The sequence below is a fragment of the Sus scrofa genome, chromosome 13 (genome assembly GCF_000003025.6).
Source record: "Sus scrofa isolate TJ Tabasco breed Duroc chromosome 13, Sscrofa11.1, whole genome shotgun sequence".
NCBI lineage: Eukaryota > Metazoa > Chordata > Mammalia > Artiodactyla > Suidae > Sus > Sus scrofa.
In genome coordinates this window covers 146,177,384-146,293,136 of record NC_010455.5, presented here as the reverse complement: position 1 = coordinate 146,293,136, position 115,753 = coordinate 146,177,384, and the positions used below count along the sequence as shown (strand labels likewise).

General features: G+C 39.2%; 2 protein-coding genes and 1 pseudogene across 6 annotated transcripts; 1 reads left to right on the top strand and 2 right to left on the bottom strand.

Moving 5' to 3' along the window:
• On the bottom strand, positions 6,275 to 62,972 carry USF3 (upstream transcription factor family member 3). Of its 4 annotated transcripts, none has more exons than XM_013982422.2 (7): positions 62,693 to 62,972; positions 37,995 to 38,110; positions 35,742 to 35,806; positions 33,667 to 33,695; positions 29,599 to 29,746; positions 23,605 to 23,701; positions 6,275 to 19,278 (listed from the first exon to the last, which is right to left on the bottom strand). In XM_013982422.2, the coding sequence occupies exons 5-7, from the start codon at positions 29,701 to 29,703 to the stop codon at positions 12,767 to 12,769; spliced, it is 6,714 nt and encodes a 2,237-aa protein (XP_013837876.2). In that variant the 5' UTR covers positions 29,704 to 29,746; positions 33,667 to 33,695; positions 35,742 to 35,806; positions 37,995 to 38,110; positions 62,693 to 62,972; the 3' UTR covers positions 6,275 to 12,766.
• Positions 56,560 to 57,600, top strand: LOC102160382 (annotated as a pseudogene).
• Positions 75,398 to 99,951, bottom strand: NAA50 (N(alpha)-acetyltransferase 50, NatE catalytic subunit). Of its 2 annotated transcripts, none has more exons than XM_005670201.3 (5): positions 99,618 to 99,951; positions 81,928 to 82,061; positions 81,032 to 81,151; positions 80,541 to 80,607; positions 75,398 to 78,655 (listed from the first exon to the last, which is right to left on the bottom strand). In XM_005670201.3, the coding sequence occupies exons 1-5, from the start codon at positions 99,623 to 99,625 to the stop codon at positions 78,478 to 78,480; spliced, it is 507 nt and encodes a 168-aa protein (XP_005670258.1). In that variant the 5' UTR covers positions 99,626 to 99,951; the 3' UTR covers positions 75,398 to 78,477.

The following is a 115,753-nucleotide window of genomic DNA, read 5'->3' as shown; positions in this document are numbered from 1 at the left end:
ACGACCTTTTCTTTTGCAAAAGAATGACAGTAAGATAACTTTTAGATTTTGATGACTCTAGAGATTTATCCAGAGAAAACCGACATCATCAGTTCACACTTGCATAGTTTTTCCTTAACCTTTTCATTTAGGCATAAAATATATTCAGTAATGTACAAAATGTGCACTAATATTGTGTCATAGATCGGTGTAATTTTACATATGTTTTACACACTAATGTAACCACCCCACACAGTAGGATAAAAAAACATTTCCAGCATCCTCACGACACTTCCAAGTTAATCCTTCCCCAGAGATATCCACTATTCTGTCTTCTCTCCTTGTAGATGTTTTGTCTTTTCTCAAACTTCATATAAATGGAATTATGCAATATGTACTCCTTTCTGTCTGGCTACTTTCATGCAATATAATACCTGTGATATTTATCTGTGCAAATCGGTAGCTTCTACTTGTGAATATGACATTTCATATATCCATTCTCCTATTGAATGATGTTTGGCTGTTTCCAGTTTGGGGCTACCTGTAAAGAATACTTCTATGGAGTTCCTTGGTGGCCTAGAAGTTAAGGGTATAGCATTGTCACTGCTGTGGCTAGGGTTCAATCTTGGCACGGGTATTTCTGTATGCCACAGGCACAAACAAAAAAAAGAAAGTGTCTGTGAACGTTCTTAAATATGTCATTTGATGAACTTATACATACATGTTTTCCAGAGGAAATCCACAGTGCACTATGGAACTGCTGAGTCATGGGGCAGGTAAGTCTTTAGTTTTAAAGGATGCTGCCAACTGTTTTCCAAAGTGGCTGTACCAATTTACACTCTCATCAGCATCAGAGTTCCAATTACTCCCCATGTTTGCCAACACTTGGCATTTGTCAGTTCTTTCAATTTTAGCCTTTCTGGGTGAGAGTGTAATTGTAGTTCAACGTATTTTGTTTTGCATTTCTCCAATAACTACAGATATTGAACACATTTTCAAATAGAATTTTTGACCATATATGTGAAGGGTTTTTCCAAGTTCTTTGCCCATTTTTTAAATCACCATATGAGTCTTTCATTTTTTGATATGTATAATCTTTGCTAGTTTGGTAAAGAGAAATTCTTTTCTTTTTTTTTTTTTTTTTTTTTTGGCTTTTGTCTTTTTAGTGTTGCACCCAAGGCATATGGAGGTTCCCAGGCTAGGGGTCAAATTGGAGCTGTAGCTGCCAGCCTACACCACAAACCACAGAAACACCAGATCTGAGCTGCATCTGCAAGCTACACCACAGCTCACGGTAACGCCGGATCATTAACCCACTGAGCGAGGCCAGGAATCGAACCTGCATCCTCATGGATACTAGTCAGGCTCATTAACCACTGAACCACAACAGGAACTCTGAGAGAGTCTTGATTTTAATGAACTCTTTTTTTTTCTTTTATGGTTATGATCATTTGATATTTTCCTTGGTTTTTTCCAGAACGCTAGTTTTCAAATTGTTTGGTCTTGGGACACATTTGCGCTCCTAAAGATTATTGAGGAGTCCCCACAGTTTTTGTTTATATGAGTTAATATCTATCGATATTTACCATGTCAGAAACAAAAATGAAAAATTTACAAAATTTTTTTTTTTTTTTTTTTGCTTTTAGGGCCACACCCACAGCATATGGAAGTTCCTAGGCTAGGAGTTGAATCAAAGCTACAGCTGCTGGCCTACACCACAGCCACAGCAATGAGGGATCTGAGCCTCGTCTACAACCTACACCACAGCTCATGGCAACACTGGATCCATAACCTATCAAGAGACGCCAGGGATTGAACCCGAATCCTCATGGATCCTAGTTGGATTTGTTAACTGCTGAGCCATGAAGGGAACTCTGAAAATTTATAAATATTTATTAATTCATTTAAAGATAACAACAATCTCGTTACATAATATGAATACAGTTTTCCCTTGGTATCTGAGAGGAATTCGTTCCAAGACTTCCTTGGATACCAAAATATGCAGATATTCAAGTCCCTTATATAAAATGGCATAACATTTGCATATAAACTATGCACATCCTTTAAATCATCTCTAGGAGTTACCATTGTGGCTCAACAGAAACAAACCTGGCTAGTATCCATGAGGATGTGAGTTTGATCCCTGGCCTTGCTCAGTGGGTTAAGGATCTGGCGTTGCTGTGAGCTGTCGTGTAGGTCAAAGACATGGCTTAGATCCTGAGTTGCTGTGGCTGTGGTGTAGGCTGACAGTTCTAGCTCCAATTTGACCCTTAGCCTGGGAACTTCCATATGCTATACCTGCAGCCCTAAAAATAAATAAATAAATAAATAAAAATTTAAAAATAAAAATAAATCATCTCTCGATTACTTATAACACCAAATGCAATGTAAACACGATGTGAATAGTTGCCAGAATGCAGCAAATTCAAGGTTTACTTTTTGGAACTTTATAGAATTTTTTTCCAAATAGTTTCAATCCACTGTGAGTGAATCCTCAGATGTGGAATCCAAGGATACTAAGAGACAATTGTAACATATTTTATGAAAACTAACTAGTTTTTCCAAAAAATATGTGAAGGAGTCCCCTTGCAGCCCAGTGGGTTAAGGTCTGGCATTGTCACTACAGTGGTTTGGATTGCTACCATGCCTTGGGTTTGATCCCTGACTCAGAAATTTCCACTGGCCAGAACAGTCATCACCAAAAAGTCTACAAACAATAAATGCTAGAAAGGGTGTGGAGAAAAGGGAACACTATTACGCTATTGGTTGGAATGTAAATTGGTGCAACCACTGTGGAAAACAGTATGGCGATTCCTCAGAAAACTAAAAATAGAATTACCATTTGATTCAGCAATCCCACTCCTGGGCATCTATCCAGAGAAAACGACTCAAACAGATACACGTACTCCAGTGTTCATTGCAGCACTATATACAATAGCCAAGACATGGAAACAACCTAAATGTCCATCAACAGAGGGAGAGGATAAAGAAGGTGTGGTACATATAGAAATGGAATATTACTCAGCCATTAAAAGGAAAGAAATAATGGCAATTGGATGGACATGGATGGACCTATAAGTTATCATGCTAAGTAAAGTTAGACAGTGAGACACCAACCCCAAATGCTGTCACTTACATGTGAAATCCAAAAACAAAAAAAAATAAAATAAAAAAAGGTACAATGAACTTCTTTGCAGAAGAGATACTGACTCACAGACTGAAAAACTTATGGTTTCCAAAGGAGACAGTTTTTGGGCAGTGAGGGGATAGGCTGGGGGTTTGGGATGGAAATGCCATAAAACTGGGTTGTGATAATCGTTGTACAACTATAAATATAATAAAATTCATTGAGTTAAAAAAAGAGACTTCCACATGCCATAGGTGTGAAAAATGTGAGAATCGTTGAGTGAAATGAAAAAAAAAAATGAAAAAAGAGTCATGTTTCACATTCTTGTAAATCTGTTTAATGTCTGGATTAATATAAGATAGTTAGATTTTCATATTAGTTTCTGCCTTCACTCTCCTGCAGTATGTGATTTACTTGAAGTATATGAAGAAAATCTAGCCTTACAGAAACAGGCAGTTAGAAAAGGGAGCAGCCATTCTAGATAATTGCAGATATTCTCTTTGATACTGTACAAAACCCAACACATGGTAGTTACCTAAAATTAGTTGCAATGTAGACTCCGAACGCCTGTCAGTGAACTTTCCATGTTTTGCAATATTAAAATCCATCGGTCTATCTTTCTATTTGACTGGATCTTTTTACCCATGCATGATGGTTAACAGCATACCTTGGTCACATGGAAAATATTGGCTCACTGAATTGTGCAAATATTCCAAACTTTTATAAATTTAATTATATAAGTATTAATTATATTGTTATATATATGTATATATACATACATTATTCTTTTATATCACTACCGATCTCATCAGAGAGGTCTTAATGGGAACCTGTCAAGTTCACAGTAGTGGATACAATGATATAATGATGGGCTCATTTCATTCATTTTTGAGAAAGCATCTGCCAAATATCTAAGTCTGAATCACCATAGATTTTAGTCATTCTCTCAGCTAAAAATAGTATTCCATAAAGAAAGTCACAATTTTATTCTGTAATTCAACAAAAGTGCTTTTCCTTATAAAAACCACCATCCTCTGGTTTGCAGCAGAAGTGCTTTATGTTTGCTTTCCATGCATAATACTAAATATTAACACAATGTTTAAAAATAATATTAACAGGAAGTGTACCCAAGAGTTAAGATTTAATGATATTGTTCATTTGTATTGCTTCATCAAAGATAGTCTAAAGCGAAACTGCATTTTATCTTTTTTTTTTAACATGAGCTTATGAGAATCAAAAATAGACTAGTGACTAAAGTACTAGCAGTGTTACCTGCCATTGCTTTTGCACCATCAGTGCTATGTCAACGCAGTATATAACGCAAGTCACATTTTAATACTATCATAACAAGAATTTTGACCACATAGATTCCCTAAAAGGGTCTCAGAGAACCCCAGGGATGTTCCTGTTGGGCCTGAACCACCTCAGCATCATTCATTGCACACATGTCCATTTATTTTGTCTTTTTAGGGCCATACTCGCGGTATATGGAGGTTCCCAGGCTAGGGGTCCAATTGGAGCTATAACTTCGGGCTTTTGCCACAACCACAAAAACGCAGGAACCAAGCCTCGCATGTGACGTACACCACAGCTCACAGCAATGACAGATCCTTACCCTACTAAGGGAGGCCAAGGACCAAACCTGTGTCCTCATGGATCCTAGTCAGATTCGTTAACCGCTGAGCCACTATGGGAACTCCTCATTTTATTGGTAATTTATATTTTCTTTTTTTCCCCCCGATCAGTCATTCTAGGAGTTCTTTTTTTTTCTTTTTTTTTTAATTTATTGAAGTATAGTTGATTTATAATATTGTGTTAATTTGTTTGCGAGCATGAATTTCCTGTGGGACACGTGGGAATAAATTCTCTCCAAGGTCACCATTTTACCTGTTTTATTTTATTTCTTTATTTTAGGCCACGCCTGCGGCAAGCACAAGTTCCTAGGTCAGGGATTGAACACACGCCACAGCAGTCATAATGCTGAATCTTTAACCACTAGGCCACCAGGGAACTCCTAATATTAGGATATGTTTTATACATTCATAAAACAAAAATTTCAGGTGCGAAATGAACACCTGAGAATTCACTAGAACATACCAATGTTTTTGAAATTCCTCTCTTGATACCTTCCCTCTCTCTCCTTTCCTGAGAAGTATCCATTATCCTGGAAGTTCCAGTGGTGCAGTGGGATAAGGATCTGGTGTTGCTGCAGCTGCAGCACAGGTTGCAACCATGTTCAGTCCCTGGCCCAGGAACTTCTGTATGTTGTGGGTGTGACCAAGAAAATAAAAAGTGTATATTATCCTGAACTTGGCTTGGTCATTTCCTTAATTTATAATTTTTACCATATCTGTAAGCTAACCCCAAAGAATAAATAGTTTGACTTATAGGTATTTAAATTTTGTATAGCTTTATACTGTGCAAGTTTCTCCACAACCTGTTTTTTTTTCCCTCAACCCTCATGCTTGTGAGAGGTGACCAAGTTGATGTGGGTAGTTGTAATAAAAGACCTAATTCTTGTCCCAAAGTTCCACACTTCAATTTTCTCCACTATATGTACACAAGAAGGAGAGCTTAAATGGAATCATTTCTCAATTCTCTTCCAAATCTGAAATTCTACTTCTACTTTTTACAGTAAGTATAGGGGTGTACAGTTTCCTTCAACAATATAGCACTGGAGTTCCCATCATGGCGCAGTGGTTAATGAACCCAACTAGTATCCATGAGGACTTGGGTTCGATCCATGGCCTCACTCAGTGGGTTAAGGATCCCGCGTTGCTGTGAGTTGTGGTATAGGTCACAGACATGGCTCAGCTCGGATTCTGAGTTGCTACGGCTACAGCTCCAATTCAACCCCTAGCCTGGGAAAGTCTGTATACTGCGAATGCAGCCCTAAAAAGACAAAAAGACAAACAAACGAACAAAATAATACATATATATATATATATATATAGAGAGAGAGAGAGAGAGCACTGATCATAATTATAATTTATTTGAAGTTGACTCTTTGATCAGAAACACAATCCCCATGGGAAATGTGTCATGGTGTCATTTTCAGATGTTTGGGCCAGATTTAAAGATTACTTGAATATGAAACTTCAGTATTCAAGACAAATGGTTTTAATACCAGGTTTGAAGTGGCACAGGCAATGATCAGAAAAGACAGAATTCACAATGCAAAAATGCAAAGTTTATTTTCTTAAATAAAATACTATATTCATATCTATACAAATAATTATTACAACCATTAAAATGTTACATTTACCAATAAAAATTTCAAAACTTTAAACAAGAGCATGGTTCAGAATATTCACACCCTAATACAATGTATTTGTAAAAAGATGTCAAAATAAACAGGACCTATTCTTATTTACAACTGTAGGACAATCCTGATCATATTATACATATCTGCTCTGGATTCCATTACAAAACAAATTAGTTCCCATCAGAATTATAAACCAGGTGATTTACAGTAATAGGACACAGTGCACAGCCAACATTGCTGGCATGTGAATAGATACAAATATTACATACACGATTGAAAGCACTACAGTTCAATTTTTTTCTGGTGACTCTGCCCTACAATAAGCTTCTCACCCAGTGTATCTATAAATAATTTGTAAAGATAAGTATGTTCTCAGATTTTTCCACCCACTTTTACTGAAATGAATATATATGTGTATATATGTGTGTGTATATGTATGTGTGTGTGTGTGTGTGTGTGTGTGTGTATACACACATATATATATCTCCTGTTGAAAGTGGAAGCAAATCTTTTCTTCACAGTAACACAACTGCAGCATTTAAGCAACACTGTCTGGTCCCTTTCTTCTTGGAAGATCAACAGTTCAACTTCCCCAAAACTTCCCAATATAGTCAAGTCCAGTGCCTCAATGACCTCACAGATGAAAAATGGTTCTAAGACTTCGGGGATAGGGGAACAGAGGTCCAGAAGAGTGAAGAGGGGATTTATACGGAGTAAACTTTAAGTTCCTATGACATAGTATGGTATGTAGCTGTACACACAGCTGCACCAAAAAAAAAAAAAAAAAAAAAAAAGATTTAATGATCCTTTTTTAAGTGTTAAATTACAGCTAAAGATTATCTTCCTATGTCTCATGAAATCTCTAGTGACAAAATTAAGCAGTTGCCCAAAATAACACCAATTTGGATATTATCCCCAATAATTTCAACCCAGGCTGGCTCATGTTTATGAAGATCTGAACGCACACCTGGGCCAGAAAAAGACTACAGGTGATGAGGTTTGTGCAAATCTAGAAATAAGGATGTTGAATGACCACCACACACAAGCTCTGAGTTTAAAAGGAGTTTTGAGTCTAACTACTAAGTTTTGTACAAGATTGGCATCAAAGATGGCTCAGAGAATGATAAGGCAACAGTGAGAAACATCAGCTGTACTTGTCGTCTAGGTGTTTGGTTACACAGCATGCACCACCCCGACCGGTCCTTTGCTGTAACAGAGGAGTGGGCGAGCAGTCTGTTCCAATGGCTGGTCCGAGGACCAGAGGCACAGTTGCAGGTAAAGTGCAGTCTCAGGGTAGAGGCATGCAGGCACTACTAGAAGCTCATGTCCAAGAAGGTCCTCAACACTTCTTCCCAGAACACCTGTATTGCCCCAATCTGAACTTGATGTCCCCCACAGACTCTAGTAGAAACACTCTTAGGCTCACACAGGAAGTAGAGGATGCAAGGAGAATAGGGTTAAGTTAAAAAAAAAAAAAAAAAAAAAAAAAGGACCCTTTTCTGTTAAACTCTGGGAAAGAAGAAATGGTATCATCCAAAAAGGTATCTGAGAAGAAACTAATTTACTAATTTCTGGCCTTTAATTTGCATATAGATATCATAAAATCATCACATTATCATTGCCCTCTGGAAATACACAGCCATAGGTGATTATCTCTGGGTAAAGGCAGGATATATAGAGACAACAGAAGTAGAACAATGACTTCCAGTTTCCTAAGGATATCAACCCAAAGCCATCTGATTTCGGTACCACCATTGCCCTTTCTTTACTCCTCCATGGGGGAAAAACAAAAAACAAAAAACAAAACTCACCAATACAAGGAAAAGAACTATATGGCACATTAAATATTTTCAGTCAATCTTGAACTACTTTTGTTTTGAGAAACTCTCGTTTCCCCTTAATAGAATAGGAAATACAGGGGTTCCCAAGGCCAGGCATCGGAACTGTGAATCCCTAGCACACACCAATCCAGGAGATGCCCTGCCCAATCAGTGTCTCAGGGTAGAGGAATAATCCTCCCGCTAAGGAAATGACCAGGTTCCCTGCCACCTATTTGACATGGAACAGACAGAAGAAACTAAGAGCCTAGGTACTTACATATCAAAGGAAGGATAAAGCTAAGAAGATGGATGTTAGTGAGTCATTACACTTCCTCAAATTTTTAGAACTTTACTCCCATTAAAATGTATTTAAAAAAAAAAAAAACCTATTTCCACAGTTTATTGGCGTATCTTAGCCACTCCATGAAATGGCTACAGTTAGAAGGCAAGAGCAAGGTAAATGAATTATCTTTAAAATGTTTAAGCAGTTTTGCATATTAAGAATGCTGACTTTGTAATCTAATCAAAATGATACAAAGAACTTATTTATAAAGCAGAAACAAACTCACAGATTTCAAAACCAATCTTATGGTTACCATAGGTGAAACCATTGGGCGGAAGGAGGAATTGGGAGGATGGAATAATATATACACACTTCTGTACAAAATAGATGATTAATAAGAACCTACCATATAGCACAGGAAAATTTACTCAATAGTTTGTAATAACCTATACGTGGGAAAAAATGGGTATATTTATATATATAACTGATTCACTTTACTGTACACCTGAAACTAATACAACATTGTAAGCCAACTATACTCCAATAAATTTTTTAAAAAGAATATAATTTTGAAAAATGACCACTTAATTTTTCCAAGTCACTGTGTTGCTTTAACAAGGAGTGAGAACATCACCACTATTTTAAAAACTTACATAAGGAAAAAACATTTGGAAAATGAATGCTTGGAAGTGTTTTGATCATTTTTTGATCTTGCTACAAAATAAACTTTAATACATGTAAACTAAAAAAAAACAAAAACAAGACAAAAAAAAAAGAAGGCTGATTTTAAAAAACGGATCCTCATCACAGTTCACCCTGATATGGGACTGAAAATTGCTGCAAAAAAATGTCCTCCTCGTTCTTCTCTTTCCACAGTTCTGATACATTAAATTTTATAAAGCATGAACATTCTGGAATTTACACTCCTTGCTTAGACAAAGGGTGCCTTCTCTGGTACACCCCAAAAATAAATTTCCTGGAGCAGTATAAAACATCCCCAGACAACTGGTATGTATCAAAAAAAGGAATGACATCAAAGTTGACTTTTTATCCATGATTGACACATTAAAAGTTTTTGCATGATGAGAAATCTGACACTTTTCACCTCAACAGAAGTTACTATGTTGAGGAGTTCCCTTGTGGGCAGCAGGTTAATGATCTGGCAGTTATCACTTCAGCGGCTCGAGTCAACTGCGGTGGTTGTGAGTTCAATCCCTGCCCTGGGAATTTCCACATGCCTTGAGCATGGCCACCCCCCCCCTTTTTAAGTTAACTATGTTAAATATTTAGAGGAATCAACCACTTTCTGAAACTAATTCTATGTGATCAATAACACTATAAGAGAGAGAAATTACTTGATCAATGACTCTCACTTATGACTCATGCGTAAGTTTGTGTATTTCCTCTAGAAACAACAAATTTATTTGTAGAAATGGTTTTACCTTCTATAATCATATATTAGCAAACCATGAATAATGGTAAATTTACTCTAACCAAAATTGACTATGCACTCCTTTGGCAAAAAATTATACCCAGAGATCAATAGATATTAAATAATAAATTTTCTCCCTCAAATCATGTAGCTCTAATGACCAATATTTAATACTGCTGGTAAATCTCATACACTCAGTCTTATAAATCCAATAAGATTACTGTGATCTGAACACTTTCAGAATTGAGTTCATATATAAAATAATCTCTTACGACATGTGTGTGAGATAATTAAAGCTAGATGTAAGTAGGGGCCAAATTATCTGCATATGGTCCTTCTTTCCTCAGATGGTCAAATAAGCCTTACTGAGGGAAAGAGACTCATTTGGGAGTCTCATTTGGGAAGCATTATATTCTTGCAATGAAATCTGTGAGGAATGTAAATAGTATCTCTGAACAGAACTGAGCAAGAAAAAAATGCAACTGATGCAACAGAGAAATATCTGCAAGTACCACACTGGAGTCCTTTCCCCTGCAATTTTCAAATCGAGCTTTTCCTTAGCCCGTTACCTTCATTCCAATTCTAACAGTCTCTAGTTCTAACAGTCCCTAGTTCTTCAGAACTCGCCCACCGTGGGGATATATCTGTGTGCAGCGTTCAAAGGGGAGAGCAGACACAAAGAGGAGAAGCTGAGAGGTGAGAAACCAAGAGGGATGTGGAGGAAGAACCAATAGCCCAATACATTGAAAACTGTCCTTGAAAAGGGCTGCCTGGACCTTTCAAGTACAAAGAAAAACTTGAATGTTAAAGCTTAAAACTCAGTTAAGATAATTTTGTGTGTGTTATAAACCTCATTTTTTTCCTCAATTAAACTTTTTTTTTTTTTTTTTTTTGGCTGCACCCACAGTATGCAGAAGTTCCCAGGCCAAGGATCGAACCCGAGCCACAGCAGCGACCTGAGCCACAGCAGTGCCAATGCCAGATCCATAACCCACTGAGCCGCCGGAAAGTCCTCAAATACTTTACTGTGTTTAACTGTTGTTGTGTTTAAGTAAATTATTCATAAAGCTCTCCTATTACTCCCCATTACCATTTTGAATGGAGAAAATAGAGACATTTTTCTTGTTTTCAATATTTTTTTTTGCCCCGGGAGGCTGCTTCAGCCAGCTGCCGAGAGAGATATAGGAAAGTTTGGTGAGAACAGTTGAAGAGGCACAGACGACCCTTTTGCTGAGTCTTTAATAGAGGTATTCACTGAAGTTAACTGCTCTAACCAAGAATTAGGAGGTTCGTTTTTAAGGAGAAAAAAACTAAAATGCTGGTCTCTGGGTTCACTTTGTTAGCAGAGCAGATAGAACAGTTTATATCTCCCACTCCATCCCATTTTTGGCAGAATATAACAACAACAGAATGTAATGGGTTTGAGAATATAAGTACATATAATCATTTTCTTAGTTCTTAGTAAGGTTTTCAAAATTCAATAGGTGAATTTTGAATATAATTGTTTTAAATTTATTATTAACTTCAGTGGGGTTTAAAAAAACCCCAACATCAAGTTCTTCTACACTTCAGCAGGTCGCAGGTCCCAATTTCCCATTTTCAGATGACAGGCCTGTTTTCAAAGAGCCAGTTTATACTTTAAAATCTATGTCTGAGTACACACATACTCACACACATATAAAGAATTCTTTGAAGCACCATTTCACATCTACCATCAGGAGAAATAATTAATAAATTCATCTTCTCATTATAATTCTATTATGAAGGATAATAATGCAATATACAATGCCATATTTTAAATATAAATATCAGTAAATGAAAATACTGACAGAGCTCAAGGCTCTGTTCAGAAATATTTAAAAAGTAAGGCTCAAATAATTGTGTGGATTCAAACACACTATTTTCTGATCAGTCCCTAATGATTAAACAAATGTAAAAGAACTTATTTCAAGAGCAAATAGAACAAAGAATACTAAAACAAAACTCGATGAATGAAATGACAATCTTTAACTGAACACATACAAAATTTGACAATACAACTGCTTTTATCCTTATGGCCTGATGCAAAATGCAAGTACAAAACAGAGAACATCTGTGTACTTTGCTTTTCAGCGTTCCACTTTAAGGCTACTTGTTTAAGGAAGACCTTTGCTTTACAGAATCTTGGCACATTAAAGGATAACATGACTCCCCAACTCAGAGAACAAGACATGAAATTCAGACAATTTAGGAATTGTTATAAGTAAGAAAGAAGCCTCTACCTAAACCAAACCTTGGGAATAAAGGTTGATTAAATAACTCATTGATTTGCTAATGGCTTGATTTTAATTATGGGCATTCATTCTACGTCAACTCAACACCTGCTGTGGGTAAGAAACTGATCTAAATGCTGACACAGGCCAGCATTTGGTTATGAGCCACAGTGTTGTATCGAACCGTCTGTATTTTTTGGAGTGCAACTCAACTATCTAGTTTACAAAATCATCAACAATCAAGTTTAAAATCTAGGTTCCTCCCTACTACCCAGTATATGCTTAGATGATCTCCCCTGACTTCCAGCCGATTAATATCTAGGGAATAATCAGATCAGAAATCAAACTTTAAAATGTAAATCTGCTTGGAAATTTAAAATTTTTTTTCCAGTTAAAATTGAAAGATAGATAATTTGCTTTTGACCACCCAGTATTCACATCATTTCTGACATGGCTTCCCTACATTCAGAAAATAACCTAATATTGATTATACAAACACATGGGGATACACTCACACAATCTCTTTCTTCTCGTGCATGTATATGTGAATGCACACACAAACACATTTGTAATCTCACCCGTTACATTTATCTTCAATCAATCAGGATTTAAACAGCTGAACTGCAATCATGACCTAAAATATGGCTTATGTTGTGGGCAGGTCTGTTTGAGGACTGCTTGGAAGAGTCAGAAGCAGAGGAGTTTGCTATTGTAAGCAAAGGTGACATTGCTGAGCCATCAGGAAGAGCTGTAGCTATTTCTGGAAACAATGATGTCATATTAAAGTTGGATAAGTGAGAGTTGGTCATGTGCATTGGGGGCATATCAGGCAGAAGAGGAAAACTTGGTTGAGCAAAACCAACAGGTCTGGGAGGAGACAAAATTGACCCAAATCGGTTATTTAAACTTCCACTGTTTACCTTCTCTGTGCTAGGATTTGAGAACATCTGATTAGAAAAATAGGGGATCGAAATATCATTGGACAGGGTGGGATGAGCAGGAGAGTAAGGAGGATAGAAGGAGGGGAGGGTATTTTGAGGATCTACAGGGATGAGGGCTGGAGTTCGAGTGGCACTAGGCTGAGTAACCTGTGGAATGAAAGAAGTATTAGCATTTATTGGTGGATTCATGCCACCCTCGGGAATAAAAGGAAAGCCAAAATTCTGTGAGAGTGTATGCTGGTCAGGCGCAGCATTATCATTAGGTACTTGTGGGCTCTCGGGCATGAAGCGAACAATGCTCCCTCTCTTTTCCGCAGGGGGTTGCTGGCGTCCAAGAATCATACTGCCACTGGTGGCCAGAGGAAGATGGGGAAGACTTGGATCAAAGACGTTACTATGTCTTTGGTTTCCAGAGCGGGTCCTTTCAGGTTGACGAATTTTGGAACCACTGCTGTCTTGTAAGGGATGCCTTGATCGCTGGGGGACTGAAGAATTAGTCTGCCGTACCGGAGGCCCTTGGTCAGCATTTCCATGAGACACAGACGGATGCGGCAAAGCTGGCCTTGCAACCCCATGCATGTTGGTTGTGACGGGAGGATTCATGTGGCCCTTGGTGCCATGACTGTCAGTAATCCTCATGGAATTGGATTTCTGTACCGAAACATTGGGGCTTGTGTTTCGACCTTGAATATCTCCTGAGGAAGAAGAACTTGAAAAAGGAATAGTCAAGGTGCTGTTCCTGGTGTTAATTGCACCTAGGGACATGTCACAACTCTCCCTGTTCTGACTCTCACTCTCTCTTCTAATGTGGACACTTTCATGAGCTGGGGGACAATTATATTCGATTGCAGAGGAAGGGCCACACTGTGTATTCCTCTGATGTTCCGAGAGTGATCTCTGACTCCCAATGACCTGATCACCAACGTGAGGGGCAAGTAAACTCTGCATGAAACTTTGGTGACATGTATTTTCACTGTCCCTTGGTGGGAGAGCATTTCCTGTTGGGATGCTCTGAACTGGTGGATAGGGTAATCTCTTTTGGCGGTCAATTGGTGGCGGACCAGGGTTTTGACCTATTCGAAAAGCCTGGGATTGCATACCCCTCAAGGATGATACAGGGTTCCCAATTTCATTATTTCTTGAAGACTGTACTTCAAAATTACTCTGGGGCTGCTGACTGGCTCCACTTGGTTTAAATGTCTGACAGTCAGAGAGGCGGATATCTGAGGCAACACTGTGGTCCACACGACCCTGCATATTATGAATGGCCAAACTTTTATTTCTAGGAACATCAAGGTAGCTTCTCATCTCAAGCTGATCTGAAACTCTGGAACCCTGAATTGATATACCCATTCTCTGCTCTGAATTAGAAGATGTCTTTCCAATAAGTGCCTCTGCGGAGTAACTTGAAACTCTGTTTCTCTCTGGCCTGTGTGGCGTACAGGTCATGTCTGAAGGTCTCGTCACAATACTCGGTTGGGACACCATTTGCTGCTCTATGCCCCTCGAGGTCAAAAGCCTCTGCATTGGATTATGCCCAGATACATGTTCAGAAGAAACCCCTGAACCTTGCTGCCGGCTTCCCACATCCTGCTGCGGGTGCATAATATCTTGATTGAGATGGTTCTGGGGATGGTTATGATGGTTCCGGCTAGTTGAGGGGTTTTCACAACTCTTCTCTGGCTGGGAGCTTCCAAAGTGTTGCTGCATCTGCTGCTGCATCTGCTGATGGTGGGGGTGTGGTTGACTGCTCTTGGGTCGGGCCTGGTCAGTTCCATGGTGCTTGGGTTGTAAAGAAAGCTGAGAGGCCTGGGTGCCCTGAACAAGATTCCTCTTTTTCTGCATCTGAACTTCCTGTTGCAGAGTTCTCTGTTGGTGGACGTTATGGGGCTGAGAGTGGACAGAGCTTTCTGCATGTGGCACATGATGCTGCAGTTGATATAAGTGATGCCTCTCTCGGAGCTGCCCTGCCTGCTGCTGCTGCTGCTGCTGCTGCTGCTGCTGCTGCTGCTGCTGCTGCTGCTGCTGCTGCTGCTGCTGCTGCTTTAAGTAGAGATGGTTGCTATGCAGGTGAGGCACCCCTTGAGCTGGAACATGCTGCTGCAAGGCCTGGAGATGTTGGTTGGCCTGAGTTTGCTGCTGTTCAGCAACAGAAGGCTGAGAACTGCACTGAACCTCAGTTTGCCTCAATGCAGGGGCCACAAAGTTGTTACTTGGTGGAAATAATCGTGTAAGGCCATCTCCATGTGCTGGGTTGCTCAGAGACACAGACACGACTGGGTTTGAAGAGTTAGGGGGGATCTGACCGACCATCATTTGAGTTTGATCGGAAATGCTATCTGGAGTCCGGCTCATCAGGGACAGACCTTCAAGCCGGAGGGGGGCTGGCTGACAGTGCTTCTGACGTTTAGCTGAAGACAGTAAAAGGTCATCTTGGACAGCACGCTTAGCAGAGTCTTTACGGCTTTCATGACTTGGCTTCAAGAGTGGCTCTGGAATCTGTGGATTTGATATGGTACCAGCCAACGTATTTAGCTGTTCTTGAGAGTATTCGGTCATCAGAGATGGTCCGGGAGGCTGGCTGCCATAGGAGCTAGAAGAAACTGTCAGATTAACTGTTACAGGAACAGCTGTTTGCTCTGAAGTCTGAGATAAACCCGTGCAGCTGACCAGAGGATGGCTGATGCTGCTCTGATGAATAAGATTGTTCACACTTAAACTGGTGATGCTTGGTGGCTGAGAAGCTGAAACCTGTAAAGAAGTATTTGATGTTTTGATTCCTACGGAACAACTTGGTTTTTCAAGGGGCCTATCCACAGTGGCTTCAATCGAATCCTGAGAATTAAATTCATTGGCTGTTGCTTCTGTCCGTCCTGGGCCATTCTCTTTAGATGTCTGTGTTTTGAAAGTCTGGTCTCCCTCTATTGAGGATGCTTCGGAAGGCTTTGAAGTAACTTCCCTTATATCAGCCTGGGTGCCAGCCCTTCCCTTCTCAAGGTTCTCCTGCTCAAAAATAGCTCTGGCTGCAAGAGCGACTATGTCAGTTTGCTCTACAAAAGTACAGCCGTCACACGTATTAGTCGTTGCACTGCTGGCAACATCCTCTCTGGTTGTTTCAGGAAGCATGGATGCAACTGAGAAACTACGACTACTACCAGAGCTAGTCGACATGGGAGAGTCAGCCTGCCTGCTGGTGAGCAAAGACCCGTTGACAACCTCCTGATCGGGAATGCAGGGAGGATGCGGGCCTGGGTCTCTATCGTCACTGCTCATCAGTAACAGCTCCTGCTTGGGATGTAAATCAACACTTGAATCCACGATTTTAGAATTTTCTGAAGCAAAGTCAGGATGGTCCACCTGGACTGAAAGAGAGGATTTTTGAGGATCTTTTTCTTTAGCAAGACCAGACAGCAATGCAGTTAAACCCTGCCCCTTTAAGAGACCTGTGGCTGGAACTGTATCTGATGAATCCTGCTCAACTCTGCAAGGTTCGGCAATGATTTCTACCTCAGAAACACAGCCAGTGCTTGCAGTGCTCGTGGTAGATGACAAATCAGAAACCTGAGAAACCAAAATGTGGGGATCCTTTGCAGACGAAATCAACACATTGGCTGATGTACAGGATTTGGTAGCATCTGGCAATGCCAAACTAGTTGGTGGCTTATCCTGAGATGTCTCTCGTTGCAAAACAGGGAGAGAATCTTTGGATTTTGCTGGGGCCATTGTAAAATGTTCACTTGTGACAGAGTCTTGGGAGGGAAGGCCAGACTCTTCTGCTGACCTAGATTTGGGTACAGATTCAGGCATCACTGATTCGGAATTCAGAATGTCCAAAGAATGTGAACCAGAAACACTTACACTGTCGACCTGCGACACTGTGACAGATGGTAACACAACAGGGAGGCCGTCCAGAAGGCCATCATGACATGACGGCTCTGCAGGGCCTTCGGTGCTGGGGCAGTCTAACTTGCCTGCATCTCCAACTGCATTCAGGGGGCAGGCTGACTTGTTAGCAGCTGAGTGTTTCTTGACACCCGGCTTCTTGTTTAACCTTTTTGACCTTCCGTTAGGCAAACAAGCTACAGTGTTCATTGAGGGAGTGGTCACGAGATTATAAGTACTGGGTTGTGTGACTAAACTATCTGTTGTCAGAGGAGGTGCTACAGTCGTTGTTAACGAAACACAGCTAGCTGGGGTGGTTTGACTGTTTGCAGCAGTTTGAGGATTGCCAGGCTGGCTAACAGGCAGTTGTACACAGCTTTGCCCAGCCATCTGTGATATGCTTTGATTGAGGCTGGCCAAAGCGCCAAATGTATTCAGGGCAACATTGGTGTTTGGATCTTCGCTGGTGGTGGGTTGAATAATTTGCATAGGGGCTTGACTTGTAGTTCCTGATGAAGACATCACGGGCTGCAAAGCAAAGAACTGTCCATTTAGGGAAATGGTTTGAGGCTGCTGTTGGTTCGACATGGTAACAGAAAAAGTTGGTGTTGAATTAGACGTTGATAAAGATGAAGATCTTGGTAGTATGTGGACAAGATGCTTTCCTCCAAAAGTCTGTGGGGTTGAAACATTTTGCACAGAGCTATTAGACCCTATTATAGCAGTGGCTCCATTGACAGGGAGTCGAACAGAACCAGGAGGTGGAGCTGAAAGGAGTGGCAAAGGATTCTGGTTAGCTGCCTGTATGATTACTATCTGCTGACCTACTGTTTGGTTGGGAACCTCTGCCCTCATCACTGCTGGGCATGGGGTGGTGCTGGGTGGCTGAAGAATGATAACATTTTGATTAGCTGGAGCTGCGTTAACAGTCGACCCAACTGGCTGTGCCATCTGAATCACCTGCATTGCTGAATTCAATGGAAGAATATTTTTTGGAGGCTGAGATTTAACTTGTGGCTGAGCAATCAGTGGCTGCATAGGTAAAGATGGATAAGAAGGCAAGGTTACAACTACTTGCTCAACTGGTTGCCCATCTGCAGGACAGGAATTATTCAAGTTGATGCCTGTAGCCATATGTCTACTGTGGTTGGTTGTCGTGGGGCTAGTACCAGACTCATTTAATACCGGAGTCACAGCAGAAGACGGTGTCTGGCTTAAGGGCTGAATAGTGTTTCCTGCCAGTTGCAAAGTAGTCCACGTCGTCTGTGTGTTTCCAGCTGAGGAAATTCGGGTAAGGCTATTAATGTTTTTCAAATCTGAAGCACTAACAGCTGAGGAAGGCAAAGAACAAGAAAGAGTCCAACCATTGTCCATAGGGTTTGCAGAAAGGGTGCTTACAGCAGTGGTGGTCTTCCCTCCCCCAGGGGCAGATGGGACCACCACTGCAGTAACACTTGTCACGTCTGCACCCTTGCCAGTGTTTGCTGGACGAGAATCACCTGCAGATCTGGGAGGCTGGGAGCAGACGGTGGTGGTCACGGAAACAACGAAGATTGTTTGAAACTCACTTCTGCAGTCCTGTATGCTCAGGCAGGACTTGCTTCCATGGTGTCCTTTAGTGGCAGCTGCTGAGCAGGTAGAGGAGATGCTCGTGGCACAAGGGACCATTTTCTTCAGTACTTTGGGGCTCTCTTGCCCGCTCTTATTTTCAGAAGAATTTTGATCATTTAGACATGTGAGCAGTGAACGATGCTGGGGTGGTTCAGGCCCAACGGGAACAGCGATCAGTGAGCCGCTGGAGGCAACAAGCACGCTTGGTTCGCTTTCGGAGGTGGAAAGCTCGAGAATGTTTTGAGCAGAAATGGTAGCAGGAAGACAAAGAGGAACAGGCTGGTTGGCAGCCAATGCAGAAACTGTGGTCTGATGCCATGGCTTGTTTTCAGAAGGGTAAACTCCAGAAATAGACACAGGAGTCACAAGATTGCAAGTCCTCTGCACCGGCACCACATTGGCAGTTTGCTTTTGTAAATTATGACCAACATTAAAGGTTATCCCCTGAACAGCTGTTCCCTGGCTGTTCCCACCAGGCTGACTCCCATTGGAATAAACAATGATATTTTTTTGAACCTGGTCACTGGGAATAACAACAGAGACCTTTGAGTTTTTAAGATTTCCTTTCCAGTGGATTGTAGGGTCGTCGTATAAACATATGTCATTGGCTTTTAGTAATTCAATATATCGGCCATTTTCTTTTTGAATTTCTTCCAGTTGTTTCCGTAGCTTTTTTATTTCTTCAGCTACAATATCAAAAACAAAAAGGAAAATATTACCTCTAAATGTCAATATTTAGAATAATTTAAGAAAGTGCTATATTTAAACTACTGGATTCTAATATTAGCATTCTGAATACTTCAACTGAGAATCTCCAGCTCTTTTCTAAGGCAAGTTCTTTCTTCTTTTTAGAATGGCATCTCAAACCTCTAATCCAATCCTTTGAAAAGTATGCATCTTTAAAGGTTAATTCAAAGGTCAAAAATGACTCAAAATTCCCAAATTCAAAAATTCCCAATAGGGAGCTACACAAGTGAGGCAAGGAAATACATACTGATATAACATTTACATGCTAAGAAAATAATACTGAACAGCAATACAATAGCATTTAAATGTTACAACAGGAGTGCCCGTTGTGGCTCAGCAGAAACGAAACTGACTAGTATCCATGAAGGTACGGGATTGATCCCTGGCCTTGCTCAGTAGGTTAAGGATCCGGTGTTGCCATGAGCTGTGGTGTAGGTCACAGACATGGCTCAGATCCTGTGTTGCTGTGCTGTGGTATAGGCTGGCAGCCATAGCTCCAATTCAATCCCTAGCCTGGGAACTTTCACATGCCACGGATGTAGCCCTAAAAAGAAAAAAAAAAGAGAGAGAGAGAGAGAGAGATAGGAATTCCCAGTGTAGCTCACCAGTAACAAACCCAACTAGTATCCATGAGGACATGGGTTCAATCCCTGGCATTGCTCAGTGGGTTAAACAATCTGGCATTGCCATGAGCTGTAGTGTACGTCCCAGATGCAGCTTAGATATGGTGTTGCTGTGGTTGTGGTGTAGGCTGGCAGCTATAGCTCTGATTTGATCCCTAGCCTGAGAACTTCCATATGCCACAGATGCAGCCCTTAAAAAAAAAAAGAAAGAAAAGAAAGGACAACCTACGGAATGGGAGAAAACAGTTGCAAATGATTAAATCAGTGACGGGCTTAATCTCCAAAATATAAAAACACTTCATACAACTCAACAACAACAAAACAAACAATCCAATCAAAAAAATGGGCAGAAGACTTAAATAGACATTTCTTCAAAGAAGACATATGGATGGCCAGTAAGCACATGAAAAAATTACTACTAACATTAGAGAAATCCAAATCAAAATTACAATGAGGTACCATCTCACACTAGTCAGAATGGCTATCATTAATAAGCCTAAAAATAACAAATCCTGGAGAGGGTGTGGAGAGAAGGGAACCTGCCTACACTGTTGGTAGAAATGTACACTGATACAACCATTATGGAAAACAGTATGGAGGTTCCTCAGAAAACTAAAATATAGAGCCACTATATGATCCAGCAATCCCACTCCTGGGCATGTATCCAGACAAAACTATAATTTAAAAAGATACATGTACCCCTATGTTCATTGCAGCACTATTCACAATAGCCAAGATGTGGAAACAATTTAAATGTCCATCAACAGATGAATGGATACAGAGGATATGGTACACATATACAATGGAATACTATTCAGCCATAAAAAAGAACGAAATAATGTCATTTGAAACAACATGGATTCAACTGAAGATTATCATACTCAGACCTGTGGTTGCCAAAGGGGAGGGGGAGGGAGTGGGACAGATTGGGAGTTTTGGGTTAGTAAATGCAAAATATTACATTTCGAATGGATAAGCAATGAGGTCCTGCTGTATAACAAAGGAACTATATCTAGTCTCTTTAGAGAGACAATGATGGAAGATAATATAAGAAAGAGAATGTATGTGTATGTATGACTGGGTCACTTTGCTGTACAGCATAAAGTGACACAACATTGTAAATTAATTATACTTTAATAAAAAAATAAAAAGTTCTGTCCCAACAGAAGGAGCTGAGACAGATTATCAGATTGTTTTTCTGACATATTTAAACTAAGAAAGATGCCAATGTGCCACAGACTAGAAATTAAAGGACAATTATCATAGACCAAATAATAAAGATGATTGTCCTCACTTACTGCACCCTTACGATATGCCTGGCGCTTTTCATTCACTGCCTCATTTGATGATAATAATAACAACAACCACAGATAACCCTTATCAAACATTTACTATTTCCCAGGCTTTACTCTAAGTGCTTTACCTTAGATAACTCTAAGTGCTGTCTCTCAATCCTCATGACAACCTTGAGACGGGAACTACCCATTTTCATCACCACTTTTAGATGTAAGAAACAGGTTCAGAGTAGTTATATGATTGGGCTAAAGTTAACCAGAAAGATGCTATGATTATCCTCATTTTAGGATAGAGAAACTGAGATTTAAAGAGCTTAAGTTGGAAATCCCGTCATGGCTTAGCAGTTGATGAACCCGACTAGTATCCATCGGGATGCTGGTTCCACCCCTGGCCTTCCTCAGTGAGTTGGGGATCTGTGTTGCTGTGAGCTGTGGCATAGGTCAGTGGCTGTGGTTTCCATTCCACCCCTGGCCTGGGAGCCTCCATGTGCCACGGATGTGGCCTTAAGAATGAATGAATGAATGAATGAATGAATGAATGAATAGCGAGCTTAAGTAACTGAGCAGTCACTGAGCGAGTAAAGGAAGCCAAGACTCGAATAGGCCTGATTCCCAAGGCCAATGCCCTGGCTACTGGGCAAGACTGTCCTGTGGACAGTGAGTACATGGAGGAAACTGTTGGGAGAAGAGAAAACAGATGCACAACAAAGAATGAAAGAAAGGATGACGACAGAGATGATGACACGGGGACTCAAGGGGCCTCAGGTGTTGCCCCAACCCCTGGCCTAGTTATTCAGCTCTTCCTGAACCCCATGCAACTTGTATTTTTTCAGGTTTCCCTTTTCCCTAATAACTTGATTGCCTCAGACTCTGGGCTGTGAAACCAGAGGAGCTCTCATTAGAAAAGTCTATATACAAAACTCTAGCCTCAACATCCTTTTTGGGGGTGCCTCAAAATGTTTACCAAACATTGACTATGTATCTAACTGACTGGTAGCATCATAAGACAGGACCTGGATCATAAAAGACAGCTAACTGAGGGGAGGAGGTGAGTTGTCAACCAGCTAAAAGGAAACAAGAATTCGGAATGCCTTCCAACATCCTTCTTGCATCTGCCAATAAACAAAGCCCGCCCGTGCCCCCATTTCCACAAATCCTGTCTTTGTTTCTCTCCTTTTTAAGGTGACCTATGGAGTTGTCACAGGAGATTCTGTCTCTGCTTTTGTCAGAGACATAAATAAACCAGTTCAAATTGGCCTACCACTTGGAGCTTTCTACTTGCCTGGAATATTTTTCTCTTCAGCTGATATAAGGAAACCTCTCCAGTACAAGTGGGAAAATGGAGCTCATCTGATGGCATAAAAAAGTCACCACTAAAATTAAGTATCATTAAATGATCAGGCAGTCTGATGCAAGCATTACATGCAATGTAAACAATCATGAACTGAATACTACTCAGCCTAAAAAAGAATGAAATAACGCCATTTGCAGTAACATGGATGGAACTAGAGACTCTCATACTGAGTGAATTAAGTCAGAAAGAGAAAGACAAATACCATATGATGTCACATATCTGGAATCTAAAATATGGCACAAATGAACCTTTCCTCAGAAAAGAAAATCATGGACTTGCAGAATAGACCTGTGGTTGCCAAGGGGGAGGGGGAGGGAGTGGGGTGGATGGGGAGCTTGGGGTTAATAGACGCAAACTATTGCCTTTGGAATGGCTTAGCAATGAGATCCTGCTGTGTACCACTGGCCACTGGGAACTGTCTAGTTACTTATGATGGAGCATGATAATGTGTGAAAATAGAATGTGTACATGTATGTGTAACTGGGTCACCATGCTATACAGTAAAAAAAAAAAAAATTGTATTGGGGAAATAACAACTAAAAAAAAACAATTATGAACTGAATGTTTCAGCCTTTTGAGTTAATTCTCAGTTAAGTCTTGGCATAGGCATATCTGTATCTCTTTTTAAGTTACACTGAGCAGGACTCTCCCTTACATCCTCTTATGGGATTCCCCTAGCTCGAAGAGTCGTTGGAATAAAGGAGACCCAGTATTATTTGTATCATGAGTTAAGCAAACATGAAGTACAAAAAGAGTATAAAATCAAAATTACGTATGCCTACAAGATTAGAACTGCTCAAAGAAGGGAGAAAGGAGATGACCTAGGATTTGAATTTATTTGCAACACTATTCTCACAGGCCCACAGGATGCAAGGTCTTAATAATATTTGGGGGCAAAAAAGCCTTCTGTATCTTTATATAAAGTTGCACTGTGACACAGATGCCTGACAGTGAAAAAAAAACAACAAAAAGTAAGAATCCTAAAATCTTTACCTTGTTCATTGTTTCCTCCGTTAAGCAGGAGTTCATCATTTTGCCTTTTCAATTCTGTTATATATTTTAAGGCTTGGTCCAGGATCATATTCTTGCTCTGTCAAAGAAAATAAACCATTTAAAAGTTTCACTGAAGGGTAAGAACATGTGTGCTATGTATCTTTTCCAAATTTAAACCAGTGCCATATTCAAAAGCTTCTACTGTTCATATTTCATTTACGAAGTATTTATTGAGGCTCTATACTCGGTACTGGGGATGTCATAAATAAAAGGGACAAAGTTCCTGACCTTGAGTAATATTATCTATTTATGAGAAATTATTCTATTATATATATATAAATTATTCTATTTTATATATATGTATAACACACACACACATATACATATATATTTATTTATTTATACAGACAATCAGATGGTGGTAAGTGTTATACAAAGAAAAATAAAGTAGGGTAAAGAGGGGTCCAGAGAGATAGCAGAGGTTAGTCTGTGCTATGGACCGAATGTTTGTGTCCCCCTTCAATTCATGCTGAAATCCTAATCCCTGATGTTACAATATTTGAACGTGGGGCCTTTCGGAGATAATTAGGTCATGAGGGTAGATCCCTCATGAATGAGATCCCTGCCTTTAAAAGAAAAGGCATAAGAGAGGTGATCACTCCCTCTGTCATGTGAGGACACAACCAGGAAGAAAGCCCACATCAAGAACCAAATCAATTGGCACCTTGATCTTGGACTCCCCAGCCTCCAGAACTGTGAGAAATACAATTCTGTTGTTGAGGTCAGTAGATCTATGATAATTATCTTATAGCAACCCAAACTAAGACACTCTGCCATCATCTATTTTGTATAGGGAGGTTGGGAAAGGCCTCTCTGTAAGGTGATATTTAAGCAAAAATCTGAAGGGAGTACAAGAAAATATGCCCTTATGGATATCTCGAGGAAGGGGGTTCAGGTAGCAGGATCAGCTAGGACAAAGGCTCTCAGGCAGGGCTGAATTTGGTGTGTTGCAAGAACAGTAAGGAGGCGAGAGTAAAGAATATGGGGAAAGGTTGTGGCTGTGGTGTTGGCTGGCAGCTGTAGCTCCAATGCAACTTCTAGCCTGGGAACCTCCATGTGCCCCAAGTGTGGCCCTAAAAAAAAAAAAAGAAAGAAAAAAAAAGATCTACAGGAGTTCCTGTTTTTGTGCAGTGGAAATGAATCCGACTAGTAACCATGAGGTTTCGGATTTGATCCCTGGACTTGCTCAGTGGGTTAAGGATCCAGCATTGCCATGAGCTATGGTTGTAGGTTGCAGACATGACTCGGATCCTGTGTTGCTGTGGCTGTGGGGTAGGCCGGCAGCTGCAGCTCCGACTGGACCCCTAGCCTGGGAAACTCTATATGCTGTGGGTGGGACTCTAAAAAAAACAAAAAAAAGAAAGAAAAGAATATGGGGAAAGAGTTGTGGGAGAGAGGCGAGAGAGGGCCTTCAAGACCAAGTAAAGATTTTAGATTTTAATTTTATTGTTTACTCTGTCAACCACAACTACAAACTATTCTAAATAGTAGGTTGAGATTAACAGTGTCACTTGATTGAGTTTTGGTGTCATGCTCCCAGTATATTCCATTCCTAAAATTTTTCCAAAAAAATTGTATTTTACATTGAAGTTCCTGTATTTTTTTTTTTTTTTTTTTGTCTTTTTGCTATTTCTTTGGGCCACTCCCGCGGCATATGGAGGTTCCCAGGCTAGGGGTCGAATCGGAGCTGTAGCCACCGGCCTACGCCAGAGCCACAGCAACGCGGGATCCGAGCGGCGTCTGCAACCTACACCACAGCTCACGGCAACGCCGGATCGTTAACCCACTGAGCAAGGGCAGGGACGGAACCCGCAACCTCATGGTTCCTATTCGGATTCGTTAACCACTGCGCCACGACGGGAACTCCAAGTTCCTGTATTTTTAAAATTTTTAAAACAGAAAACATAATATATGCATATGTAAAAATATAAATTATACAAAGGGATAATGGAAAGTACATTCCTTTTGACTTTAGCTCTAGAGACCCCTTTCCAGAGTCAACCACCATAAAGTTACCAGTGTTTCCTTCTAGAAATACACTATGCCAATACATGCATATGTATATATATTTTTAAATCTTTTTTTAAAAATCCAGATAGGATACTATAAATAGTAAGTTACATTATTTTGTTTTAATTTTTAAAAATATATCTTGGATGGTATGAATTCTTCAAAACCTTGATCATGGTATATACTTCCATCTGTGTCATCTTTGACATTTTTTTTACTTTATTTTTTTTATTACTCAAATGAATTTATCATATCTGTAGTTGTATAATGATCATAACAATCTGATTTCACAGGATTTCCATCCCATAACCTAAGCACATCCCCCCACCCCCCAAACTGTCTCCTCCAGAGACCATAAGTTTTTCAATGTCTGTGAGACAGCATCTGTTCTGCAAAGAAGTTCGGTCTGTCCTTTTTTCAGATTCTGTATGTCAGTGAAAGCATTTGATGTTGGTGTCTCATTGTATGGCTGACTTCACTTAGCATGATAGTTCCTAGGTCCATCCATGTTGCTAAGAATGCCGGGATTTTGTTCTTTTTAAGTTAATCAACTGACAAGGGGTTGATCTCCAAAATTTACAAACAACTTCTACAGCTCCATACCAAAAAAACAAACAACCCCATCAAAAAATGGGCAGAAGATCTAAACAGACAGTTCTCCAAAGAAGACATAGGGATGACTGAGAAACACATGAAAAGATGTTCAACATCACTCATTATTAGAGAAATGCAAATCAAAACCACTCTGAGGTACCACCTTACACCAGCCAGAATGGCCAGCATCAAAAAGTCTACAAACAATAAGTGCTGGAGAAGGTATGGAGAAAAAGGAACCCTAGTACACTGTTGGTGGGATTGTAAATTGGTGGAAAGCAGTATGGAGATTCCTCAGAAAACTAAAAATAGAACTACCATTTGATCCAGCCATCCCACTCCTGGGCATCTATCCATAGAAAACCATGACTCGCAAAGACACATGTACTCCGATGTTCACTGCAGCACTATTTTCAATAGCCAAGACATGGAAACAACCTAAATGTCCATCAACAGAGGAGTGGATCAAGAAGATGTGCTACATCTCTGACTTCTTTCATCAGTGTCTTATAGTTTTCTAGGTAAGGAGTACCTTTTACCTCCTTAGTTAAATTTATTCAAGGTATTTTATTATTTTTAATGCACCTATAAATGGGGTGGTTGTCTTAATTTCTTTTTCAGATAGTTTGTTGTCAGTATATAGAAATGTAACATATTTCTGTATATTAATTTTGTATCCTGAACCCTTACTAAATTCATTAATAAGTTCTAGTAGTTTTCTGGTGGTATCATTAGGATTTTCTATGAAGAGTATCATGTCACCTGCAATCAGTGACAGTTTTACGTCTTCCTTTCCAATTTGGACTCCTTATATTTGTTATTCCTATCTGATTTCTGTGGCTAAAACTTCTAATACTATGTTGCATAAAAGTGGTGAGAGTTGGCCTTCTCTTGTTAGAAGAGATGCTTTCAGTTTTTTGCTATTGAGTATGATGTTAACTATAGGCTTCTCATATATAATATAGGCCTTTATTATTTTGAGGTATGTTTTCTCTATACCCACTTTGTTGAGAGGTTTTTTTTTTTAATCATAAATAGATGGTGAATTCTGTCAAAAGCTTTTTCTGCATCAATTGAAATGATCATATGATTTTTATTCTTCAAATTATTAATATGGCGTAATACATTGGTTGCTTGGTAGATACTGAACCATCATTGCTTCCCAGGGATAAATTCCTCTTGATCACTATTTATAATCCTTTTAGTGTACCACTGTTGAATTTGATTTGCTAACACTTTGTAGAGGATTTCTGCATGTGTTCATCAGTGATACTGGCCTGTAATTTTTGTGTTATGGAGTGGAAGAATCAATGTTGTTAAAATGAACATTCTACCCAAGGCAATCTATAGATTCAGTGCAATCCCTATCAAAAAATGGCATTTTTCACAGAACTACAACAAACTATTCAAATATTTGTATGAAAACACAAAAGACCCCAAATAGCCAAAGCAATCTTGAGAAAGAAAAATGAAACTGGAGGAATCATGCTCCCCAACTTCAGACTTTACTACAAAGCTACAGTCATCAAAACAGTATGGTTCTGGCATTAAAGCAATGAAACAGAGAGCCCAGAAATAAACCCATGCATTTATGGTCAATCTATGACAAAGGAGGCAAGAACATACAATGAGGAAAAGATAATCTCTTCCATAAGTGGTGCTGGGAAAACTGGACAGCTATACATAAAAGAAAGAAATTAGAACATTTTCTCACACTGTATATAAAAAATAAAGTCAAAATGGATTAAAGAACTAAATATAAGACTGGGAACCATAGAACTCCTAGAAGAAAACATAAGCAGAAGTTCCCTGATGGTCTGGTGGTTAAGATTCACAGCTTTCATCCCTCTGACCTGGGTTCAATCCTTGGTCTGGGAACTGAGCTCCTATATCAAGCTGCTCCATACTATAGCCAAAAAACAAAAAGCAAACAAACATAGGCATAGTACTCTTTGACATAAACTGTACCAATATTTCTTTTTGATCTATCTCTTCAATCAAGGGAAATGATAACAAAAATAAACAAAAGGGTCCACATCAAACTAAAAATAAGATAGTATGCTTTTTTAAACCAGAAGTTGAGACAAAGACAGGAGTTCCTCATGGCCTAATGGTTAAAGGATCCAGCATTGTCACTGCTGTGACACAGGTTTGATCCCTGGCCCAGGAACTTCCTCATGCTGCAGGTATGGCCAAAAACAAAAAATAAAAGAATAAAAGTTGAGACAAAGGCAGAACCTGATCAGGCCTACCTACTGCTTCTCTACTACAGAAGAAAGTGGGGACCTATAGCAATAGTGAAGAAAATCTAAATCTACTCAGCTTCTGGGAGCCAAATACTGACATCCATTGTACATTCTAGGACACCAAGAAATAAAAAATTGTTACCTTTCAGAGAACTTATAAGAATAAAAGCTAAGAGGAGGAATATTTTACTGGACAAACACCAATACTTATTGAGCAGCTACTATATACTGAAATATAGAGGAATAAAAACAACTAGAAGACAGTGAAAATGTATATATATACATACACACAGATATATTTAGTGAAAATGACAAAGTAGATTACAAAATAGGTTATAAAATATACACACACACATATACACATACATATATATACACACACACACACATATATATATGCATACACACAGATATATTCTTAAAGTAATGTCTGGGGAGACATGTTAAGAGTGTTAATGGTTAATAGTTAACAGACATTTTAATAGTAGCTATAACTGGGCAGTGGGATGTCAGCTTACTTTTTAAACTTTTTTATGCCTTCCATATTAATTCAATTTTGTTTAGTTTTGTTTTATTTTTAGTGAGCATGCTTTATCTTTATTATCAGAAGAAACAAAAAGCTATTTCATTAGGGAAAACTGTTAGCTTTAATAAGCTGAGATATAAGTACTATGGAGGTTGACAGGATATGGAGAATAAAATAAGGAAAAGATCCTTAGAAGAAACTAGGTAAGAATTTAAAGTTAGTAAAAAACATGACTGGCAGAAAGTAAAAGAAATGCCTGGTAAATCAGTGGCAAAATACATAAATGCAATCACAGGACTTCGAGATCTTAATGATCTAGAAATTATATGGTCCATTTATTTGCGTGGATAGAAATCTGTACTAGAATACTATTGAAGGTGTGGGAGGAATTAAAATAGGTACATAGAAAATTGAGCAAAGGAAAAACAATGTGGTAATTATTAACTTCAAAAAAGCTACTAATGGCAGGAAACAAAAATAATCATTCTGAGCACAGAAAACACTTTAGGGAGTTATCTGTTAACAAATAATTAAGGAAAGTATGAGTGGATTTCTTACCTGTTTCAGCGCAGGGGAGCATGGGATCAGCTCTCCTATTCTGTTTATCCCAGCATTGATTTTCTTCTTTCTATGCCTCTCCACTAGATAGAGGGAAAAATCCATTTATCAGACCTTGCAGCACTACTGCCAAAGTGCCTCATTCTCCCTGGGTAAAGAAATTTTAGGTAAAGAAATCCCTAAGAAAGTCTTATCAAACAGTATCTACTGAATACAAATAACTATACTAAGATTTCTAAGATATTCTAAGACTAGTGTTATGGAAATAGATATGTCATAACTTTTATTAGGATTTTAAACAATGGGAAGTATAATAATTAAATTCAAATTATAAACACAAATTGCCAATATTATATTACTGTTAGGCCATTATTATATTACATTTCAGATAATTACTAGAAATTTTAATGATAACTACATTTCAAGAAACTATTGACAAGCTATGTCATTAGAAAGCTGCTTCTTAATAGCAAATGGGCAAATTAGACCTTTGTAGATAGATGCAAGAACCTTAAAACACCTTTTAGGCTGACTAGAAGGCATTTTTGGAATAGAAAGAGCTATTAGTTGGGACTTAAAATAGATGAGAAAAGGCACTGGTTTAGTTTTTCCTATGGGCTCTGTGCTATTCATGTCGGCCACAGATAGGTTTTTCCCATCTAAGGAGCTGGACAAATGACGGCCTCTCAAATGAACTGAGAAATGTTCTAGGCTTGCATCTACAACTTTAAAAATTGTAAGAAATGAGCAAGAAAATGGAAGTGATGCTCTGAATAGTCCCTATAAAACACTGTTAATAGAAAAATTATTCTTAGCTATTTTCTGTTAGTTTTACCAGAGGATTTTAGGGCTTCTAAGAAGATGATCTTTCAGATTGTAGTATGTGTTTTGCAAAATATATACTTTTTGCTTCACAATCTGGCAATAAGGACATCCTTTTCAATGACATCGACTACTCTCTCTCAATAAGTTACTATCAGAATATATTTATGGTCCCATGTGACATTTGAGTCGAATAAAAAGATTTAGTTCATTTGGTAAAAAAAAAAAAAAAAAAAAACAGATTTATTAATATGGCCAAAAAAACTGCCACAAAGCAATAAAGTACAGCTCACCTTTTTTCTGAATTATCTAACAGTAGTACTTACTGTTATCTAAGAACAGATTTTTTTTATAATTTTTTTATTTTCCCACTGTACAGCAAGGGGGTCAGGTTATCCTTACATGTATACATTACAATTATATTTTTCCCCCACCCTTTGTTCTGTTGCAACATGAGTATCTAGACATAGTTCTCAATGCTATTCAGCAGGATCTCCTTATAAATCTATTCTAGGTTGTGTCTGATAAGCTCAAGCTCCCGATCCCTCCCACTTCCTCCCCCTCCCATCAGGCAGCCACAAGTCTTTTCTCCAAGTCCGTGATTTTCTTTTCTGAGGAGATGTTCATTTGTGCTGGATATTAGATTCCAGTTATAAGTGATATCATATGGTATTTGTCTTTGTCTTTCTGGCTCATTTCACTCAGTACGAGAGTCTCTAGTTCCATCCATGTTGCTGCAAATGGCATTATGTCATTCTTTTTTATGGCTGAGTAGTATTCCATTGTGTATATATTCCACCTCTTCCGAATCCAATCATCTGTCGATGGACATTTGGGTTGTTTCCATGTCCTGGCTATTGTGAATAGTGCTGCAAAGAACATGCGGGTGCATGTGTCTCTTTTAAGTAGAGCTTTGTCCGGATAGATGCCCAAGAGTGGGATTGCGGGGTCATATGGAAGTTCTATGTATAGATTTCTAAGGTATCTCCAGACTGTTCTCCATAGTGGCTGTACCAGTTTACATTCCCACCAACAGTGCAGGAGGGTTCCCTTTTCTCCACAGCCCCTCCAGCACTTGTTATTTGTGGATTTATTAATGATGGCCATTCTGACTGGTGTGAGGTGGTATCTCATGGTAGTTTTGATTTGCATTTCTCTTATAATCAGTGATGTTGAGCATTTTTTCATGTGTTTGTTGGCCATCTGTATATCTTCTTTGGAGAAATGTCTCTTCAGGTCTTTTGCCCATTTTTCCATTGATTGATTGGTTTTTTTGCTGTTGGGTTGTATAAGTTGTTTATATATTCTAGAGATTAAGCCCTTGTCGGTTGCATCATTTGAAACTGTTTTCTCCCATTCTGTAAGTTGTCTTTTTGTTTTCTTTTGGGTTTCCTTTGCTGTGCAAAAGCTTTTCAGTTTGATGAGGTCCCATGGGTTTATTTTTGCTCTAATTTCTATTGCTTTGGGAGACTGACCTGAGAAAATATTCATGATGTTGATGTCAGAGAGTGTTTTGCCCATGTTTTCTTCTAGGAGTTTGATGGTGTCCTGTCGTATATTTAAGTCTTTCAGCCATTTGGAGTTGATTTTTGTGCATGGTGTGAGAGTATGTTCTAGTTTCATTGCTTTGCATGCAGCTGTCCAGGTTTCCCAGCAATGCTTGCTGAATAGACTTTCTTTTTCCCATTTTATGTTCTTGCCTCCCTTGTCAAAGATTAACTGACCATAGGTGTCAGGGTTTATTTCCGGATTCTCTATTCTAGAACAGATTTTTTTTAACGCATATAGATAAAAACAACAACATTAAGACTCTATCCATAGTGGAGTTCCAGCTGTGGTGCAGCAGGTTAAGGATCCAGCCTTGTCTTTGCAGCTGCTGAGGTTGCTGCTGAGCCGTAGGTTTAATCCCTGCCAGGGAACTTCCATATGCCACTGGTGTAGCCAAAAAAAAAAAAAAAAAAAAAAAAAAAGACTATCCATAGTGATAATGGGGAATTCAAAGGCGTAAACTCCCATTTTGGGGATGGCAATTTCCAACCAATGTCCCCACATCTTTCCACAGATAGTTTTTTCCCAGGGTCCTACTGGGAAAGATACTATTCATAGACTACTAGAAATTAACTCTAAAATGTGCATTGTTTCAGATCTTACTATAGCACTGATGGAAAATAAAATGTTAAAAAATGTACCCAGAGTTCCCTTCCTGGCTAAGTGGTTAACAAATCCGACTAGGAACCATGAGGTTGCAGGTTCAATCCCTGGCCTTGTTCAGTGGGTTAAGGATCCGGCATTGCTGTGAGCTGTGGTATAGGTCGCAGATGCGGCTGAGATCTGGCGTTGCTGTGGCTCTGGTGTAGGCCAGCAACAACAACTCAGATTACACCCCCTAGCCTGGGAACCTCCGTATGCTGTGGGTGCAGCCCTAGAAAAGGCAAAAAGACAAAGAAAAAAAAAAAAAAAGTACCCAGTTGTAAATGTATGCACAATTATGTCTATAAATGTTTACCAGGCTTTGGCCTATAATCTTGATGTTTGAGATAAAATCCAATTTTTTTCTACATTTCTTCATCTCTTCCTATAAGTAAGGATTCCACAGCTTAATTTAAGACTGTTCACATTCAAGTATCCTTACAACCTATCGCCTGCTGCCCCTTTCTTCCCTGCTCCTGGAGACAGCTAAGCCCTCTCTAGAAGTCCTGAAGTGACAAGTACTCTTCAATCAATTCGGGAAGAGCCTATGTGGAATTCCTCAGTGTGTGAAACACTTAAAACACTAGTTTCAGGGGTATGTTGATCCTTAAATTAGCTAAATAGACTATGAATCAGATGCTAATAAGCAAGCCATCTTCATGAGACTTAGGGAGTATTTTGTCAATAAAAGACACTAAAGTACAGATTATTATGCATAAAATAAATAAGCTACAAGGATATACTGTAAAACACAGGGAATACAGCCAATATTTTATAATAACTATAAATGGATTATAACCCTTAAACATTGTAAATCACTATGTTCACACGTTTAAAAATGAAGTCACTATACACTGGCAATTTATAGACTATTATACATCAACTATACTTCAATTTCAAACATTTTTAAAAAGTCCCCAAGCAATAAAAGAACACCTTCCTAAAATATAAGGAATAATAATTCTGTGTTTGAACATAAAAACACAATCAACTGCGGTATTATTTCATTTTGAATGCCAAAATGCTAACAAATAAAATTTAAATTGTTGTTTTTACCTGCATTGTGTGTCTCCCGGTCCTTCTTTCTGAAACAAAAATATAGATACAAGGAACATGAAAATAATAGGAAAACATTTTACTACATTATATTTTGAGAACCATAAAAATTAATTTATGGGAGTTCCCGTCGTGGCGCAGTGGTTAACAAATCCGACTAGGAACCATGAGGTTGCGGGTTCGGTCCCTGCCCTTGCTTAGTGGGTTAACGATCCGGCGTTGCCGTGAGCTGTGGTGTAGGTTGCAGACGCGGCTCGGATCCCGCGTTGCTGTGTCTCTGGCGTAGGCCGGTGGCTACAGCTCCGTTTCAACCCCTAGCCTGGGAACCTCCATATGCCGCGGGAGCGGTCCAAGAAATAGCAACAACAACAACAACAGCAAAAAGACAAAAGACAAAAAAGACCAAAAAAAAAAAAAAAAAATTAATTTATGAATTTGTATTTGTTGCATTAATAAGAAAACATTTGAAGGGAAGTTTTCTTAATGGTATATTATGGTATGAAAACCTAGCTGTAGATACATCAATATAAGTTTTGGGATGTTTTGTTTTTTTTGTTTGTTTGTTTTTGTGTGTTTTTTTTTTGTTTGTTTTTTTGTTTTTTTTTTTTTTGCTTTTTAGGGCCGCACCTATGGCATATGGACGTTCCCAAGCGAAGAGTAGAATCAGAACTGCAGCTGCCGGCCACAGCCACAGCCACAGCAACACCAGATCCGAACCGAGTCTGCAACCTACACCACAGCTCACAGCAATGCCAGATCCTTAACCCACTGAGCGAGGCCAGGGATCAAACCCGCATCCTCATGGATACTAGTCGGATTCTTACCACTGAGCCACAATGGGAACTTCCTCAATATAAGTTTAGAATTCACAATTTCTGAAAGCAATTACAATTCTCTACTTTCCATATCCAGAAGTCATTGGTTGATAAGTAATAAATCAATCATTGGAAACCTTACCTATTTGAAAAATGTAATTAAGGAGCTAGTCAACTCTCAAAGTAATATGCCAAGTACAGCTGAACCTTAAACAACGTGGGTTTGAACACAGGTCCACTTATACGTGCATTTTCTTCAGCAGTAAATACTACAGTACCACAGGATCCACAGTTGGTTGAATCCATGGATCTGGAACTGTGACTACGGAGGAACTGTGACTATGGAGGAACTGTGAATAGGAGGTCTAGCTATAAATTATACACGATTTTCCATTGTGTAGAGGGAGGTACCCCTAACTACCACATTGTTCAAGGGTCAACTGTAGGTGATTTCAATGTTTGCTCTGGCAACTGGCCAGGGGTAAGGGTGAGTGTGTAAAGAAGACAAGCAACAATACAGAGGAATCTTGTAACCCCCAGGGAGGAAAGTGTGGCAGCCACCAACACCCATGCACTGACAACTGGCATCCAGGCCATCTTTTGCATTTATGATGATCCACATTCTTACATTTTCATAAAGACTAATCTACTAAAAATACTAACTTTCCCTTTTATGTACAATTACTCAGTACATAAGCATTCTCTAATAGCTATTTGGTGAAGAAAGAGAATAGTGATTTTTTAATATTTAATCATGGAAGCACTGTCCATGCAACTCTAAGCAGAAACACTGACCAAATTGCTAGAAATTCTGAAGGAAGTTATTATACAAAAGAACCAGAATATTGTATGGATGTGTATATTGGCACTGGTGCTTTGTAACTGTACAAAAATGTCTATTCAAACTGACTTCAGCTTAAATGAATTTAGCATCTACCTCAAAGACTAATATTGGTCGAAAGTACAAATTTTAGGAGAAACTAAACATTTAGCATAGACTAGGTATTATACTACTTTAATTACTCATAGTCATTTTACTTGTTACACTGCTAGTAGAATTAAAAGGACAAGTGAATTTAATTATGTACCCTTTTCAGTAAATCTATGCATATTTATCAATACAATCAATATTTTTGAAGAGTCATGGCTCTTTAGGCATCCAAATGAAAGTGCCCTAAGGACCACCTGTTTAGCAAAGTGGGAAATTATTCTGCTTTTTATCTACAAAAAGTATATTAATTTTGGATTGTATCTTCATACCTGTGCTGCTTTTTTGTAGGAGTCTCATTCTCTGTCATTTCTGGCATGGTTACAGTGATAGGAACCTACAAGGCATAGAAGGAAGACATATCAGAAGGTCCAAAGTCATTCTAGTACCTTGAAGAAATTGATTAATGGCAATTTTTTTTGTTGCTGCTTTTTAGGACTGTTCCCGTGGCATATGGAGGTTCCCAGGTTAGGGGTCAAATCGTAGCTACAGGTGCTGGCCTACATCACGGCCACAACAACACCAGATCCAAGCTGCATCTGTGATCTACACCATAGCTCACAGCAATGCCGGATCCTTAACCCACTGAGAGAGGCCAGAGATCAAACCCACGTCCTCACGGATACCAGTCAGATTCGTTTCTGCTGCGCCATGGCAGGAACTCCCAATTAATAGCAACTTTGTTTGAATACCAAGACATTAAAAAATGAAAGTGACATCATGATAAAGTACTGGACTGGGTGTTATGGATAGAAAAAAAATGTACAAATACAGGGCAAAAAAATGTTATAACTAGCAGATGAAGAGCATGGTGAATGTCAAATGTGAATTATAACCAGAAAGTGACTGAAAAGATTAGAAGGGAGAAAGATCATTATAGACTTGGAAATCAAGAAAAACCCAAAGGGGATATAGAGGTGACCAAGTCCTGGAAAGACAGGTAAAACATACTTGAGTTGGGACAGTATGTCTTTGTCCATGATAACAAAATTTAAAACAATAGCCCTCCTCTCTGAACAAAGAAAAAACAAAAGTGACAAGTACAAAAACAAACATAATATTCCATATTATTCATTCATTCATTCACTCTTTTGCTAGGCTTCTTTCATTTCAACCTGCTAGAAGTCTTAAACATTATTTAATGATTTGAGAATAATTAAAATCTGAGTTCAAGTATGAAAATTCTATTTGTATTTAAAATACCATGGAGTTCCCGTCGTGGCTCAGTGGTCAACAAATCCCACTAGGAACCATGAGGTTGCAGGTTCGATCCCTGGCCTTGCTCAGTGGGTTAAGGATCTGGCGTTGCCGTGAGCTGTGGTGTAGATTGCAGACGTGGCTCAGATTCCGCGTTGCTGTGGCTCTGGTGTAGGCCGGCGGCTACAGCTCAGATTCAACCCCTAGCCTGGGAACCCCCATATGCCATGGGAGCGGCCCAGGAAATAGCAAAAAGACAAAAAAAAAAAAAAATCATGACACTAAAGAATACATGGTCTATAGGCAAATATACACCTATGCCAAAAAAAACCCTGAAAAAATACATTAAAATATTAATCATAGTTATATAAAGCCAAGAATATTATAGGAGTTCCTGTCATGGCTCATCAGTAACAACTCTAACTAGTATCCATGAGGATGTGGGTTCAATCCCTGGCCCCGCTCAGTGGGTTAAGGATCTGGCATTGCTGTGAGCTGTGGTATAGGTCACAGACGAGGCTCTGATCTGGTGTTGATGTGGCTGTGGTGTAGGCCAGCAGCAGCAGCTCTGATTCAACCCCTAGCCTGGGAAATCCCATATGCCATAGGTGTGGCATTATAAAATATAAGCAATTTCTTTTCTGATTTTCAAAAATTTTCTAATGGCAACTTTGATGTTTTTAAATCTCAGGGGCTGACGACAGTCTTTCAAAAGAGGTCTGTGAAGTTGGGATATCTGTTCTGATACACTGCAGGAAGCTGCAAGTGCAGTTTCCCATTTTCTCTCTAAGAGAAAAAGAAGGCAGCAAGTAGGGAATCTAAGTCAGCCTGCGTTTATTAAAATCTGGCTCTGCCATTTCCTAGAGGTCCTGGGCCAGTTATGTAACCTCGTAGAACCTCAGATGTTTCATCTATAAAATGGACCATAATCACAGTATCTAGATTATTGGGTTGTTTCGAAAAAGGAATGACGAAATAATGCAGGGAAAGCACAATAGCATGGCACCTAGCAGTAACAGGAATTCAGTCGACATTAGTTATAAATATTAACGAGGTATTTCAGGTAAAGGTTTTGGCTCCAGAAAGGAAGGAAGGTCCTGAAAAAGACATAGCAGATATAAACTAGCTGTTGTCAGACAAGTACTGACTGAGAGCAGCCCGAGGAGAAATATGTACTCTAGACCTATTTCCAGCAGCTTATTCCATCTTTTTCCTTACATGTACGAAAGTCTGTATCAGCGTAAAAGCAAGGAGGTCACATTAGATAACCACAGTAGGACAATGTGGGCCATGTGAGTAAACACATCCGTCTCTGTCACCTTTCTCACCCAAGGGTTTGCAGAATTTCTTCACTTCTGATTCCTGGCTTCCAGTGCCTCCTGTTTCTGATCCAAATCTATCATCTTCTATCAGAAGATGGTCTATAAGCTATGTTTTCTTCTTACTACACAAGAGAAAAAAAAATCAGTGAATGTTTATAGGTTTCCATTAGCAGCAAGTAAAACAAGGACTAGCAACTTAAGGCAGGCAAGCATATAGGGTGATCCTGAATTCTCCCCACTTCTTGAAAGCTAATGAACCTAGCTGCTTTCAAAAGTCACCTCCGATCCTACTGTACAGCACAGGGAAATGTGTGTGATTGGGTCACTTTGCTGTTCAGCAGAAGTTGACAAAACATTGTCAATCAACTATAATAATTTAAAAAAAAGTTACTTCCCAGTGGGCTACGCATGCTCCACCCCCACAAAGACGGTTGTGTTGCAGCCACAGGATGGTCTCCAGGAGGCTATTCTCTCCTTTCTTATGAACATTCACTGTCCCTTAGATTTTCCTGGTCCTCGGCCTAGCTCTTAAGCTAATTGTCCTCAATTCTAAAATTATCTTTCCTTCAATCTCCTACTTCTCCATTCCCTCTGGTGAGAGGGGCTAAAACTTACTCTAGGACCTCCACTAAGGCACTAGGAACACAGCCTTCAGATCTGTGCATTGTATGTGCCCTAAAAAAGTGAAGATTTGGGGGCTTCTTTCCAGACAAATGAGAAGTGCTAGGTAGGCCCCAGGAATTTGTATTTTCAACAAAGTCTCTGGGTGATTCTTTTCTTTTTCTCTTTTTCTTCTTCCTTTTTTTTTTGTCCCCCCCCCAAAAAAAAAAAAAGGTTTGAGAAACTGAGCTCTGCTTTACGGCAATGTTTCCAAACATTCCTGATAATAAGAACTATCTGAAAGTACTATTTTAAAAAAATATATTCTTGGAGTTCCCTTTGTGATGCAGTGGAAACGAATCCAACTAGTATCCATGAGGATCGGTGTTCAATCCCTGGCCTCGCTCAGTGGGTTAAGGATCCCGTGTTGCCGTGAGCTGTGGTGCAGGCCACAGACGTGCCTTAGATCTGGCGTTGCTGTGGCTGTGGTGTAGGCCAGTGGCCACAGCTCTGATTCAGTCCCTAGCCTTGGTAACCTCCATATGCCACGGGGGCAGCGCTAAAAAAGCAAAAAAAAAAAAAAAAAAAGCCTATTCTCTGCCCATCCCAGCCAGACCCCACTGAGTCAGTCTCTAAGGAAGGGGTCTGAAATTGAATTAAGTGCCCCCACGTGGTTCTTATCAGGACAATTTGGAAGCTCAGGCAGGTATCTTTTTCTTTTTTCTTTTTTTTTTTTTTTTGGTCTTTTTGCTATTTCTTGGGCCACTCCCACGGCATATGGAGGTTCCCAGGCTAGGGGTCGAATCGGAGCTGCAGCCACCGGCCTACGCCAGAGCCACACCAACACGGGATCCGAGCCGCGTCTGCGACCTACACCACAGCTCACGGCAACGCCGGATCGTTAACCCACTGAGCAAGGGCAGGCCCCCAACCCGAAACCTCATGGTTCCTAGTCGGATTCGTTAACTACTGCGCCACGACGGGAACTCCTCAGGCAGGTATCTTTAACTACTAAAATTTCAGGCACCTGACCAATATTCGACAGTAACAGAGACTGTTTGGGATGTAGCAAGCGTTGACCAGATAAATTTACCTAAACCAGTAACGTCAGCTTTGCCTTGCACCCAGATGAGTCAGCATTTGGTCATCGGTATCACAGTTCCAATTGTTTCCATATAGCACTTTTGAAAGTGTACAGATTCACATTATAATTACGATATATGAAGTAAAAGTTTTAATTTTTTAAACATCTATAATCTTAAAGTAAATGACACTAGAGACCTATCACATAAGTAAACATATTCAATAAATTGCACTGGGATGAAAGCCAGCAGTTTACTGAAAGAGGAATACAACTACAAATCAGAATCATTCCATTCACCAAATGTCACTATAAATATCCATCTTAAAGAACATTTTAACCAATTCAATTAATATAATTCAATGCAAGATTATTTCCATGTCCAATTCCTCCTGATTTTAAAATTGCATTCCTAATGCTGAAAAAGAACATACACTGGAATAAAGAACTATATAATACTGTCATAAATCCTTGTCCACTTATTAATTAACCTACTAATAAGGAAATGACATTTTTAATACAGTATTTCTATAACTAAATACAAATATAACCTTTAAAATATTTAAAGTGCCCTGAATTTTTAAAGAAAATTGTCAAAATGTTACATTAGTAATCTATGAATTATTATTTCTCATGGTAGGAAAAAGTCATTTCTGAAATTAGTCAAACCCAGTGGTTCTCAAAGTGTGGCCTTCAGATTACTTGCATCAAAACCACATATTTTAAAACTTTTTTCCCCTGCATATAAAACTTACATATTAGTAAAATGCAGAAATTTTAGTGTAACATTCAATGAGTTTTGACAAATCTCATTTGGCATACATCTATGGGACACAACCCCTATCTAAGTACAGAACATTATTAATCATCAGAGGAAGTTCTCTCATGACCCTTCCTAATAAATCCCTTCCCCTCCTCCCACAGAGGCAACCAATGTTTTTATTTTTTCACCACAGAACTTTATAATGTACTAATTGAGAATTCTACTGCATCAAGCTTTCATTCAACATGTTTTTGAAATTCATTTGTACTCCCCCCACACACACATTTTTTAGGGCTTCACCTGAAGGATACGTAAGTTCTCATGCTAGGAGTCGAATCAGAGCTGCAGTTGCTGGCCTACTCCACAGCCACAGCTATGCCAGATCTGAGCCACATCTGCAACCTACGCCACAGCTTGCAACAACGCTGGATCCTTAACCTACTGAGCAAGGCCAGGGATCAAACCTGCATCCTCATGGATACTACTCTGGTTCATTACCAATGAGCCACAATGGGAACGCTTGCAGGTTTTTTCCTTTTGACTTCTAAGTATAAATATATAATTGCATGTGAATTTATAACTCAGTTTGTTTTTTCATTTTCTGTTGATAGACGCCTGGACTGTTTCCACGTTTGGGCTACTACAAATAAAGCTTCTACCCAAGAACACTGTTGTGTAAGTCCCTTTGTGGATATAATCTTTCATTTATCTTGGGTAAATACCTATAAGTAGAATTGCTTATCATCTACCCTAAAGTTCCACTCCTAGGTACTTACCCAAGAGAAATGAAAGACTATATCCACAAAAAGACTTATATATGAACATTTATCACACTTTCCTCAGAGTAACATTACCATTTTTGCACCCCTCACAAAGTAGAAGAGTACTGGTCGCTCCATAGCCTCACCAACATTGGGTTTTTTCAGCCGACTAATTTTAGCCATGCTGTTGCGTATATAGCAGTACCCAGGTATCTCACTATAGTTTAATTTTCACTTCGTGATGACTAATCACACTGAATGCTTTTTATGTGTATATTAAGCCATTTGTAGATCTTCTTCTATCTCTTCATATCTTTTACTAGTTATTAAATTGGATTGTCTTTTATTATTGATTTATAGGAAGTCTATATACTGAGTTATTGATATCTTCTGGATATATGTCCTTGGAAATACATTTTGCAAATACTTCTCCCATTAAATGTCTTGTCTATGCATCTTCTTAATTGTGTCTTCAGTGAGCAAAAGTTCTTGATGAAATACAGCATTAATTTTTCTTACCAATTTTTTCTTTTATAATTATTTCTTTTTATGTTCTGTCCAAAAAACCTTTACCTACCCAGAAGATATGGTTCTAGACCTTTGCATCTGGCTCCTAAACTGCTGAAAAACGATGTCTGGTTGGGACTTGTTGCTCTACACAGACATTCAGTGGCCATGTAGAGAACAGATGTACATCGTTGTATCAAATGTGAACCACTCTCTTTTTTCATGGTGGATGTGATTCTGTCCTAGCTCAGGAACAGAGCTATGGTTACTTCTCCCATGGTTACTTCTAGAAGGTTATTATATATTAATATATAATATGTTATACTATAACTGGCATACTTAATTATTAAAATTAATATTTAATAATTGATGATATTAATACTAGATGTCTTGTGTTATATAATTATTATATGTTATATGTATCATTATTTTAATATTTTATTGTATATATTTTATTTAAAATATTTTAATATTTTAGTATCATGTATATTATAGTATATATTAATGCTGTATAATCATATTATATATATAACAATATATAATATAATTAACATAACATTAATTTAATATAAATATAATGTAATAGTTTATATAATATTAAGGTCAATGATCCATATTATTATGGCACGAGGTAGGAGTTCCTTTCATATGGATATTTAATTGTTCCAATACCATTTGTTGGAAAGATTTCCTTCTTTCAATAGCATCTCTGTTAAATATCAAATATCCACGTAAGTGCAGTTCTATTTCTAGGCTCCATATTCTGCTGCTCAATATTATGATCTATCCTATGCTATTACCATACAGTCTTGCTCAAGCATACATTTAAAATATAGATTTCAAAGTTCCAGTTGTGGCTCAGTGATAAAGAACCTGACTAGTATCCACAAGAATGTGGGTTCAATCCCTGGCCTCGCTCAGAAGGATCTGGCATTGCTGTGAGCTGTGGTATAGGTTGTAGATGCAGCTCAGATCCCACATTGCTATGGCTGTGGTGTAGGCTGGCAGCTACAGCTCCAATTTGACCTCTAGCCTGGGAATTTCTGTATGCCACAGGTGTGGTCCTAAAAAAGTAATATATATTCTGACACCCCACTCCAGGCCTAATGAATCAGAATCATGAGAGGAAGAGGTCCAGGAATATATAGTTCCTTCCTCTAAAACTGACACAATTGATGAGCGCACAGATTAGGGCCCACATCAAAGACCAGTGAACTTGGAATTAAGAAACCTGAGCTCTACCTCTAGATTTGCTACTCAATAGCTAGATTTTACTTTATTTACCAAAAGCTAGGGCCTAAGTTTCTGCATACATAAAAGAAAAGGGTAGGTCTAGACTCAACCATTTAAGTAGGATTGAGCACCTACACTGCCTAGGAATTACAGAAATAATGATGAATACAATCTACATTAGAGCTTTCAAAAAAAAACTTCAGGCAGTGGGAGCTGCACTGTTCATATGGTCATCACCAGTCATATGTGGCTATGAAGTACTTGAAATGGGGCTAGTGAGACTATGGAATTAAATTTTAATTTTATATAATTTTAAGTAATTTAAATAGTTACTTGTAGCTAGTGGCTACTATACTGGACAGGGAACAGAAAAAATAAGTAAAAACATGAATTAATTAATGTCAATTTCCTGGTTTTGGTATTTCCTACAGTTATAAAAGATGTCACCTTCAGGGGAAGCAGGGTGAAGAGCACATGGACTCTTTGCACTATCTTTGTATCTTCCTTTAAGTCTATAATTATTTTTAAAATAAAAAGGTTTTTTTTTAGGAGTTCCCACTGTGGCACAACAGGTTCGGTGGTGTCTTGGGAGCGCTGGGATGCAGGTTCAATCCCCAGCCTGAGTTAAGGATCCAGCGTTGCCGCAGCTGTGGTATAGTTTGCAACTCAGATCTGATCCCTGGTCCGGGAACTCCATATGCTGTGGGGTGGCCAAAAAATAAAAGAAAAATTTTAAAGTCAGTTTAAAAATGGGTAAGTGTGGAGTTCCCATCGTGGCGCGGTGGTTAACGAATCCGACTAGGAACCATGAGGTCGCGGGTTCGGTCCCTGCCCTTGCTCAGTGGGTTAACGATCCGGCGTTGCCGTGAGCTGTGGTGTAGGTTGCAGACGCGGCTCGGATCCCGCATTGCTGTGGCTCTGGTGTAGGCCGGTGGCTACAGCTCCGATTAGACCCCTAGCCTGGGAACCTCCATATGCCGCGGGAGTGGCCCAAGAAATAGCAACAACAACAACAACAACAACAAAAGACAAAAAGACAAAAGACAAAAGACAAAAAAAAAAAAAAAAAAAGGGTAAGTGTTGGGAGTTCCTGTTGTGGCTCAGTGGTATCAAACCAGACTAATATCCGTGAGGATGCAGGTTTGATCCCTGGCCTCACTCAGTGGATTAAAGATCCCATCTTGCTGTGGCTGTGGTGTAGGCCAGCAGCTTCAGCTCTGATTCGATCCCTAACATGGGAACTTCCATATGCCGCATGTATGGCTCTGAAAAAAAAAAAAAAAGGTAAGTGTGACCTAAGTGATTTATTAATAAAACGGCATATGAGAAAAAAGCATCAAGCATGTTTCTTGTGGTACCCAAAGAAAGCTAGGTCTTGGAGAATATATAAGATTTTGCCAGCTGGAGTTAGGAAAAAGAAGCAGAGAAAAGAGCAATTGCAAAAGCGGTGAAACAAGAGCAGTCTGAAGACTGCAAGGGGGTGGGAGAAGTAGAAAGAGAACTTGGACAGACTGTATAGGAACTTTCTATGCCTAGTGAATGTGTTCAGATTTTATCTTAAGACCAGTGATTCTCAAGTAGTAATCCTCAGAAACTAGAACTGGCCTGAAGTAAAATGAAATCCCCCTGGTCTAACAGTAAAATGGAAAAAAGGACAATGTAGTTAGGATTTTTTCCTTTTTTATTGACTTATATACATAAGTCACTAACTTAAGTTCACAGCTCTGTGCATTTTTACACATGAATACACCTGTGTAACCACCACTCAAATCAAGATATAGAACATTACCAGTATCTCAAAAGGCTCTCTTGAGGTCCCTGCCACTAAGTGCCTTGAAGTTTCTTTTAAAAATATATATTCAAAAAAGAACATATATTTCTAAAGAAAACATTCAAATGACCAGCAGGCACATGAAAAGATGCTCAACATTATCAATCATTAGGGAAATGCAAATCAAAACCACAATGGGATCTGACTTCACACCTGTTAGAATGGCTATCATCAAAAAGTCAAAAGGTAAGTGTTGGCAAGGATGTGGAGAAAAGGGCATCCTTATACACTGTTGGTGGGAATGTAAACTGGTACAGCCATTATAAAATTAAAAACAGAACTACCATATGTTCCAGCAATCACACTTCTGGGTATATACCCAAAAGAAAGAAATCACTATCTTGAGGATGTATCTGAACTCCCATTCATTGCAGTATCATTCACAGTAGCCAAGATATGGCAACAAGCTAAGTGTCCATTGACAAATAAGTGGGTAAAGAAAATATTCTACTATGTGTCATTTTGTATACTGTATGTGAGGTAGGTAGGTAGATAGATAGATAAAGTTCAACCTTAAAAAAAAAAATGTTGCAACAAAAAAAAAAAAAAAAAAGGAAATCCTCACATTTGTGGCGATATGGATCAGCCTGGCTACACATAAATACAGTTTTAAAATGTGATCTATTTCTTTTCTTTTTTTTCTTTTCTTTTTTTTTTTTTTTTTTTTTTTTTTTTGTCTTTCTGCCTCTTCTAGGGCCGCTCCTGGAGGTTCCCAGGCTAGGGGTCTAATCAGAGCTGTAGCCACCGGCCTACACCAGAGCCACAGCAATGCGGGATCCGAGCCGCATCTGCAACCTACACCACAGCTCATAGCAATGCCAGATCCTTAACCCACTGAGCAAGGCCAGGGATCGAACCTGCAACCTCATGGCTCCCAGTCTGATTCGTTAACCACTGAGCCACAACGGGAGCTCCATGTTCTATTCCCTTATATGAGATATCTAGTAAATCCTTAGTCCTCTCCAGTCAAAATGACTTACCCTACTGAACTAGAATATGATTCATGGAAATCATAACACAACTAAGCATAAATTCCTGGCCTGGGTCATAGCCATTAAAATGTTAGGCCATAAGCAAAGTTATGTTTTGTTTTTCACTTAAGGTGATCATTTCTCCATGTCATTAGATATTCAAAATTGTGATTTCAGCACTTGTGTTTAATATTTTGGACATATGTACTCTATGATTTTATTTAGTGCTTTGAGGTATCTTGGCTCACTGTGTTTTGCTAGATGAGCAAAGATTTGCGTTATCTTCTTGTGTTTAATATCTTGGATATATGTACTCTATGATTTTATTTAGTGCTTTGAGGTATCTTGGCTCATTGCGTTTTGCTAGATTGCTAGATTTGCATTATCTTCTCCAACATTTTAGGTAAATAACCCTCTTCTTGGGATGTCCTATTACCTGGACCACCTGGTTCAATTAATTAAATCTTGAAATCTGGCATATCTGTTTTATTGTGCAAGAATAGCACAGGGGTGCTGTGCTTTTCACACCCAAAAGAACCCTTCCTCTAAACATTTGGTTTCAGCAGCTGCTTGAGGAGCTGTTTATGAGTGTGCTGTGTTGTCTTCTGTTTTGTGTAACTGCTATCAGAAGTTATAATTTCCTTTGCCATTAAGGAAATATTACATCCTTTAACAACGTCTGATAGCTCCTTCCTGTCAAGAACATCACCATCATGTTGGGTGAAATCACTTACAGAGGTTTCATAAATGCCAGCCTTGAGATGATTTGCATGTATAAGAATAAGAAATAGCAAAGTCCTCAGGAGTTCCTATGGTGCCTCAGTAGTAACAAACCAGCTAGTATCCATGAGGATGTGGGTTCGATTCCTGACCTTGCTCATTCGGTTAAGGATCTGGCATTGCCATGAGCTGTGGTGTAGGTCGCAGATGCAGCTTGAATTTGGCATTGCAATATCTCCTATCCAACCCCTAGCCTGGGACTTCTACATGCCTCAGGTGCAGCCCTAAAAAGAAAAAAGGAAAAAAAAAAAAGCTAAGTCCTACCTTTTTTCTTTTTTTTTTTCTTTTTTTTTTTTTTTTTTTTGGCTTTTTAGGGCTGCACTCTCAGCATACTGAAGTTGCTGATCCCAGGCTAGGGGTCAAATCAGAGCTGCTGCTGCAGGCCTATAGCTGAGTCAAACTATATCTTGAGAAATAAAAATAAACCAAGGGCATAGTAATTTGCTGAATGCAGTTTTAAATTTTTATTTTTAAGCTACACAAGTAACCTGTTTATATAAAAAATTAGTTTTTATTGAGATATAATTGATATATAACATTATATTAGTTTTAGGTATATAACAATGATTTGATATTTGTATATATTGCAAATTGCTCACAATACATCTAGTTAATTAATATGCATCACCACTGAGAGATACAAAATTTTTTTCTTTGATGAGAACTTTTAATATCTACTCTCTTAGCAACTTCAAATATTCAACAGTATTTTTAAGTACAATATTATTTTAAAAATCATTTTTGAAGAGTACAGAAATATATAAAGTTATATGGAAAAGTTACTTATCTCTATAATCACACTCTTCAGGAATAGCCACTGTAAGCAGTTTGGCATTTTTTAGGTCTTTTCCTTGCTCTTGCCCATTCAAACTACAAATACTTCTGGCCCAAAAGTTATATCATAATTAAATTCAAAGAAAATTCCATGCTTTAGGCTTTTTTTTTTTTAATTCAGTTGCAAAAATAACCCCTGCTCTTTGTAGAAGTTTTAAACAGCATAGATGTATATGAAGTACGACTGTCCCTCTGCTTTTAACAGTGTGATAGTATCAATTCCAAATATTTTTCCTATGTATGTCCAAGCAATTACTTATGCACATATTAGTAACTGTTATATTGAAAGGGCAGGACACACAAAATGAAAATAGTAAAAAATACCTTCCCATCCCAATTCAAATCTCCTCTGTGGGGTGATCCCGCTCCTTGGATAAAATTTAGGGCAGATCCCATGACTTACTGGTCACAGTTCCATAATAAAAACCTCTAGTCATTTCTAGTCACAAAACAATCCATGGGGAATATATCAACACAGTTTCTTTAATGTGGGCAATGCCTTCCCCCACACAATCTCTTGCACTCTCTCCTTACCTCCCAACTTCTGCCTCTGTCCTTACAGCTGCAGTCTCTTTCTGCTGAGGTGTCCTTGCCCATCATGAGGCCTATGGCACACTGTCCAGACCAGCTCCCTCCTGATATAATGTGGACCCATATCTGGTCCACGAAACACACACTTCTTTAATGCAGAAACTCCTAGAAATTTACCTGCAATATATTCATGTGTGTGCCAAAGGCATGTACTGAAGGATATTCAAGTAGCAAAAGATAAGGAAAGACTCATCAAAAGGAGATTGATTAGATTTGTCACAGTATTATGCTGAACTATCTGAAAGTGCCCATATTTGATATTCTCTGCTTCTAGAAACTGCAGTTTCAGATGGTTCAATCTAAAAGATCTACCCATACAATGTACTTATATGTACTGGTAGTCAAATATATATTTATTTGTTATGGGCTGTATTGTATCTCCCAAATTCACATATTGAACTCCTAACCCTCAATACTTCAGAACGTGACTGTATTTAAGGATGGAACATTTAGAGAGATAATTAAGTTAAAATGGGGTCACTGGGGTAGGCCCTAATCCAAGATTGTTGTCCTTATAAGAAAAAGAGATTAGAACACAGATCATACAAACAGAAGGATGACCACGCGATGATACAGCAAGAAAGCAACCATCTCCAAGCCAAGAAGAAGCTTCAGTAGAAACTCAACCTGCTGATACCTTGATCTTACATTTTCAAGAACTTTAAGAAAATTAATTTTTCTTGTGTAAGCCATCCAATCTGTGTGTTTTGTTATGGCAGCCCTAGCAAATATATTTATATTTTTATATATTATATATATATATAAATAATTGCTTAATTTTCATCTCCTTGATGACTAGTGAGGCTGAACACCCTTCTACATGTTATGAATCATTTATATTTATTTTTCTATAATTTGCATGTTTTTATTATCTTGGCTTTTTCTCCTTGTAATTTCAACTTTTATATCCTCTTCAAACTGAGTTAAAGTAGAAAGTTTCCAAGTAGTTATATTTCTTCTTTTTTAGTTCCCTTTTTGTTAACTGTGTGAAAGTATGCGTGTGTGTGTGTGTGTGTGTGTGTGAACTGTCTCCCTGCATTACGACTGGCAAGTAATAATTTTCAGTTTTCAGAATTTGAGATTTTCTTTGTAGCCCCATTACATGATATACTTTTAAGTGTTATATGAGTATTTGAGAAGAGTGTGTGTTTTTAGCTCCTTAGGTATAAAGTTTTATCAACTATTTTTAAATTAAGTGTTTGTAAGCTGGAATTAAACTTTGATAACGAATTACTGTACATTTTTTTCCATTCAACATTTGCCTAAAGTGTGGTATTGTGTATTTTATTTTTAACCTTTCTGCATTATTTTGTTTATATTTGTCCAAAATAACACACATCTGGAGACATGTTTCTACACAATTTAAGTGACTTAAAAAAAGAGAATATATTACAGTCACGTTTATTGTAACTATGGCTAGATTTAGTTATATTTTGATTTCTCTTTCTTCCCTTTCCACTGTTTTCACTTTTCCTAGGCTGATTTTTTGTTTCTCTTTATTTTCCTCAATATATTTTTTTTCCTCTTATACCTATTCTACTCGTAAACATCCTTAACAATTTTAAGAAACATACTGTAATGGACATTTGTTATATATTTCTCCACGTCATGAAATGTCTTAGTTTTCACTTAGGTACGTAACCCCTCCACACCCAACCCAGTCCTTGTGCTTCAGCAGTAGGCCCCAGCAGGTCTTGGCAAATGATTTTTTTCTGACCACAGTAGTTGGTCTCAGACTGGTCCAATTAAAGCAAAGTTCAGGACTTTTCCTTGATGATGTGGGTAGCTATGCTCTTTCTCTTCCCGGTTTAAAGAGAAAGTATGTAATTCCAAATATTGAACTTGCAGACATCCTTCAAAAGAGGGAAAGTTGTCTGAGGATGAAATTGACAACCAAAGAAAAGCAAAGCTGGGAGGATACAGCTGAGAGAAAAAGAATCACATATCAATAACTTAAATATACTAATACAAAATTTAAATATATTTTCTTCCTTTTAAAAACAGTACATATGGTCTCCTCTTCTACCTCTACAAAAGTTTTAACGTATCTAATTCTTAACCCTCTGCCAAGGACTTACTGAAATTGTACAGAATTTTAGCTCCAGAGTGATAATTCTCCTCCTAGATATGTTTCATGTCCAACTGCTCATAATTTTCTTCTTTGTTCTTTTGTACCATATATTGGAAGAACTCCTCGGTCTAATCTTCTAGTTCATTCATTTAGTCATCTATTACAACCATGTTACTATTCAGCCTACTAAAGTTTTTAATTTCAGAAAATGCTTTTAATTTCCAAAAACTTTTTTGTTCTTATTTTTTTATAGCACCTCATTGCTATTTTGATGGAAACTTTATTTCCTAAAATCTTTGGGGATATTTTTGAATAACAAACATTATCTTTTTTCTACTATATTCAATTTGGGAGTTCCTGTCGTGGCACAGTGGAAACAAATCCTACTAGGAATCATGAGGTTTCAGGTTTGATCCCTGGCCTTGCTCAGTGGGTTAAGGATCTGGTGTTGCTGTGAGCTGTGGTGTAGGTTGCAGACACTGTGTGGCTGTGGCTGTGGCATAGGCTGGCAGCTGTAGCTCCAACTGGACCCCTAGCCTGGGAACCTCCATATGCGGCGGTGGCGGCCCTAAAAAGCAAAAACCAACCAACCAACCAACAAACAGCATATTCAATCTGTTTTCTCAAAGATTGATTCTTTTGTTTGCTCAGTTTGGTGTCCCTCTTTCATCCTCTTGATTTTCCTTAAATATTTAGAACCACTGCTTTATTATTTTATTTATTTATTTATTTATCTTTTGTCTTCTTAGGGTTGCACCTGAGACACATGGAGTTTCCCAGGCTAGAGGTCGAATTGGAGCTGTAGCCACTGGCCTATACCACAGCCACAGCAATGCCAGATCTGAGCTGCCACTGCGACCTACACCACAGCTCACTGCAATGCCAGATCCTTAGCCCACTGATCGAGACCAGGGATTGAACCTGCGTCCTCATGGATACTAGTTGGGTTAATTAACCACTGAGCCATGACAGAAACTCCAGGAACCACTGCTTTAGAATAGAAGAAAATTACTTCTCCCCACCATGAATGTGTAAGCTGATTACAGAGTTCTGGCCATCAAGAGTATCACACAGGGATGGAGGTAAGCAGCTGGGTGGGCACCTTTTGAAGAAAGAAGCTCCACTTTTACAGTGGCAACTAGACATTCCCTAAAGTATAACCCTAATTCTCTCTCTGGCCCTGAAGTCCAGGAGAGAGATGCAATCAATTTATACAAATATGTTCTAGTAGCTTAGCCTGTGAGTAAATACTATAATTGGCCTATTCTGATTAGTCCCAGTATAGCTAGCCTAAAGTTCAGCAATTAATTACTTTTTTGACTGAATGTTTGCCTCCCCACCCTCCGAATTCAAATGTTGAAATCCTAATCCCTATAGTGATGGTATTAAGAGGTGGGACCTTTGGGAGATGATGTGCCCTAATAACCGAAGGCCCTGACTGCTTGCCTGCCCCTTCCACAGTGTGAGGATGCAGCAAGATGCAGGAGGTCTGCAACTCAAAAGAAAGCCTTCACCAGAATCCAACCATGCTGGCACCCGGATCTGGACTCAGCCTCCAGAAGTGTTGAAAATAAATTTCTGTTGTTTATAAGCCATCCAGTCTATGGCATTTTGTTATAGCAACCAAAATGGAGTAAGACAACCAACTTCGACTTTTCAAAATCTCTGAACTTTGGGATTTTCCAGAATTGTGTTGGGAAAACTTACTTTTCTAGTGTTTCCCCTTTAAGCCTGTATTGGGCTGCAGATTTCTTCATCATGTAAAGTTTTGCCATCAAAACATATATGTTCCCATATGCTTTTCATTTTTCATCAAGTTCTCAATGTTTTTGATCTTCAAATGACACCTTCCCCAGCTTTCCAACACAATTAAGGATGTGTCCTTATCCTCCCATCTTCTTATTCTTTTTTTTTTTTTTTTTGTCTTTTTGTCATTTTGTTGTTGTTGTTGCTGCTATTTCTTGGGCCGCTCCCACGGCATATGGAGGTTCCCAGGCTAGGGGTTGAATCGGAGCTATAGCCACCGGCCTACGCCAGAGCCACAGCAATGCGGGATCCGAGCCGCGTCTGCAACCTACACCACAGCTCACGGCAACGCCGGATCGTTAACCCACTTAGCAAGGGCAGGGACCGAACCCGCAACCTCATGGTTCCTAGTCGGATTCATTAACCACTGCGCCACGACGGGAACTCCCCCATCTTCTTATTCTGTTATTCAACTAGATTTTATTACACAAATTAAACATCCTTTTTTTTTTTTTTTTTTGTCTTTTTGCTATTTCTTGGGCTGCTTCCATGGCATATGGAGGTTCCCAGGCTAGTGGCTGAATCGGAGCTGTAGCCCCTGGCCTACGCCAGAGCCACAGCAATGCCAGATCCCAGCCGCATCTGCAACCTACACCACAGATCATGGCAACGCCAGATCGTTAACCCACTAAACAAGAGCAGGGAGCAAACCTGCAACCTCATGCTTCCTAGTTGGATTCGTTAACCACTGTGCCATGACGGGAACTCCCAAATTAAACATCCTTATACTAAACTTCTCAAATCATTCTGATGGATTTAAGTTGTCAAAGAAGTAATCTTCCCCAATTGTCCTCAAATTTCCTGTTAACACTACTCAAGTTAATTATGGCTATATTACTATTTTTTTTCCCCTTTCCATACTCTGTTCTTTGGAAGTAAGCACTAAATCTAGCCCATGTCAAGGAGAGGGGAATTAATCTCCATTTCCTGGAGGAGGGAGTATCTAAATACCCATTTTTTAGAAATCTTCTGTGTAGGAGACTTGTTTCTTCTTGCCCACTTATTCAATCACTTATTTATACCATTAAGGACCCAGGATATTTATTCTTTGGGTCAAAATCTAATGCTATAGTTATTTTACTCAAGTTGTTCAAGCTTTGGCCACTGGACACTTGCATCCTTTTTACATGCTCCTCACCTTCCCCCACCCCCACTGTTAAGTACTTCCTTACTTCTTGGTACTTGAAGATGCTCTCAGCTCACTGAGATATACACCCTATTGGTTCTGTTTCTCCGGAGAGTCTTGACTAATACAGTGGGTAATCAATGAGCGTGTTGATGATGAAGGAATGAGTGATGGGGTAAGGTGTGAGAATTTTTTTTTCTTTTCTTTCTTAGGGCCACACCTGCAGCGTATGGACATTCCCAGGCTAGGGGTGGAATAAGAGCTACAGCTGCCAGCCTACGCCATAGCCATAGCAACTCGGGATCTGAGCCACCAATGACCTATGACTTGGCTCTTGGCAACGCTGGATCCTTAACCCACAGAACAAGGCCAGAGATTGAACCCACGTCCTCATGGGTACTAGCTGGGTTCTTAACCCACTTAGCCACAATGGGAACTCCAACTGTGGGGAATTTTTTAAAGCCCCTAAAGTGATTCTGAGGCATAGCCACTGTCATCAGTAACACAGCTCCTCTCAAGCCCCCCATATTCTTTACCTCATATGAATGAACGAATGCTAGAGTGGGGTGGGACTAACCTTTGATATAAGACTGAGGATCAAATCCTGAAGTGGACATTTACTAGCTCTTTGGTTTTAAGATAACTATTCCTTGAAGCCTTAGCATCCTCACTTTTAAAACTGGGAGATTATCACAAACCCTTCAAAGAATTGTTATGAATTTACATGATCATATATTTAATAGATCAAGCAAAGTGTCTGGTACTGGCAAGAGCTGGTACTCTTCAGCTGCCTTTCTTCCATTTCCTCCCTAATTCTCTGGAAAGATGAAATTGGATCAAGTTCCTTAACTGGATCCCACATGTATCACAACAGACCTCTGTCTATAAATCTATTCATTCAGCCTACCAGAACATCCTAAAGCTAACCCTGCCTCTGGTGGAGAGGGATTCTATACTTGATTCTTCCCTCTTTAGCACTTTATTTCCTCCATACCCATTTCTCTCTTGCTTCCAACATACAAAGTTTCCTAATATTAAACAAGACTCTATTGCCTTTCCTAACATTCCATATTTTCCTCCTGTTCCTGTGAAACTTCTCACCTTTCCTTCACTAGCCAATCCCTCCTAAACCCATGGCAGTGTGCCTTCCGATTGCTCCTGCCAACTGAAACTGCTTTCTTAGAGGTCAGGGATTACCTTTCACCATATAAAAGGTTTTTTTCTCTGTCTTCTCTCTCTGCAGGATTTGAGGCTGATCTCCCCCCTTTCTTGAAATTCTCTCTCCCAGGTTGCCCTCCTCTTCTCCAGAGATGCATCATTTTTCTCTAACACAAACTGTTGTCTTTCTCTCACCTTGACCTCCCAGGCAGACGCTTTTTTCTATTTGCTTTTTCCCTACAATGTTTCAAATTGTTTCTGTGTAAAAGCTGTTATGTTTTTATAATAAAGCTACCTATTCAACACTGATATTGTTACAAATCTTAGGATAGGCAAAGCTCTCTTCAGAACCACTCATTTCAAAATCAGAGGAGTTCCAATCGAGGCTCCACTGTAACAAACCCAACCAGTATCCATGAGGACAAGGGTTCAATCCCTGGCCTCAGTCAGTGGGTTGGGAATCCAGTGTTGCCATGTTTTGTGGTGTTGGTCACAGACTCAGCTCAGATCTGGTGTTGCGGTGGCTGTGGTGTAGGCCAGCAGCTATAGCTGATTTGACCCTTAGCCTGGCAACTTCCATATGCTGCAGGTGTGGTCCTAAAAAGCAAAATAACAACAACAACAACAACAAAACAACGAACAGGTCTGTTGGCAACATGTTAAATGGCTTTGCCTCTTAAGAGATCTACTTCTAATTTCTTCATTTTATCAATGACACCAAAACTTCAATGCGGCTCTCAATCCAAAAATAATCTTCAGCTCTTCTCACTGAATCCTATCAACTTTTCCCCAAAATGTTCATTTCCTCATGCTTGTTTCTACCACCTTAAAAGATTCCTCATTTTACACGTATGTGGCTCTTAATAGCCTTTTGCTCCCAGTCTTTTCCCTATTCTTCAATGGTTTTATACTCGAATGTTTCAACTGTCTTTCCATTGTATTCCATCATGAGCCTCTCCTGCTCCAGAACCTACAGTAACATTTCCCAATATCTACTGCATCAAATCCAAACTTGTGGGTCCAAACTTTCAAGACTCCAGCTCACATTGCCTTCTTCACTGGTGGGGCTCATGCATCCACTCGCACATAGTACAACCCACACAAGAGCAGGGTTATACAGCCAATCATGTCAGCTACTTCTCCCTCTTCCCCAACTCAGACTCCTTATCAGCTAGAGTTTGTTTGTTTGTTTTTCCCTATATCTATGCTGTTTTTCCACTGACAAAACCTTTCCACTTTGCTCTGCTTATCCAAATCCTATTAATTCTTTAGAGCCCAGTGCAAACTTATACTCTTCTATAAAACCTTCCCTAATAGTTCCACTAAACCTTCTACCTTTGTTCTGGACTCTATCACTCTCACATCTTAGCAATCTTGTTATAGAAATATATCCTTTCTCTCACATATTATTAATTTTTCCTTCTCTGTTAGTGCTATATCAAAACATTATTCATATTTTTCCATTTAAAAGATTTTTCAAAATTTTTTATAATTTTGGGGGGTTTTGTTTGTTTGTTTTTGCTTTTTAGGGCCACACCTGCAGCATGTGGCGGTTCCCAGGCTACGGGTCCAGTCGGAGCTACAGATGCCGGCATATGTCACAGCCACAGCAACACAGGATCCAAGCTGCATCTGTGACCTACACCACAGCTCATGGCAATGCTCAATCCTTAACCCACTGAGTGAGACCAGGGATTGAACCCGCAACCCCATGGTTCCTAGTCAGATTTGTTTCCACTGGGCCACAAAGGGAGCTCCAGATTTAAGAAAAAAAATTTTTCTGACCTTGCCACAGCTTTTAGGCAATCCTATTCTTTTCTCCCTCCCAACCATCGGGCTCCCTAAACAAGCAGTTTATACTCATGGTCCTTTCTTCCTCACTTCCCATCCACTCTTCAAGTCCTTGTTACTTTTTATTCCTAAAACTGTTTACATCAAGCTCACCAAGAGATCGCCACACTGCCAGATCCTATGAACTCTGTAGGAAATATCTTGGTCTTGGTCTTCTGGCAACACCACCTCACTTTTCCTTTGGAGAGTTTCTCTGCCTCATTCCCAAAGTCTGACAGGGACATCAAACAATGGCTCACTTCTGGGGTAGGCTCAGGCTGACCAACAAGACACTGTGCACAAGGAGGTAAACTGGCTAAGGCTGAGTTAGCCCCACAGATCGATGTGATCCTAGAAGGTGCTTTCTCTGGTCTTCCCAAGGCTTCATTATTCCACCTTCCTTCACTTTGGTGAGCTTACCCAGGATCTATCCATAAATCCCCCTATTCTATTAGCCAAAGGCAATTTTTGTTGCTCATAAGCAATGAGAAATTGATCCTGCAAGTGGAGCAGAGGCATAAGTTACACTACAAATCTCTTTCCCTGTCCCCTCCACTACAGCTTCTGCTGTTTAAGATGTTATCATAACAACTGAACTTGAGTTGGAAGAGGTGAGTTTGGTCTCAAAATGGAGGGTCATGATCCAAAGGAACCAGTGCAATTGAGAAAACTGTTTATTGGTAGTCTGAGCATTGAAACTACAGAAGATAGTTTAAGAGAACATTTTGAGTAATGGAGCACACTTACAGATTGTATGGTGATGAGAGACCCCCCCAAAAAAACATTCCAGGGGCTTTGGTTTTATGACTGACTCCTGTGTTGAAGAGGTAGATGCAGCAATGTGTGCTCAACCACAAAAATTGACAGGCGTGTAGTGAAACCAAAAAGAGCTGTTTCTAGAGAGAACTCTGTAAAGCCTGCTGCCCATCTAAGAGTGAAGGAAATTTTTGTTGGCGATATTAAAGAAGATACAGAAGAATACCATTTGAGAGACTACTTTGAAAAGTATGGCAAGATTGAAACCATAGAAGTTATGGAAGACAGGCAGAGTGGGAAAAAGAGAGGGTTTGTTTTGTAATTTTTGATGATCATGATACAGTTGATAAAACTGTTATTCAGAAATACCACACTATAAATGGGCACAATTGTGAAGTGAAAAAGGCCCTTTCTAAACAAGAAATGCAGTCTGCCACATCACAGAGAGGTCATGGAGGTGGATCTAGCAACTTTATTGGTTGTGGATGAAACTCTGGAAGTGGTGGAGGCAACTTTGGCCATGGTGCAAACTTTGGTGGAAGAGGATGTTATGTTGGTGGAAGTGGTGGCAGCAGAGGTAGTTATGGAGGAGATGATGGTGGCAACTATGGTGGTGGTCCTGGTTATAGTAGGACCAGGATATGGTGGTGGTGGACCAGGATATGGAAATCAAGGTGGTGGATATGGTGGCAGTGGTGGAGGATATGATGGTTTCAATGAAGGAGGAAATTTTGGAGGTAACTGTGGTGGTGGTGAGAACTACAATGATTTTGGAAATTATAGTGGACAATAACAACCAAATTATGGACCCATGAAGGATGGCAGTTTTGGTGGAAGAAACTTGGGCAGTTCCTATGATGGTGGTTATGGATCTGGTGGGACAAGTGGTAGATATGGTAGCAGAAGATTCTAAAAACTCAGCAGAAAAGGGCTACAGTTCTTAGCAGGAGAGAGAGTGAGGAGTTGTCAGGAAAGCTGCAGGTTACTTTGAGACAGATATCCCAAATGCATTAGAGGAACTATAAAAATCTGCCACAGAAGGAACGATGATCCATGGTCAGAAAAGTTACTGCAGTTTAAACAAGAAACCCTTCTTGTTCAGGCCTGTCATGGTCACAGTTTCCAAAAGTGCAGCTACTGATTAATGCAATGTAGTGTCAATTAGATGTACATCCTGAGGTATTTTATCTGTTGTAGCTTATTCTTTTTTTTTCCTTTAATTAGAGACTTTATTTGCCTTTAACAAGGTTTTTCTTTTTCTTTTTTTCTTTTTTGTCTTTTTTTTCTTTTTAGGGACCCACCCACAGCATATGGAAGTTCTCAGGCTAGGGGTCTAATCATAGCCGCTGCTACCAGTCTACACCAGAGCCACAGTAACACCAGATCCAAGCCATGTCTGCAACCTACACCAGAGCTCACAGCAACGCTGGATCCTTAACCCACTGACCAAGGCCAGGGATCGAACCTGTGGTAGTGGTACCAGGAATAAAAAATTAAGGAAATTTTAACTTTTCAAAAAAATTATAATAGCTAAGTGAGAATGCTTTTGCCAAGGGACTCAATATGGCTTCATTCATTTGGAGGGAGGGCTGGCTGGGGCTCCTCATGCAGCCAGACAACAGACAAAAGAGAAGTTACATAGGTAGGAATTGGGAGACCCCTAGACACCTCTTTTTGCTAATACTAGTGGCAATATTACCAGACTCCTGCTGCACTACACAGACAAGATCTGCAAGGGCTCAGACCTCACAGGAATTGAAGTTTGCAAACCACATGTGTCTGACTCCAAAATCCATGCTCTTTAACATGCCACCTTCTACTGATGACAATCTACCTGCAGCTCCTTAAGGGAGAAAGGCCCTTTCGGAGTTCCCTAGTGGCTCAGTGGGTTAGGATGCAGTATTGTCACTGCTGTGGCTTGCATCACTGCTGTGGTGTGAGTTTAACCCTTAGCTCTGGAACTTCCACATGCCATGAGCATGACAAGAAAGAAAGAAAGAATGAAAGAAAGAAAAAAGATTCTCTCATTTCCATGCCTTTGTAGTGGTTACTTTTTTGGAATGCTTATATCAACTTCCCAACTAGGAATTCTTAATTGTCCTCTTCGAAAATTTCTCTGATCCCTAGAGGTTAGTCACAAACATCCTGACATAACATATACTTCACAATGTCTTAACATGAAATACACTCTATATGTTTATTCCTACTACATTGTAAGCATCTAAAAAGTAGAAACCACATCCTCCATATTGGTACCCTCAACAATTAGTACTGAGCATGGGAGTAATAAATGTCCATTGAAACAATACCTGCTCTTTCTTAACTTTCCACAGTATCAGTCACCACACATCAACTTTGAGTACTTATGTTTAAGTTACCTAATGAATATTATGCTCCATCCCTTTATTACCAGATAAAATGTTCTCCAATTCTTTCAATAAGTCTAAAAACTTAAGAATCAAATCCATGCCATTTACCACTTCTATACTCTTTTTAGCACCTAAGAGTATTGCACACATGGTAAACCCTCAATAAATACTGGATGAACTGAATTTAAAAAATAGTATTAGCACATTAATAGGAGCAACTTATCATGCCCTACTGATCTAATTAAAAGATCTGGCCTTCTGAAGTAGTACAATCGTACCCATATGAAAATTAAATGAGAAAAATAAAAATTATCTAATTGGACAGTCAACAGCTTTTCTCACACAGTTCCACAAATGTTTTATGGATAACAAGAGTTGACTTCAAGAGCTCAGAGTAAAAGATTCAAGGTATATATATCTCCACGGATATTGAAGGTATCTATCACAACCATAATTACTGACATTCCATTAATTCTTAAATTCATGGTAGCAGTATAAGACATAAAAATATTTAATAACAAAATCAATTAATGCCAAATCAACCTATGCTAAAGATGCATGTGGCTATCTTTGCATAACATATAACACAATAGTCATTTACTTGTTCAACAAACATTTTTGAGTGCCTACTAGTAACAAAAGCTATGTAAGGTCCCATAAATACAAATATGAAAAGAACACAGTTCCGGTGTTGATGGGGTTATAACTCCACAATGTTGTGATGGTATTTAAGAAAACAGGTTGACTTGTACTTTTTGGAGTTGCTCAACATGGGCACTCTGGGGGTAGCAGTCTCCTGGAGAAGGTGGATAAACACATACTAAATGGCAATGTGATAAGTGCTAAGAGAAATAAGAACAAGCTGTTATGGGACCAGAGAAGAGAAAATAATAACCTACTAAAGAAATCAGGAAAAGACACAGGAGAAAGTGACATCCATACATATATTCAATGTGAGTTAAGAAATGAAGAAGCTATCAAGACAGAAACGTCTGGGATGGAATCAAACCTGAAACTATAGTTGCAAGCAGAGTCCGGAAGGTTTCAAAGCAAACTCAAAGCAAGCTGTTGTAGAAGAGCAAAAAAATGAAATACTCCTTGCTACTGAGTTTGAGATTAATGAAACACATATGCTAAAGAAGTTAAACCATCACATGGTATAAGCATAAAGGGAGCCTTTTAAACAATATGGGGATTAAAAGTTCAAAGAGAGGCAATCACTAGGAGTTAGGGCTCTCCAGGAAAATCTTCATTAAATATTGCTGGGGAGAGGGAGCACAGATAGGAGCACCCATATGCTGAGACAGACCAATGTCATTAACAAAAGCAGCGATCTGAACTGTGTATCTGTGGGACCACAAGGAAGATCATGTTGGGAAGCAGTCGGGGGGAAAGCTGGATATATGAGTGAAAGTCCCATTTAGAAGTGGCAGGAACACAAGCCTAGCAGATTGGACCTTGTTCTAGACACACAGTAGTTCTCAACACAGACTGCTGAATAGAAACACCTGGGGAGCTTTTAAAAATATATCTGTGGGAGTTCCCGTCGTGGCACAGTGGTTAACGAATCTGACTAGGAACCATGAGATTGCAGGTTCGATCCCTGCCCTTGCTCAGTGGGCTAACGATCCGGCGTTGCCAGGAGCTGTGGTGTAGGTTGCAGATGTGGCTCGGATCCTGCGTTGCTGTGGCTCTGGCATAGGCTGGCAGCTACAGCTCCGATTCGACCCCTAGCCTGGGAACCTCCATATGCCGCGGGAGCAGCCCAAGAAATGGCAAAAAGACAAAAAAAAAAAAAAAAAAAAAGTATGGGGATGAAAAAGAAAAAAAAAAATCTGTGGCTGAATTCACCCCATATCAAAAGTAAGAGAATCTCTGGAGGGAGCAGCCTGAGCATTAAAATGTAAAAAGCGCATAAGATGATTCTACTATACAGTCCAGACTGAGAATGCTTGGGTTAAAGGATAGAAAGGCAAGGCATGATAGACAGGGTTAAGACCTATGCAGGATTTCAGATCCTGTTTATAAGCAACAATTTTGAGTTGATTGCCTATTGAAGCTTATCTTCTAACCTGAGTTAAACAATCTCAGTTTTCTTAGTGTTTCTTTTCCCTTGTCGACAATACTAAGCTTTGAAAACAGGAAAGCGGCCCATCAATTTCTCTTTCATGTTTCATTAACTGCACGGTCTACGACTTTGGAATATTATTTCCAAGATGTCCCAGAGACAACTCATTTAGCAAGTAATTATTTCAATCCTATGCTGCTCTAAGTCCATGCAATGTGGTGCTTTAATATTAAGGAATGTTCTAGGCAGCATCTATGTCTGGATTTTACAAAACTTTCTTTTAATGTGGAATATAAGACCTATGTATACAAAAGTTATATTGCTTAGACTAGAGCAAAATGTAAGATTAAGTATTCATTTTTTTACACTGCTCCTGAGACAGGATACTGTTCCTGGTTTCAGAAGTGCCATGATTACAAAGTATTTTGCTTATTTTGTAACAAATACTTTTAAAGTACTTCACAAATAAAGGGAAATAACAAATGTATCCAGCATGGCAACTCTGTACCATACTGTCCCGTGTAGGAGGAAAAAGTCATCAAGATGATTAGAGTGTTACAGCCTGTAACACTTCCTTCAAAGAGCAGGTTCGTTTGCTTGCTTGTTTTTCAAGAAGAGTCAATGGTACAAATCGGCTTCAGAATCCTTGTTGCTCAAGGAAGGGTTTATTCAAGAACTCTGTACATTGTTTATAAGTGAACAACTCTCTTTTTTATGCAAACTTAAGTTAATCCAAACTGTCTTGTTTTGTATGGTGTCACGTCAATACATCTACCTAATTGTAAAAATGGCATGAGAACATAAGTTGGAAGCTTCTATTGGGATCCCACATAGAGGTTTGAGCAGTCTCTTATTTCCAGATAAAGTTAATATATTCGAGGGACCATATCCCAGGGTAACTATAGTGGGGGCGAAGGGGGCAGTGAGAATTCGAGAACCCGACAATCACGATGTTAAAAAGAACAAGAGTCCACAAATATTTCCTCATAAATCTAGAACTAAATCTCAAGAGTTGGCCATTCGCTTGACCGCTCCTACTCAGAAAGGAAAAGAAAAGCTTCTAGAAAGAAGACGCAACTCTCGACATAGGGGTGAGAGTTAAAAAGCAAGTCACATGAGTCTGACCAGTGGGTCCGAAGGAAATTCGGAAGGCAAGGAAAGAGGGAATGAGGAGACAGGAAAAGGTGAAGGAGGCAGGCAAAGGCCATCCGGTGTGAACCTGGATGCCCAGCTCTTTATGCACCCGGGGCAGCGTGGAGCCTCCTTCGCCTCGCGCGCATCTGGGGGTCGCGCCGCAGCGCAAGCCCCTCACGGGCCCGGCACCAGGGGGCAGGGGAACCGGTAGGTCGGGGAGAAGAGGGGCGCGCGCACCTTCCGCGCTCGCGCCCCACAAGGCTCTGCACGCAGGGGTCCCCAGGAAGAAGGCACACTTTGCGCAGCCTTCGCCTCCGGGAGCAGGGAGGGGGTGGGTGGAGCAGAGCCCGGAGCCGCCCCCCGGAGCCGCCCCCGCTGCCCCGGCCTCCGCCCCCCGCCCCGGCTGTCAGCGGCCCCCTCCCGCAGTCACTCACCCGCGGGCTGCGTGGTCTCGGCCGCGGCGGCGGCGGCTGCGACCTCCGCCTGGGTCATGATCCCAAGCGGGTTCGGCAGGAGTGTCCGACCGCCCGGGCGAATCTCTCCGTCCGCGGCCGCCGCCTGCTCCTCTGGGGCTGGGGGAGCGCGGGCCCAAGCCCTCCTCTCCCCCCGCCCCGCCACCTCTTCCTGCGGCCACCGCCGCCGCTGCGAGCCCGAGCCCTCAAGGCCGGAGACCCGGCGGCAGCGCGGCCTCAACTTTCCCAGCCCCCCTCCCCCCGCCCCTCCCCGTCCCTCCCCACCCCTCCCGCGGCTGCCGCTCGACACGTGAACAGCCTACCCTGGATGCACTGCGGTCCCGCCCCTGCCACTCAGCCCACCAACCGGACCCCGGGGAGGCTGCAGTGGTAGCCAATCAGAACCCGAAACGCCGTTGCGCTATGCTAGAGGGCGGGAGGAGGTGGAGGGAAAACTGAAGAGCGAACGGGCTTCGGGCCGCCCAATGAGGAGGACCGGGCTGAGGGGCGGGGGGCGGGAGGTGTACAAGTTGGGTTGAAGGGACAGGAAATATTCTTAAGGGTAGAGTGATGAGCAGGACGGAAAGCCAGTAGGTGAATGGGAAAGAGGTGGGCCTGGTTCCTTAAAGGGGACGCCTTGAGAACCTAGAAAAGGGTGTTTTAAGAAACTTCTTTGTATATCCTGTTCTCTGGTCTGCTTTCCACGTCTTTAGTAGGAGTTTGGAAGAGGAAAAACTGACAAGGAAGAGGGCAAGGAAGGCTTGCAAGGACGATTAGAGAGCTTCTCTTAGCCTGGAGAACAGGAAGGCGGAATGTGTTGCCTCGTAACCGGAGGTGGGGAAGAAAGAAGAGAATGCAGACGTCTCCGACAGCCTTTTCACTGGAAGATTGTTGTCGACCTGACACTACTCAGATTTGTTGGCTGTGGTTATCTGTCATTTTTCATTTGCCACAAAGACAGATTCCTGCGAACCGTGTTCAGAAATGTCCCGAGGGCCTTCTAGCTGGGGGAAGAGAGTATGTGGCGTTAAGAGATGGGGTTTGGAAGTTCAAGCTTGTGTTCCTAGAGACCTAGATCTGGGAGGTAGAGCCGCAGGTGTTAGAATGGAGACCTGAGGGTCCTCATGGGTTTGGGATCCCGGAACCGTGATCACAACTCCCTTTTCCTGGTGTCATTTGATACTTCATAACCCCTCCTCTCCCGAAACAGGTGTCCTCCACCTAGTGGTGGCGAAAGATTTCCACGTGTTACCACCACCAGATTTGGAAATGTCCCAGATCTTTACTAGTCCAGGGGCTAGACCAGGTAATTTCTAGAAGGTGCATACAGAGCATATGGCATAGTGAGCCTGTGTACAGAGGAAGCTGACCTTGTACTGGGGGAAACTGTGAAGTTAAATAGTAACTGCATATTACGTCTGTACAGCATTTGAAAAGCTATGATGAAACAGAAGGTCGTTAGTGTTACTTATAAGTGATGGCACTATAAACAGTCTGGAAATTTTCTTTACATCTTGCATCTCAGCATATGACCTTCTAATTAACCTCTGAATGCATTTGGCACACTCAAAGCTGCAGAGTGAGAAAGACCCTAGGGTTTGGAGCCTGATAGTAATGCTAATATAGCATCTCCAAGAAATTGAATAGTATTAGCATGTCTAGCTGTAGGAAATAATTTCCACCGTGATCAGAGTATAAGGTATTCTGGAGTTCCCGTCATGGCTCAGTGGTTAACGAACCCGCCTAGTATCCATGATGGGCTGGATCCCTGGCCTTGCTCAGTGGGTTAAGGATCCAGCGTTGCCCTGAGCTGTGGTGTAAGTCCCAGACGCTGCTCGGATCCCGCGTTGCTGTGGCTCTGGCATAGGACGGCAGCCACAGCTCCGATTAGACCCCTAGCCTGGGAACGTCCATATGCCGTGGGTGAGGCCCCAGAAAAGACAAAAAAAAAAAAAAAAAAAAAAAAAAAAAATATATATATATATATATATATATATATGGTATTCTGGCTTAAAAGTTATTCTGGTTAGTAAATATCATATCTAGGGGATGTATGATTTTTCTAAACAACTAGAATGCCTTGAGCTAAAGTAAAATAACACATATAGTTTTGATGGTTCAGAAAACAGACTTTGAGTTTCTTTGGAACACTATTGAAAACGTATGTTAATACCTTTCACACACAATTTAGAGGTATTAAATAAATTTCTATTTGATAAAGGTATGAGGGGGAGGGATAAATAGAGAATTCGGGATTAACGGATACACACTACTATATATAAAATAAACAACAGGAGTCTACTAAATAGCACTCAATATCTGGTAATAATAATAATGGAAAAGATTCTGAAATATATATACATATGAGAATCATTTTGCTGTACATCTGAAACATTATAAATTAACTATACTTCAATTAAAATTAAAATTAAAAAATAAAACGATGGAGTTCCTGCTGTGGCCCAAAGGGTTCTGTGGCATCCGTAGTGGTGGGATACAGGTTTGATCACTAGCCTGGCATGGTGAGTTTAAGGATTCACCGTTGCTCCAGCTGCAGCAAAGATTGAGACTGCAGGGATCTGATCCCTGGCCCCGGAGCTCCATATGTGGTGGTGGCATGGGGGGGAAGGGGGAATGTTAAAAAATAAGAAAAAAGAAAACAACAACAGAAAGGTCTGGATGTTAGCTTTTAAAATTCATCTTCATTCCTTACTGAAACCCAAATTCCAACCATACATAGATCTTTTCATTGACTTTGCCTATTCGACATTGGTTTACTGCTCTAGATATGAGAGAATGTTATCAAATAATCGCACCAGGCCCATTTTGGACTAGCTGACTAATGATAAAATATGGTGGCCAAGTGAAACTTGTCTCCCTGCCTCTAGGCCAAGTCCATTTTTCACAAGGCTCAAGTAAATCTAATTTTCACCCATATACTTAAGATCCTTCAGGGGTTCCAAAAGGCTGTTTGCATGACTTACAAACCTTTGCTTGTATTCCCAGTTCCATTTCCTGACAGCTCTTTTTTCCTATTCCTGGGGATGAATGACTAGAGGAGGGGGCCGCTGACAGCCAGAATGGGAGTGGCCAAGAGTGGAGGGCCTGGCCCAGGGCTGCAGGGGCACCTCTGGGGTATAGGCAATGTGCCCCCCTCCCTGCTCTCCAAGGCAAGGGCTGCAGTGTGCCTCCTTCCTGGGGACCTCTGCATCTGGAGTCTGATGGGGTACAAGGGCAGGAGGTATAAGCACCCCTCTTCTCAACAGGAAGCCCAGCCAGGCCCAATGGGGCAGTGGGTGGGCTCAGGCAGTGCCCTGACTCCCAAATGTGAGCGGGATGAGAGAGGCTCCATGCTTGCGTTTTCTTTTCAGATTTCAGAAATGAATGGTGGTATAAGTGAATGGGCAAATGTTTGTAGTATTTTGCATTTTATATCAATAAATATGTGAATTCCAGGTGTTCTGTATAATCACCAACCCTTAATATTGTCAGTCTTTTAAATTCTAGCCTTTATAGTGGATGTGAAGTGGTCTCTTGCGATTTTTTTTTTTTTTTTTTTTTTTTTTTTTTTTTTTTTTTTGCTTTTTAGTGCCGCTCAAGTGGCATATGGAAGTTCCTAGGCTAGGGATTGAATAGGAGCTTTAGCTGCCGGCCTACACCACAGCCACAGCAAACCAGATCTGAGCTGCATCTGTGATCTATACCACAGCTCACAGCAATGCTGAATTCTTAACCCACTAAGAGAGGCCAGGGATCGAACCTGTGTCCTCATGGGTACTAGTCAGATTAGTTTCCGCTGAGCCACAATGGGAACTCCTAGCCCATTTTAAAAGTAGGTTGCTTGTCTTATATTGAGTTGTAAAAGCTTTTTATATCTTTTGGATAAAAGTTCTTTCTCAGATATATGTTATGCAAATATTTTCACCAAGTCTGTATCATAGGGGAAAAAAAGACCAAAATTGCTTTCTTGAAGTATAAATGACCTTCAATAAACTGAACATATTTAAAATGTGCAATGTGGAGTTCCTGTTGCGGCTTGGAAGAAACAAATCTGACTAGTATCCATGAGGATGTGAGTTCGATCCCTGGCCTTGTTCAGTGGGTTAAGGATGTGGCATTGCTGGTGAGTGGTGGTGTAAATCGCAGCTGCGGCTTGGATCCCGCATTGTTGTGGCTGTGGCATAGGCTGGCTGCTACAGCTGATTCGACCCCTAGCCTGGGAACCTCCATATGCCACAGGTGCGGCCCTAAAAAACCAAAAAATTTTAAAATTAAAAAAAAAAAAAACGGTGCAACGTGGCACCACCTTCAAAATAAAAAATGAGCTTATCTATTCTGCATTGTTTTCCTCATCCTCCTCATGCACTCTTTCCCCTTGCTCTCATCCTGTCCTCCAGGCGACCACTATTTTGACTTTCTGTCACTACACATTCATTTCATTTTCTAGAATTTTATATAAATGGAACATTTCCACTTATACTTGTAGATTGAAGACGTGCCTCGGATCTGGTGTTGCTGTGGCTGTGGCATAGGCCGGCAGCTGCAGCTCCCATCAGAACACTAGCCTTATACTTTTTTTGTGTGTGTATCTTCTTTCATTCAGAATACTTTCTTGAGATTCATCCACTTTGTGGAATCAATAATTCATTAGCTTTTGCTAAGTAGTATTAAATCATATAGATATATAATATATATTCACATAGGTGGATATTTGGATTGTTTGCAGTTTTGCTTTTCTTTTGGGGTTTTTTTTGTAGTTAAGTTTGTTTTTGTTTTGCTTTGAAATGACTGCTCTGCAGCATATGGAGTTTCCAGCCAGGGAGTGAAACCCAGTCAAAGTTGTGCTACAACGCTGGATCCTTAAACACACTGCTCCAGGCCCAGGATCAAACCCTGCTGCTGTAGAGACACCTTCATTCTCGTTTTGCCACAACAGGAACTCCTGTTTGCAGTTTGGGACTAATAAAAATAAAGATGCTAGAACATCTGTGTACCAAATTTTGTATGCTTTCATTTTCCTTGGGTAATAATTGGGTAAATATCCAACTCATGGATACTAGTTATGTTCCTAACCCAACTTCCTAGATCCATGGCACATTTTATTTATGTATTTACTTACTTACTCTTAGGGTCGAACCCATGGCATATGGAGGTTCCCAGGTTGGGGTCAAATCTGAGCTGCAGCTGCCAGCCTACACCACAGCCACAACAATGTGGGATACAATCTGCAACCTACACCACAGCTCACTGGCAGCACAAGAACTTTAACCCACTGAGGGAGGCCAGGGATCCAACCCAAGTCCTCATGGATACTAGCCAGGTTCGTTAACCACTGAGCCATGGCAGGAATTCCCATGGTACATTTTAAATCAATTATTGTATACTGTGGAATTATGGATCAAAAATTCTTTTGTATTGGGAAATTCAATTTTTCAAACACCAACTGAAAGACCATCCCTCCTCCACTGAGTTGTCTTTGTACCTTGGGCAAAAATCAATTGACTATACATGTGCAATTGTTATTTCTGGACTGTATTCTGTTCCATTGGACTATTCGTTGATCTTAACACCAATAAGACACTGTTTTGATCATTGCAGCTTTTATAAGTCTTGAAGTCAGGTAGTATAAGTCCTTCAATTTTCTTGTTTTTTTTTTTTTTTTAAAGTTTTATTCTCGGTCCTTTGCATTTCCATATAGACTTAAGCTTGGCAAGCTTTTGTAAAAAGCCAGATAAATTTCTGACTGGAATTTATAATTCAATTTGGAGAGAAATTACAACTTAATATTGAATCTTTGGATTCATGAATGCGTTCTCTCCATTTATTTGGATCTTTAACTGCTGGAGAGGGTGTGGAGAAAAGGGAACCCTCCTACACTGTTGGTGGGGATGTAAATTGGTACAAACACTATGGAAAACAGTATGGAGGTTTTTCAAAAAAACTAAAAATAGAACTACCATATGATCCAGCAATCCCACTCCTGGGCATCTATCTGGAGAAAAACATAATTTGAAAATATACATGCAGGGAGCTCCCACTGTGGTTCAGTGGGTTAAGAATCTGACTAGCATCCATGAGAATGTGGATTCAACCCCTGGCCTCACTCAGTGGGTTAAGGATATGGTGTTGCCACAAGTCTTGGCATAGATTGAAGATGTTCCTCGGATCTGGTGTTGCTGTGGCTGTGGCATAGGCCGGCAGCTGCAGCTCCCATCAGAACGCTAGTCTGGAAACTTCCATATGCTACAGGGGTAGCCCTAAACAGAAAGAGAGAGAGAAGACACATGCACCCTAATGTTCAATGCAGCACTATTTACAATAGCCAAGACCTGGAAGCAACCTAAATTGACAGGAATGAGTAAAGAAGATGCAGTACATATATACACGATGGAATATTACTCAGCCATAAGAATGAAATAATGCCATTTGCAGCAACATGGATGGACCTAGAGATTATCATAGTCAGTGAAGTCAGATAAAGACAAGCATCATATAATATCACTTATATGTAGAATCTTAAAAAAAGACACAAATGAACTTATTTGCAGAACAGAAACAAACTCATTGACTTTGGAAAACAAAACTGTACCAAAGGAAGCAGTTTGGGGGAAGGATGGATTCAGAATTGGGATTGGCACATATATGCACACTGTGGTATACTGAGTGATTGGAACTGCTGCATAGCACGGGGAACTCTACACAATATTCTGTGATAATCTACATGGGCAAAGAAACTGAAAAAGAATGGATGTAACACACACACACATCTGAATACTTTGTTGTACAGAAATTACAACATTGTCAATCAACTCTACAGTAAATTTTTTTCTCTTAGGAGTGTATTATAGATTTCTGTATACAGGTCTTGCATATATTTTGCTAAATTTTCTCTGGGATACCTCATACATTTATGCTATTGTAAATATCATCCAATTTAAATTTCTAATTTTAATAGCTGGAAATACAATTGACATCCTGTGGCCTTGTTACACTCATTTTTGAGTTCTAGTACTTTCATTATGTTATCTGTAAAGACCATTTTCTTTTTTTCTATCCAGTTTGCATGCTTATTATTTTCTTGTTTTATTGGACCGGCTGGGGCTTCCAGTGCAATATTGTATAGATGTGGCGAGAGCAGTTATTCTTGCCTTCTTCCCAAACTTGCCTATAAAGCATCCAGTTTTTTACTAAGTATAATAGCAGCTGTAGGCTTTTTATAGATGCCCTTTCTAAGTTAAGTTCCTTTATATTCCTTTGTCACTTAAGTTTGTTTTTTCTTTTTAGGACTGCACCTGAAGCACATGGAGGTTTACAAGCTAGGGGTGGAATTGGAGCTGTAGCTGCCAGCCTATACCACAGCTACAGCCACGAGGGGTCAGAGCAGAGTCCTTGACCTACATCACAGCTCATGGCAATACCAGATCCTTAATCCACTGAGCAAGGCCAGGGATAGAACCCTCGTCCTCATGGATATTAATCGTGTTTGTTAACTACGGAGCCACAACTCAAACTCCTGTCAAGTTTTTAATCATGAATGTGTATTGATTTTTTTTCTGCATCTAATGAGAAAATTACTAAGGAAACTTGTCTACTGCTTTCTTGTAATGTCTTTGTCTGATTTTGGTACCGGTATAATGCTATTCGCCTGAGTCAGGCAATATTCTTTTCTCTAATTTCTTAAAGAGTGCAGAATTGATATTATTTCTTCCTTAAATATTTAATAGCATTCACAAGAGAAACCATTTGGGACTGAAATTTTCTTTGTAGGAAGGATTTTGACTACAAATTTAATTTCTTTCCTACACATAAGTCAATTCAAGTTACTTTTTTTTAAAAACTTTTTTGGTAGCAGATTTATTAAGATATAACTTACATACATATAATTCACCTATTGTTGCTGAATATTGTTTATCAGTTCACCAGTGTGGATATTTGGGTTGCATTTACTCTATGGCTATTATGGGTAATACTGCTATGAACACTCACATACAAGTTTTTGTGTAGACATTTTCTCTTGAAATTATATACCTAGGAATGAAATTGCTGAGTCATATTGTGACTCTTACGTTTAAACTTTTGAAGAACTGCTAGACTTTCTTTTTGGGTGACATGAGTGACTCAGGTCTTTCAAAAAAAAAGTGTCCATGTCACTTTGTTTGGATTTATTAAATAAATGTTTGCAATATTCCTTTATCATCTTTTTAAGTGCTATAGTGATGTCCTCTCTGTAGTTACTGATGTCAGTAATTTGTGTCTTCTGTGCAGCGGGTCAGAGAAGAGTCAGTCTGGATAGCAGAGAGGTCTATCAATTTTATTTTTTCAAAGAAATAGCTTTTGGTTTCATTTAGTATTTCTATTCTTACTGGTTTCAATTTTATGGCTTTCTGCTCTTTATAATTTCCTTCCTTCAGCTTACTTTTAGGCTTAACTGGCTTTTTCTGGTTTCTTAAGGTAAAAACTTAGATCTTTCACTCAAGATCTCATATACAAGCAAAAACTATTTACTGCTCAGGAAAGGGATCTATATTCAATATCTTGTAATAACCTATACTGGAAAATAATCAAACATGTAACTATCACTTTGTTGTGCATCTATATATATATTGTAATAACCTATACTGGAAAATAACCAAACATATCTCTATCACTTTGTTGTGCATCTATACTTCAAGGGGAAAGAAAGATCTCATACATACATTTAATGCTATAAAGTATCTTTTAAGCACTTTGGTTTAATCTAACAGCTTTGGTTTAATCCCTCAGCCATAAAAAAGAACAAAATAATGCTTTCTGCAGCAACATGGATGGACCTAGCTAGAGATTATCATACTAAGTGAAATAAGTCAGAAAGAGAAAAATAAATACCATATGGTAAGATTTATACACAGATTCTAAAAATATGGCACAAATGAACCTATCTACAAAACAGACACAGAGGCACAACATAGAGAACAGACCTATGGTTGACACAGAAGAGAAGGGAGTGGGACGGACTGGGGAGTTTGGGGCTAGTAGATGCAAACTATACATTTAGAATGGATAAACACTAAGATCTTACTGTATAGCAGAGGGAGCTATAACCAAGCTCCTAGGATAGACCATGATGGAAATTAATACACTTTAAAAAAGAATGTATATATATGTATGACTGAGTTACTTTGCTGTACAGCAGAAATTGGCACACTGTAAATGAACTACAATTTAATTTTTCAAAAGTGGGTTTCTTATATGTAGCATTTTTTTTAATATTCAGTATGAAAAAAACCTGCCTTTTGGTTATACTATTTAGATGCAATGAAATAATCAATATAGTTGTATTTAGCTTCAATCTTGCAATTTGTTTTCTATTCATCCCCCTAGTCCTTGTTGTGTAGTTTTATATCTTACCTTAATTGTATTGCTGGAGCTCCTGTCATGGCTCAGTGGTTAACAAATCCGACTAGAAACCATGAGGTTGAGGGTTCGATCCCTGGCCTTGCTCAGTGGTTAAGGAGCCGGCGTTGCCATGAGCTGTGGTGTAGGTTGCAGACGCGGCTCGGATCCCGAGTTGCTGTGGCTCTGGGGTAGGCCAGCGGCTACAGCTCCTATTAGACCCCTAGCCTGGGAACCTCCATATGCCGTGGGAGTGGCCCTAGAAAAGGCAAAAAGACACACACACACAAAAATTGTATTGCTAATTTTTAACAACTGGGTAACATTGAGATTTATTTTAAGCTTCCCCTTATTACTCAGAATTTTGTTTGCTTCCATCTATTTATTGTGAACATTACTCTACGTGGTTTCCCTCAACTTAACCAATCCCAGACCAACCCCTTAACTACTTGTGAACTCGAGAAAATTACCGTCTTTAAATCTGTTTTCTCAAACTGTAAAATGGAGTTCCTACCACAGACTATTTCATGAATTAAATAACTTGAATAAAAGCATCAATCATAGTGTTAGCTACATGGTAACTTTTCAATGTGTTATACAGTAATGAATGAATCCATACAAGACCTTATGGTCAGGCCTCCTGGTACACAAAATTCTGATCATTTAGGGAAAACTAAAGCCCTTTTTAAGAGTACCCTTTTCATTAAATTTCCTTTTTCTTAGATGAATCCTTTAAACAAAATTTGTCTTAATGGAAAATTCTGTTCCTTTTTAAATACACATTTGTAATGTTAAATTTGATCTATTTTTTTGTGATTTTTTTAAACTTTCCAGGACGACATGCTAATAGGCTTTTAAAAACTGTTTTGCAGACATTTTTATAGGCATTATATATTCTTTACATCCACAATTCTCGTATATCACTTTATCTTTTCCATTAATTAAGGTTCAAAGAAACTTCATATTTTGTATAAATTATAGCTTACTAAATTAACCTCTCCTTTGTGATCATTGTGAATACGTTAGTTTTCCATGATCTAGGTGGTGAGTGTTGACGGTATGCTCCTGATACTTGTGTCTAGCTTTTATTAAACTTAGTTGGTTCTATACTGAAATGTTGCTGATATATCTTTTCAGTTCCAAAGTTTCACAGTGATTATCTTTTCTCCCCCTTCTCCTAGGTACAAAAAGAACAGTATTAACAATAATAATTCATTTTGTATTGAGAACGAAAGTAAAAAATGATTTTTTCTTCAAAATTCTGTAAAATGTATCATACCTCCCACTCCAACACAGTACCTCATAGCAATTGAAGTACTGTAATGTTTGTTCCCTACCTGTTAAGATCACCAGGGCAGGGTCATGCCCATCTTTTTCACTTCCTTAGTATCAGCGCCTGAGCCACTGTGGGTACATCCTTTGACCAAATCTCTGTACTAAGTCCTATCTGTTACAAGAACTAAAACAGACAAATGGAACAAAAAAACAAAAACAAAAACAAAAACAAAAAAGAAAAAGAAAAAAACCTTGACGATCTGGCAATAACCCAGGAACCACGTTCTATCAGGTAATTACAACTACATTGAAAAATCTGCCTCATGTCCTTTTTTCCATATGTTACTTGGCTGTATCTTAAACTAGGACTAAATTTCTGTACTACAGCAGTGGAAAGAAGTCCAGTCAATTTAGGACTCTCTGCCATATGATTTATTCCCTGAAAAAAATGATCATAGGTTCACCACTGCTACTCTTAGCAGTATCTAACTTGCCAGGAATATTCAAATCACACAACTAGAAAAGCACCAACCTGGGAGACAGATTAGTACACAAACCCACTTAGCTGAAAACTCAACCATAGAAGTGTAACTTTTAGACCCATCCCCTATTTAACATTCTGAATAATGGTAAAGTGCAGTGTTTTCTAACCCTTTTTTAGGAAATTAAGCCCTTCAAAGATTAAGATTTATAGAACCTTTCCAACTTTCCTGCCTTAGTTGTCAACAAAGTCCAATATTTTCTCCAAGCATAACATGGTAACCAGGTCCATTGATCCCTACCTCTGGGTATAAATAATTTCCAGATAACACCCCTCCCACACTGTAACAGGCTGGTATAGGGCTGGTCTGTGTGACCAATGGAATACGGCAGAAGAGATACGTCACTCTGGAAGGCAGTTCATCCAAAAGTATGGCTTCTACTTTTTCCTTTTTAGAGCCACACCGTGGCTGGGGTGGAATCAGAGCTGCCAGTCTAGGCCACAGCCACGGCCACATGGCATCTGAGCCTTGTTTGCAACCTATACAACTCACTGCAAGGCTAGATCCCTAACCTACTGAGCCAGGTAAGGGATTAAACACGTATCCTCATGGATACTAGTCAATTCATTTCAGCTGCACCACAAAGGGAACTCTGGCTTCTGCTATCTTGAATCACTTGCTCTGGGGCAAGCCAGCTGCCAGCTGTCACTCTGGCAGCTCTGGAGACATCCACATAGCAAGGAACTGAATCCCTCCAACAACTAAGTGAATCAGCCATCTCAAGAATGGCTCCTCTAGCCCTAGCCAAGCCTTCAAGATGATGCAGCCCTGGCTTGACAATAGTGTAAGCTGATGAGTCCTCATGCCAGAACCACCCAACTAAGCTGCCTTTGAATTCCTGACTCAAAAACCATGGGCAATGATGAATATTTGTTGTTTTAAACTGCTATAGTTTAGGATTATGTATTTTAAGACACATCTGGCAAAGATAATCCATTGCTTCTTGAATGGGATAAGCAAAATTCTAACACTTTTGGCTAAAACTTGGGTTAATTTTGTTAAAAACAAAATTCTAAATTCATTTTGTTTGCTACTTAGAAAAAAAAGCTTAAAATCAATTCCCAACTCACTCAACTAAATTCCTTCCTATTAATAAAAATGAATAAACATTACCTGTAGTCAATGCACAATACTAATTAGATCACACCCTAAAGTATCAGATGTAAAACAAACTGCATTCAAAATACAGCAGGAGTGGGAATTCCTATTGTGGCGCAGTGGAAAGGAATCCGACTAGGAACCATGAGGTTGCAGGTTCGATCCCTGGCCTCACTTAGTGGGTTAAGGATCCAGCGTTGCTGTGAGCTGTAGTGTAGGTTGCAGATGTGGCTCGGATCTGGCGTTGCTGTGGCTGTGGTGTAGGCTGGCAGCAACAACTCTGATTAGACCCCTAGCCTGGGAACCTCCATATGCCAAGGATGCAGTCTTGTAAAGACAAAAGACAAAAGAAAAAAAAAAAGAGAGAAAAAGAAAAAATACAGCAGGAGCAAGACAGCTCTTTGGATGTTATTTCTTTTCCTTCTCATTGGGACTAAACTGTAGATACCAGGCAGTGTTTCTAGAAAGTTCTAAAAGGTCTGTCTAAATTAGGAGGATTACACTTGGCCTATTTTAATTAGTTTTAAGTTAGATCTTAAAGAAATGTGAGTACATAAAACAGTATGGGCAACAGTAAACAATGACTACATATAGCTGCTGATACACAATGCATTTACATTTCTTTGACATTTACCAGACATCACAGATTACTACCAGAACATCACATAAGTTTATTTCAGATGTAACAGCAATGTTAAAATCAACAAGTTTAAATCTTAACTGCACCAAGTAAACTTAGCCATTTAAGTATTTTTAAAGTTATTCCCTCCAAAAAACTGAGGGAGCTTTTCTTTTCCACCCCACATACTGGTTTTTCAATAGTTCTATTTTTGGAGGACTTTCAATTGATAAGTAAACTGTTTTGAGGATATTTCAGAACTTCTTTCCCCAAATGAAAATTAATCTGGACAAATTATATATTGCATAGATTTCTCTGCAGATTCTTTTCTTTAGAACCTAAATGCAATTACCATACAGTGTAATTTTAACCAATTTGCCCCAAAGAAAAAAATGTCCTGAAAAATATGGTGGGTATATCTTGTGATATTCCAGTTAATAGAATTGTTTTACCTCAATGATAATTTTTATATTTCAAAATAACCAACTAAACATGGGACATTGTTTCAGTCATTACTGACTCATAGGCACATGCACCAGTGCCCAGCTTCTACCTCTTCTACATCCACCTCCTCCATAAATGGATGGAATTATTTAATATAAGTTTGATGTAGGACAATCTACCCTTTACAAACATTTACAATGTAGGTTAAAGTCAATGACTAGTGTGGGAAAAGAAACACTAAAATGATAGGGAGCCTACACACTCAATTCGAAATTTAATATTTTTTCCTCCATAAATAATATGTACTTAATTATCATGAGGCAGCTATTCGGTTTTCAATAACCACATTTAGGGATACATTCATAGGACTGATTAGATAGTCCAGGTGAAATGGTTATAGAAATAGAGGCAGTGTCATCTCACAAAACCCATTTACATATCAAAATCTATTCTGATATCTGAAGTTTACAAAAAGGCTGAATTCCTCAAACTAATTATGCCTTCTGCAACTCAAACACTCTTCTCTTAGCAAGAGCAAGCTGAAGCTTATCAGTGAAGGTAAAGGTGCTTAATGCTAAACTTCTCTTCTAAGCATAGATTTGGATTGCTTAAGAAAATGATAGCCAAGAAACCAGCATCGTCTTTCTACATTTTACTATCTTATGATTAGAACCCTATAAACTCATTCATCAACTATCTTCCCTTTCTATATTATTCTTGGCACTCAACTAAGACTGTTGAAGTCTACTGTACCTTGTATTTTCACATTCTCAAAATAGGAACTTAATAAGATGTGCATAAACATTGTGTAAAATAATTTTGTCATTCAGCATATTTGGAGAGATGAGACTTCTATGCCAGAATTTACATGAGGATAAATATTATGGATCAACCTTCCTTTTAAAGTCAAAAGACAGAAAATTCAAGCTCTGTGCATTGTTTTTAAGTCTAATGAAAACATTTCCTGGGCCGCCAGTACTGGCAATTTAGAAAAATTTTAATATTGGAGATGGGACTATGGAGGAAAAACATGAATATTTTAGATGTCTCCTATCTTACAAAAAGTTATCTACCTGTCAAAGCCACTCTCTATGTGCCAGAAAATGATCTGGAATAAACCAGTCCTGTCAGTAGAGGAGGTCACAATGACATTTGCGTTCTACTTTCCGAAGAATAGAAGCAATATGTTTAACAATTTCCCTTCCCCCAAATCCTTAAACTCATTAACATAGGCACAGAATGTAAGCAAATCTGTCCTCCAACAGATAAGCAATAGCACAGCTATGTTATTCTCAAAAATACTGTCTAGATATTCTTCCATATAAAATCAAATGCTCAGTCGCCACCCTTCTAATAGCCTGCATTAGCTGACATTAAATCCATTTATTGTGCCACAATTTCTTTTAAGTTTCCTTTAAGCATTTTTTAATATGTCCAAGAGACAACACCTGCTTCAGGTTTTTTTAGGGGCACTGACCTATAAGAACATCAACTCCATTTTTAAGGTTAAACTAACTATTGTGGGTTTACTAAAGAAAAAAGACAAGAGAAAAAAAATTACAACAAACCTCTTTAGGTCAGTTAAAGGCCATATCTCTAGCTGGGATATTAAAAAAAATTAATCTCACCAGCCCACACTCTAAAAGTTAATGCCACTAATAACAATCAACAGCAGGAAAAAATAAACCTGCTAACAACCCGCCCACTCATTAGCTAAAAAGCAGTTTAACTCAATTAGGAGACCAAAGTATATATAACACTACCTACTCAAACTGTCCTACCCACCCTCAGCCACCAGCGGGGAAGGAAGAAATAACTGCTTAACTGCTTTACAGAACAAAACAAGCTTAGTATTTCTTACAAGGATAACAATGGTCCAACTCCTGAGATAATACTCAGAAGGACAAAAGGTGGAGTGAAGGCAATGTTTAGGGATTAGTATCCCACAAAGTCTTGAAAAACCCAAAGTACCACAAACACATAAAACTTGTCTAGGAATTAGAGAACAAGATATTGCTGCTGCTTCTTTTTGTCTTTTGAAATATACAGTATTTGTAGGCTCTGCCCTTCAATGTGAAAGCAGGATGCTATTTAAAAAAAAAAAAAAAGCTAACAAAATATTGAAGATGACACCCAAATTTTTGGGACCATATATCTTAACTGTGAAACTAAACAGATCTCTACCTTTTCCTTCCTACAATCAAACCACCTTGCAAAAATAAAAAAACTAAAACAATCCAAACATGATTAATAAGTCCTTAAAAGTTAAAAACTTTAGAGGAAAAAGAAGTTTTGAAAGGAGGAAAAACAAAACAAGGAAGGAGGAAAGCTTTAAAAGAAAGGGGGGAGGGGAAAATCAACGGGCCTCTCTTTTATTTGGCGACAAGCAAGTGCAAGAAAGTTCATCTGTAATTTGTTCAGTTGTCTGTCTTTTGAACATCTGCGTTCTGGCCAGAAGGGACTTTGAGGTTTTTCTGCAGCACATGAGCATCTGCAGGCTCTATCCTCTTATAGTAGTTCTTCTTTGTCTCAATAATCTCAAAGCCAAACTTTCTGTAGAAGTCAATTGCAGATTCATTGCTGATCTGGACATGCCTGAGATATAAGAAGGTATTAGGGAAAAAAAAATTAAGATTCCATGAGCTTTTATGTGTCCCCCACAGATGCTCCAAATTGGTTGGAGCTGGAATACTGCAGACATTTGTTAGATTCTCTTTACAGTTACTAAATACTAGTAATCAATAAAGATTAGGTATTCATTTCAGAGAAACTCCTGATGACAAATTTACACTTCTTTTTTTTTTTTGGTCTTTTTTGCCATTTATTGGGCCGCTCTCGCGGCATATGGAGTTCCCAGGCTAGGGGTCTAATCGGAGCTGTAGCCACCGGCCTATCAGAGCCACAGCAACGCGGGATCCGAGCCGCGTCTGCGACCTACACCACAGCTCACTGTGATAATTTCTAGATTATCAAGCCAATATATTTCATAAGACAAATGAAGTTAAAAATACTTTATAAAGTATTGCTTTTCATGCTTAAACTTCAGAATGTTTTTAATGACACTGATAAAACTGATATACATGTAATGCTGCATAATGAAGTAGAACCCTGATAAAAATATCCTTGTTGAAATCACTTACTTCATCTGACAGTGCCTGTTTGGAACCTATGATTAAAAATAAAAACAAAACTCGTCCTAGAGGCTGAATTCCCTAGAATTAACCCACTGAGCAAGGCCAGGGATCGAACCCGCAACCTCATGGTTCCTAGTCGGATTTGTTAACCACTGTGCCACTCCGACAAGTTTACACTTCTAACCTAACTCTTAACCTAACTTGTTTGCAAAACAACTAGATGAGATTAGGGAATGTGGGGTGGAGGTAGGGGGGTGGGTGGAAGATAGTGTTTACTCTTAAAATCAACAAAGGTTAAAATACCTTCACTAACTGTCATAACATTTTTACTACAAGGGGAGAAAAGATTCCTGTAATTAAAAGTTGGCAAATATATCATGATGATTCAAAGACCAAAGGAACATCAAAAAACATACACAGAGGAACTCTTCTTGTGGTACAGCAGCTTAAGGATCACTGAAGCAGCCTGGGTTGCTGCTGTGGTATGCATTCGATACCTGGCCAAGGAACTGCCACATGTCATGAGCACCACCGAGCCAAAAAAAAGCACTAAGTATTTGGAGGTTCTGCTGTGGTGCAGTGGGTTAAGAATCCAAATGCAGTGACTCGGATCGTTGCAGAGGTGCAGGTTCAATCCCTGGCCTGGTGCAGTGGGTTAAAGGATCCAGCATTGCCACAGCTGTAGCTCGGATTCAGTCCCTGGCCTGGAAACTTCCATATGCCATAGAAACAAAAACTAAAGTCTCAAAAATGCCTGAATATATCTCTGATTAATAAAAAACACACTAGATTCTGAAAATAATCAATTTGTTATTTTTTATTCTTCAAAATAGTATTATATAATTTAATCTTTCCCATTGCCAAAGTGAAATGAAAGTAATCTTATTAATACTTGTATTATAAAGCTCCATAGTTGTGATCTTAGCCTTGGCTCTGATGTCTCTTACAATCCAAGTATCAATCAGCTAGGTACTCTCCAATTTTGATTATTAAATTATACTACTAATGAGCATGTCACTGGGAGCCTTGAACAAAACTCAAGAATGCAAACAGATAGCATGAGAAATGTAATATTAATGATATTAATTTCTTAAATTCTTAAGACCTGAGTTTTAATCTTGGTTTCACATCTTTGACTTTGAAGCTCCCATTCCAATGTAATGAAGCAAACAAGAATGTTTCATTTCCGATTCCTTATCTATAATTAAAACAAAACAAACTTCACAACTACTACTTCCGTGGTGTTTCCGAAAGACAATAAATGACAAGATTTTAAATTTCTAGTAAAGATTTCTATTGTCAATTCATTAAATCTTTAGATAAGAACATTTAATGACTTTACTTACAGATAGATGTTGTCAAAAGTGCCATCTTTTTCACAGATGTTTAAGACATGATTTAACATTTTAGTTCCTATTAACAAGACAAATAACAAATAAGTAATCTCATAAAAATCAATCTTTAAATTATACATCTTATTGATTCCTAACAGAATTTGAGTTAAAGTCTAGATATGCTGATTTTGCAAAATTTTGTTTTCTCTATACTACCTACTATGTTTAAAACCATTAGCAGAAAATCAATCTTCACATACAGCCCTTACAGGGAGAAGAAAAACAGAAAAAGCAACAGGGATATTAATAACAAATCCATAGAGTGCTTTCAACTGAATTATGCCAATAAGTAAATAGCTCTTTTCCACCTTATTTTATATAATTCAGTAACCTTTTCCCAGTATTCCTAGAAGAAATAGTTTGACTTACTGGGTCAGGAACAGTAACAATGTATTTGTGCTTATTTAAAGACGATGACAGACAAAAACCACAAATAATTTTACCTATTCCTAGCCTTCGGTATGGAGCCAGACATCCTAGTGTCATGATGTAAAGTCTCTTCTGATTCTGTGAATGATCCACCCTACAGCACACCGCACCTACTGCAATATCATTGAAATAGGCTGCCACGGAAAATATAAAGATACAAAGTTTAACAGACAGAATAACACATTTTACTGAATCTTTCCATCCCCTTACACAAGGACTAAATCGCTATTCATCACCGAATCTCATTAAATTTTCTAATCAGCCTCTCTGAGTATCAACAGCCTCAAAAACATCCTGTATCTTCTTGGAGTTCCCATGTGGCACAGCGGGATCAGCTGCATCTCTGCAGCACCAGAATGCAGGTTTGATCCTGGCCTGGCACAGTAGGTTAAAGGATCTGGCGTTGCTGCATATGCAGCTCAGATCTGATTCCTGGTCTGGAAACTTCATATGCCATGAGGCAGCCAAAAGGGGGAAGAAAAAAAAAAAAAAACACCAAAAACCAAACCAATACAAAACATCCTATACCTTCTTAAGAATTTAAGTCCCCTTTTGAGTAAAACTAAATATGTGAAAAAACACAGGCAATCCTAAATTAAAAAAAATATTTAGCATTTCCTTTTAAAATTCAAGTCTTTTATCTCTATTTTTTTCAGAACTTGCATCATTCCCATTTCCTCACTTGTAAAACAGGAAATTATATCAGTTAACTTTTTCTTTCCAGCTGATATTAAAAACTAGGGATCAAGAACATGAATAAACAAATGAAGGGAAGAAGAAAAACCACATCATGGATTAAGGATCTGGCATTGTCACTGCAGTGGCATGGGTTGGATCCCTACCCTAGGAACTTTCCATAAGCCATGGGTGCAGCGAGAAAAAGAACAGAAAAGAAAAACCATTATCATACCAAGTTTTGCTAGCTCGCCAACCTCCAGCACATCCTTGTAGAACTTGTCATTGTAGCTGACTGGAAAGATGACCTGGTTTAATCTCTTCAACTGTTTAATATTGTGTGGTGTCACATCTCCCAGCTCGATCCGGCTACTGGAACAAACCAAAATGTACTCAATAAAATATAATTAGCTTCATCTGTTAAGATGGACATATTAAAAGCATACCAAGTCTTTTTTAGATGACTGATAAATCCATCTCTTTTCATGAGTCACCTTACATTTCTATGAAGTTCACTTTTTTTTTTTTTTTTTTTGTCGTTTTGCGTTTTTCTAGGGCCACTCCTGCAGCATATGGAGTTTCTCAGGCTAGGGATCTAATTGGAGCTGTAGCTGTCAGCCTATGCCAGAGCCACAGCAATGTGAGATCCGAGCCGCGACTGCGATCTACAGCACAACATAGCTCACGGCGACGCCAGATCCTTAACCCATTGAGCAAGGCCAGGGATTGAACCTGAAACCTCCTGGTTCCTCGTCAGATTCGTTAACCACTGAGCCATGACAGAAACTCCTAGTTCACCATTTTTTAAGCAGATTTTTCCAGTCATTCGACCTAGATCCCAACTCTAGCTTTCATACAATTGTTTACATTTGGAGTATACAATTATAATGTCTAAATACAGTAAATAACAATTACTAAAAAGGCCAGAATATTCTACATAAATACCAAAATTTTCAGGAAAATTTAAAGACATTTATTACTGCTCAAAAAAGATTGATGACACCTTACCTAATTGGCAAAGGGGTGGCAAGTAAGATTTTTACACCCTAACAAGGATGTACATACACACAGTATCTCTGGAAGACAATCTAGCACTAGGTACTAAAAACCTAAAAATTGTATTTGTCCAAGTAACCCCACTCTAGGAAGTTATTCCATGAAAATAATCTAAATGTGCAAAAATCTTGCATATCCTATTCATTTGACATAGGAACCACACACATCAGAGATGCAAGGGGTGGAACTCACAATCCAGATTTCTGGATCCCACCCTACACCTTCAGTAGTACTGCTAAGAAAGCATACTTAATCAAAATAATTGGTTCTATGAGAAAAGAGATAACCAGTGAAAAGTTTCAGACTCATAGTAATAGCACAGGCAACAAGACATTTTTTTTTTTTTTTTAATGGCCTCACCCACAGCATATGGAAGTTCTTGGGCCAGGGACTGAATCTGAGCTGGAGCTGTGGCAACATCAGATCCTTTATCCCACTCCACTGGGCCAAAGATTGAACCAGTGCTGCCAGAGACAACACTGGATCTTAATCTGCTCTGGCACAGTGGGAATACCCAAAAGAAATTTCTTTCTCTCTCTTTCCTTCTTAAATTTACTTTCATATGGAGTTCCCAAGCCAGGGATCATACGGCTGTGTCAATGTCAGAGCCTTAACCCACTGTGCCAGGCTGGGATTGGATGTGTGTCCCAATGCTCCAGAGACACCACTGATCCCATTGTGCCACAATGGGAACTCCCAAAGTAAATTTTCAATAGCTCGGAGTCCTCTTCGTGGCGCAGCGAAACAAATCTGACTAGGAACCATGAGGTTGCAGGTTCAATCCCTGGCCTCGCTCAGTAGCTTGAGGATCTGGCGTTGCCGTCAGCTGTGGTGTAGGTTACAGACGCGGCTGGGATCTGACATTGCTGTGGCTGTGGTGTAGACCCTCAGCTACAGCTTCAATTGGACCCCTAGCCTGGGAACCTCCATATGCCACGGGTGCGGCCCTAAAAATAAATAAACAAATTAACTAATTAAAAAATTTCAGTAGCTCAAGACAATCTCACTACCATAATCTAAAGGTTGATCAAAAGCAACAAGACAGAATAGCATTTACACAATTTTTCTTCCTATTACCACCACCAGCACTATTACTAGTAGAGTTGTTTATATACGTTATTTGCCTTCTTAAAAATCTTAACAGTGGGTGATAAAAATATTTAAAGAGGAGTTCCTGTCATGGCACAGCGGAAATGAATCCGACTAGGAACCATGAGGTTGTAGGTTCGATCCCTGGCCTTGCTCAGTGGGTTAAGGATCCAGCATTGCCGTGAGCTGTGGTGTAGGCCAAAGACGTGGCTTGGATCTGGCGTTGCTGTGGCTGTGGTGTAGGCCAGCAGCGGTAGCTCTGATTAAACTCCTAGCCTGGGAACCTCCATATGCCATGGGTGCGGTCCTAAAAAGCAAAAAAGAAAAAAAAAACAGTGTCAAATCAAAATAAAATAATTTGATGCCAACCAAGCAGCTAGAAAATGATGTAGATCTTTCACTACTAGGTAATGAGGGTCCTACTGCTAGGTAATAGCCTACAGAGGGATTAGTCAACCACAGGGAAATGCAAACAATGCACCCTATTTAATCACTTACATCATATGCGTGTGGATTTTGAAAACAAACTCTCTATTGCAGAAGTGATTAAATACGGTTTATCATTACACTTCTATAATGGTAAAAAAGAGAGAAAGAAAAAAAAGAAAAAAATCTTAGTATCCACTAAAAGGGATACTTAAATAAAGCATGATATATCTATATTATTAACACAGCGAGATATTGATATATTGTTCAGGGGGAGCATATATACATATATATCTCTCTCCAACTTTTGTTAACATAAAGAAAAATGTTTAGAGATTCCACATATTAAGTGACACTACGTAGTATATGTCTTTCTTTACCTGGCTTTTTTACTTGGCTTTAAGCTACTCTTTAACTTAGTAGTGCACCACAAACTGGGTGCGGTAATTTATTTTATTTTTTGTCTTTTTGTCCTTTTAGGGCTGCACCTGAGGCATATGAAGGTTCCCAAGCTAGGGGTCTAATTGGAGCTAGAGCCACTGGCCTAGCCAGAGCCACAGCAATGCCAGATCCGAACTGCTTCTGGGACTTACACCACAGCTCACAACAATGCTGGATCCTTAACCCACTGAGAGAGGCCAGGGATCAAACCTGCAACCTCATGATTCCTAGCCGGATTTGTTTCCACTGCGCCACGAAGGGAACTCTGGGAATTTATTTTAAATATAAGATAGTTTTATTTTATTCATTAAATTTAGAATATACCATTTAAAAATTACTCCACTTGGAGTTCCTGTCGTGGTACAGTGGTTAACGAATCCAACTAGGAACCACGAGGTTGCGAGTTCAATCCCTGGCCTTGATCAGGGGGTTAAGGATCCCGCATTGCTGTGAGCTCTGGTGTAGGTTGCAGATGCAGCTCGGATCCAGTGTTGCTATGGCACAGGCCACTGGCTACAGCTCCAATTAGACCCCTAGCCTGGGAACTTCCATATGCTTCGGGTGCGGCCCTAGAAAAGACTCCCCCCAAAAATAAATTAATTAATTAAATAAAGTAAAATAAATACAAATTACTCCACTGCACTTAAAAGACAGTCTGTATTTTAAGAGTGAAAAAATTAGAACATGAAATCTAATAGTAAACCACAATAAAGGAAAACTTCAGAATCTATGAAGTTGCTTCTAAACTGTAAGTGAAAGAACTTAAATTTTCAGAAGTTTAAGAATAATTCCTGGGTTATCACCATGCTTCAAGTATATTTATAATTTTTAAAAGGATAATAACCAGGTATTTTGTGACTTCATAAAAAAAGAAAAATTGGTCATGGTGCAATGTAGCAGATTGAAACTAGCAAAACAAACAAACAAACAACAAAAAAAAACACCTGTCTTGATTAAAAAAAAAGTTTATCACCATAGAAATTAGATGTATATAGTCTTCCAGTATTCCATGTACATATATAAAGATACCTTTCAAAACAGAATTAGAATATTATGAATATTGTTTGGTAGTAATTTAAGAAATAAATTAATCAAGCTTATTAACAGACTGTAATCATGTCAGAAACAGAATTTTAAAATGTCTACTAATTATAGCTTTGTCAGCAAAACTGACCTTCAAATACAGTTTAACTGTTATGAACATGATATGTATGATTGAAATGGAGCACTTCTGTAATCCTGATCACTTAGCTCCAAATTATTTTAAGATGTGGATATTCTAAATATATCGAGTAATATCATCTTGTAAATATAATTCAGCAAAGAACGTGTAGTATCACAGGCATAAACATAAAGAGTTACGTAGAAGAGTAAAGTAAATCAACTTGACTTTAAACAACCAAACTTTTTAGAAGTTAAAAGAATTTTCCAAATTAAAAGTTAAAAGAACATGATTAGAAAATTAAATAATAGAGATTTTGAGAATTCTGTGAATCTAAAATTTTCTATAGTTCCTATGATCATAATGGTTGCCTACTCAAAGCATAAATCAGTTCTATTTCAATAAATATTTGAACGCCTATGTGCTAACATCTGGAATGCAAAAGAATTTACACCTAGTAGAAAATACAGATATATAGAATAGAATTGTGCTAGTAATAGCGTATGTACAGAAAATACAAAAGTTATACTAGAATGGAAGCGATCCTGGGAAGGTTGACTAGGAGTATGTTTTGTGGGAGGGCAAGAACTGCATTCTAAAGAGAGGGTAGAACACAAACAAATAGCAATCACAAAAACTACAGACAGTCTGCTATGGTAAAACAAAGTATGCTTTGTGTAAACGTGGAAGCTGGGTTTGAAGAGAAGAACCAATTTTATGAGCGCCTTGCACAACAAGATGGTACTTCAATATCCATCTACATTCTCTTGGTGACCTCAATCTATAGTGTTATGGATTTAATGCTGCCAACTCCCAAATTTCTGTCTCTAGCCTAGACGTCACTCCTTAATGCCAAAGCACCTCTAGTAGACAGCTCAAGTTAAACATATTCAAAACTAGATATCAGATCTTCCCTGCAAAATTTCCTTCCCTACCTCAGTTGATGGCCTTTTTCATCTTTGCCTGCAAGTTACTATTCTACTTACTTTAAGTCTGTTCATGTGAAACATCAATAAGTCTTACCCTGAAAACACCTTGTTTCCCCTTATAATATTCTTGATAGGCTTTCTTATCGATGAGGATTGTTGGTTTCAAAGAAACTTTGGAAGTGTTCCTTCTTGCTCTTTTGTTCTCTGTCAATGCTTAAGTATTTTCAAGTTATGTTATCAAAAGCATAAATATTTAGGACTGTTATGAGTTGATGAATCAATCCTTTTCTCTTTTAAATCTTTTTCCTATAATATTCTTTGTCTTAAAGTCTACTTTGCTCATCAATATAAACACCATTTTTCTTCTAATCAATGTTGGATGGAGTATCTTCTACTATTCTTTGAGAATTTCTGTGTACTTACATTTAGCGTTTTTTTTTTTTTTTTTTTTGTAAACAGCATATGTTAAGTCTTGTTCTTTTAATCTGACATATATTTAGTCTGCTCAGGTTTAATGTAATTATTATTACATTATTAATCCAGTCTATTCAAGTCTACAAGCTTGCAGTTTGTACCAACTATCATTTGTTCCTTTATTTTCCAGCCTTGAGAGGATCATGCTTAAAAAAAAGAACTTTTAGAAGTTTACATAACATTTACTTTAGACATACAGTTCTAAGTTTTGACAAATAATGTATAATCACCTACCTACCACAATTATCAAGACACAGAATGGTTCTATCACTCCCCAAATCTCCCACATGACACTCTGTAGTTCAGCTCTACCACCAATCCCAGGCAGTCATTAATGTTTTCTGTGGGGACAGTTCTGCCTATTCAAGAATATCATATAAATGGAATTACACAATACACAGCCATTTGGTTTCTTTCGTTCAGCATAATGCCTTTGAGATTCATCACACTGTCATATCAAGAGTTCATTCCTTGTTAGTGTTAAGTAGTTTCTCTCTTGAATGGATGCACCATAGTTTGGGTTGTTTCCACTTTGGAAAGATTATGAATAAAGTTGCCATAAACAACTGTACAAGTCCTTGTGTGAACATAGGTTTTTCTTTCTCTTGAATAAACACCTAGGAGAGAGGGGATGCTGACTCATAAGTTAAGTGTATGAAAGTTTCACTTGTTCTGCCGCCAAACCAGCATTTGGCACAATCAACTTTTAAAATTTATTCCATTCTTATAGGTATGTAGTAACATTTCACTAAGGTTCTAGTTTACAAACCCTGAAATAATGGTGAACATCTTTTCATGCACTTCTTTGCTACACATCTCTTCATTGGTAAAGGAACTGCTGATATCTTTTGCTTATTTAAAAAAAATCCAAAACAACCTGGGTCCTCTTATGGAGATTAATTCACCTTTAGAGCACATTTGAGGTAAATCCCCTTTCCTACCCTAAGCCAGACATTAATTCTACCTTCTTTCTATAGACTTCCAATTTCTGAACATTTCATAAAATAAATGATTTTTTTTCCCTTTTTGGCCACCACATGGCATATGGAGTTTCTGGGCCAGGAATCAGGTCCAAGCAGCAGATCTGCTACATCACAGCTATGGCAAAGCTGGATCATTTAACCTACTGTGCCAGGACATGGACTGAACCTGTGGCCTGGCATTACAGAGACACTGCAGGTCCCATTGCCCCACAGTAGGAACTCCTAAATGTGATCTTTTTTTGAACCAGACTTCTTCCACATAGTATAATTTTTTTTATTTTTTGCTTTTTACAGCCACACCCAAGGCATATGGAAGTTCCCAAGCTAGGGGTTGAATTGGAGCTACAGCCACCAGCCTACACTACAGCCACAGCATCGTGGTATTCAAGATGCGTCTGTGATCTACACCACAGCTCACAGCAATGCTAGATCCTTAACCCACTAAGAGAGGACAGAGATTGAACCCACATCTTCATGGATACTAGTCAGATTTGTCTGCGCTGTGCCACAATGAGAACTCCCTAGTGTAATGTTTTTGAGGTTCATCCGTGTTGGCAATTTGTATCAAGTAGCTAAACTGTATTCCAGTGTATGAATATACCACATTTTGTTTATTCATTTACCAGTGGATGGGCATTTTAATTGTATTTACTTCCTGGCTATTATAAATAATGTAGCTGTGAATACTGAAGGTAAAAAGTTACTTTTTAAGTAGATAAAAGTAATTGTTAGAGAGAAGGCACCTGAAATTTTTACATTAATTTAACTCAAAAGGAAAGAATTTCTTTTTGTAACATCACTTTGAGAGTTGTTTCCTGGAATATATAAATAGCATATAATGTATATCTTCTGATTATGTGAACAGATCACACTACCAAGAATGTCTGTAGTGAGAACATTTAAAAACTACTAAAAGGAACACTTAAATTTTAGGGGAAAAAAGGAGCCCATAAAGAGACCTAAGAAACAATTTTCAAGAGTAGGGGAAAAAAAATCTAGAGAAGCAGTGTCACAAAATCCAAAAAAGGGTTTCAAATTTGGCTATACATCCAAATCACTTTGCCAGTTAAAAATTCAAACTCCTGGAGTCCCCTGATGGCCTAGTGGTTGATGACTCAGAGTTGTCACTGCTGTGGCTTGGCCTTGATATCTGGCATGGGAACTTCTGCAAGCCATGGGTGTGGACAAAAAAAAAATTTTTTTTTTTCAAATTCTCACATCCTACCTTGGAATCTTTACTTCTGTAATATAGCTTGTTATTAACCATACAAATTAAACACTAATTCTAATTAATAAACTTGCCACTGCGTGTGTATAAATTTCTAAATCCAAGGAGTCTAATGAGGGAAACAGAAGCTAAAGACAGGCACAGAGAAGTAAAATAGACCATTGGAAAAGCTGTATGATCAGAGTGGGTTTCATATAAAATGTTGCATTTGAGGAACTGTGACCCAAACTCAAATTGGCCTAACTCTGAAAGCTGGGTTTTTAAACCACTACACTAACTCACTAACCACTTACTTCAGATTAGGTTAAATATAATTTAACCATGTAGACTATTTTAATTTATCAGTTTAAGACCCCAAATTCCTGGCCTAAAAGTTAAATCAGCCATGTGGCCACTTCTATTTGACTCAGCAGTTTTTTGTTTTTCCAAATTAAGTTGAATACTAATATTTAAATCAGAAGTTTTTACATAAAGCCTACATTTCTTCTATCTTACTCATTTATCTAACATGCCTGGTTTCAGGTTCCTGCTGGCACTAGAGTTCACAGCCTTAATTAAAAAACTGAAGACAGCAGTTATTAAAGAAACTAAATTATTCTCTTAGCTTAAGTAAATTCATGTGACATATTATTTTTCTTGTTTATCAACTCCATAACAAACTAACACATCATCATACCAAAGTTTTTAAACTAAAGATCCAAGGAGGGGGCAGACTGATATCTAGGACAATCATCCATAGAAATGTGAACTAAGGCCTTAGATGTGGAAAACACAGCTACTTACCTCCTACTTTATAGAGCCCATTAGCCCATTAATTAGTGAATATGTGTCAGCACCACAAGATTAGTCTGTTAGTCAAATCTCATATAACCTTTGTGTTCAGAATAGTAGGAAACCTTCACCAGTGGCTTGTAAAACAAGTGGTGTGATAAAATGAGATAATGCATGTAAAGTATTTAGTATATCAAGATAAATGTTTCTAGCTTTTAAAGGTAATGTCAATTATGTCCATAATTGTAAAAACAAAACTTAGTGGCAATATTCTGAAAGGCCACAAGATGGAGATATGACTACACAAAAGTGGGTCTTTCCACACAAAGTCAGAGTGCAAAAGTTACATAGCAAAAAGAGAAAATTATGTATAGAGAAAGCTTAAAGCCTTTATACTTTAGATGGGTATTTAAGTGAACCTTAGCACAAAATTTTAACTGGTCATTTTTTTTTTGGGTCTTTTTTGGGCCGCTCCACGCCCATGACATATGGTGGTTCCCAGGCTAGGGGTCAAATAGGAGCTGTAGCTGCCAGCCCACGCCACAGCCATACCAACGCCAGATCTGAGCTGCATCTGTGACCTACCCCACAGTTCACAGCAACGCCAGATCCTTAACCCACTGAGCGATGCCAGGGATCAAGTCTGTGTCCTCATGGATAGTAGTCAGATTTGTTTCCGCTGAGCCAGGACAGGAACTCCTGTCTGGTCACTTCTTGTTAAGAGTGACTAATCTGGAAGGGACTTTAGAACCTTCCACTGGCTCTATTCCCTTTCATTTTATAGATGATGGAACTGAACCCCAGAGACAGATGTGCCTGTGAAAGCCAATTATCAATAAAGCCAGAACAGGACCTATGTCTAATTTCCATTATAGTGCAAGATTAGCCAGACCATATGACTTCCCTCAAAGGAGTCATCGTTACTGTTCAAGGATGAGAGAGAGAGAAAGAAATACCTAGCACAGAACACTTATTTAAGGTGGACGGATCAAGGACTTCTGCATAAAATTTATAGGTCTTTTAAGCAAGGATCAAAGTATGCCCTCTGTCCTTTGACTAAAAAAACTTTTTTCAAGAGGCTTAGAGAATAGATGCTTTTTTTTTTTTTTTCAGCTGACAGTATTCCGATTCTAAACTCTTGCTTTCAAGAAAATTCCAATGGAGTTCCTGTCCTGGCTCAGTGGAAACAAATCTACTATCCTTGAGGATACAGGTTCAACCCCTGGCATTGCTCAGTGGGTTAAGGATCCGGCGTTGCCGTGGGCTATAGAGTAGGTCGAAGATTTGGCTCAGATCCTGCATTGCTGTGGCTGTGGCGTAAGCCAGCAGCTACAATTCCGATTCGACCCCTCACCTGGGAACCTCCATGTGCTTCGGGTGCAGCCCTAAAAAGACAAAGAAAAGAAAAAAAGGAAAAAAAAGGAAATTACAGGAATGATTCCTCTAAAGCATAAGTTCCTTCAACCTCAAAGTAAGCCTACTCAGTACTTATCAAAGCACAGCGTAAAAACTGTGGCCTTAACCTGTCATCCTGCCGAGATTTCCACTTCATTTGAACTATATTAAGTTGTACTCTCCCAAGGCACAGAGCCTCTACACTGCTGTGTTTGTTTTTGAACCTTATCTTTTCTACTGAACTATGAGACATAGGGCAGAACCTCAAATATTTCAAGGAATTGCTAAATTAGTTTTAGTAAATCCAAGAATCTCTAGGCCCTTAATGTAACTGATGAACTCTTTTTCATCTCATCTAGAGTTTAGAGCAGAATTTTTCAGTCTTGGTACAACTGATAATTGTATTGGGCTGGATAATTTTGCTGTGAGGGGCTTTCTAGAGCACTATGGGATGTTTAGCAGCATTTCTAGCCTTACCCACTGGATGCCAGTAACCATCCAACCCCACCGTGACAACTAAAACTGCCTCTAGACACTATCAGATGTCTAGAGTGGGATGGGAGGTATGCTTTCGGTTAAGAGTAACTGTTCTAAAGGTTCAGCAGTTATCAAAAAAGCAGTGGTGGGGGAGCTCCATGGTGGCCTACTGGTTAAGGATCCAGCATTGCTACCAGGGAGCTATCAGGTCACTGCTGTGACATGGGTTCAATCTGTGGCTTGAGAACTTCTGCATGCTGTGGGTGTGAGTCAAAATAATTTAAATATTTTTAAAAAGCAGTGGTGTGTGAATCAGTTCTCCAAGCTGTGTGACTACAAGTATAAGGTGTGTAAAAAATCTAAGTAATTATTTGTTTGGGCACTGGAAGTGCTAAACACACACAAGGAAACAATATACTCAAGGTTATAACCTAAAAAGAATAAAATTATTCTTGGAAAACATTTCCCACAGTTATCTATATGTTCAATTAGGAGAGTTCCCTCCCAGCTATGGCTTTTCCCTACCACCACTTAAATGCTGATGTTTTTACTTCCAAATCTCTGAATCCAAGCACATATTTTCAACTGCTTACTAGCTATCTCTATAGGAATCTCAAATTCAACACTTCAAAAAGTGAACCCATCATTCTCTATAGGAAATTAAAACATCTACCTCTATTCTCTACCTTTATAAATAGCCCCATCATTTATCCAACACAGAAATTTAGTTTTAGATGTACTCTTATATCCCAGTTTATTGATTGATTGATTGATTTTAGGGCCGAACCCACTGCATATTGAAATTGCCATGCTAAGGGTCAAATCTGAGCTTAGCTGTCAGCGTACACCACAGGCACAGCAATGTAGGATCCAAGCTGCATCTGCGACCTACACCACAGCTCACAGCAACACCGGATCCCCAACCCACTGAGTGAGGCCAGGGATCAAACCCGCATCCTCATGGTTACTAGCTGGATTTGTTTGTGCTGCACCACAATGGGAACTCCCTTATATCCTATTTTAATCTCTTTTAATTCTGCCTCCCAACTATCTTCATAACCTGTTTCTATACCTTTCCTTTAGCAGTATGGTTTGGGCCATCATTTCAACCCAAATTTTAATAGCCTAGTAAACAGGAAAAAGACTAAAGCCAAGGAGACAAGGACTTCAAAATGCAGGCAGAATAACCTTTCTAAAACACAAATCTGACCACTTCTCTGCTTATAAAATCCTTCAAAAGTTGTACATAATCTATCAAATGAAATTTGATTAGCTCTTCATCACCTAGCTGTGGTCACTGGCCTAGCCTTTTCCCCAATTCCAAAAAGTTTTTTTTCCATATAAAACTACTCAAAACCCCCAGAACCCACCAAGCTCTCTTTCCTTTTTGGCCCAACTCTGTATCTGTTTTATACTATACCTATAGATACATGAGCAGACTATGGATACTATCTAAGAGCTTATGAGGATGAAATGAGACTCTATCACCTGGCACATTGCCTTAATAGTGCTTCCACTGTAAAAGGTAAAAGTGGCATGAGGGCTGGCCTGGGAACTTTTGTAGGTCTCAGGTGCAGCAGTAGTGGGGGGAGAAGGAAAAGAAAAAGTGGCATGAGGGGGAGGCATGGGAGAACAGGCCTCAAAAAGCAGACTTAAGAGCAAATTGAAGAAAGCAGCTTAAAAGAACAATTCAAATGATCCCAAAGTTTTGTTTCTTGGTATCACACAAAACATTTGACACACATGCCATTAATAATCAATGATGTCACTTTTTTTTTTTTGCACTTTGAGACCTCATCAATGCTATCAACAAATTAAATACTTTTTTTTTTGTCTTTTCTAGAGCTGCTCCCCAGGCACATGGAGGTTCCCAGGCTACGGGTCTAATCAGAGCTGTAGCAGCTGGCCTATGCCACAGCCGCAGCAATGCAGGATCCAAGACACGTCTGCAACCTACACCACAGCTCACGGCAACGCCGGATCCTTAACCCACTGAGCGAGGCCAGGGATGGAACCCACAACCTCATGGTTCACTAGTCGGATTCGTTAACCACTGAGCCACGACGGAACTCCAAGATAATACTGGTAAGATACTACGAAAAGATTAGAACTGGCAAAAGAATCATTGGCCTTCCCTACTCAGGTTCAAGTTGTTCTCTTTAAAAACAAAGAAATGAAGGCTAGGCAGTTAAGTAACTTATTACTGACCCTATGCTAACTATTATTAGTGGCACACTGAACTATAAAATGTGGTTGCTTTTAGTTAAATTTTTTTTTGTACTATAAGTCTCCTTTTTGAAGATAAATTATGCTACAAATAATAAACTCTCAGACTAGTGAGGGGGTGTCCCCAAATATATCTTTACTCATATTTTTCTGAAAAGAGAAATAAGAAATGTTTAAAATGCTTCTAAGTACAAAATATTTTCCTTGCTTACCCTAGTTTAACAACTCTATGAATAAAGTTTTCTTTCTAATGATCTGGGTCCTAAACTGGCAAAACTCTGACAATATTTACTATTTCGAATGTCTCAACACTATTTTCTAAAACATATAATCTTCGTTTCATAATTTGAAGTCAAAAAGCAATCAATATCCAAATTAAAAACCAGGAAGTTTATGTAAGTAACAGTTAAGACACAAAGGAATACAAACAGCCAGTAAAAGGAATGTAAATTGATACATTTAAAAAAACACACACACAAATGGGCGGAGTTCCCTTTGCCACTTAAGGATGAGCGGAAATGAACCCAACTAGTATCCATGAGGACATGGGTTCAATCCCTAGCCTCGCTCAGTAGGTTAAGGATCAAGCATTGCCATCAGCTGCTGTGCAGGTTGCAGCTGCAGCTCAGATCCTGTGTTGCTGTGGCTGTGGCCAATTCAACCCCTATCCTGGGAACTTCCATATGCCGAAGAAGATGCAGTCGTTAAAAGAAAGAAAAGGATTTCCAGAGGCCAAAGCAGAAGACGAAACAAAGTTAAATATAGACATTAATTTGGCATGGCAAAGCACTCTAGCTTTGAAAGATAACACTTTATATGGGTGGCCTTTAAAATTCTTTCCACCCCACAAATTCTTTATTAGTCTGTTTTCTTCAGTATTTTAGCAACGCTGTCCACAATTTGGGGGAAGAAATCACAACACTAATGGCAACACAGCATTACTCACCAATGCATACATTTGTACTGGTAGCAGATATACTTTCTAAATTATCCAATGATTATATTTAAAAACAGATGCAAACGTGATCTTATGATTTATGCAGCTGTACCTGCTCATGTGCATAGTGAAATCAATCTCTTACTGCAGAATACTTTCCTTTCATTCTCTTTTAGTTAGGACATTGAGTTTTTAAAAATTATGGTACAGTTAGGTTATATTTTATATGAATTGATCTGAACATATCAAGAAGACATTACAAAGTTTTAAAATCCAGTATCTTTTTTTTTTTTGGTCCTTTTTTTCTTTCGAGAGCCGTGCCCGTGGCATATGGAGGTTCCCAGGCTAGGGGTGGAATTGGAGCTACAGACACTGGCCTATGCCACAGCCATAGCAACATGGGATCCGAGAGGCATCTGTGACCTACACCACAGCTCACAGTAACACCACATCCTTAACCCACCGAGCAAAGTCAGGGATAGAATCCGAGTCCTCATGGATACTAATCAGGTTCATTAACCATTGACCCACAATGCGAACTCCAAAATCCAGTATCTTAACATCCCACAAATTACCGGCCTTACAGAAGCAACGAGTATGAACTGCAGGTTTACAAAGGTTCTCAAATTCTACTTCAGCCTCACTTTTTTTGTTTTTGGTATTTTCCCCTGACAAAATCAGCAATAAAACTTTAAAAAAAAATTACCTGTTTTATTGAAATGTAAGATTCACTACTAAGAGCGTAATGATTTTTTATACTATGATTTTTTTTTCTTTTTTTGTCTTGTCTTTTTAGGGCCGCACTTGCGGCATATGGAGGTTCCCAGGCTAGGGGTCCAATCAGAGCTACAGCTGCTGGCCTATGCCACAGCCACAGCAATGCCAGATCCGAGCCGTCCCTGTGACCTACACCACAGCTCGGGGCAACCCCAGATCCTTACCCACTAAGCAAGGCCAGGGATGGAACCCACAAACGCATGGTTCCTAGTCGGATTCGTTTCCACTGCACTACAAAGGGAACTCCTAGAGGGTGATGGTTTTTCACATATGTATACACCTCTGTAATCAATACCTAAAGTAAAGATACAGAATGTTTCTAGCACTTCAGTAAACTCCTTTGCCCTTTCCCAGTCTATAAACTGTCAAAGGTAACCACTATTTTCTGAGTTCTTCAACAGATTCATTTCCGACAGCAGAATCTTATACATTAACACTTCCATTAGTAAACTACACTGTTTTATATACTATGTTATTGCTATCTACTTTCCCTTCTTTGTCCAATGTATTCACATCTAGTTAAAGACATTTTTGTTAGAACTAATTCAAACTTCTTTGCTACAATTGAAGGGTAAATTACATTGCCATCTCAGTCCTGGTTATGGCATACCTTGTTTAAATATCACCTTACCTAGAGAGGAACAAGAGACAAAAATAATCGCTTACCATGCACTAATTCAACCTACAATGTCCCTAGTTCATAAAAACAAGCAACTTCAGTACAAAGGAATCAACATCTTGTAATGTACCTCACATTTCTAGATCACCATATAAACACATGCAGTAATTAACAACTGGAAAAAAAACTGGAAAATTTACCTACTATGGAGGAAAGGCAAATATATGTCAGTATCATGGAATTCCCTACTGCTACTAATGAAAACTAAGTAAAAATATGAAGAAAAAGCAGGTAAAATAGTTGTTTTTAAAGTTTCCAAATGAGAGAAAATATGGGCAACAATATAAAATATTTAAAGAATAGACTGATTTAGAGTTAGTGGTTCTGCATTTGTTTCCAATTTTAGATACTTCTATTCAACTTACAGTTCAGTCAGCTCAATACATAATAAAACACTTAGCAAATAAAATTTCACAGAAAACCCCATAATCAGGACCACTGTTTCATTTTCACAGGTCTTTATGAACCAAGAGTCTGGACTGTTAGTACTGACCACATTGTACTTAATAGAAATCTCTGAAGGCAAGGACTTTAAAATCTTTTAAATAATATCCACTGTCTTCCCTTGTCCAACACCGTAAGGATAAGACTTACAAAGTGAAAAAAGTATAAGAAAAAATATAAGATCCCATCTTATCTGGGAGTTAGTTTATCTACAAAGTTAAAGGAACTATTCCTGTGAAATTGTCTTAAAAGTTTACCATTAAGAACATAAGCTTTTTTTTTTTGTCTTTGTGCCTTTTCTAGGGCCACTCTCATCAACCACTGAGCCACGACAGGAACTCCAATAATCTTAAAACTGTCGCAGCTCTTAAGAGGTGATAGCAACTAGACTAAAGGGCTCTACATTTCAGGCATAGCTGATGACATAAGGTACACATTTCATAACTGTAAGTTTCCTCTAAATTTGTCCATTTACTCATTTCTGGAGATTTGCCTCCATGAAGTTATTATCTATAAAAAACCATTTTAGGAGCTCCCGTCGTGGCGCAGCAGAAACAAATCCAACTAGGAACCATGAGGTTGTGGGTTCCATCCCTGACCTCACTAAGTGGGCTAAGGATCTCACATTGCTGTGACTGTGGTGTAGATCACAGACGCAGCTTGAATCCTGCGTTGCTGTGGCAAAGGCCGGCAGCTGTAGCTCTGATTGGACCCCTAGCCTAGGAACCTCCATATGCCGAGGGTGCCACCCTAAAAAAAAAAAAAGCAAAAAATAAATAAATAAATAAAAAATCATTTTAAATAAAAAGATAATTGCCTCATGAGTATATTACCTGAAGGTAGATCGTGAATAATACTGCTCTTTGACCTCATTTCTATGGCCAAGTTAGTATCAGGAAGAGCATTACATCCTAGGTAGACTGAGCTAGACCAAAGATTTTTGATTCAGAATAATTCCTTGGAGGCATTCTTTTATAAATCCATGCGCAAGTTCAACACCAGGAACTCTTCAACCTCATTTTTATTACTTTAACAAATACAAATAAGTATTGAGTGGTACAGACAGTATCTATACTCGGGAAAAAAGGAAAAATCTCGCCAAGTTGTACTGGATCATACATAAAATAGCCAAACTTCTAAATCATGATTCAAGTGCAGCACATGCTTCCAATATCTCTCAATCAGTATCCTAATTGGAACACTTCAGAACCTGATGAGAAATAATGCAGGTACTGTGAAATTTTCATGATTTCTAAACTTTAACCCCAAACATGCAATTCGACATCACAATATTTAAAGTAAAATCAGAGTAAGGAATCACATTACAATCCTTGGGTCAAATTTAACTTTCTTGGACCTCTTCTGCGACCTCAAACACATATATACACCGAAGAAATATTTACACCCTTGTTTTAGACAGTATGACTCTGAACGCTGACTTTTATTTCATCCTCAAAAGGGGTGCTGAATAATTTGAAAGGTTCCTTAACCCAAAACACAGTTCTTTAACTGACTTGCTATAACAGAAAAAACTCAGGCATCTCAGAAAGGTTTTAATATTGCTAAGATTTCATTTCTTTCTCTAAGGAGGGTAAAGGCAAAACAGCTTGGTCACTATTTTAAAACACCGTGTTATGTAATGAATACTTCAACAATAAGCAATTTAATAGAGTAAGGTGACAGCTTATTCAAATAGAAATAGTCGAAGAGAAACCATCCTTTACTTTATCCAAGAGGGAGACTGTGAAAGTATATTAACTTTGCCAAGCACCTGAAGAAAGCTTCCAAGGACCCCCCTCAAGGCACTGGGGCAAGAGTAAACTCCTGCAGCAATAGCTCCACCTACTGATCAACAATACTTCCTTGAACATTCTGGCACCCCAAGTCTACAGTGCTCGCGCTCTCCCCCTCCTCCACTCGCTCTGACCCAACCCAAATCCAGTTGAGTCACTAGCTTTTAATACTCATCTCCATGCTTTTTATTTAAATTCCTTCTCCTTCCAGAAGCTTCTGCATCGCTTCCAAGTACAAATAAGCCCGAAAGATGTCAAAGACCACAGTTCTCAGTGTGGAGCCTGGATCTGATGAGGACAACCAGACCACTCCACTCGAGTCGCGGGCCGGGGGTGGCTATGCCGTCCGCTCCCAGACAGGAGGCCACAGGCGCCTCACAAGAGCTCGTCCCCTCTGCCCCAGCAAGATCTGGTTTCCACTTAACCCACATTCGTCCTCTGGGCCCAAATTCTGGGTTCCCCGGGTTTTGCTTCTGCTGGCCCTTCAGCCCGCCAACAGCCCGCGCCGAGCCTCCGCCCCCTCCGTGAGCAGAGAATCCCACAAACCTCCCTCCGCCAGGTCCTGGCCCAGAATCTCTCACTTCCTTCGCAGCCCCTCTCTCCCGCCGGTCGGGCCCTGTCTGGCTGCCCTTCCTCACCCTTTCATCTTCCCCGCCTGCTGAGGCCGTTGTTACCACCGATATCAACGCCGTTGTCGTCGCCGCCCTGAGCTCTCCGCGCCCTCAGCTCGGGCCACTCAACCCCACAAGCCGACCTCCTCGCCTAGGGCAGGGAGCTGAGCTGTTGACGGAGGCCGCGAGATTCGAGCGCAGCCCTGCGTCTCCAGAGGGGGCGGCGGTGCGTCCTGCCGCCGTGCCGGTGCCGCCACTTCTCCACACGTGCACACGGAGCAGTCGCCTCCCTCCTGCCGCCGCCGCCAGCCAGACTCGCCGCCGCGCTGTGACCTTTCACCCCGCCCCCTCTGCGCGCCGGCGCGTCGGCCGTCTCGCGCGCAGGCGCACTTCAGATCTTTCCGTACCCTTCCCCCTCCACTTCAGAACCTCCATCTTTTACTGGGTTCCGCCTTCTGGCGTCATCCTTCTCCTCCTGTCCCTTGCAACACAACTTGTGGGGCTTGCTGGGTCGGCCCTGGCGGTAAAATCCAGATTTTTTCCACCCCTCCCTTTCCTCTTCCACTTCAAATAGATCAGTCTTCTTCCTCTGTTCTTTCCAGTTGATAGTCTCCAGTATGAACTTCAGACGGGCCTGTCTCCTAATATTTTATAAAACTGGTTCTTCTTAATGTAAAGAAGCTTATGGAATACTTAGATGAGGTGCTTTTAAGACAAATAATTGTAATTGATAATTGGCTGGATAACTTGGCTTGCGTCCAGCATGTTTCAAGTTTTCATGTCACGTGACTACCCCAAACCCTCAAGCCTGTGATTCTACCTGCGGGCCCCAGGAGAACGGAACTCCATCGCCATTTCCGGTCCTTAGACCTCGGCGGTGAACGTCACTTCCTTAGCAATGCACTTTAACCCGTTCCACCCACGTCTTCTCCGTTGTACTTTACAAACATAATCTTTGTGAACACTTTCGTTTTTCCCTAACATCTAATGGCAAGAAAATTACTGTTCAAACGATCCGAAAAAATACAGGCCCACGAGATGCAGTGAGCCTGGCTAGGGAGGACTGGGCGGAGCTCGAGGTCACGTGACTCTAGGCCCGCCCCCTTCTCTGCAGCTGAAGACTTCCCCTCCCACAGTGACAGAGCCTCTGGGTCGGTCGGTGTCGGTACACTTTTTGCACCTCGCGCCCGGGCAGGTGAGCGGCGACCGGTAACCGGCGGCTGGTGGGGCTAGAAGGAGTGGGAGGAGGAAGAGAAAGCAGCGTGTGCATGGTGGCTTCTCCTTTTCAGGGCTTCCTCCTCGCTGTCATCCTGCATTGGCGAGGAGCTTATTTCTCCAGTTATCTTGACCCTTGCTCCCCCACTGTGGTCGCCCCTGCAACCTAGGGGTTGGGACGTCCACCTTTCCCACGGTTGGGGGTGAGTGCGGCCATTGTGGTTACCCATTCGGACTCTTCGGGGCTTCGGGTATTGGGATTGGTTCAGGCATTCCTCGGTGTCTGCAGTAGTCTCCAGGTCTGAATCCCCAAAACCCATTCTTTGGCAGAGGCCTTGCATGGTCTTTACATTCAGCCCTAGGCTGGGGAGCGGGAGGTAGGACAAACCCTGGAGGCAGAGGCGTCTCCTGCGAGACAGGCTTGGGAGAGAATGTCACCAATGTGGCCCTCATTGCGGAGTCACTGTAAAGCTTGCTTCCAAATGTGCATTCTCTGTAATTGAGTTTTTATCTGACATCCCTGCAAGGGTTGTTTTAAAGATGTTTGCAAGCGTTGAATGGGTCTGGAAAGGTAAAAGGTGGCCTTTTACCTTTCTCTTCTCTGATGTTACAGTGCAGAAAGGGAAAGGACAGTTGAAAGAATAAATATATACTAGGTTCAAAACAGAAAGTGCTGATAATGCTACAGTCTCGATTGAATGGGGAGATGTTGAAAGATGGTGTTGCCGGGATCATGGTCTGCGGATACCCAGGCTAGCTTTAGGAAACGTGATTTCCCAGGAAAGGAAGTAATTCAGAAACTGACTGGGCTAGAAAGATTAAAACCAAATGTATTTGACCATAAACTTAAAGGTAAAGAGGTTAAGTCAAGATGGTTTCTGCCTTTGAGGTCCTCTTTCCATTTTCCCCTAAAATCCTACTTAATCACCACTCCTTTGACTAGTGGTAAATTTATATTAGGTAGCATTTGTGTCCCTCCTTAGCTTTCCCTATTTTAATTTATTTATTTATTTTTTTACTTTTTTTTTTTGTCTTTTTGCTATTTCTTTGGGCCGCTCCCACGGCATATGGAGGTTCCCAGGCTAGGGGTCGAATCGGAGCTGTAGCCACCGGCCTTTGCCAGAGCCACAGCAACGCCAGATCCCAGCGGTGTCTGCAACCTACACCACAGCTCACGGCAACGCCGGATCGTTAACCCACTGAGCAAGAGCAGGGACCGAACCCGCAACCTCATGGTTCCCAGTCGGATTCGTTAACCACTGCACCACGACGGGAACTCCAGCTTTCCCTATTTTTAAAACTCTAGGTGACTTTTTCAGATTTTGATGGATAGTATTTTGTGAAAATACAGAAATGATTTTGTTTAGGTTTTGCCTAACCCTGTATACTCCCATTTCATTGGTAGTGTAGTTACCGTTGTTTTGACCCCAAGCAGTGTGCTTTAGGGAAGAGTGTTTTTCTGTTTGAGGTTAAACTCTTTTGTTTATACTGCAAACTCAGAAACTCCCTTGATTCTTTTAAATTGAAAGTTCTTACAGAAATTACAAACTTGATTTTTAGAATTTGGATTATACTTTTTCTTCATCTGAAAAATCATATTCTCAGTTAAGCCTTGTGGTTTTCTAACCCATGTAATTGAAGAATTCATTTAAAAGACAGCTGAAAAGTGAGGAAGATGGAATCATTGTCTTTGGATATGACTGACTTATTTTGTTTTTCTGTATCTTCCAAATGTACAATAAACTGGTTTTATTTTGTTAAAGGGAAAGTTAAAATTCTAGAGTCACAGAAGTTTAATAAAATATTTTATGTTAGGTTCAAAATAGAGAAATTAGCCCATTGATGCTTATTACCTGAAAACATAACCTTAGACATCTTTATGCCTTCTCCAAGTAATGAAGAAGACAACTATTTATTATTAACACTTAACAGCATTTTATACATATCACCTATGTTGGACAATAGCACTAATCAATCAGCATGCCTGCTACTATATATAATTTTATCCATTAGTTTGCTCCAGAGTGAGCTTCCCTGATCTCTAGAGAGAAAAATATAAGCAGTGTTGCTTCATTGCCCAGGTGACATTCCACCAAAGAAGAGGAATTCTTTAAGTGTCCTTGAAGTCCAAACCAGTCCTGTCTGGGTGAGACCAAAATGGGGTAGAGAAAACAGGCTAAAAAAGATTGAGTCCTAGAGGGGATAATGTCGATATGAAAGAGGTTGAATGAGTTTGCAATTTTACTTCACAATTCTCCTGATTTTAGGGAACTTACAAAAGCAGTAATTTAGACCACTAATGAAATCTAGAAGATTGGCAGCAGGAATTGGGGATGAAGTTGCTGCTAAAGTTGGATTTGAAAGAGCTTTGACATTGTATACAATTGACACAAGTGATTTAAAGCTTGGAAGCTATTTCTGAGGCTAGATTTATCAGTTTATGAGTATTATATGTAGAAATCTTAACATTAATTATGGAATTGTGCTGTATTCCAACATTAAATGGCACATAAGTATTGGTGTAAAGGTTCTGACCTCTCTTGGGTGCTCACTCTGAGGCGTATATCACTGCCTCTATCTATGTTGGCCTTTACCAAGAATGCTTTCTTCGCTTGTGGGTAAAGCTAGCCACTCAGCCCTATAGACTAGTACACAGTATTTTCTGTTCCCCTATTTTCGCTTCTAGCGTGTTGTGTTTAATTACTGTTTGCTGAGCTGTTCCTTAGTAAACTATAAAGCTCTTAGGAGTTCAACTCTAGACAGTGTCTTTAGCACCAGGATGCTGAAGTATGTGATAGGCACACACTAAATTGTTTACTGAATGAATATTTGACAATTGAATAGCAAGATTAAACTGCTTTTAAAATTCTTGTAGATCATAGCTTCTTCTAAGATTATACACCAGATATTAGCTTTCAAATATAAGTTGATTATAGTAACCATTCCAAATCATAGTCAACAGAATAGATATAAACCTCAGATAGACTTTATTAATGAATAGAGAGACTATTCTCTAACTTACTTGCTCCGCATATAGGTTCACAACATGTTTGGATGATATGAAAGGAACCAGAGGAGGAGTGAGTAGTATTTAATGAAAACAGTGGCACTGTGCAGGCTGCACGTGATATAGCACTAAAAGTCAGGATCATCATTCAGCACTGCCACTTTAGCTGCATTTTTTTAAGTCAAGTTAAGAGTGAGGACCTAGGGTTTGATACTTAGGAACCTTCCTGTCAAAGGTATTATGATTTCAGGTGAGATAAACCCTAGATAATCTATGTGAAAGTATTTTAAAAACTAAATGGTATTTAAATATAAAGCATCATATTGCAGACTTTATTTTATAGGAACAGATTTATAGAAACAGATTTCCCAATCAGGTTCTGGCCTCAACACTTATTTAAATTGTATGAGGAGGTCTTTTGTGGCTCAGCGGGTTAAGCATCTGGCATTGTCCTGCAGCACCCTGGGTCTCTGGTGTGGTGTGGGTTTGATCCCAAGCCAGAGAACTTCCACATTCTGTGGGCGAGCACTTTCCTCATGTTTGCCATAGGTACTGTTAAATTAGATCCTGAATGCAGAGGACCTAACACGTACTTTGTATTCATTCTCATGGTGGCTTAGTGGAAACGAATCTGACTAGTGTCCATGAGGACATAGGTTCAGTCCCTGGCCTTGCTCAGTGGGTTAAGGATCTGGTGTTGCCATGAACTGTGGTGTAGGTCGGAGACATGGCTCAGATCTGGTGTTGCTGTGGCTGTGGTGTAGGCCAGTGGCTATAGCTCCAATTCGATCCCTAGCCGGGGAACCTCCGTTTGTTGAGGGTACGGCCCTAAAAAGACCAAAAATAATAATAATAACAACTTTACTGATAGCTAGTTTGATTTTATATACTGAATTTCTTTCTTTCTTTCTTTCTTTTTTTTTTTTTGTCTTTTCTAGGGCCGCTCCTGTGGCATATGGAGGTTCCCAGGCTAGGGATCTAATTGGAGTTGTAGCCGCCGGCCTATGCCACAGCCACGCGGGATCCAAGCCACATCTGTGACCTACACCACAGCTCACAGCAACGCCAGATCCTTAACCCACTGAGCAAGGCCAGGGATTGAACCTGCAACCTTGTGGTCCCTAGTTGGATTCCTTAACCACTGAGCCACGACAGGAACTCCTATATACTGAATTTCTAAAGGAGATTTTTAGATAACCTGTGAGATTGAGCAACAGGTTTGGGGTATGGAGAAAGGAGTAGAATGTGAAATAAGCCTATTATGAAAAAATAGCAAGAAAAATGTATTTTTAGCTAAAAGTTCTAAAACAGATTTATGAATAGGAGCTGAGAAATATCAACATAAAGCCAATTATTTTGGCAGGTGCACTGAATTTTTTAGGCTGTACCTGCAATATGTGGATTTAGTACAATCAATTTAATAAAAATTGATAGTATTTCATAGGTATTTTCAGATTTAATCTATGATTTTTTTCATTGCTATGTTTTTGGTGTCAGTATTATGACTAGCCACTACAATAAAATTTTTAGTTTTGAATCTTTTTTTTTTTTTTTTTTTTAGGGTAACACCTGTGGCATGTGGAGGGTCCCAGGCTAGGGGTCTAATAGGAGCTGTAGCTGCCGGCTGACACCACGGCCACAGCCACACAAGATCCCAGCTGCATTGCAACCTACAGCCCAGCTCACATCAATGCCAGATCCTTAACCCATTGAGCAAGGCCAGGGATCGAACCGCATCCTCATGAATACTAGTCGGATTCTTTAACCACTTAGCCACAATGGGGACTCCTAGATTTGAATCTTAATGTTATCTGTAGAAACTGTTGTTCTTTGTTGATAAACCTTTTAAAAATTATATCAACAACATGTCATGTTTTATTTCTTTTCTGAAAAATAATTAAGCTAATTTTATTGGAAATAAAATGGGTAATGCATGGTATAATGCAGATGAGCTCCAGATGTGCTTGAGCAGTGAAAAACAGCCAGACTTTTGTTTTGTTTTGGCTGTTTCTTAGTTTATTTTAAATGTCTATTTAAACATAAGGTATTCCATGGTGGCTCAGTGGGTTAAGAATTCAGCTAGTCTCTGTGATATGTGGGTTCAGTCCCTGGCCTCTCTGAGTGGATTAGGGATCTGGCGTTGCTGTAAGCTGTAGCGTAGGTCACAGATGTGGCTCAGTGTTGCTGTGGCTATGGTGTAGGCTGGCGGCTACCTAGCCTGGGAGAACTCCATATGCCGCAGGAGCGGCCCAAGAAATGGCAAAAAAGATGAAAAAATAAAAAATAAATAAAATAGAGCAGTTCCTGTTGTGGCTCAGCAGGTTAAGGACCTGACATTGTCTCTGCGAGAATGCTATTTCGATCCCTGGCCTCACTCAGTGGGTTAAGGATCCAGATCTGGTGTTGCTATGGCCATGACATAGGCCTGCAGCTGCAGCCCCGATTTGACCTCTAGCCTGGGGACTTCCATATGCCTCAAGCGCACCCAGAAAAAGAAAAATAAATAAATAAATAAAATAGAAGAGACATTAAATTAGAAAGCACCTATAAAGTTGAAGAAAGGAAATGATACAAAAACTGTACGTGATTGGTATGTACACATTGAAAAAGATGGATGGAAATGCATCAAAATAAGTAGTTTTCTTGATTAGGAGATTAAAGATTTGACATTTATTATTATACCTTCTGTATATTTGAGTTCCTACAATCACTAGTCATTCCTTTCGGCAGCAAAATATGGAGAATTAAGGCATTTAAATGATGATTTCTTCTTAATTACTTGGATATCTTAAATGAAAATGTTTTGACTCATCCAGGTAAGTAATTTTATAGGTGCAGAAATATTTTTAGGCCTATGTAAGTTCAGCAGAATTTTAAAAAACAGAAGTAAATTTCATCAGATAAAGGACTTTAATTCATGGCAAAGTGATATTTCAATACAGTGGGAGAAAAAGGCATACATAGTAAGTATAATTGACCGCAATTTGTCTATCCAAAAGAAAATTAAATTGAGCCAATACTTTGCAGCATATGCAGCATATCCATCTCAGATGGATTTTTCAATGAATATTTTTAAGATTTTATTGCTTAAAATAGTTAAACAGTTAAGCGAAAGCTTAACTATTTTAAACAATAAAATATTAAAAATATTAATTCCTAAAAGTTTTTAATATATACAGTCTAGATGTAGCAATGACCTTTTAAATCAAGATAGGAAATCTAAAAGTTGTAAAAGTAAACATAGGTATGTGAGACTACGTAGAAATGAAGAATTTTCAGTGGCAAAAATAAAGGACAAAACAGATTTTAAAAAAATGTTTGAGGAGTTCCTGCTGTGACTGGTGGGTTAAGAATTTGACTACAGCAGCTTGAGTCACTGTGGAGGTTCACATTCAATCTCTGGCCAGGCGCAGTGGGGTAAAGGATCCCGTATTGCCACAGCTGTGGCTCAGATAAGTCCCTGGCCCAGGAACTTCCATATGCCATGGCTACAGCCACTTTAAAAAAAAAAAAAAAAATGGCAGGGTAACCACAATAACATGTGCATGTTAAAATACACTTTTGTGCATATCTCTATACGAGCTGAATGGCAGAAAGGATAGTCACTAAAATGTTTAGTACTTACGTTAATGCATGGATGGGTGCTTCAGGTGATTTTTATTTTCTCACCCTTTTCTATATTATGTGTTTGTATTTTTACAATGAACATATATTCAATAGGATAAAAACTACCTTTCTTAAAAATAAATCTGGAGTTCCCGGTGTGGCTCAATGGTTAACAAACCCGACTAGGAAGCATGAGGTTGTGGGTTTGATCCCTGGCCTTGCTCAGTGGGTTAAGGATCTGGCGCTTCCTTGAGCTGTGATGTAGGTCGCAGATGCAGCTCAGATCCCATGTTGCTGTGGCTGTGGTGTAGGCTGGCAGCTACAGTTCTGATTGAACCCCTACCTAGCCTGGGAACCTCCATGTACTGCAGGTATGGCCCTAAAAAGACAAAAATAAAATAAATAAAAATAAATAAATCTGATAGGACAAAGAAGGAATTAAGAAAAGGAAAAACTCCATTTGAAATGGCCAGAAATGGCAATTGTCAGAAGGTTTTTTTGGGCTTAATTTCTCCTCAGGTATCTGAAGGGAAAATGTATTAATTACCCTGACAGTTTCACAAATTCTCCTTAATTTTGTATTCGACCCCTAGCCTGGGAACTTCCATATGCCACAGATGCAGGCCTAAAAAGCAAAAAATACAATAAAATGAGATAAAGTAAAAATATATAGGAAAGTGATAGGCATTACTAGATACGGTTACAAATTTTATTTTTGGTGTGATAGTAAGTCTTCCAGAAATGCTTTCTGCCTTGGAGATAGAGAGCAGATTGCACAAGTGTGGAGTCACCTGACTTAAGCATATGACAGTATAGGGGAAAGTCCACATTTGGGTTTTGAATTAAAAAAAAAAAAAAATTCAGGGTTAACTCTCCTAAAGAAAGTTTCCAATAAGAATGCCTTTAAAGAAGCAAAATTAGGGAGTTCCTATTGTGGCTCAGCAGAAACAAACCTGACTAGTATCCACAAGAATGTGGGTTCAATCCCTGGCCTTACTCACTGGGTTAAAGATCCAACATTGCCCTGAGCTGTGGTGGAGGTCAGTGGTATGGCTTGAATCTGGCATTGCTGTGGCTATGCCAGATCAGGCTGGCAACCACAGCTCTGATCTGACCCCTAGCCTGGGAACTTCCATATGCTGCAAAAAAAAGCAGCCCTAAAAAGCAAAAAAAAAAAAAAAAAAAAAGGAAGCAGCAGCAGCAAAGTTAAAAGTTACTTACAGTTATTTAATAATACTTGATTTCAGTTCTTCTAAGAATCTGAAGTTAATGTATCATTCAAAGCCATCTTAGAAAATGGCAGATACTTTAGAGTGGGATTTGTTACATGTCTAAAGCATTTTTATTTGTTTCTCACATAGATACATATATATATACACACACATATGCACAAAATATACACACATAGTTCTTTTCCTTACCAGTTTTACTAACTTAATTACAAAATTATATATATACACACACATACATGTGTTCTCTATTGTAAACTGCAGATTTTTTCATCTAGTTTTATTAAGATATAATTGACATAACACTGTTTAAAGTGTACAACATAATGATTTGATTCACATACATCATGAAATATGTATCACCAAAGTAAATTTAGCAAACATCCATCATCTCATATAATACAAAATTAAAGAAATAGAAAAAAATTTTTTTCCTTGCAATGTGAACTCTTAGGATTTATTCTCCTAACAACTGGTGATTTGATATTTCTATAAATTTTAAAGTAATCACCATGGTAAGTCTAGTTATGGTGTCACCATGCAAAGATATTACATACTTATTGACTGTGTTTCCCACACTGTGTATTTCACAGCCATTGACTCATTTTAATTTTGTAACTGAAAGTTCGTTGTCTTAATCTTCCTCACCTATCCACCTCATCGCTATCCTCTGCACCTCTGGCAACAGTCTGTTTTCTGTATCTTTGACTCTGGTTCTGTTCTGTTCATTGTTTTGTTTTTCAGATTTCACATATAAATGAATTCATACAGTATTTGTCTTTCTCTGTATGTTTTATATCTTGGCTATTGTGGATAATGCTGTACTGAACATAACGAGGTACATATATCTTTTTTAGATGTCAGAGTGGAATTACTGGATTGTATAGTAGTTCTATTTACAACTTCTTGAGGAATGTACAAATTCTTTTTGAAAATAGTTGGGATACGTGTAAATAAAAATTAACTGCAGAGTTCCTGCTGTGGCACAGAGGGTTAAGAATCTGGTGTTGCCACAACTGTGGCTCAGATTCAGTCCCTGGCCCGGGAACATCCATATTCTGCAGGTGTAGCCATTAAAACAAACAAAAAAACTTTAGTTTTGAGAGGCAACATGGGTAGGTAAGGAGGTTAAGGGTGTAAGTACTAGAGACAGACTGTCTGAATCAAATCCTGGCTTTGCTATTTCTTAGCAGTGTGACTTTGGGGGAAGTTTCTTTTATCTTTCTGTATTTCTGGGTTTTTTGGGGGTTTTTTTTGGTTTTTGGTTTTTTTTGAGCTTCAAAATAAGGATATTAAGGGTATATTTATCTCATTAAATGTTGTGAGATTAAATGAATAAGTAAAGTGATTAGGACAATAATGGATACATAGTAAGAGCTATATAAATATTTGCCATTGTTTTTTTGTTTTGTTTTGTTTTGTTTTTGGTCATTCTTGGGCCGCTCCCGAGGCATATGGAGGTTCCCAGGCTACAAGTCTAATCAGAGCTGTAGCCGCCGGCCTATGCCAGAACCACAGCAACGTGGGATCCAAGCCACGTCTGCAACCTACACCACAGCTCACGGCAATGCCGGATCCTTAACCCACTGAGCAAGGCCAGGGATGGAACCTGCAACCTCATGGTTCCTAGTCGGATTCGTTAACCACTGAGCCATGACGGGAACTCCGTATTTGTCATTGTTAATCAGTTACTGTGCTCTCTGCTCAGTTCATTAGGTTTATATAGTAATTTTATCACCTTGTTTAATTGTTTTAACACTTATCAAATGACTTTTTGAGTTGAACGGATAATATATGTACGAATATAGTAAAAATTATATATTCTGTGCTTATGTGTGTTTTCTCCCTCTCCATTCTTATTTCTTTTTTTCCATGTATTTTTTGCAAAGGTATCATCTCTTCATGTTATTCTGGACCTTACATTTTTCTCTTAACAGTGTTAGCTTGGAGGTCCTTCTTCATTGATGCAGTTAAACATGCCTCTTTCTTTTTAACAGTAGTCTAGTATTTGCTTATACTAATGTACCATGATCATCTTATGTAACATTTGTTGAGAGCTCACTCTTGTTTCAGGCAATTTTCTAAATATTTTGGTTGGATGAACTCATAGAAGGCTCACAGGAAACTTTTGAGATAGGTATTATTTTTATCCTCATTTAATAAATGAGGCAATTTAGGCATGGGGTGGTCAAATGCCCTACAATGTCATACAGTTTATAAGTAATAGGACTCTGGATTTGAACTCAGGGAGTATCTTTCCAGAGGTCTTTATCTTAATACCACTCAATATGTACAACCTCTCATACTACTACGAGTTGTTTAACTGTGTAATCCTTATATTAATGGACATTCCAATCTTTTGCTACAAATGAAATGATGCTATAATAGATATTTTATAAAATTTTAAAGTACATTTTTAAAAATGGAAGAGCCAGGTCAAAGGATATGTACATTTTGGATTTGGGTGGGTATGGCCTTATTATTCTCTAATTTAGGGATGCACTGAAGGCCAGGTTTGCCCTCAGTATTTTGCCACTGTCTGCCATTTAGGCTGAGTCTTGGGGAAGCTGAATAACTGAATGACCCTAACGTTTCTAGCATCCCTGAATCATGTGTGGTCTACTGTCATGAATTAGCATAGGTTACCATCATACCTAATCATTGTAACAGTGTTAGTATAGGAGCAAGATATGACAAATGTCATGACTTTTTGTTACTTTCAAATAACGGTAAGTATTCTAGATATAACTTGAAATGCTCTTTATGTGATTCATACATTGAAATTCTGTTGGAGTTCCCATTGTGGCTGAGTAGGTTAAGAACTTGACAGCATCCTTGAGGATTTGGGTTCAATCCCTAGCTTCGCTCAGTGGATTAAGGATCTGGCATTGCTGCCAGCTGTGGCATAGGTCACAGAGGCAGCTCAGATCTGGTGTTGCTGCAACTCTGGCTTAGACCTACAGCTGCAGCTCTGATTTGAGCCCTAGCCTGGGAATTTCTATATGTCGCAGATGCAGGCAGAAAGAAAGAAAGTAAATTCTGTTGAAGTTTGAATGTAAATTATTAAGAGTAAAATATTACAATTGTTAATCATTTTGAAAGTTGCTGGATAAGGAGAAGTGCCTATACACAAAGATAAACACTATTAAGCTTTATGGTTAACTATTTCTCCCTCACATTAGAGCAGATCCCAGCCTTGGTTTTGGAAAACAAACTGTTCTATGCCTCATGGCTCAAAAGTTCACTCAAGATAGGGCTAAGCTTTTCCTAAATCCTTGCTCAAGATACTGCCATTAAGCCCTGTTTTGAAACATAAATGAGTGAGTACTTTAGAGGCATATCTGACTAATATACTCCTGAGCTATTAAGAGGCAGTAGAAATTCCCAGGATTTGCTGAACTTGACTGGACAAGAGGATGCCACACAGCCTTATGAAGAGTCACACAAGTTCACTGTAAACAGATACAAGCCCATTTGGTTGTTTTCAACTATTCCCCCTATAATATTTCTAGGGTTAAATTTCTTTGATTAGCCTCCTAGGCCATGTAGTCTTGTATAAATCTTAGTTGACAAGTAAAAACACAAGTGATTTTATCTGTTTTTGTAGAATTATTTGGTGTTCTAGCATTCATAACATCAAAGAAAATAACCACTAAAACTATAAGATTTTTAATTTTTTGTTTTGATTTTTGTTTTTTAGGGCTGTACCAGCGGCATATGGAAGTTCCCAGGCTAGGGGTGGAATCAGAGCTGTAGCCATAGCAACTCAGGATCTGAGCTGTATCTGTAACCTACACCACAGCTCATGGCAACACCAGATCCCCGACCCACTGAGCAAAGCCAGGGATTGAACCCACATCCTTTTGAATACTAGGCAGATTTGTTTCTGCTGGTCAGATTTGTTTCTGCTTTATCATAATGGGAACTCCCTAACATTTTTAACTTTTAACAAACTTTTTTTTTCTTTTTTTTTTTTTTATCTTTTTAGGGCTGTACCCATAGCTTATGGAAATTCCCAGGCTAGGGGTAGAATCAGAGCTGTAGCCACTGGCCTGCGCCACAGCCACAGCAACGCAGTATCGCAGCTGGGTCTGCGACCTACACCATAGCTCACAGCAACACTGGATCCTTAATCCACTGAGCAAGGCCAGGGATCAAACCCTCAACCTTATGGTTCCTGGTCAGATTCGTTTCCGCTGAGCCGTTACGAGAACAACATTTGTATTCTTTATGCCAAAAGGTCATTCTGCGATGGTAATATTTGGCTTGAGCTTTGGCAGCAGGTAAATACTGATTTTTAAAACTTTGGCCATTGGGCATTAGGCCAAGATGTGTGTTCATTGTATTTCAAAGCGATTGTATCTGTTTCACTCATTAAGTGAGAATGCTTCTTTCCCACACACCTTTACCAGTACTGTCGCTGAGCAGTGTTTAGTAATTGCCTGCTATGTGTCAGGTGCTTTACTGTCTAATCGGGGTACTCATTGAACAAAGCAGACATGGCCCTTGTTTTCCTCACTCTTATAGTCTGGCAGTAGAGACAGACACTGAACAATTTTGTTAACAGATTTTTAATTACAGCAATGGCAAGTGCTGCAGAAGAGCAATATTGAAGACTGTGAGAGTATACCAGGGGGAACTGGAAGTTAATTCCTTAGCAAACTGTACTATTGAAAACCTCCATCTGTGATTGAGTCCTCCTCTCCCCACAGCCAATTTAGTTAAACAAACCCTGGTAGTTATTAATCATAGACTACTAGGCAAACCATTAGAAATGCAAATTTCTTGCCCTCTGAATTGAAGATGTCTGTGGACTTTTGCCTGAAGTTGTATCCTTAAATCCATGTCATGAAATGTTTTTCACCTGTAGTAAGCAGTGTTCTTTTCCTCTTTTGTCCTCAAATATGTCCTCAAAATATGCTTTATGTCATATTTTTGTTTCAGAGATTTTATGAATTCCTAAGTTGAGATGAACCTACTTAGGGTGATCATGCTTCCTTTTAAACATTGAGTTAATAAGCCTTTGCACAGTTTGTGAATCTTTTTTCCCCTCTATTTCATTGATGAAATAAATGACAGGACAGATCCATTTGAATGTGTATGCACGAATTTATGTCACAAGTTGGAGTAGCATTTTTACTGCAGCATTGTTGATGCCAACTCGTCTGTGTTCCTCATTCTCAAGTGGATTGCTTATATTTGGCCTGCTCAAGTTAATGCTTTCTTGGCAAAGCAATCAAGGAAATTGCTCATTAAGTAACATTCAAAAGAGTGATATGGTACTTATAGGCAGTTTTTAAGAGAAGTTTGCAAGTATTTTGAGCAATGGTTTGTTTGTTTAATAGTTGTAAAATTTCTTGGTTGACTACTTTTGCAGGGAATAATTGTCATGTGAGACTGCTGACATTTAAAAAAAATTAATTAAAGAAACTTCATAGGCAGTGTATCTGAGAAAACCTAATTCAAATGCCAAAGAGCCATTGCATGCTCAGAACCCGTGAAGGTTAGGGATCCTCTGAGAAGAGAATTTATTGACAGTCCTTGTCACCGTGAACTTGGACTTGTAAGCTGTTTAACCCAAGAAATTTCATTATTATTAAATACTTTTTTTTGAGGGAAAAGGAAGACTGTAGGATTTGAAATAAACTAATACTTCACTTTGTTATCATTATTGGATTTTAAAGGTATTTCTCGTTTTTCACTATTGTGTTCAAATAAACACATATCCTTAACCACATGTCAAATATATTTTCAGAAGTACAATTTACAGTTCAAAAAGTAGAACATTTTTGAAGGCCTTGTTGCATAAAGCCAAATTGCTTCCCATATTTCTTTTTTCTTTCTTTCTTTTTAGGGCCTTACCCTCGGCATATGGAAGTTCCCAGGCTAGGGGTCAAATTGGAGCTATAGCTGCTGGCCTATGCCACAGCAATGCTAGATGCAAGCCACATCTATGACCTGCACCACAGCTCACAGCAACGCCGGATCCTAAACCCACCAAGCAGGGCAAGGGATTGAACCCACATCCTCTTGGATACTAGTTGGGTTCATTTCCACTGAGCCACAACAGGAACTCCCCCGTATTTCTTACGAAATAGTAAACCTCATTGACCTTTCCTTGATGGTTGTAGGTCATTATAATGGCCATTAATCAATTCATAGAATCTTTCCTTGGGTGCTTTATATTTATTCTTAGAGGGCTGCTCTTTAATGATTTGTTGCTTTAAATCCACAGCAGTGTGAACTGTTAGATAATAATTTTTAATTGTGCATAAATTGAGTCAGTAAGACTATACAAAGTTCCCTTGCAGTATGCAGAAACGTTAAGACTGTCATTCTAACAGTTCAGAGATCTTGTTTTTCTCCTTCCTAGGTCTTTATTCCAAGGAAGGTTGGCAAGTGTGACCTCATATATAAACACTATTGTGCTGTATTTAGTTCTAATACCATTAAATACTGTATCATTTTTGCAACATGTTTTTTTTTTTTTTTCCACTTCATCTTCATAGCTGTGAAATTAGTATCCTGCAGTTTCTGGAGTGCTATAGTTTAAATTTGTTGGGTTTTCTTCTTCGTACATCAAATAAAGGGATATGTTATAATTGGTGAAATCTTAGATTAAATGGAGAGTGTAATTTAAGAATTGCTCTTGTGAGATAGCAGCTTAAGGGTATTCATATAGCTCCCTAGTTGGTTGCCTTACTTTAGCTTCATCTAGTCAGTTAGTTAAAGTGAAATAAAGTATACTAGCAAAATGTAAAAAATAAAAATAGCAAAAATTGGGAAACCGTGAAAAGTATAAATAACAAAAAATGGGAAACTGTAAAGAACATTATTAAACTATAGTATTTATTTAATAGAATATTACACAGTTTAAGATGATATTAACAATATGTAAAGTTGTATTTTAGTATTGCAATTATATAAAAAGTTGTGAGGAAATAATAACAAAGTTAATATTCAAGTGGTGAGACTTTTCTTTAGGTGTTTTTTAAAATTATAAGCATATTGCTTCTGAAAATAAATTTTAAGGAAAAGTATGTAGCAAATGCTTATTTTCTTTACTGTTTGTATCTTTTGGCTATCTTCTTGGCTATTTACATTCA

Excerpts from the sequence above, each read along its gene's own strand:
- USF3 (XM_005670202.3), bottom strand. The coding sequence starts at position 35,788 with ATGCCAGAAATGACAGAGAATGAGACTCCTACAAAAAAGCAGCACAG. Across the intron at positions 23,702-29,598 it reads GCTCCCCTGCGCTGAAACAG|AGCAAGAATATGATCCTGGA; the intron begins GTAAGAAATCCA and ends TTTCTTTGACAG. Across the intron at positions 19,279-23,604 it reads CGGAGGAAACAATGAACAAG|CTGAAGAAATAAAAAAGCTA; the intron begins GTAAAGATTTTA and ends TTGATATTGTAG.
- NAA50 (XM_005670201.3), bottom strand. Across the intron at positions 81,152-81,927 it reads TGGCGAGCTAGCAAAACTTG|CCTATTTCAATGATATTGCA; the intron begins GTATGATAATGG and ends TTTCCGTGGCAG. Across the intron at positions 78,656-80,540 it reads ACTTTTGACAACATCTATCT|GCATGTCCAGATCAGCAATG; the intron begins GTAAGTAAAGTC and ends CTTATATCTCAG.